General features: G+C 35.0%; 6 protein-coding genes and 1 long non-coding RNA gene across 14 annotated transcripts; 5 read left to right on the forward strand and 2 right to left on the reverse strand.

The window, feature by feature from the left end:
• Window positions 1-1614: 1614 nt before the first annotated feature.
• On the reverse strand, window positions 1615-6901 carry LOC115970674. The gene is made up of 3 exons (XR_004087131.1): window positions 6813-6901; window positions 6325-6388; window positions 1615-2129 (listed from the first exon to the last, which is right to left on the reverse strand). It is a non-coding gene; the product is annotated as an uncharacterized LOC115970674 (long non-coding RNA).
• A 31285-nt stretch (window positions 6902-38186) lies between these two features.
• On the forward strand, window positions 38187-40535 carry LOC115970795 (GATA transcription factor 21-like). Its single transcript, XM_031090410.1, has 3 exons — window positions 38187-38542; window positions 39062-39373; window positions 39801-40535. Exons 1-3 carry the CDS (start codon window positions 38333-38335, stop codon window positions 40152-40154), a joined length of 876 nt encoding a protein of 291 aa, XP_030946270.1. The 5' UTR covers window positions 38187-38332; the 3' UTR covers window positions 40155-40535.
• A 10798-nt stretch (window positions 40536-51333) lies between these two features.
• On the forward strand, window positions 51334-58359 carry LOC115970851 (glycine dehydrogenase (decarboxylating), mitochondrial). Its single transcript, XM_031090472.1, has 15 exons — window positions 51334-52845; window positions 53186-53431; window positions 53513-53590; window positions 53679-53779; window positions 53860-54055; window positions 54186-54311; window positions 54911-55096; window positions 55217-55330; window positions 55683-55835; window positions 56192-56380; window positions 56725-56802; window positions 56882-57007; window positions 57096-57194; window positions 57443-57560; window positions 57916-58359. Exons 1-15 carry the CDS (start codon window positions 51601-51603, stop codon window positions 58008-58010), a joined length of 3150 nt encoding a protein of 1049 aa, XP_030946332.1. The 5' UTR covers window positions 51334-51600; the 3' UTR covers window positions 58011-58359.
• Window positions 58360-65420: 7061 nt separating this feature from the next.
• LOC115970890 (serine/threonine-protein kinase EDR1) lies at window positions 65421-76016 on the forward strand. 4 transcript variants are annotated; one of them, XM_031090512.1, is made up of 15 exons: window positions 65422-66110; window positions 66939-67379; window positions 67646-67749; window positions 68523-69601; window positions 69885-70121; window positions 71854-71894; window positions 72095-72136; window positions 72395-72463; window positions 72582-72682; window positions 73012-73090; window positions 73170-73268; window positions 73410-73478; window positions 73606-73655; window positions 73771-73947; window positions 75497-76016. In XM_031090512.1, the coding sequence occupies exons 1-15, from the start codon at window positions 65664-65666 to the stop codon at window positions 75588-75590; spliced, it is 3129 nt and encodes a 1042-aa protein (XP_030946372.1). In that variant the 5' UTR covers window positions 65422-65663; the 3' UTR covers window positions 75591-76016. The 4 variants fall into 4 exon arrangements, with proteins under 4 accessions (XP_030946385.1, XP_030946393.1, XP_030946372.1 ...); XM_031090525.1 differs by lacking the exon at window positions 69885-70121 and having other exon boundaries at window positions 65421-66110; XM_031090518.1 differs by lacking the exon at window positions 72095-72136.
• Window positions 76017-76811: 795 nt separating this feature from the next.
• On the forward strand, window positions 76812-80393 carry LOC115970925 (uncharacterized protein ycf36). The gene is made up of 4 exons (XM_031090554.1): window positions 76812-77352; window positions 77753-77781; window positions 78626-78682; window positions 79865-80393. Exons 1-4 carry the CDS (start codon window positions 76857-76859, stop codon window positions 80063-80065), a joined length of 783 nt encoding a protein of 260 aa, XP_030946414.1. The 5' UTR covers window positions 76812-76856; the 3' UTR covers window positions 80066-80393.
• Window positions 80394-84196: 3803 nt separating this feature from the next.
• On the forward strand, window positions 84197-87267 carry LOC115970973 (protein REVERSION-TO-ETHYLENE SENSITIVITY1). Of its 4 annotated transcripts, none has more exons than XM_031090638.1 (3): window positions 84197-84556; window positions 85938-86235; window positions 86628-87267. In XM_031090638.1, the coding sequence occupies exons 2-3, from the start codon at window positions 85951-85953 to the stop codon at window positions 87048-87050; spliced, it is 708 nt and encodes a 235-aa protein (XP_030946498.1). In that variant the 5' UTR covers window positions 84197-84556; window positions 85938-85950; the 3' UTR covers window positions 87051-87267. The 4 variants fall into 4 exon arrangements, with proteins under 4 accessions (XP_030946498.1, XP_030946506.1, XP_030946480.1 ...); XM_031090646.1 differs by having other exon boundaries at window positions 85941-86235; XM_031090620.1 differs by having other exon boundaries at window positions 84198-84556; window positions 85838-86235.
• Window positions 87268-98481: 11214 nt separating this feature from the next.
• On the reverse strand, window positions 98482-101201 carry LOC115971029. Of its 2 annotated transcripts, XM_031090707.1 has the most exons (7): window positions 100908-101201; window positions 99943-100013; window positions 99822-99859; window positions 99220-99732; window positions 99055-99145; window positions 98872-98928; window positions 98482-98807 (listed from the first exon to the last, which is right to left on the reverse strand). In XM_031090707.1, exons 1-7 carry the CDS (start codon window positions 101047-101049, stop codon window positions 98778-98780), a joined length of 942 nt encoding a protein of 313 aa, XP_030946567.1. In that variant the 5' UTR covers window positions 101050-101201; the 3' UTR covers window positions 98482-98777. The 2 variants fall into 2 exon arrangements, with proteins under 2 accessions (XP_030946567.1, XP_030946562.1); XM_031090702.1 differs by having other exon boundaries at window positions 98482-98928.
• Between the last annotated feature and the right edge of the window lie 2924 nt (window positions 101202-104125).

Consider the following 104125-nt stretch of genomic DNA (forward strand, 5'->3'; position numbering starts at 1 on the left):
AAATCAATTATCCCAAAAAAATCATCCTTAACCTTTAGAGAAATAAAAAATCAACTGGATAAAATGCAAATCCGATCTAAAAAATTACCCACAAAACAATCTCAAATCAAAACAAATCAAAAATCTTAAATCCCTAAAATTTACTCATACATTTTCTCTCTCTCTCTCTCTCTCTCTCTCTCTCTCTCTCTCTCAGTTAGCTAGATGATAACAATTTGCAAAAATACTGTCTTAAACTTAAATCTTTTCTCAAACATGATGTTTATTATGGTACTAATGGTTTAGATTTATTTTCAAAGATAAAAGTTTTAAAAGAAATTTACAGATAAAAGAATATACTCCAATTGACATACTAAAGTATATTAAAAGGTTAGATTCATTTTTAAATACATGCGTTGCTTATAGAATAGCCATGCTTTGCTATTAGCATAAAAATCACTTCCCTTGGACTAATAGTTATGTACCACAGCGCAATGTGGCAAATGTTCGCTTCAAATAGCAGAGCCATGCTCTGTTGTTGGCATAAAAATCACTTCCCTTGGACTAATAGTCTAATAGTTATGTACCATAGCGCAATGTGGCAAATGTTCACTTCATGTGGATTAATCAGCAAAAATTTTCATTTTTAAGCCCAACCAATGTAATGAACAGCTATTAATCTTAGAGTATCCAAAGTAGTGGAGCTTAAAATTTAGCTATTTGGTACCACAAAAAGTTACTTTATCTATTTACCTAGTCACTTTACAAAACATCCAGTAGCAGTGAATTTATTTTAACTTTCAACACAATAAAATAATATATCTACTATAATAAAATAATATATCTACTACAATAAATAATAATCACAACCACCACAACCGCTACCGCTACCACTACTGCCGCCGCCGCTACTAACTCTTCCACCACCGCCACATGATAGTAAATAATTGTTTAGTGTTAACAACTGATTTTTTTAACTCCAAATTATACTAATACATTTTTTTTTTTTTTACTAAAACAATTTCTCAATCATCATGATAGCAAATAATGATCCAGTGTAACAACAATATTTTGTTTTAACCCCAAATTATATACATACAAATTTATCTTTTGACTAAAAAAATATTCTCAATCATTATGATAGCATATTATTGTCTAATATAACAACATTATTTTTTTTTAAACCAAATTTTATATATACAAATTTATCAACCTCAATTGTCCAGAAGCAATCCTAGAACAATGTGAACTATGAAATGGAAAAACTTTATAAAAAATCATATAAAATAGAACACATATTATAGTTAGAACAATGTAGTTCATAGATTACTCACATACATAAACCAAAGTACAATTAAACTCACACTTGCACAAGTTCCTATGACTCATGCTTCTCCACATATAAAAAAGAAAGTTCCAACTCGCCTTACAATTGCCATAAATGTTCAATAAGGTCCAACTAGAGATGCATGATTTCAAGTTTCAATTGGACTTGCCTTCCTACGGCTCAACTCAAGTTGCACAATTTTGCTCGATTATTGACTTCAATTCTTAGAGATGTATAGCTCCACCATCAAATACCACTGTAATTTCAAGTTTCAACCCTGAAACTATTCTACAAAAGCCTTGTAGGAGTATACAAGTGAGACCAGGTTGGTTTTCATAAGTTTCAGATCAATATTCCAGAATTACACAGCTTTGGTCAGCATACCTTAAGTACTTTGCTTTCTATTTTAAGCTTAAATCAAAGCATTCTATACAAGTATATACACCAAGATGCTAACTATATTACAAAAACAATAATAAATCAACATATAAACAAATCTTTACAAGCATCCCAACTGATACAATTAGCAGACAATACTTAATTTCATCAACTCTGGCTGAACCTGCCTCAGTGCCTATCGAGAGTAATTGTACAAATAGATTATATGCAAATGATTCAAGCAGCACTGAGAGAGTTCTCCCAAGTTCCGAATTTCGAGCTGAAGTTCCCTCCACCATTCTGCCGGGCATGCTCAGAGATAACTGCTCTAACACAAAAATCCCATGTCATAGCTATCTCCCCAAGCAACCAGGGTTTTAGCAGGCTTCGGAGAGACACCTTGAGCCTTGACTTCACCTTTACTGAAAGATCCTCATGGTCCTCTCTGTTAAAGCAACCAAGAATAAAAGTGTGAATACTTCAAAGAGCCTTAGTTGATCAGCTCCATCCGAATATGTTAGGGTGAGAGCAAGAAAATAAATTACATGTCCTTAATGATTAGGAATAAAAATTGTCAAGAATAAGTTGGATGAGAATAAACTGTTAATAACTTTGAGTAGGCAGAAGACAACAGATATCCATGACATGTGAATGTCTCTCATTTTCAAATTCTGAGAATAAGCAAAAGATTATATGCGGTTCAGAAAACACTTGGATAATATTAAGATCTTTACACCTTTACCAATATCTTATTAAGATATTTCAACACTAAATATTTATCACTTCACTGCCAATTCAACAAATGAACCATCCCCAATAGACTCTTCAAGGATTTTTTTTTTTTTCCACTTAATTAAAACCTTATCCATCTCTGGTTTTAGAAATGGATTCTTCATATGATTAGATATAAATATTAGATGAGATTTGATATAATGTATATATTCCTATTCACCAATGGAGAAATCTTTTTTTAAGATTTCAATACATGTATGAACTATGAAAGGAAAAAAAAATCCTCACTCACAATTTATAAAAGTTGGCCACTCTTCTGTTGCTCATTAACTTGGCCAAAAACCAAATTCTTACTTCGAATGTAGAGTTATACAGAGAATTCCAGGGAGGATCTATCTTATTTTACTGAAGATGAGTATTACAAACGTTTTGATTCAATCGATTGAGAGGTTCATAAAAAATGTAAAGAAAACTGAATTAAACTAAAACACACAGGTCAACAAAATCAAATCAGTTTCAGATCTAGTTCAATTACATTTCTTTATGATTTCTTCTCCGAACTTCGATTTTCATTCTTTTAATTTCATTGTTAAATAGCATTTAGTTTTATCTTATCACAAACTCATCTAGTTCCTTGGCATTGGCACATATTGCTGTCTGTCTGACTCTTCAGCCTAATGAATACATTCCCCAGCACATGTTACTGTTACTCTAGCTTTATCTCTCAATATAGACATCTAGTAGCATTAACTAGTAGTTGTCTTCTGCAACAATATTAAAGCTTTCACGCCACTCTAACCCCATAATGAGGCAAAAGGTCTAAACGACATACATATTGGGAGTAGCATTATTACATACAGTCACATTGAAGCATGTGTTTGATATAACAGAACCCTATACCACTACAAATCAAAAACCACATTCCATGCCATGACCCTTTTCACACAATTAAGTGTACTAATCTGTCCTATCCTCCACTAAAAAAATACGCATCTATGTAAATCTCAACCCATATTCCCCTCAATCAATGCATCTGTATCCTCAAAATATCACTATCTTGTGCATTGCTAGAATCCTATAAATGTCATGTATCTTAAGGCAAGATTATGCCTCTGAGCTCTATCTAAAACAACACCTCCACACTAACAGTGATACACATCAATAAAATAAACAAACAGAAAATCAGTAAGAAGCAAAAACAGAAACAAAAAAATTGTAGTCTTTCCTGCACACAGAAAATTCCCAAACTAACATTTAAAAACAAAAACATAAATTCCTGCAAACAGAAAATTCCCAATACATTCCAATCCTCAACGATTTATCATTAGATTCAACAAATATTATAAATTTATCATTCCAATCACCCAAATCAAAAATCCCAAGCATGTAGATGAAGAAGACAGAGACAACTCACCTAAAGGCGAGTCGGGTTGGAGGCGTGGATCTGCGGCTTGGGAGTTCGACGAAGTGGGTCGATGTGCCAAAAGTGAAACTTAAAATATATGTGACAATGTCTTCCTAACAAACTCTATTTCTATCAATTAAATACTTTCCCCTTAACAACCCCACATGCAATTTGTCAGTAACTAGATTAAGGTTTTTCTAACCAGTTTTTTGGTGAAGTGCATCATTGTATAATCTTCCGAAACCTTTGTCTCCCCAATTATTTTTAATCCACCAAAATTTTTTCTTTGTTATTGGAGTAATTCCAAAGCCTGAAATTGCCACCACTTGTGCAACAAAATCTTCATCTTTAGCAATAGCTTCATAGACGGAATTTTCATCATGATTGTATTTTCCTAAGTCTACAAATATTTGAATTGTGTAGTCTACATCATCAGCATTAATTTCTCATTCTCTACATCTATCACTATGTAGTCTTGAAGATATGCTACTTAACATCTGCAGCATTAATTCCTCACTCTCTACATTTATCACTGTGTAGTCTTGGAGATATGCCACTGTCATCCCATGAAAGATTAGAATTAACACATTATGGCATCAAATCTCATATTTTTATTGTTATTTACATATATTTTCATTACAAAGAAGAAGAAAAATCTTACAAAATATTGTACATTAAGAAAGACTTTTGCAAAACCCCTCAAATTTGCACTCAGATTCTTTTGCTACTCCATATATCATCATCCAGCGAAATACTTCAAGAATGGGCACCTCATAGTCCCCTTCCAAGTGCGTGCATCATCTTCTTGCTAGGAATCTTCTTCAAGATGAAGCACACAATTGGAAGGGGGACTATGAGGTGCCCATTTTTTAAGTATTTCACTGGATGATGATATATGGAGTAGTAATAGAATTTGAATGCAAATCTAAGGGGTTTGGAAAAATCTTTTTTAATCCACGATATTCTGTAAGTTTTTTTTTTCTTTCTTTGTAATGAAGATATATGTAAATAACAATAAAAATATGAGATTTGATGCCATAATATGTTAATTCTAATCTTTCATGGGATGACAGTGGCATATCTTCAAGACTAGACAGTGATGAATGTAGAGAATGAGGAATTAATGCTGAAGATGTTAAGTAGCATATCTCCAACAGTGATAAATGTAGAGAATGAGGAATTGATGCTGAAGATGTAGACTACACAATTCAGACTTAGGAAAATACAATCATGAGCTACTGCTAAAGATGAAGATTTTATTGAACAAGCGGTGACAATTTTAGGCTTTGGAATTACTCCAGAAAAAATTTTGGTGGATTAAAAATAACTGGGGAGAAAAGGTTTCGGAAGATTATACAGAAGATGTGATGCACTTCACCCAAAAACTGGTAAGAAAAACGTTAATCTAGTTATTGATGTAATTGCATGTGGGGTTGTTAAGGAAAAAGTCCTTAATTGATAGAAATAGAGTTTGTTAGGAAGTCATATATTTTAAGTTTCACTTTTGGCACATGGTCTTTTTTTTGTGGGTATTTGGCTGATGAATTACAAGATAGTCTTATCCATGCTGCATTAGCCTAGGTTGACTTCAAGATACATGGTGCTTCAATTGATCATGGAATGTTTCAAAAGCTGTTCTCAAAAGATACATTAAACTTTTGGCCAGTAAAGGCTAAATTTTTTTCATATTAACAAGAAAACAAGGGACATACGGTCATTACTCCATATAACATTTCAGCCTCAATAAATGAAAACATAAAACAAACTACGCTATTCATATGATCAACTATGCCTAACAAATTAGTTGCAATTCTTGCTTTATTGTACAAATCAGAACCATATCTCAATAACATAGAAATGTCCAAGTAGAACCAAAGTTCATCTAGAAATACTTGATGTTTTATTAGAAGAAAAACAGAATCACCCAATTTTGGAAGATTATTTCGAATCAAAAACCCAAAATATTTTGGACATGCACTAACAAACATATAAAAATCTGTAATTTATTGCTTAACATTTGGGCAAAACTTGTAAAGCATGACTGGTGACAATTCAAGACAATAAAAAGTTTCCTCACAAGTTCACCTTTCAAGAGCCATAGTATGCATGTATAAAATGAACTACAACATGCCAAATATATTATCCCACTAGAATAATACACAGCTGGATAATCAATCCAAATTTAGGGAAAAAGAACATGTACTTAAGTAAACTTAGAAGGACAAAAAAGAAAAACATTTTTTAGAATACCTCATGACCAAGCAACAGAATTTCTAGCTAATGTCAAAGAGGAAAAACCTCCTAAAATTGCTCAAGAGGTACCAAAAACAAAAGGCTCAGTGCAAAAGAGGTGGTGAAGCGATTTTTTCTATTTCCTTCTAATCAACTACATCTTAATCCGAATTAGCAAGGTTTAAAATCTTTGTAAAGAATCAAAATGGCAAACCAAATATACAACTATATAAAATCAATATTTCAAGGATTCCAGTCTTTAAGTACTTACAAGTGAGCAACTTCTGTTGTCTTCTTCTTCCCAAAAAGATAGCTCGCCAGAACATCTTCCATTCCTACATCACAGCAATTAAGCAATTAAGATTAAAGAAATTAACCTTCAAGTTTAAAGCAATTAAGCTTCATTTTACGAAAAGTTATCAAATTTACAACAAAAGCCCAGATTTTTCTATGTTTAGTTTTCTTGAAGCAAAAATTGAATTTTTAGCATAAAACTCGAATGGCCAACCACTACTGACACTCTGTATTGTTAGGTAGGACAAAGAAAATGAAAATAGAGCAATTTTTATCATATGGGACACTTCAAAAATTAACGATTCCACTTAATTAGATTCCAAAAACTTCATTGCCTATTTGAAATTCTTCTTCACTACCATTAAATTATCTTATACATATCGACTCTCAAAAAAAAAAAAAAAATCTTTTACATAACAAACACGCACACAAATATATAGGAAGTGAAAGAGGGAAAAGGGGTACCAGAAAGAGGAGGACAAAGGGGATTTTGGGGATTTTCCGACGAGATAATGGCCAAGTACCGTCGGAACCACCGATCCGGCCAGTAGCTTCGTTGCTTCAGAGAGACCTTCACTCCATGAGAGTTGGGACTTGGGACAGCTTCACACACGAGAAAGAGGGAGGAAGTTTTTTTGTTGAAGAGCGAGATGGGTCTTCTTCGTCGGCGTCAGAATCGGACGAGCTTGAAGCTTCGCCGGAGCTTTGGAAGAATAGTAACTCTACTGGGTTCTCGAAGCAATGGAGATTCAAAGAATTGGTTCATCGAAGCAACAGTGATGGAAAGGAGAGAAGCTTGGCCTTGTGTGGACTGGTACCGGGCTGCTGTGACAATGGATTGAAGGAGAGGCAGAGAATGGGTTGAAGGAGAGGCGGCTGCGCAGGGGAGAGAGAGAATTTGAGTTTATGAAAAGTTAGGGCTGAACTTTTTTTCTGACTGAAGAAGGTAGGTTAGGGCTGAAACTGAAACAGTGGGCGGGTGAAATTTTTTAAAGGGTAAAATAGTCTTTTAATTTTTGGTGAGGTGTCAATGATTTGAGCCATTAGATTAAATCTACGGCTGACTGCTCAGTGAGACCTTAGATCACATGCGTTGTGAATTTTAGACATTTTTTAGGGTTGTGTTAACACAAAATTTTTTTCCTTTTTCTGATACAATTTTTGTCTTTCTTTGACAATTTTTTTGTCTTCTCGGCGGGTGTTGGTTAACATTCTCTTTTTTGATATGATGGGTCTGTTTGGATAGAACTTATTTTGCTGAAACTGAAAATTGAAAACTGAAAACACTGTAGCAAAATAAATTTTAAATGTGTGAATAGTGCTGTGAGACCCATTTTTAATGAAAAAGTTGATAAAAAGTGGAGTTTGTGGGACCCGTGCACTGTTCACAAAAGACCGGGTCAACAGTTGTGGCTGAATAGAAAAAAAAAAAAAAAAAAAAAAAAAAAAAAAAAAAAAAAAAAAAAAAAAAGAGAGAGAAAACGCAGACGCAGCACTTTAAGTGCTATCCAAACAAACACGATATCTTCAAAGACTTAGGCCTGTTTAGTACGTACGTTTAACCACATTGTTTTAATTTTTAAATAACATTATATATATTTTTGTACATTTTTTTATCTATATATATTTTTAAAAAATACAAACAACGTTATTAGAATAACATTACCAAATAGACCCTTATTTACTTGAAAGTATTATATAAAAAATAATAATAAAACATGCTAATATAATAAGTAAATCTTTGTACAGTAGTCTCTGTCATTTAATTTTTTGACAATGAGTCGTGTATTATTGTACTACTTTGGGTGTTAGTTTACTTATTTGTAGTTCTTACATAATTTAAATTCTAGATATAAATGTATTTTATGTCTAAAAATATTTAAAAATGTCTAAATATAAATTTAATTTATTATTTAATTACTGTACTCATGCTATGTTGTACTCTTATTTTTCAAAAATTGTCATACTTCTGTATCCGTACCTGTGTCCATGCAACTTTAAGGCACAATGGACAATGGTTTCTTGTAGTTTGAAGTTATAAATTTAAATAATTGTTGTATCCATTATTTGAAAAAGTTAAAATTTTCTGCTAGGCTATGTAGAAAGTAGTATCAAAAGAAAGCAATCCCTGTGACATCACTCAAAGGAGGAGATGAGAGTACAAAGAGGGGTGCAGCCCCGTTTGGTACACCCCACACAAACACATGTTTTCAGTTTTTAAACAATATTACATGTATTTCCACACACGTTTCACCCATACGTATTTCCACACATATTTTTAGTTTTTAAATACATGTACCAAACACTCTCATAAATTCAAGAATTTATTTTTCAGAATTGAGCATGCAAGATTACTACTTTGTAAGTGAAATTTTCTCATGACTACTTGCAGATATGATGCAAATTTATATGCATCTGACTGATTGTGTTAAATTTCCTCATGAAATTGCATTTGTATTTCCTGTTTGATGCATCTATTTTGTGAAAATATTTTGCTATCTTGGTAACATTTGAATATTTGATGACAGAAATATAGTTTGCTCGTACGTTGTGGAAGATTAAGTTGATAATGTCAGAGTGATATGATATCAGATTAAATTAAAAAGTGAGTACTGTATAGAAGAGTGCCAATAACTGTACTGATATTTAATCTAGTAACTAGTGTTAGTTGGTCTATTAGAGGATTATATTCTACCAAAAATCACTTGGTGCTAAATATATTCAAATCACACAATTATGTATTGTAATCCTTTATAGTTCCCTAAAGCCATCTAAGATTCACCAAAATGCAAAACATTTTATGTAGTTCTTGTATGTGCAACATTACATGATTGAACCATTAGTTATCAATCAAACTTACACTTCTAGACTTAAATTTACAACTTTTATCTAAAACTACTAATGAATAAACAAGTGAAAACATTAAACAACAAAAAAATTAAATACAAATTTTCCAAAACTAACATCATTGCCCATAACCGAGGCCTATCCCACAAAGGTCTCAAACCTACAACCAACCAACAAAGCAAGAAAGCAAGCTATAATCGAAAACACAAAACCCAAGTCCTCCTCTCAAACCACCAAAAACTTGACCTTTGACCAATGTCCTTATCACAACGCAATCAAACCATCCCAAAATTCAACTCTTCTGTATCATCATAACCTTCTCATTCTTCTATAGGTGAGTGTCATAATATTCTTAGCACAATCAACTTTCAAGTCAGGATGAAATATATATATATATATATATAGCTAATTCATAAATAATAGCACTTTGATAAACATTGTGAACTAAGTTCAAGGCTTAGAACCTATTAGACGCCACCAGTTTGATTTAAATTATAGAAGAAACACCTAGTAACTTCCAATTCTAATACTTTCTAAAGGGTAAATAGATCGCCAATATAAATAACAACCTTATGCATTACTCTCCAACAATAGACTATAAACCTCATCACAAGTAAATCCACTTGCCAAAGCTGATTCCCAACAACTTTATAAATATTCACATTTGGTTCATCAACAACTATATAAAAGAATATAAAAATATCTCCAATTAAATTAGCTAAAGCATATGGTATGACAACAAAATCATGGGAAGCATATACTCTGCCAATACTCCCAAGTGAAAAGTGAAAAAAGCCCAAAAAACTCACTCCCAAATCTTAGCACCAAAATGCTATTATATATCAAATAGCCATCCAGTACCCTCTTGTCCTATCTACGAGTCAAAATGTTAAAGCACACAACTATATTAGTAAGACCTGATGGGTTCTTTAGCAACCAAATTGAGTTTTATATGAATTTATTGTACCATAGAAAACATTTTTCATATATAAAAATATATATTCTCATCAATAGTATAGAATTCATGATGCAATAACATGATTTAAAAATAGATTAATCTAATCAATCAATTTTCTGAAACATATAATTACAACATGTATACAAAAATATTTTACAACATATATACTATAAATCACTAAATTTTGCAAATAGTGTGTACGTGTGTTTTTATGGGAAGGAACAAAGAAATGGGGAAAATAAGCCCATGTTTGGATGCTTTTTTTTGGTCACTCAATTTCCGTCACTCATCACTCATCACTCATCACTCTAAAATACCTCTAAAATACCATGTTTGTTTGGCACCATCACTCACTTTCTATCACTCAATATTTTTCACACTATTTGTGGGCCCTATACCTGTCACCCGGTGCAACCTTTTTTTTTTCCAGTACCCAAACTCATTGAACCTAATATAAAAAAATAACATAAAATAAAATAAAATAAAAAAAACCCAGAAAAGACCGAACTAGTAAAAGAAGAAGAAGAAGAAAAAAAAAAAGAACCAAACAGCCAACCCAGGAGAAGAAAGGAAAAAAAAAAGTCAAAAGGTGGTCAAAAGGTGCGACTAAGTACTGTTTGTGGGTCCCCTATGTTTGTTTAATTACAATATTGCCATTGAGTTATGACTTATAGAAACTGAAAATAGCCAAAATGTGTTTTCAGTTTCCATAACTCATAACTCAAAAATCAAAAAATTGAGTAATGGAAATAGAGTTATGGACTTCCCAAACAACCTTTTTGCTATGAGTCCCACCATTTTTGAGTTATGAGTTATGGAAACTGAGAATTAAGTTACGGAAATAATCCATCCAAACAGCCCCTAAAGACTTGGCTAAATGGTTAATGAGCAAGAAGAGCCCCACACATAAGAAAAGGAAAAGGAAAATTGCAAAAATCTTATGAGCATAAATAAACTCTAGTAGAGACAGGAACTTAATCTTCAATGAACAAAAGGCCAAGAAACTCAAAGATCCAAGCTTGAGTTTATGTCTCCAATGCTCTGTTATAGTATTAACTGCTTGCTTACAAATTGTTGTATATAATTCCAAGTTTGAATATTTATTCTAATGAAGATAATAATGAAGGGAATACAAGTATTGTGATGTTAAGTCTTATCATGCTTGAGGTGGCTGTATATGAACCTTACTTGAACTCCAAATTTAAATGAAAAAAAATTGAAACTAAGATTATGAACCTGAATATTAGTCCTCATGCATTATAAATTCTTTCTTGGATTTCATTGCTCTTTTAAATTTTCAGTTGTAATTTATTGACGGGAAGTATTATAAGTATATCATGTGTATTTTCATCACAGCCACACATAATATCCCTTTCTTCTGATTTCACAAAAAAAGAAAAAAAGAAAAAAAGAAAGAAAGGTAAAACACCACTCTATTACCCAAACTTATAAGATTTTAACTTATCTCGAACCAAACTGACTCAGTACCTTAACCTCATCTTGATCCATTACTAAAAAAAAAAAAACTTTCTTCACCCACTATTTAATTTGAATACAAATCACCCATGTTATACCTCGAATCAATGTATTAAATATTTACACACAAAAAAAAAAAAATAAATAAACTTTTGCCAAAATTCAAAAGCATACCTTACTGATATCCAAAAGATCAGTCCCTACTTTTGAATCGCATAGCTCAACTTGGTGGCTACAAATCCAATGTAACTAATTAGCACCCAAAAAATTTATTTAAACCTAAAAGAGAGAGAGAGATTATATATTCGTAAAAATAGAGAGAATGGCATGAGATTAGGCAAAAACGAACAAAAATGAACCAAATTAAACTGGAAATTTTAGAGAGAGAGAGACGGATGTTACTTGTCTTGTGTTAGCCAAAAATACAAAAAAATGGAACCAAATCCCCCTTTCTTTATTATCTGTTTCTCTATTCCTCTTTCAATCTCTTCTAACCTAAAAAATTAGAAACCCAAGTAAAAGTTAAGAAGAAAAAAAAGCCAAAGACACCCAAAATACCCATAATACCATAAACCTAAAAGACCCAAATTAGCAAACAATCAAGGATTGTAACCCACAAGGAAACAAATACAAACACAGATCTTAAGATTTTTTTTTTTTTTGAAGAAATGGAGAAATAAAAGAAAAAGAAGAGATACTTACTGCGAAAATGATTAGTCAGTCTTTCTTCCCTCACTATCTCCCATAGAAATTTGATTTCAGCCAAAGCCGATTTGTTACAGAGAGAGAAAAGAGAAAGAGAGAGAAGTTCCTAAAATAAAAAAGAGAGAAGAGACATGGAGAGAGCTCCAGAACGTTTTGTTTTTTTTTTTTTTTTTGATGTGAAAAGGGCTGAGTTCCCATTGGTCGGGTTAGGTCAGGTTAGGAGATTTTTTGACTCAAACCCAACCAGACCTGCTATCCAAATTTTTTTTTGTAACCCAACCCAACCCACCAAGCCCTAAAAACCGACCCAACCTAGTGGGTTGGGTTGGGTCAAGTCAGTTTTAGCAGGTTGGCTGCACACTCCTAGTCCATAGAATGTGTCGTTTAGGCCTCAACAAGCCGACAAAAATTGACTAAATGAAATTTACTGTACATAGAGGCATTTGCTCTTTTTATATAGTTAGTAGAGAGTCTGATTAATTGCAGTAAATTCCTGAAAAAAAGTATCAATTCATTGAGGGAAACAAAGAATGTCTGGGGGAACTTGAAAAATGTATATCATGGTAATTGAGATAAATATTTGGAATTAGTTGACTGAACTTACATGAATTCAGGCTTTGATTTTTGAGTGTTGATTTGCATATGATGAGCAGGAACTAATTTCATATTTGACATAACTAACAAGGTTAGACAGATTGATGCCATTATAATGGGACTTGCTATCGCTACATGATACTATTGTATGCTCATTTTTATATCTTGAATCTCTTTATTTGAGCATTAGTCCTGATTGAGGAATATCTTATATGCAATTACACATTTTCATATTCTTACAGCCCCTCATTTATGATCATGCAGGTCAAAGAGGTGATCATTTCTTTCTTTGTATTGATGGAACAAGGCAAAGCTACAAGACCAGCAAGTATCACCCTGGGCTCTTTGTACCCTTTTTAGTCATTTTCCCAATAATCGTAGAATATAGGATGTGGATTCTTTATGGCATTATTGATGTAACTTTTTGTTAATGTGAAATAGGATCTCGATCTACAGTGTGAGGAACTAATAAAAGAAGAGTTTGGTGAGAGCTGTAAGCAGCTAGGGATTGTTGCTGGGGTGAGACTCCCTACAGTTTATTCCCTCATCAAACTTGAGTGTACTCGGTGGATATTTAATTTTCAATAAAATAATCAATTTGTTTTTACATCATTTTGAGTTATATGATCTTACAAAGACCTTGAAAAAAGATCAGGTGGATGATTGGGACTGTTTAGGTATGAAAAAAAAAATCATCATTCTAAGTCCAATGTTTATCAAATAGTGCATTTCATTGATTGCAGTAATAGTTTCTCCAAGACTATATGTGGAAGGCTAAGAAATGTTACATACGTTTTGTTGCTTATGGGGGTTTAATTTTAATGTTGCTTTATTGTGTGAATCTTCTCTGACTTAACACTTGATTTCAAATTCATAATAGCATTGGACGATATTTCTGCATGGGGCTAACGCATTGGACGATATTTCTGCATGGGGCTAACGCATTGGACGATATTTCATCATTGGCAGCACCATTAAGGAGCTTGTCCTTATGGCAAGACAGGGTAACGCTATTCCCTGATGCTATCTTGGAAATGGTGAGATTATGTTGCTTATATATCTGCAAAATTGGCACCTCCACCATAGTGTACAAGGTGACCACTTGTTAAGGAATGAAAGTTGTTTATATATATATATATATATATATATATATAAAGGAAGAGGGCCATGGCCCAATTACTAGAGTGGAATTTGAGTCCAATATATTTGAATGAGGTAATTAGTTTTGGAAGAGGCCCAAGAAAAGGAAGCATAAGTGAATAAATGGGCCTTGGTATGCATAAAAAGTAAAAATTCTAGCATATACGTGTAAAAATGCTTGGGTAAAACTGTACTTTGCCATAAGCTAGCCAACCGACGTTATATATTAGGCTTTTAGGGCTCTTTTTCTCTCATTCTCTCACTTTCTCTCTTTCGCTCGCTTTCTCTCTCATTCAAGAATTCGACACATCTCTCTCTCGGTCTCAGACTCTCAGGTACGTTTGTCTCTCTCTTTCTCGTTGTTGTTATTGTTATTGTTATTGTTATTATTATTGTTAGTGTGTGTGGATGTGGATGTGGAATACAAACTTTATTTAACCCCTCTCCCTTGTTAGGAATCATGGGAGATGTGGAGTATGAGGACTATGAGATCGTAAAGTTTCCATTCTTCTACCAAGTCTTTCCTGATGCTCCAACTGAACCAGTGAAGCTACCTACCGTTAACTATAGTGACTTTGGCTTCCCCGACTTGCATATTACACTTCCCAATCTGCCAAAATGGACCTTCGCCACGGAGGTATGTACTGCTGTGCTACTACATTGCGAGTTGTGAGTGTATGCCTTTTTTTTTTTTATGACTTTTTTTTTTTTTTTTTATGAAATAATAATTTGCTTTTTCCTCAGCTTTCTGAGCAGAAAAGAAATGAATTTACCTGCCATGCACAGTCGATGTTAGATCGTTTATTTCTTCTTCTTCTTCTTAATATCCATCATCTATATATGCTTTATTTGGATCTCTTCTTAAATCTTTGATTTTGTACAATTGTTGTAGGATACAAATTTTGAATTTGTGAGACTTGTGAAGCTACAAACAGTCCGTGGTATAGGAACGAAATATTATTTTCAAATCGAGGTCAAGCCCAGCGGTGCTGCTGACCACAACATTTGAAGGTGCAGTATACGAGCAGTTGTATCCTACTCTTGCATCTTGGCCCGTTACTTGTAGACTAGTTGGCCCCAATTCTCAACGCTATGTGCCCTTTGGCGTCGGCAAATACACCGTTACACCTTCAACGATGTCTACTCCACTTCCCTCTAAATAAATTCATGATCAGCTTAAGCTTTGTGCTTGGGTCTGTTGGATCTTATTTTATTGTAGTGACGTTCTGTTTTCTGGTTTTATTCCAGCATATAATATAATATAACATTGCAAATTTTAATATAATCAAAATTATTTGTGTCTCTATATTCAATTGGCTGTTTATCTGATTGTTTGATTCGTTTAACTCGAAGCATATCTAATTTTTTGGGAAATGGTATTCAATGTGTTGTTTGTTTGTTTGTCACTACATCTATGTCAGGTTGGTTAAGGGGGAGTTCATGGCTTTCTCCCATAACATACGGAGATATAACTTTCTCTTTGAATGAAATTAATAGGCTATGTTTGCATGCTTTACTCAATAGCACTTGCCTTCCCTTAAGCTACCATAATTGTAAAAGACTGCATAGATTTATTCCTGGTTGAATCGTTGCTTTTACTAGATCTATTAGTCACTGGAGTTCTGTTTAAAACCCAAAATTATGGACAAATGGATATCAAAGAAGGTGATACATCAGATTTAGGAGCTAGATTTAGGAAAATATTCATTCCTTGATGACAATTTATAACATTTTGTGCATCAGTAAAAACTAAAAGGTAAGTTTGTGAGTTCTTATGAAGCGTGGCAACAATTGCTTTTGAAACTCTTACCCGGTTGAGTATCCATCACAAAGGTGTTGTTGCATCATAAAAATACATCAGTGCCCTGATAATAGAGCTCAAAAGTGTAGGAAAATTAGATAGTGATGCCCCAAAACCTAAACCAACAACTGAAAAGGCTCTTTGGAGTAAAAATAAAACCAGGATAGACCCAATCCCGGAGTAAAGTGCAATGAATCTGCTTACATTAGAATCCTCAATTTCAGCAGCAAACCGATGGTTTTGTATCAACTGCATAGCTAAGAATATGAAGTGGGATATAGCTGCCTAAAAGAGACAAGAAGCCCTTGCTCTGACTCAGACACAGTATGTAAGGTTGTAGACTAGTGTTTCCTGTTTCCCTTTCTTCTTGCTTAATCAATTGATATGAAGTCAATATTAATTGCTCCTCACAAGTTTTCAAAATTTCCCATGTAAAGGTTTTGGACTGTTGGAAAGAAGCATACTTGGCATGTTTCTGGAAACCAACAGTGTCTGTTAGGAACCCGGTGGTTCCTAATGGAGATTGATGGGAATTATAAGGGAATGGATGGGAATTGTAGGGAAATTGACTTAATTCGAGGTAGTCACCCTCCATAGAGAAAGAGAGAGATTAAGAGAGAGAAATGCACTAACAAATTGGTTTATTCTTCATTCATTCCTCATATTGGATTACAATCATGTATTTATAGGAGACTAGCTCTAATCTCATTGGTCCACATGGCCTCATCCTAATGGTTCTATTATTCCCCATGTGCATTAGTAATTCCAACATGTGCTAAATGTGATTAACATGCTTGGAATTGTAACTAACTAACTAACTAACTAACTAGGTTCTATTATTCCCCATGTGTATTAATAATTCCAACATGTGCTAAATGTGATTAACATGCTTGGAATTGTAACTAACTAACTAACTAAATCTCAATACAACAATTATTATCCATATGCTTATAGCATTCCTAACAGTGTCATTATGTGCATTGACAAGGTTTTGAAATTCTTGACTTGAAGGTAGTAGCTAATGCCATGTGAAAGCTCTTAGAAATTTCCCTTCAGACATAAACTGCAAAAATTTATGTTAGATTTCTACTAGAAAAGGCACCATTAGTAGCACAAATTGCATCTTTAAGAGACATCATTACATTAAATAGACTAGTTGCAGTTTGTGCATCAACAGCACTGAATGGATCGGATCATCGATCCAAGAGATAAATATCTGCATCTTGATAGAGTGCAGGGGCAAGTTGAACCTGTTGCTTCTGGTCACCACTTAGAGTAACACAGCTTTCTCTTATATCTTTTTTGTCACCAACTGGAAGCATCTCAAGGTCTTATATAGGAGAACACTTTCTAATTACTTCTTGGTATCTTTGTGAATCCAAGGGGGGCCCAAAAAGAATATTTTCTTGAATAGATCTTGTTTGAACATGAATTTGGAAAGCCAGAAGCTTTAGCAAGATTTTTTCCCCCCATTTAAGATGTCTACCATGTAATTGATGGATATAAACAAGTGTGTGAGTTGTATCTTTTAGAAAGTGCATTAGGGACAAAAATGACATCATATTCTTCAACACTTTCTTACAAAAACTATGCTCCCATTGATTTACTATGTTCTAATTGATTTATTTATTTATTCTTTTAGAAATCACAAGCAAAGAATGAAATGATTACTTACTATGCCTCTGATGTTTGGAACTTATCCCAGAATTGCTTCTAAAATGGTTGATTTACACGGAAGATGGAACTGAGAGTCTGGCTTTTAGTGCCAAACTCTCCAAGCACACAATATTTGCATGGAATTGAGAATCTGGCTTTCAATAGAGATTATTTTATTTTATTTTTTGTTTAATTATATTTACAACTCAAAACTTAAAAGAGTTATTTTAAATTTTGATTGAAGGAGCTTGGAACTTCGCATGATTGGATTTCTTAGAAATTCAATAAATTGAATCCAAGATTTCGTTCTTTTTTTATTTTTGTTTTGTTTTGGGTCAACCTCCGAACCACAATGATGAAAGGTTTGCACAACAAACAATGAAGGTGTGTCACAAAATCTCACCAAGTATGACCTCGTTGGATTCGGTGCTCTTCGCAATTGGTCTTGCCAGCGTGGGTCGGGTCAAGCACAGTAAGACGGGTCTTGTGGGTTAAGAGAGTAAGGGAGTTTTTTTTATGGAAATCAAATGAGTTACAGAAGACAATGGATAGGGTATTTTAGTTCATGAGGAAAATTCATAAGGTTATATTATGGTTTTTAATTTCATTGTTTATTTTTTTTAGGGGTAATTACAGTTAATCCACCTGTGGTTTGACCGATTTTAACTAAGCCATCTGTGGTTTAAAAAGTGTTGCTTAGCCACTTGAGGTACCCTTCGTTAGACATCTGTAACCCACCTCTCTCTTTTCACCGTTAAAAATAGGGGTAAATGTGTCTTTTTCATTATATTTTATGTCTCTCTTCTCTTTTCTCTCATCCTTCTTCTTCACATAAAACATAAAAGAAAAATATCAAAAAGCAAGTCAAGATAAAATTTGTTTCATCATTTTTCATATACATAATTAGCACAAAGTTTTACAAAAGAGGGTAGACAAAGCAAAAAAACCCTCTCTCTAAAACTCTAACCCTCTTTCTTTTGCATGGTTCTCTAGAAAAAACCCAGATTTGCAAGTAAAAAAAAATCTAAAAAAAAAAAAACCCAACAATCTAGCAAATCCAACACCACAACCAACTCACTACACCATCAAATCATAGCCTCACCAAACTACCACCTCCAACACCACCACCGTTGTTAGCCACTGCCCAAAACCCCATAACGGGAAGCAAAAATAAAGAAACAAGAAAAACAAAATTGTGAGAAGAGGAAGCATTCAACTCATGAGATAGGAGCAATGGTGAGCAGCAGAGCAACCTAATTGTCTAGATCGGTTGAGATCGAAGCAATGGAGAACGGTGGATCGATGGATTCAAATTTTCTAGGGTTAGTGGATTTGTGGGTTCAAATTTTCTGGGTTGGTTTAAATTTCCTTATGGTTGGTGGGTTCAAATTTTTTGGGTTTAATGGATTTGTGGGTTAATGGATTTGCGAGTGTAATGGATTTCTAGGTTGGTTTAGTTTTTTCAACTATGAGTTTTTAGGATTTGGCATATTTGTTCTATCTATGGCTTCAAAAGAAGATGGAGAATCTTCTAGGTTCCTTCCAATAAAAAAAAAAATGGTTCCTTTTTGTTTTCCCTTGCTATCTGGGTTTGAGACGTAAACTAGTTTTTTTTTTTTTTTTGGCGGCAAGATTTGATGTATATTGTTGGTAGTATATACATCAAGAGGGAACCAATTATTGTGTTGATTGAACAAAATTCAGGTCACAATATGCGATTTGGGTTTGTAGATTTGATTTCTAAGATAGTGAGAGAGAAGTGATTCTTCAATATGTTGATTCTAATTCTGTTTCTATTGTGACTTATATAGTAAAGGTGATTTTTTAACGGAAATGGCAGAGATGGGTAACTGGTGTCTAATGGAGGTCACCCTAGGTGGGTTAAGTGATAACTTTTAAACCACAGGTGGACACTTTAAAAACGGGTCAAACCACAGGTGGGTAAAGTGCAATTTTTTTATTATTATTATTATAATTCGATAATTGGAGGTGTGGGAATTTAAATCCAAGATGTGTCATTTGAGTTATAAGGCACTTCGAAAAGTTATATTTGTCTTTCATTTGGCTAGAGGGAGTACATTAATAAATTAGTTTCTAAGTCTCATGCATCATGCAACTTCTGCGTGACAGTTAATTTTAACCATCAATTGGATCTTTGATTTAATTTGCAAAATTTTTTATGAATAGAATATCAATTCTCACAAGGTCATCTGTAATTACCAAGAGAACGTGGTTCATGCTCTCTTCCTTTCCCAAAATTGGTGGTTTTTTAGATACAATTCCAATATGAAACCTCAGTACTCTCAAGCAAAGTACAATATGATTTAATCTCTGGTTGGTTAAACAAACTATCATCCTCGGCCAATTGTTGGAATAAGCAAAAGAATAAATACTGGAATTTTCAACCCTCCTAACGATTGCACTTGTACACCCAACTCGACAAGTACCCTCATGGATAGCTCCTGAATCTCCTTGTTACAAAATAAATTTCGATGGAGCTATCTTTGATGAAGATAACAGTGCAGGTCTAGGTGTTGTCATTTGGAATAATGAAGGTTTAGTCATGGAAACTTTGGCAACAAGATGAGCACTTGAACTAGCAGCAAATGATATTCACTTCCTTGCCTCGCACTTTTCAGCTTTTAATTTATCTCATGTATGTAGGCATTGTAATAAGGTTGCTCATTCATTTGCAAAAAAATGCAATTCTTTCCCCACCCTTGTTAGTTTGGATAGAAGATGTACTGCTAGACATTATTTTTGTGCTACAGGCTGATTTGAACAACCTCTTTTATTAATATGCACTAAACTTCTTCTATAAGAAAAAAATTATTAAAAAAATAATAATAAATTGCCAATTGGAAATTTTCATAATTTGGGAAGTGGAGGGCAAGTATTCCTTAGTTAAAGTGATATTTTATTAATTAACCCTTTTGATTCGTTAGCCATCAAATTTGTATTATTATTTTTGAATCTTCAATAACGAATAGCTCGCACAAGTAAATCTTTTAAGTCAAGCATTAATAAGGTCCTTATCAAAAAAAGAAAAAAAAAAAACATTAAGCATGTGAATGAGCCTTTGCAACCTCCACGATTCCGTATGAGAATTCTAAATGTGTGACATTAGAAAAGTGATGAAGACTTCTATTTTATGTTGCAAAATACAAATTAATAAAGACTTCAATTTAATGCTACAAAATACAGGTCACAAATCATAAAGAAAAATAGGTACAAATTACACAAGGTTTTTATTTTTTAATTTCTTAAGAAGTTCATCAAATAATATGGTTTAAATCCGAAAAGCAAGCACTTCCTGATTGAGTTTCACTCTCTCTAGTTGTATGGGTTTCTTGGTTCCTCAACTACCATAATTAAACTGCATGTAAAGGATTCACCATTAGCTTCTTGTGAGAAAGAAATACTTGGGACACCCGTTTCATTGTTGGCCTATACAGTGGTTTAGCGTGTAAGCATGCAAATGCAATTGTAGCAACAAGGAAAACATCACGTGCAACTAGTTAATTTGGAGGTGGGAGACATTGGTCTAATATTTCATTTAGCATCAAATTTTGAGTTGATAATGATGGTGATGATAATGATAATGAAGTCAAGAGTTCTCTTGGATGTCTTCCCATCAGTATTTCTAGTGCTACCACATTAAAGCAATAAACATCACATTTTTCTGTTACCTCTAGATTATAGGCCAATTCTACATATATAAAAAGAAAAAAACATGATAATATTAACAAAATATGATGCCTTTCAATTTACTTTAATTTTTTTTTTTTACTTGTCTTTTTATAAGCTTTTTTTATGCAAACGTTAGTTCAACGGTAAAGGAAATTATTTGCCAGTTGCCACCAGATGGTTCAGTTCATAATAAACAACAAAATAAGCTTTTTTTTTTTTTTTTTTGAGGAAAAACAACAAAATAAGCTAAGTAGCATGATTATCTAGAAAGCCTTGCATGATTGACCGTTTTAAATAATAAATGAAAGTGTATGGTAGAATATGAAAAGAATAATTCACTTGGAAACAACTTAACCATAAGTCCTAACAATTAAAGTTTGAGATAAGAGTGGGATGTAGGATTTTTATTCACGTCTAGCTGCCAACAGCTCCAACACTTCCACTGATGGCGGTTTCTTAGTCTTCTTTGCCATAGCAGCCATAATGTAAATCATACCTTACTTATGTCAGCAAATAGCCGTTATTTTTGTACTTCGTTATTATTATAATTTCCTTATTTGTATCTTAAACACATGTTGAATGTATCTGTAGATTCCGTACAACTTCTATTATTGCCTGAATTAGGGAATATCAAATTATCCTTGATTCGTAATCAGAGTTTCCTAGATCAACTATCATTGTGTATAAATATAGAGTCATCTGTATGTAGCTTAAAAGTTAAAACTCACTAAAAAAATATATAGATTACACAATTTATTTCATTTTCCAACCATTGCTCGACAAAGCCATTAACTGCCATTGATTATCACCAGTCACTATTATCCAATATCACTTCTAGCCAAGGCCGGCCCTTCCACTAGGCCAATTAGGTCATTGCCTAAGGCCCCCAAGTGAAAAGGAGGCCCCAAAATTTTAAAAAAGAAGGGGTAATAGAAAAAAAAAATTAGTTTCAAATGAAACTCCAAAAAATCTTATACATCCTTCTGACCAAAGATCAAAAAATATGGAATATCCTTGTAAACATTGGTACCCCAAAAAATTCTTTGGTCTAAACAAAATTAGTTATCCCAAAAAAACTCATCCTTAACCTCTAGACAAATCAAAAATCAATTGGATAAAATGCAAATCTAGTCTAAAAAATTATCCACAAAACAATCTCAAATCAAAACAAATCAAAAATCTTAAATCCCTAAAATTTACTCATACATTTTCTCTCTCTCACTCTTGCTCTCCGCCTCTTTCCCTCTCTCTCTCTCTGCTAGCTAGATGATGATAGTTTGCAAAAAATACTGTCTTAAACTTGAATCTTTTCTCAAACATAATATTTATTATGCTATTGATGGTTTAGATTTATTTTCAGAGATAAAAGTATTAAAAGAAATTTACAAATAAAAGAATATATTCCAATTGACATACTAAATTATATAAAAAGGTTAGATTAATTTCTAAATACATGCATTGCTTATAGAATAGCCATGCTTTGCTGTTAGCATAAAAATCACTTCCCTTGGACTTATAGTTATGTACCACAGCGCAATGTGGCAAATGTTCACTTCATGTGGACTAATGAGCAAAAATTTTAATTTTTAAGCCCAACCAATGTAATGAACACTACAGCTATTAATCTTTACAATTTAATACCAAAGAAAAGACTGTACATCAGTTCATGGATCAATGCACGGGGATTGACTCAACTAATTAGTCACATATCTTAAGCCATAAATAAAAACTTCAGAAATTGGCACCTCCACCATAGTGTACAAGGTGACCACCTGTTAAGGAATGAATGTAGTTTTTATATATATACATATATATATATATATATATATATATATATATAAAGGAGGAGGGCCAGAGTGGAATTTTATTTGAACTAGTCGTTAACCCGTGCGATGCACGGGAAAACTATTGATTATGGAAAAAAAATTTCAATAATGAATGAAGAATTTAAGCTATTACTTAAATTAAAAAAAAAAAAAAAAAAAAAAAAAAAAAAAAAAAAAAACAATGAATGAAGTGTTTAAGCTATCACCTATCTATGCAATTTTTTTTTGTGCATTTCAATTAGACTTTAGACAATAATAATATGGTTATTACTTCTACTATTTTTGGGCTGAAATAAGTTTTTTTTTTTTTTTTTCCTAAATTGAAATAAAGTCATCTATTTACTACTTTTTTTTTATGCCAGAATTTATTTACTGTTATTATTAAGTTAAAATATTTAAAAATGATTATCTGATTATTTATTTAAAAGAAATATTTTTATAAAATGTTGTAATGGCAGTTTTGTGAATAATAAGGCATGTGATGGTGTCATAAATGTCATCTCTCTCACTGTTTCTCTTTCTCCCTGTTCTGCGTTCTCTCTACCTTCTCTCTTCCTCTCACTTCAAACTCCTCTGACTTCTCTCTTCTTATTTTCTTCTTCTTTCTCATCTCTTTCTCTCACACTCTCTACTCTCTTCCTTTCACGGCTACGACTCACGGTAAAGCCTCTCTCTTTTTTTTTTTTTTCTCATCTCTTTCTCTCACACTCTCCACTCTCTTCCTCTCATGACTCACGGTGAAGCCTCTCTCTTCTCAAGATCGGCTTTGGGTGGGTGGGATTCAGATCGGCTTTGGGTGGGTGGGCTTCAGATCGGTAAGGGTGGCTCCAGATTGTCGTGGGTGGCTTCAGACCCGCGTGGGGTTGTGGGTGGCCGTGGGTAGCCGTGGGGTCGTGGGTAGCCATGGATGGCCATGGGTTTTGCTGTTAGTGAGTGTTTTTGGGTGGTTGGAATTTCAGAGGTGTTTTAATAGAGTTTTTGGGTCGTTGGAATAAGGAGGAAGATGACGAGAGGGAGATGGGTTTTTTTTTTTTTTTTTTTTTTGGGAGAAACTTTTGGTTTGGGTCTGTGCTTTCGTTTACTGTTTTGATTTGGTTTTGGATTGTGTTGCGCTTGTGATATAGAGGAAGATGGGAGGAGAAAGAGTTGATGAAACTTTTGGTTTGGGTCTGTGCTTACGCTTACTGTTTTGATTTGGTTTTGGATTGTGCTGCGCTGGGGATATAGAGGAAGATGGGAGGAGAAAGAGTTGATCAGGTTTTTATAAGGGAGGAGAAGGAGGAGTATCGGGGAGAAATAGTTATTAAAATCAAAATTTTTGTTTTATAATGCTGATATTTAAAAATAGAATTTTTGTTTTATAATGCTGATATTTAAAAATAATGATGATGTGGAAAATTGTGGGAGCTTCTACGGCTTCGGTTATATATATATATATATATATATATATATATATAGATGAGGTAATTAAGTTTTGGAACAAGAAGGCCCAAAAAAAAGGAAGCATAAGTGAATAAGAAGTAAAACCGTAAAAATGCTAGGGGAAAACCGTACTTTGACATAAGCTAGCCAACCACCGGTATATATTAGGCTTTTAGGGCTCTCTTTCTCTCATTCGAACGCTGGCTTTCTCTCTCATTCAACAATTCGACACATCTCTCTCTCTCGCGCACGCTCTCTAGTACGTGGATATAATGGGTAACTAACCCTAATTTTCTAACTATTTAGTTAGTAGGCTCAGTTATCAAACTAATTTATTTTTTAGCATCTCGAGTCTAAGAGACTTGATTTTGACTTGTAAATTGAGTTTTTGAGGGTTGATTTTCATGCTTTGATCGGGTCCGAGGTGGCAGTTATGTCAGGAGACGTCCACCTGTAATTCAAGTGTCTGGGTCGTTCTTCTCCCATTCTCATTTCTCAAACTTCCAAAAAACCCAAGAACAAAATCAAATCAAACTTTCAAGTGTCTGGTCGTTCTTCTCCCATTCTCATTCTCAAAATTTCAAAGTAACAAAAAACCCAAGAACAAAATCAAATCAAACTGAAAACCCAAGAAAAAACTGACCCATGCCAGCGCGACCCAGGTCGCGCTACACTGGCCCAGCGCGACCTGGCTGCGCGACCCAGGCCGTGCTAACCTGGGGCGCGCTGGCCTGGTGCGACCTGGGTCGCCGGAGAGATCGACCTGTGATAGCAATGGCTCCAGGGTATTTGAAATTTGAAATAAATTTGGGTTCTGTTTTATGATTTTGGGGTGATGGGAGAAGGCTATATAATTGTTGTAAATTGAGACTTAAAGGCTCGATTTTCAACTGATCTGATGTGGAAAAAATGCCACATCAGATCATGAAAATCGAGTCTCTTAGACTCGATTTACTGGCCAAAATCGATTTTCTTAGACTCGAGATGCTAAAAAATAAATTAGTTTGATACTGAGCCTACTAACTAAATAGTTAGAAAATTAGGGTTAGTTACCCATTATATCCCCGGTACGTTTGTCTCTCTCTCTTTCTCGAATTGTTTTTCTTTTTGTTTGGCTTCTTTAATTAGGGTTTTGATCGATCAATTATTTATTTATTTTATTTTTTGTGTGGATTAGATTTCCGCTTGGATTGTAGGTTTTGTTTTTTAGGGTTTGGTATTTGGGTTTTGGGGGTTTTCAGGTTTCGAGTGAATGACAGTTGGTTGTTGAATTATAATAAGTATTTTATATTACGTTTCCTTTGTTTGTTATTGTGTATGTATCTCTGTACTGTGTTTGAGATTTGTGTTCAAAACAAACAAACAAACCATGAATGCTTGTGTTGTGTTATGTGAATCAGAATGAATGAAAATGATGTGTGCTCTTGTGATAAAATCTGTACATATATAGGTGATAAAGAGGGACTTGTAACTGTATGTATGTTTTTGCTGCTGGAATACAAACTTTATTTAACCCCTCTCCCTTTTGGGTTTTGAAGTTAGGAATCATGGCAGATGTGGAGTATACAGATAGTGGGTTCGTAACGTTTCCATACTACAACCGAGACTTTCCTGATATCCAAAGTGAACCAATGCAGCTACCTGTCAAAAAATTTACTGACTTCGGCTTACTTGACTTGCATATCAGTGTTAGCCTTCCACCACCATGGACCCTCGCCTCGGAGGTATATATGTACTGCTGTGCTACTACATTGTGCGTTGTGAGTGTAGTGTATGTCTTTTTTTTTTTATGAGGAAATAATTTGCTTTTTCCTCAGCTTTCTGAGCAGAAAAGAATTGAATTTACCTCCCAGCGGTGAGACTTGTGAGACTTGTGAAGGTGCAGACATACTTGTACTATTCTATTCAGTTTAAAAATTTTCAGTTTAAGAATTGAATTTACAAATTTTGAATTTGTGAGACTTGTGAAGGTGCAGACATACTTGTACATAGGAGATGATCATTATATTCTATTCGAGGCCAAGCCCAGCGGTGCTGCTGACCAAACTCTGAAAACATTTGAAGCTGCAATATACGAGCAGTTTTATCCTACTCCTGAAGTTTTTCCCCTTACTTGTGGAATAGTTGTCCCCAAGCGATGAGTAGTTGTATCCTACTCCACTTCTCTCTAAATAAATTCAAGATTAGCTTAATCTTTGTGCTTGGGTCTGTTGGATCTTATTTTATTGTAGTGGCGTTCTGTTTTCTGGTTTTAACACATCTCATTCAAGATTCGCTTTCTCTCTCATTCAACAATTCAACACATCTCTCTCTTGGTCTCAGGTACGTTTGTCTCTCTCTTTCTTGAAAATGATGTGTGCATGTACGTGCTCTTGTGATAAAATCTATATAGGTGATAAAGAGGGACTTGTATGTATGTTTTTGCTGCTGGAATACAAACTTTATTTAACCCCTCTCCCTTGTTAGGTATCATGGGAGATGCTTGTGAAGCTGCAGACAGTCCACGGTAGAGGAGTGGATCATTATTTTCAATTCGAGGTCAAGCCCAGCGGTGCTGCTGACCACACACTGAAAACATTTGAAGGTGCAATATACGAGCAGTTCTATCCTACTCCTGGATCTTGGCCTGCTACCTGTAGACTAGTTGGCCCTAATTCTCAACGCTATGTGCCCCTTAGCGTTGGCAAATTCACCGTTACACCTTCAAGGATGTCTACTCCACTTCCCTTTAAATAAATTCAAGATCAGCTTAAACTTTGTGCTTGGGTCTGTTGGATCTTATTTTATTGTAGTGACGTTCTGTTTTCTGGTTTTATTCCAGCATATAATATAATATAACATTGCAAATTTTAATATAATCAAAATTATTTGTGTCTCTATATTCAATTGGCTGTTTATCTGATTGTTTGATTCGTTTGACTTGAGCATATCTAATTTTTTGGGAGATGGTATTCAATGTGTTGTTTGTTTGTCACTACCTCCGTATCAGGTTGGTTAAGGGGGAGTTCATGGCTTTCTCCCATAACATACGGAGATATAACTCTCTCTTTGAATGAAATTAATAGGCTATGTTTGCATGCTTTACTCAATCGCACTTGCCTTCACTTAAGCTACCATAATTGTAAAAGACTACATGATCAACTAGATTTATTCCTGGTTGAATAGTTGCTTTTACTAGATCTATTAGTCACTGGAGTTCCATTTAAAACCCAATATTATATCAAAGAAGGTGATACATCAGATTGAGGAGCTAGATTTAGGAAAATATTCATTCCTTGATGACAATTTAAAACATTTTGTGCATCAGTAAAAGCTAAAAGGTAAGTTTGTGAGTTCTTATGAAGCGTGGCAACAATTGCTTTTGAGAAACTCTTGCCTGGCTGAGTATCCTTCACAAAGGTGTTGTGCTTGGGTCTGTTGGATCATCTAAGCGATGAAATTCCGTTAACATTAGTTCAACTGTAAAAGAAATTGTTTGCCACCACATGGTTCGGTTCATATAATAAACAACAAAGTAAGCAAAGTAGCATGATTATCTAGAAAGCCTAATATAAAAGAATAATTCACCTGGAACAACATAACCATAAGTCCCTGCAAGTAAAGTTTGATTGAAAGAATTAGGATCAAGAAGCTTAGTCGTGCAAAAATCAGCAATAGAAGCCTCCAACTCAAAGTTCGATAGTATATTGTTGCTAGTTATATCTCAATGAACAATTATTAATGCATGTAAGACAAGGTGTATGCTATACTTTATATGACCTCCACCCTCTTTATCCAATCCAATGCCACAGCTTCAACATTATTGCTTAAGACCAAAAACATGCTACGTTTATGCAAACAATAACCATGTAGTTTAACAATATTTCGATGTCGAATTTCTGTTAACATTTTGACTTTTTTTTTGAAATACTTGTCAAAACTCAGTTCCTTAGTCTCTAAGCGATGAAATTTCTTTAAAGCAACCACTTTACCACTAGGAAATTGTGCTTTGTAAATTCTACCATAGCTGCATATTCCAATACAATATCTAATGTCAAAGTCCTCTATTACTTTAATAATGTCTTCATAGGAAATTTTGCCATCATAATTCCACATCGAAAATATGTCCCCATTTTTTGTTTCCCTTGACTCGGATTCAATTTTCCTAACCCCACATCAATAGATGAAAAAATACCCAAGAAGTGAAAGCACACAAGAAAAAAACTCAATGGAACAAGAATTTTTATTTTGTAGTCAATTGATGTATTCTTGTTTGTGGAAGATGAAAGACAAGGAGGGAACTTTTGATATCACCACATAAATCTTTGTTGCCGATAAGTGTGTCATAACTATAATTTTTGAAAACATCCGGAATTTGACCCTCCAAAGAATTGTATGACAAGTTAACATATGTTTTTTTGAAAAAAAGGGGGAATTTTTCCTGTAAGGTTATTGTAGCTAAGGTCAATCCAACGAATTGAACAAGGGCCACCAATTTGAGAGGGAATGGTTTGAGTTAAGTAGTTATGGCTTAAAAACAAAGTGTACAAAGAATGGCAATTAGCTATTTCAATGGGGATGGAACCACTAATTTGATTCCAATCAAGGTTCAAAATGCTCAACTGAGTCAAATAACATATAGTTGAAGGTATTTTACCCGCAATGCTATTATTACTGTGGTACAAGTAATTTAAACTCTTCATATTGCCTATTTCTGGTGGAACGGAATTGTTCATTTGGTTTGAATCGAGATCCAATTTTGTCAAATTAGTTAAATGACCTAGAGGCGAAGGTATCAGACCAATGAGCTTGTTATATTTGAGGGACAAGAGCTTCAAATCCTTCATGTTGCCTATTTCTAGTGGAATGGAGCTATTCATTTGTTTAGAATTGAGGCACAATTTTGTCAAACTGGTTGAGCGACCTAGAGACGAAGGTATTGGCCCATCGAGCTTGTTATGTTCCAGTTTCAATACTAACAACTTCTTTAGCATTCCTATTTCTCACACTATAGAACCATTGGTTTCATTATAAGAAAAATCCAAATTGGAAAGATTAGTTAAAAGGCCGAGAGCTGAAGGGATTGGTCCAACAAATGTGTTATTACTAAGATCTAATTCAAAGAGATTCTTTGAATTTCCTAGTGCTTTGGTGATGGCACTAGTGATGAGATTACTAGAAATGAAAAAATCCACTAAGTGAGTAAGATTGGCAAGTGAAAGTGGCAAGGTACCTGTAAGTTTATTCCAAGCCAAATCAAGATACATGAGTTTCAAAAGATTACCTATCTCTTGTGGGATGCTCCCTCGAAGTCCAGTATTATAAAGATAAAGCATGACTAAATTTGGGAAGGATGTGAAGTTGATTTCCTAAACTTATCTCCCAGATTGAACCCACTCATGTTAATCTTTGTAACACTTCCACCATTATTGCATTTAATTCCACGCCACTCAATGAATTGAGGTAGCTAGCGTTGGAATAGCTACTCCTCCACTCACTCGATCTCCCGCAGAGCCTTTGCTTCAAAATCCAGCGCAATAACCATATTTGTAGCATGCATGAAGATACAAAGTGCCCATGCTACTACCAGAATGGAAATGAAGACAGAGGCAGCCATGTTAAAGTTTACTTGATGGATGAATGCAAGGGCAACTGGTTGATTGTTATATTCATGAATCAAGACACCTTTACAAGTGAGATATGGACTAGATAAAGATTACAAAGTCACTTTTTCTTTTTCTTTTTTACTTTGAAAAAAATACCTACGTAATTCTCATGAAATATTCTCCCTTCGAATCCTATTGAAGTGCGGAACATTGAAATCTACCAGCAAAATTTCCTGGAATTATCTTGGAAATTTTTGCTAATTAGTCCACATGATGCAATTGAAGTGAACATTTGCCACATTGCGCTGTGGTACATAACTATTAGTCTATTAGTCCAAGGGAAGTGATTTTTATGCTAACAGCAGAGCATGGCTGTGCTATTTGAAGTGAACATTTGCCACATTGCGCTGTGGTACATAACTATTAGTCCAAGGGAAGTGATTTTTATGCTAACAATAAAGCATGGCTATTCTATAAGTAATGCATGTATTTAGAAATGAATCTAACCTTTTTATATAATTTAGTATGTCAATTGGAGTATATTATTTTATTTGTAAATTTCTTTTAAAACAATTATCTCCGAAAATAAATCTAAACCATCAATATCATAATAAACATCATGTATGAGAAAATATTTAAATTTAAGATAGTATTTTTGTAAACTTTCATCATCTAGCTAGCTGAGAGAGAGAGGCGGAGAGCAAGAGTGAGAGAGAGAAAATGTATGAGTAAATTATAGGGATTTAAGATTTTTGATTTTTTTTTGATTTGAGATTGTTTTGTGGGTAATTTTTTTAGACCAGATTTGCATTTTATCCAGTTGATTTCTGATTTGTCTAGAGGTTAAGGATGATTTTTTTGGGATAATTGATTTTGTTTAGACCAAAGAATTTTTTGGGGTACCAATGTTTACAAGGATATTCCAGATTTTTTGTTCTTTGGTCACAAGGATGTATAAGATTTTATGGAGTTTCATCTAAAACTATTTTTTTTTTCTATTGCCCCTTTTTTAAAATTTTGGTGCCTCCCTTCCACTTGGGGGCCTTAAGCAATGGCCTAATTAGCCTAGTGGAAGGGCTGGCCCTGACTGGAAGTGATATTGGATAATGGTGACCGATGACAATCAATGGCAGTTAATAGCTTTGTCGAGCAATGGTTGGAAAATGAAATAAATTGTGTAATCTATATATATATATATATATATTTGAGCAAGTTTTAACTTTTAAGCTATGTACTGATCACTCTATATTTATACACAATGATAGTTGATCTAGGAAGCTCTAATTACGCTTGAATCAAGGATAATTTGATATTCCCTAATTCAGGCAATAATAGGAGTTGTACGAAATCTACAAATACATTCGACATGTGTTTAAACAAATAAAGAAATAATAATAATAACGAAGTATAAGTATAGAAATAACGGCTATATGCTAACACAAGTTAGATATGATTTACAGTAAGGCCGCTATGGTAGAGAAGATTAAGAAACCACCATCAGTGGAAGTGTTGGAGCTGCTGGTAGCTAGACGTGCAGTGTTTATTTTTGTAACTATTGAAAGTGGGCATTTGGGTGTCAAATGAGAATGGAAACCGTAACATTACTTTAATTCAACACTAGAAAAGGGATTACACAAGGTTGCACACGAACTAGCTAAATATGCTAGATGTAATGAAGCCAATCAAGTCTGGAAAGGGATTTCGCTTTCAATGGTGCAACACCTAGTCAAACTTGATGGCACCTAAAGCTTTTCTCTGCTTTTTCTCTTACTTCTTCGTCCCAGTTGTAACAATACTAATGCTTTATGCTAGAGGTCTAGACTCCAAAACCCATATTTGCAGTTTGTAGATGGTAAGGTATACCTTATACCTGTGTCTGTTTGAGCCTTTGGGGTGATGTTTAGTGTTATGGTCATTGACTCATTATTGACCTCTGTGAATCTATTTTGGACTTGCATTATAGAGGGAGACATTAAGAAAGCTTGAGATTGGAATGTGAAAAAAGACTTTTAATTTGGAGGAACCTATTGCACAATACTCCTAATAAATTTAAAATGTTCACATGGGGTGACATCTTGGATGTATTGCCCACCAAACACCTATGACCTATTGGCTATTGTACAAGAAGAAAAGTAAGGGAATTGATCAGTACAATTTAACGGAATCTCTTAAGTATTGGACACATCCTGGAAAGTGCAAACGGATAAACATGTATTTCTAATTGTGAATATATATATATATATATATATATATATATATATATACACACACACATACACACACAAAGTGACGGAGTTAGGAAATATACACATACACACACAAAGTGACGGAGTTAGGAAATATTTTTAGGGGGGCCAAGGTATAAACAATAAAGTTCTTATGTATAAAAAAAATGACTAAAAATATCTTAATTTCACAAATTAACTTTAACTTAAAAAGGTTGCTTTTTTACACTCTTCATGACACTAAAATCACTTATAATTTATGCTAAACTAAATTGGTGCAAACAACATGAGAGGTCATTTTTGCATCAATTGTAATATGAAATATGAAATATGAAATCCTGAATATTAAATTTTGGAACCTCAATACCTCAAATTGATAAATTAAACAAGTTTATAATGATAATTTAATTTAATTATCCAAGCCACTAACATCAATTAAACAAACAACTAACAGATTACTATTATCAAATTATAATTAATTCAATTTAAGTACTAAACTACTCAGCCATGCTAAGGACCTACAACTACAGTACTCTATTCTAGTCCTAGACCCATAATTACTTTAGTTTTTAGGATTGGAAATTTGGAATTGTTGTATATATTTTTTGTCAAAAATATTAGGAGGGGCAATGGTGATTAAGTTCTTCCTATTTTTATTTTTTATAGTGCTATTATTAAGAGTTTTTCAAAACTCAGGGGGGCTATGCCCACCTGCCCCCCCCCCCCCCCCCCCCCCCCCCTTCTCCCGTTGAAACAAGGATATATCTTAGGGGTTATAAGCTAGTAATATTAGATTAAATGAAAAAGAAAGTTTGAATGAAATTATGAAACATCAATGCACTTTGACCAAAAATAATAATAAGAAGAAGAAGAAGAAAATTGAACTGTATTTTTACTGGCTTATTTTATTTAAAAATGAATTTTGTAAGAGTAAAATTATATTTAGGGAAAAAATTTTGAACTTAAAAAAATGTATATTATATATATATGAGATGAAAAAAAGCCCGAAATTTTATTATATATAGGTTAACAAAAAAATGTTTAAAAATCTTTTTTCAGAATCACAATTTTTAAATATCTGATTTGCTTCTTAAGCAGTCGACCAAAAATTTCAATTATTTTATGCTAGATTGGGCATAGATGGCCCTAACTCAATGTTATTTTTTTTTCTAACGGTAAGTACAAACTCAGTATTAGTGTTGATTATCCATAGTCAAGGCACATTAGAGTGGTGTAAAGAAAAAAGGACAAAGAAAGTCCCAATTGCAATAAGAAAGGGCCGGGGCCCTTTACAATGAAGGACATTGTCATCTAGCTCAAATGTGATATGACCCTCCAACTTAATTAGGAACAACCAAAATCTTGAAAATCTAAGGCATTTGTTCACATTATTACATTGCATGATATATATTGTTTGTGATGGTCTCTCTAGCTTGACAAATCTAATCTTACCTAGTTCTAACATTCATGCTATATAGGAGTGACTCACGGGTCACATATAGGAGTGACTCACGGGTCACATACGTAGCACCCATATTGATCATATAAATTATAGGTCATGCCTTGTTAGGTTATCGATAAAATTATGCATAATTTTATTTTCTCATTTCTCAACCAAGTACGTTATCAATATGTAAAACTTGGTTTGGGTGGTTCCAACGTAAGGAGCTTTGTGATTCACTTATTTTTTTTAAGGTATATATGAACGTAATGGGAATCAAATAATTTTTTTCGTCTTGTTCTCAAATATATAGTTGAAAAAGTTTGAAAACGTAATTTTCAAGGGGATCTTTCAAGCAGGAATATCCATCTACAGTATTCAATAATTGCGACTTCTTTAAGAAAAGTATTGGTTTTCCAAATAACACCAATTCTGGAATTCGGATCATGAAAATAGATTGGAGTCTATTAAGGTTACCATACTAAAAATTACATATTCCTATATAAACTCCACATTAGATTTATTGTAATATACAATTTGATATATAGTAAAAATGTAGTCATTCAATCTTTCCATTATAATGGATTCTAGTTAACACAACTGGTAAAGTCTCTAATGGTTAAATATGAAATCTGAGGTTCAATTCTCATCTATACCAAAAATTGATTAATGTCTTAGTCTGATGATAAAGAGTTATTATTAGAAACGGACGCCATTAGTTGAAACTCTCAAAAAGAGAAAAAAAAAAAAAAAAAGTCTTTCCATTATATGTATGTAAATCATTAAACCGATCGAATTTACATTAATTCTAAATGATAACCTGTCCAATTTAGCACAAGGTAAAAATTCTCTTTCTTTTTTTTTCTTTTTTTTTTGAGAATGGGTAATAATTCTCTTAGTTTTGCTCTTTCTACATTTATTTTCTTCTATTTTTAACGTAGAAAGACAATACCTTCAAATGTTGACCATTCTACGTGGAATTGAATTTACATAGCATTAACTTTTAACACCTGCCCCGGTTCATAAAATTGAATTGGTTTTGTCTTTGTTTGCAGCTATTATGAGTTGACTAAAAAGTTTTTAGATTTTTTCTGATGTTCTAAAGTTGCAGCTCTCGCTCTCTCTCATGTTTGAGACATGTTCTATATATGATTTTCAGGTATAATATAACTAGCAGGAACGTGTGTTAACTTGGGTCCCATTTGGTAACCATGTTTAAATACTGTTATTTAAACACCTCAATACAAATTCTACACATTTTTTCACCCACACATATTTCCACAAAACTTAAACAACATTACTAGAAATCTCTTCCATATTTGTAATAGCATATGTACGTTCTGTGATTAGCTATATATAATAGCCACCTTTTTAGATACAACGCACGACTGTCTTAATGCATAGAATATCTGAACTCAGCCCGCATTTTTTTTTTTCCAACGGTTTTGAAAACTATCATTGGTTTAAAAAAAAAAAACTCATATTATATATATTTGTTAATATAGGATATTAGGATCCAAGGAAGAACAAATTAAGATTCTTTTTAATGCTTTAATCATGATATAACTAAGAGAGACGAAGAAGTAGACAAGAACAAAATGTCCTCTTATGAAAGACCGGGCCAAAATAGGCATTTGACTTTTTCACCAAAACTTTCCAGCAAAATGGCCCTGTTTTAAACTCGATTTTTTAAAAATTGAGTTTCAATGAAAAACGATTTTTAGAAAATCGAGTTATGTGAAATCAAACTTTTAAAAAAAAAAAAAAAAAACATGGAATTTGAGTTCCATGTAAAATTTCTCACATTACTCGATTTTCTAAAAATCGAGTTTCAAAACATGGGTATTTTGCTACATCTTTTGAGCGAAAGAGACAAATGCCCATTTTGCCCTAAAAGACTAAGAGCGTACAAAAAGTAAAAAATCATCCATATCCTCATAATCTTAGATCAAGTAATTATTGTGTTGCTCATGTAAGCTAGTCAATTGGATAAGTAACCTCTATAGAGTCCAAAGAAGGGAAAAAAAAAAAATATATATATATATATATATACACACACACACATGTTCATTGTTTTATAATATATTTTGTTCATTCTTAGGGTCTGTTTGGATTGAATTTATTGTTGCTGAAACTGAAAACTGAAAATACTATAGCAAAATAATTTTTAAATATGTGAATAGTACAGTGGGACCTATTTTTAATATTTTTAAATACGTGAACAGTGCATGCATTGTTCATAAATAGTGAATTTTGTCTCTGAAAGTCAATAACTACGGCTTAAAAAAAATTAAAAAAAAAAAAAGAGAAAACGCGCGTTTGTAAACGCAGACACCCAATCCAAACCCCGTCTTATTGTGATAGGAGTAGAATCATTTTTATCTGATATAATATTAAAATTATTTTTATTAGTATCAATTACACGACAAACCATATTAATAATTCTATTTTTAAAAAAATATTGTTTCTAAATTTAGATATATAGATATGAAGCAAAGCCTTTGTTATAGGCTCTTTTGTGTAGCCCTCTGGGGTTGTTTTGTTTTGGAATAAAATCGCAAATTATCAAAGAAAAAAAAAAAGATATGAAGCAAAGCACAACCATATAATTAGGCCACACATGTATAGCCTAGACACAGATTTTCATTCTTGATATATGTGCTTCCTCTGAGAGCATAGGGAGGAAGAAATCAAAATGACAGACAAGATGACAGAAATAAAAAGGACTGGGCAATTTCATCTTTAATTGAGTCTGGTAATAAAGGAAAAAAAAAAAATGAAAAGATCAGAATTAGCTAGGATTGAAAGCAAACACTGTGGGGACAAGAGGCTGTCACTGTCCCTAGCCTGTAAGAAATTGATTGCTCTTGGCAAAGCCTAAGGAGGAAGATGCTCCCATGCAAATCCTTACACATATCTTCAAATCTTCAAAAACCTCTGAAATTCCTGTCCATTATTCAGAACACCAGAATCTGCAAGAATTTCAACGAAACTAATTGGAATTTTTCTGCACGGAGAGGTCATATTGCCCAATGTGATTGGTTTGACATTGATTAGGATATACATTTCTTAATTTCTTTTTTCTTTTGTGTTTTAAAGTTGAAATGTCAATTTTGTAAAGTTTCTTCTTTTATGCTAAAAGATTGTTTATTTCAAAAGAAGATAAAATTTAGATTATTTGCCAAAAAAATTTGAAACAAAAAGTAAAAGCAAAACGCTAAAAACTTTTTGCCTTTGCCCAAACGGATGTACTCATCTAAAAAAGAAATAGCTATTCCTTCATCTTTTATTTAATAACATTCAAGTTTTAGTCTCAAACTTTTTGGTATGGTGATGTTAGAGTTGACTCATATTTGTTTATGGGTTAACTGGCCTAAAGATAGTGACCATTTAATTTGAATGATTTGTGAGCCGAATTATAAGTTTGGGTTTAGGGGGACAACCACCTTCTTTCCTCCTCCCCCCAAATGATTCAATGGAATCTTGAGGATTTGAATTTTGTAGAGATTATGCTCTATATAAATATTCTTATAACCCTAATTTTCAAAATAGTGGGGGGATATATTGATAATCACTCACTTCTATGAATGTTAGCACACTACGTACTGAATCTCGTAAAATCCATGAGTTATTTCATCTTGCTTAACTGATTTTTCATAATAAGTGACATGTAACATGTGAAACAAAATTGTCCCATACAAAATGTCAACTTGAAAAATTGTTTGCTTGGTGGTCCCTTTTTATGCATGTTCAAAAGCTGGTGATATATATGGTAACTTTAAAGTCAAATTGATAATACCCACTTCAGGAAATGCCTTTGATCGTAAAAAGTTATCCTGAGAAATATCATTTTATCTGTTACATACAAAAATTTGGAATATTTACCATTACTTCTTTCTGCATATATACGTATCAAGCAGTGTTAATAACAGAATATTTTTTATAATTTTTTTCTTGAACAAAAGTGCTGATATAATCTGATATGATTAGAACGATATCATTTTCATCTAGATTTATCATTGACTCTACTTTTATTATGCTCAAATTACAACAAACCATGCAATTAGTTGTAAAAAGAAGTTATAAAAAATGTTGTTATTTTATACTTATTCATACATATTTGATGAGTTACTACTGTTCAGTCACAAAGTTAATTAGAATAAACTAAAGATGTTTTGATCAATGATTGTGTGGACATAAGAAACATTGTGATGTCTATACATGGTAAATGAATCAAACTTTAGATGATCTTTAAGAAAAACATATATACCAATTGATATTTACCAAGTAATATGTGTTTGAAGTTTGAACTGCTTTGAGATTGGGAGGTGAAAAACTACGGATAGGGTAGTGTCATACTGGGGTCGAGTAGTAGCATTCTACAGTGTAAACCACACCTCTTTTTCTATTTGTCTTTTCTAAACTTGTTTTGTTTGGGCAACATGAAGTCACGTGAATAACTTTCAGACCTCTCTTCTTTGCCCTTTCTCTCCTCTATAAACACTCACCACCATTTGATCAGTCCCTTTTGGCTTTGTTATTCTTTCACCTATCCCATGTTGTCCACCTTTGCTGGACACCAGCTATAACATCTCTCTCTCTCTCTCTCTCTCTATTCAATGACTCCGGCCTATCTGAACCCACCATCATCTCCTTGCCCTCTTGTAGAGCAAAGAGAAGAAGATCAACACCTTAAGCTCTTTATCTCACCACATGATCATAAAGCCTCATCTTCCCTCTTAGTTCCTACTTTTTTTGAGAGGAAACAACATGATGAAAAGGGGATTAAATTTGAAGAGCCACAGCTACAAGAACATGATGATGAAAAGGCAAGCTAATTAAGAAGCATGTATTAATTTACATATTTTGATTAAAAAGGTTCATGCTTTGAAATAATTGATTTTACAATTATTCTTTTGATCTTATATATTCCTTGATCCTTTATTTCATCTTATCTTAAACCAAAAAGTTCAAAAGTCTAGTCAAGCATTTCTTTTTAATCCTTGATCTCTTACTAAACATTATACGTTTCCTAGTGGTGAAAAAATTATATTTAATGGTTTGGATTTCTATTTTTTTGGCCCCTCAATTACCTAGTGATCTAATTACTTTCATCTTTTATTTTTATGACCTTAATCTTATAGCAGTGGAAGGTTAGTATTCTATAATTTGATTTCTTGGTGATATTTCAAGATCTTAAGCTAATGATTAGATTTCTATTGCCTTTGTGTCCTCAAATTTACTTTTGATCCTGTTTTTTAAAACTCTTTTCTTGAACATAGATTAATAATCCCATATGTTATGGATCAACATGTGATCATCCAGCATTTTCATTTTCTTCATTGCAGTCTGTGGAGGAAGATATTAGCAAACACCACAAATTATCCATATGCCAAAGCCAAGGTGGAGATCCAAGTAAAAGTACAACTGGGCCAGTACAGTGGATGTCTTCAAAGATGAGGTTGATGCAAAAAATGATGAACCCAAATTTCCAAGATACAGACAAACCAGCAAGAACTATGAAGAACTTTCCAAGTGATCAGCGGCATGGAAATGGAGAAATCAACCCGCCTAACTGCATCAACAACACTATTAGGGTTTGTGCTGATTGTAACACCACCACTACCCCTCTTTGGAGGAGTGGCCCTCGAGGTCCCAAGGTTATATATCTTTCTTCATCATTTTTGTGCATAATTTTCTAGGGCTAAGAATCAAACACTAAAGCCGATCACCCTCACAGATGCCCTTACCATTGTGTTATGTTTAGTAATATTAGCACTTTATGTGTAATGTTTAGTAATATTAGCACTTTATGTGTATATATTATCATCACAAAAACCACACACCAACAAAGAAATCTTAAATAGGTTAAGCTTGATTTTGCTTAACTTGACAGATAGCTGAGTTTAAGCTATTAGGAGTGACAACATAGTTTTAACTCAGGACCACCTGCTTCTAATACCAGGATGAATTACTATATGTTCCATAAGTTTAAGCCTTTAGGAAACTATGACTTAATTGCCTAACCATTATTATAACATATATAGATAGCTAATTAAGTTCTTTATATGCAACATGTTATTGCAGTCACTTTGCAATGCCTGTGGTATTAGGCAAAGGAAGGCAAGAAGAGCCATGGCAGAAGCTGCAGCAGCTGCAAATGGTATGGTAGTTTCCACCAACAATTCAACAACGAAGAGTTATAAGGTGCACAACAAAGAAAAGAAATCGCGTAAAAGCCATGGAGCACAATACAAGACTAAGTGCAAGCTCATGGACACTTCCCACAGCAAAAGGAAGCTTTCTTTCAAGGATTTAGCTCTAAGTTTGAGAAACAATTCGACTTTTGGAAGAGTATTTCCTCAGGATGAAGCAGAAGGTGCACTCCTGCTAATGGAACTATCTTGTGGCCTTGTTCACAGTAGAAAATTTTCCATTTAGTTTTAACAAGTTTTTTCTTTTCTTTGTTGAAGTTTGTCTCATCTCCATTTCAAATGAACCCATTTCATGGTTGAAGTTTAATATCAAAAAATTTAAAAGTGTATCTAGTATCATGTCATTTAAAGCACATGATACTCTATACACTGAGTTTCGGAAAAAAAAAAAAAAAAAAAAATTTACCGTGAAATGAACTCTTAAAATGGAGAGAATCTTGTTCTCTTTCTTATATGCGTGCAACTAAGTGAGTGAGTGTGTGAGAGATGTGTCTTTTGAGCAAGTTGTAAACCAAAAGATATGGGTTTGCTTCATTATTACCGTTTATCTTGATAGTAAAATAATGAGGATAATTATACATCTTCAGCTACGTACTTTGATTCACAATTACCTTTGTACTTGTAGCTAGGCCCCATTTCCATGTCAAGATTCATACATAGATTAATTTGAATGAGAAATGTTAGTTATATCTGTTGCGTGTGTTTGTGACTTTGTGTCCTCAAAGTTGCTCCACTTTTATCATATATGGTAACGTGTCATCAAACTTCCTAGATAGTCATGTGACCAGAGTGGAAATCAGTCCATGTGGTCCTAGTAAAAATACTGATTGAATTGATTGGTTGCATTTTTTCAACTTGGGAAATTCCAAGCAATGCTATGCCAAAAAAATGGACAAAGTTAAGTTCTTTTTTCTAGCTTCTACTAAAGTTTTCTTCTTCCCCTCTTATAATAACTACTTTTTGGTGTTTGGGATCTTACTACTGCTTAAAATGAATTTCAGAGTATTGGTCCATGGAAAAGGACAATTTTTATAAGTTGGTACGAAAAATTATCAAAATATGTTATGCTATTTGTTGCATGTAGCATGTGTGCCTACAAGCTAGGTTACAATAGATGAGGACTACACATACGTACGAATTCCATTGGCTTTATACATATATCTATTGATACATAAGATACTGTCTCAAATTTAAGACTATCATATGGCTATTAAATAGCCAAGGTCAGTTGATTAACTAAAATTCTCATTTTAGAATGAGTGATACCATATACATAAAATTCTTATTTTTTTCATAATTTTTAAGGTGGTAAGTTGTTACATTATTTTTATTTTTATTTTTGTTGCTTATTAGGAACTTGTCGCCTCAGTAATTATGAAAAAAAGAAATTATGTAGACTTGTTGTTTTAGAATTGTTGAAGTTTAACGTACATGGTGTTTGGTTAGATAAAATAAGGAAGTTGTATCTTGTATAATGATTGCATGTAATACCTCTCTCACTTGGAGTAGGTCTCACATTTAACGGATTTACCTCTATGTGATAGAGATAATACACAAAGCTGTTACATAAAATAACAAATCGAAAATAGGAGGGAAGGATGTGAATGGGAGAAGAGGGTGGAAGAGCTACTATTTCCACCTTTTGGTTGAAGGCAGAGAGCGCAGGAAAAGAGATAACGTGGTGTACTGATGCTGTTTTAGTTACACTATAGTCTAGTGGTGAGGGCCACCCAAGTGAAATCAGGCAAAAATAGAAGGGAATTTGTGATGTGATTCCTTTATCGCCATTAGGAAATTATCTTTACACTCTTGTGATGTGCCTTCGTTTACTACCACACATTTCTTGCAGCCTGCTGTTTCAGTACTCACCCATTGAATTTTTTGTAGGTTGACAATTCTTCACACATCATCATCCATAGAATATTGTCATATGTGCCATAAATCAAAAAATCAAAACTAATGCATATATTCCAATTTGTGATAATTTGGTATAGTATTAAACCAAAAAAAAAATCAAAATCAAAATCAAAACTAATGAATTTATGTAGTTATAACTTATAAGCCCCTTCACAAATAATTATGAACGAAAAAATAACTAGAAATTTAACACCCAAAAATATGTAGTTTTGGCAACTAGATTTTTGAGGACTGTCAACTTTACTATTCTACTTTTCTTTGAATCATATTGTGTAGCTTTCTGCCTCTACAATTAAATAGAACTGTTTTCCCATTTTTAATGTAATTATATAGAGATTATGCTTTCTGTTATCATTACTAATGTGATTATGACATTTCCATTTTCCTCTTTAATTTTTTATCTTAGGATGTGCAGTATAGGAGCGTCAAATATTTTTAGGGAGTATACCAGTGCATATCTTTAGATGAGAACATCACATGGTCCGACGACTATGTACATGTTTATCTTTTTGGTCAATTGGATAGACTTCAACTTCGTAGGATTGTTAAGAATTTTAGATGAGATTTTATTTATGTATTTATTTATAGTTGTAAGAGCACTCTCATCAGGTGTGCCAAATGCCAAATATTTGGCATTTGGCACACCAAACCCCAAAACAGGAGCCTCATGAGATGTTCCAAATGCCAAAAATTTTGGCACACAGCTACAGTACCGTCTCAAATATGAGACGGTACGGACAGCCATGCTAATTTTTTTTATTATTTGTTTATTCCCTCAGACTTTCTCTCTCATTATTCACGCAGACTCTCTCTCTCTCTCTGCTCTCATCTGCGTTCTGTTCTTTTCTCTCTGCATCATCGTTCTTCTCTCTCGCCGAAGCCGCCAATCTCGCCGCTGATCTCGCCGAAGCCGCTGATCTCGCCGGAGCCATAGTCGTCCTCCATAGCTCCCTCTTCACTCTCATTCTCTTCATCTCTCATCCTCAAGTCGCCTGAAGCCGATCTCACCTAAAGCCACCTCAAGCAGCTGAAATCGATCTCGCCTGAAGCCGATCTCGCTGCCGATGTCTCTCGCCTGAAGCCGACCTCGCCGCTTGAGCTGTGGGTTTGTTTGATTTGGGATTTCTTTTTTCCTGGTTGTGTTTTTTTTTTTTTTTTTTTTGAGGCAGCGTTGGTGGCTGTGGTTGTTGCCGGTGGTGGCCGTTGGTGATGATGATGACGATAATGATAGTGCCGGTGGGTTTGTCCTGATCTGATTTGCCGCTCTGGTTGTGTTTTTTTTTTTTTTTTTTTTTTTTGAGGCGCGTTGGTGGTCGTTGGTGGTTGCGGTGGTGGGCCATTGGTGATGATGATGATGATGATAGTGGGTGGGTTTGTCCTGATCTGATTGCCGCTCTGTTGTGTTTTTTTTTTTTTTTTGAGGCGGCGTTGGTGGCCGTCGGTGTTGTTGCCGGTGGTGGCCGTCGGTGTTTGTGCCGGTGGTGGCCGTTGGTGATGATGATAGTGATAGGGATAAGGAGGAGGAATATATTATTTTAATGTATAGGAAATATTATTTTAATGTATAGAATTGAAATATAGAACATCTGAAAAATGGTATGTTGTAAAATGATGTGCTAAAATGATAAAGTGAGTTTTTGATGTGTTAAAATGACATTTTTCATGAGAGACCTGATGGAAATGCTCTAAGTTGTAACTTGGTTACTTTTCCATTTCTTCTTCTTCCTTTTTTAATTAGGAAAGAAGGTAAGCCATGATTATATATATAAATATATAATAGAATTTAAATTCTATTTTATATTTGAACACTCAATTAAAATCTTAATATGTCATATTTTCTACAAAAAATAAAATTTATATAGTTTCAAACAAAAAACAAAAAACAACAATATTAAAAAACTTTCATAATGAACAACAATATATATATATATATATATATATTTATATACAAACAAAATTATAATAAATAAATGTCTCTTAATAAATACCACAATATCAAATTTCATATTCATATATAAAATTAAATGAGAGGAAAAAAGTTTTTTTATTAAAAAAATAATATTTTATTGAATTTCTTTGAGTTGCTGACTAGTATATCTAACTAAACGCATGACAACTCATCTGCCTAAGAGATCATGGTAATTAATCCAATGCCTGTGGCATATTTGTCTCAATATCAGCCACCCCAGCCATTTTTTGAAAATTAATAATCTAAGTAGGTTACATTAAAATAAAAAATTAAAAAAAAAAAAACTAAAACTATGTAAGTAATTTAGAAAGATCGAGTCAATATACAAATTGATTAATACATACACGCGCATGAATATTAATTCAATATTTCTCCTTGTAATTAAAGGCTAATTATATATTGGGGGAGAAGAGCTTCAACTAGATTTGTAATATGTTCTAACTATGTGTCTTAAAAATGCAATAGATAGCTATTCTCGAAAAAAAAAAAAAAAAATGCAATAGGTAGCTAAGAGGATTGTAGTTCAAAGGATTGGTACATTTTGGTGTTTCTAACTAAAATATATAAAGTTTAAATCCTCCCACCTTTAACTATTGAATTATCCCAAAAATAAAAATAAAAAATACTATGGGTAATTAGGTAAAATAGGATAGCAGACATTTCAAGAACTACCATGTCAAGCAAATAGTTAGTTTGTTAGAAAGGATACATGTGAACTTGTACTATGTGGCTAAATTAGAGACATCAACTGCAATACATTAATTACAGGAGACACACGGTATCCCATTGTACTTATGTTTCATTGGCACGTGAGCAGTGCCAGTTCTACATGTGAAGCAAGTGATGCAGCCGCCTAGAACCTTAGAAAAAAGGCTACCAAATTTTAACTAATAAGATTTTTAAAAAATATTATAATAGTATCAATTAAATCTAAATATTAGTCAATAAATAAAATAATTTTTTTTATCAAATGAAAAAAAAAAAAAAAAAAAATCTTACCTCTATAATATTTTTATCTAAGTCTATCACTAATATTTTTACCTCCACAACATTTTTAGCAGAAAAAAGAAAAAAAAAATTACTAGTTTTTATCTAAGTCTACTATTAACATCATTTTTTTACTTACCACTATCAATCTGCCACATCAACAACTTTGAAAAGTTTTGTCAAATTTTTTGTTTATAGACTTTCAAGAAAAAATCACAATGTTAATTAGTAGTAATTTTGCAACTAAAACAACATAATAGAATCTAAGTAATTTTTAATTTTTAAAAAATCATATTTAAATATATAAGGACTTAATTTCACTTTTCACCTTATGCCCCCAAATACATTAAACCGCCTCTACACGTGAGTCTCACACCTGTAGAGCCTACATGTCAGTAAAACGTAAGTCTTATACGTTGAGGTGATACAAAGCTTTTACTTTTAATTACAATTTGAAAATTGAAGGTAACATATATACAAAAATGACAACAAACACAACTATTATATATGGTTCCTTACTACCTTTTCTTTTAGATCTGCCTCAAAGACTCTAAACTAAACTACTGTAAAGATGTTTTCATGGGAATTAAAATATTGAATCCAAGTCTGTCACATGATGACTAATACAAGGATTTAGATTTACTTTTGTCCTTTAAATGCTATGTTAATCAATACAGTGCTCAAATTCTATATGTTGTCACTCTTAACCAGCCCAACTATATATGAAAAACTGGCAGTTGGCAATATTTTCTTTCATATTTCTTGTTTCTTCTTTATTTTTATTTTTATTCTTTATTTTTTTGGATCAACTACAACAAACCTTATAATCTCAAAATCTTGGAATTGGTTATGAATTTTTAACAGGCTAATTATGGTAGATCACATGTATTTTAATATACATGCATATGTAATGATTTCGTTCATAATTAAAAAATAAAAGTAAAGTAACTGAATTATTTCTAATGACCATCAATCTATTGCAACCCTCTCTCTCTCTCTCTCATTTGGACATGTACGTGAACAAAATCTATTGCAAAAAAACACTTATAAAGGAAAACTTTGCAGCTATGGACTACCAATTGCTCATTCTTGAAGGTCAGTAAGGGATGCTAATCAAGCTAAGACCCGAAAGGCCCAATTCAAGTTTGGGAGGAGGGACATCAACATGTACCAAACAATTCAATAATATATTCCGTTATAACATCATTACTTGAAAACAAATATAATAAAAAAAACAAAAGACCCAATTGGCGCTTCTGTTGCTGGTGTAAAACGTCATGGGACAAAGGTCAAGTAGATCAAGTCCACCGACAAAAAGTATTGATATAAATTAAGCAATAAAATTAGAGTATGGTCTCCACGAGATCATCCTCACGTGCCTTGTTCTAGAATCTCCCTTTAGTATAGAGAATATAGAAATAGAATAGCATTTGATAGCTCAACAAAGTAAAAAAAATCAGCTCAAATTTTGACACTCTGATTGTTAGATCCAATTTTACTAAATTATAGTTGACCAACCAAATACAATTTTTTTTTTTTTTATTATTGTCAATTTTGCCAGAAAATAGTTATACAATTATCTTTATAATCGCACAAAATATGCATCTCTTTCTTTTTTATTTTTTATTTTTTCCCATCTTGAATCAGTTTAAATTACAGAAAGCTCACGAGATTATCAAGAAATCTTGTTAGTTGTTTCTCAAAAAAAAAAAAAAAAATCTTGTTAGTTATGATGTCTTTCATTAAATTATACATAATAAGCATGCTTAAGAAATACAGTACATTATTAATAATAAATACAGTATACAACATAGCACATACTATATAGTTGTTATACTATACATTTGTACGGATGTGATATATATATATATATATAAAATATTTTTTTCCTTTAAATGATAGGGGGGACAAATAATTAAGCCCTCCCCCACAGCCCACAATCCCCCTTTTTGTTGTTGTTGTTTTTTTTTTTTTTAATAAAAAAATCAGAGAAATTGTTTTAGATTTATATGCTAGCTGCATGTGATTCATTCAAAGGTGGGTGGATTTATGTAGTTTATGACTCACGTGTAACATATTTCATGTAAATGCATTTTTTCATTTTATATAGGAATGTAAATGCGTTGTTTGTGCCCTTGTGGCTTATGCCACATAGCGCTCATGTCCAAATCATATTTTCTAAGTTTTAATATCTTTTAACAAAATTCTCTCTTTCTTAGTATATTTACTTGTTTTTTTTTTTTTTTTTTTTTTTTTTTTTTTTTTAATTAAGAAAAAAGCTGCAAAATTTATTAAGAAAATCTAGCCAAATTAATAAGCAAAAATAACAGTGCTAAGGTATAAAGAAATATCTTTCATCCATGTCGAAAAACCACTAAAATGTTAAGTATGCGTAACAAGATTATAAGCTACAGAGCTTCCTCAAAGGAATCTGATAAAAGTTTAGCCTCATCAACTGGGTGACCAAAAGAAACAAAGGAAGTATCTTCCCTAATCAAAGCTGAGCAAAAAAAATTCATTTAAGATTTAACTCAAGTTTGTGGAAAAAGGAAAATTCTGTGAGAAAGCTTCTCTAACCAATCCCATTGGCTGCTACTTGGAGTAAATAGCAAGGTTCTTAATTCTCTTACAACTTCTTAATCCGATGATGAATCGAGCATGTCTGAGCACAATCTCAATTGGAATCCTTGTGATTCCATTACATCTTATCTATATAATAAGTGTCGAAGAATTAACTTAGTGAGATACTGAGATATCAACCTTTGGTGAAAAGTAAATTTAATTGATTTTTAATTATAATTGCTAATACTTACAGATAAATTTGGACTCTTAATGGCCATAAAATTGGATTAGAAGAGATCATTGCAAAAGTGAATATAAGTGGCCTTTATGGTGTCTAAAATTTTAGTTGAAATAGAAATTTATATTTCCTAAAAGTTAAATAATAGAGTTTTACATAGAGTAGATCATCGGTAATAGAGTTTAATTTTAAAGTAAACTATTTTAATAATTACTAAGAATATAGACACACATCGTAGTCGTAGCAACATAATAGCCATTTAACAGTTTCAAAACCCCAACTTTTATTTAATAATTATATGATATAGTATGATGTGATGTGATTTTTTAAAATGGGAATATTATATGATATGTTACACAAAAAATAATACCAATTAGGATAAAAATCATACTAGAGAACATGCTCTAAATATCAACGAGTGCATTCAGACTCTTTTGAGTATTTAACTATTTTTTCAAGTGTATGTAGTCCCTCTAATTCCACACATAGTAAATTATTACGTGAAAAAATTCCTTGAACTAACCCCAATATGCTAACAAGATATTTTGAATCCAATGTCTAATGCTCATCATGCTGAAAATATCAACGGTTTTAGCTGATTTTTTTTCCAAGACATCATAAACACGGTACTCACTCCCAAAACCAAAATTATTGGTACAATGAAGTCCTTGTGTACGCAACACTCATACCATAAATTAATGCCTACTGTATTAGATTCCCATTCAGAAATCGTAATGACTAATGACAGACCAAAATTCATACATAGGCGATGAGTTGGGAAAAATTATGTGCTCCGAAGAATTGTGGTGGGATGGGTTTTAAAAAGCTTAAGGAGTTTAATATGGCTTTATTAACAAAGTAAGGGTAGAGACTTCAACAAGGTCATGACACCTTGGTGTACAAGGTCTTGAAGGCAAGGTATTTCCATACAAGTGATTTTTCACAAGCTATTTTGGGTAATAGTCCATCATTTACTTAGCGGAGTATTATGTCTGCTCAACCTCTTGTTAAATATGGTTTACGGTGGAAAGTTGGAAATGGTGAGAAAATCCGGATTTTGGGTGATAGGTGGCTGCCTAAGCCTTCTACATTTATGGTTTCATATCCCAGGTTGTTTATGCCAAAAGATATGAAGGTCAAAGAATTGTTAAATAAGGATGAGGCTTCTTGGAAGGTTGATGCCGTTGATGCTCTGTTCTTGCCGCATGAAGCAGAGGCTATAAAAGCAATCCCTATAAGTTTTGATATGCTAGAAGATAAACAAATTTGGGCTTGGAGCACTAATAGAGCCTTTTCAGTGAAAAATGCCTACTGGGTTGCAACTCAAATGTCATTAGCCTCATCCACGGGTTCAAGTTCTGATGGCAGCCAAGAAAGGAGCTTCTAGAAACAGCTATGGCAAATCAATGTGCCTCATAAAATAAGGCACTTCTCTTGGAGAGCTTGTCGGGACATCCTACCTTTGAAAACTAACCTTGTTAAAAGGAATGTTTTGCAAGTTGATATATGCGATGGATGCAACGAGGAGGCTAAGAATTCAATCCATTTCTTTTGGAAGTGTTACCGCGCTAAAGAACTGTGGTCTTTGTCGAAACTAGTTTTTCCCAGTGTGATGGATTAGCTTGGTTCTTTTAAGGAGATGCTCTGGTATTTAATGATGGATCAATTCTGTTGACTTGTGCGTGGGCGTTGTGGGGTAATAGGAATGATGTTCGTCATGGCAAAAAGCGAAAAGACGAAAGAATGCTTCTTCATTGGGCGCGGTGCAATATCTAGAGAAGTATCAGGTTGCCATTGAGTTACCACCGAGTGCCCAGGAGTCAGTCCAGCATGTTCAGAGATGGTTTCTACCTCCAATATCGGTTTTCAAGTTCAATGTTGATGGTGCTGTATTTGCTGAGCTGAATTCAGTGGGAGTTGGAGTAATGGTAAAGGATTGGAATGGGCAATTTTTGGTAGCAATGAGTAGAAAAATACATGCACCACTGGGGCCTCTTGAAGCAAAAGCGAAGGCCTTTGAACTTGGTTTGCAATTTGCAAAGCAACTTGGGATCATAGACTTCATACTTGAGGATGATTCATTAGTCGTCTCTAGGGCGTTGAATCATTCTTCCTCAGTTCCGGTCTCGATTGATGTGGTGATCATGGGCATTGGCAAAGCTTCCTTGGAGTTCCATAATGTTGATTTTTCTCATGTTAAGTGAAATGCAAACACCCCAACTCATTTGTTAGCAAAGTATGCCAAGGGCATAGATAATCGGTGTATGTGGATGGAGAATTGTCATAGTTTCTTAGAATTAGCAGTTCTTCATTATGTAAATGCTATGGTTGTTTGATTTATATTAAGTTGAGTGATTTCCTATAAAAATTAAAAAAAAAAAAAAATTTCATACATAGGCTTTCAGATTCCTATCTCTTTCTAACAATAGAAAGCAATAGAGTTAGATGAACACATACCATTGATTCTACTAGACCCTAGCACTAATTTTACAATCAAACGGCCTTGATTACATATACAATACCGAAACTAGTATTGTACCAAAACAACCGTCAATCTCTAACTCACTCACTTTTGAAACGAACAATGTCAGCCACATTTTATTACTCAGAGGATGATCCAACTATTTTTCTAATATTACCCTCCAACCAAATCCATGGGTCCCACCAAAACCAGCAAATAGAAAATTTCCAAAAAAGAAAAAAGAAAATTCAATCAAATACATATCACATTCTGACATTGATGGTCCTCCGAGATTTCACACCATATGGTTCAAAAGCACCATTAGTTTAGATCCGAGTGGACTCCCACTACCTCAAACCTAACCAAATATCTTATATACCCCATTTTGTTTTTATGAGACTAAATTATAAATCGTATCTCTTAAATTTGATATGTTTTCAATTCAATCCTTTAATTTTATGTTTTATAATTTTAATTTTTTATTATTATATTACCGATTATTTCAAAAACTTAAGCGGGTGATTTTACTTGTGATTTATAACTAGTTGGATAACCATATATAGCTCATAGCATTTACGAGCAACATGACCTATAATTCCTTAGTATATATAAATGGGTCTTTCTTTCTTTACACTCTTTTAACTTTTATTCGTTTTCAATGCAATCCAATTTTCTCTAGTTTAATTCGCACAACTAAATCTACCAAAATGATGTCTTTTTTGGTAGAAAGAAAATTTTTAAAAGTAATGACAAGATTTGATGGAATTAGAGAAAATAACAAAAGAACTAAATTGAAAACTTATTAATAAGTCCTGAAATGAGAAAAAAAAAATTATATGAAACTTAAAAGATTAAAATAAAAATATATTGAAATTAGAGAGCAGAATTTATAATTTTCCGTTTTTATTATATTGGGAGAGACATAGAGATAAGCCTAATGTGAAAGAGATTCTGCCACCAAAGAAAGAATCTCATATACCCTTTAAAAACCATCCAAATGTCCTTCATTTCCCTCTGAAGTGATTTTGATCCATTGAAACTCAATCTCATATCCTTCATTTCCTTCCATACATTCACTAACTCACTTTCCTCAGATTTTGTACACATTTTTTTTGTAGACTAGTATGTTATCCCTGAACAGGTCTCTTTCTCCTCTAGGTGCTTAGTCACCCACCACCCATCACCTCTCCACCAGATCTTGGGCTCATATTTTGATTATTTTCCTCCATATTTATTATTATTATTATTATAATATTTATTTGCATATATATCTATAATGTAACATAGAAAAACTCACCATACCATCAACAACCCACCACACAACCCAACTCACTCACTTCAATGGAATAACAAAAAAACCAAAACAAAACAACTTTAGTTCCTGTTTTCTTTGGTCTTTTCATTTTTCTCACCAACCCCATTTCCTCTTTGCTTTTGCTTTTGCTGTTGCTGTTTGTTCATTTTTGTTTCTGTTTCTGCAAAAACAGAACACACCAAAAAAAAAAAAAAAACAGAAGCTTTTCTCTCATTGTTCATTCATGGAACGTGCAAGGCGCTTCGCAAACCGTGCAATTCTGAAGCGGTTGGTGTCAGAAGCCAAGCAGTTTCGTCAAAATGAGACTTTGTTGCACACTGTCTCCCCAGTTTCATACACACCCTCAAGGTACGTATCATCCTTGACCTCGTACATGTCCATGCGTAGAAGTACTAGATCAGATTTGTCACATAACAATGTTGGTCAAGGTGTTGGGGTGTCTCAAACTCGTTCTATATCTGTGGAGGCATTGAAACCCAGTGACACTTTTCCACGCCGCCATAACTCGGCAACCCCAGAAGAGCAAACTAAAATGGCTAACTTATGTGGGTTTGATAAGCTTGATTCGCTTATTGATGCCACTGTGCCTAAATCTATTAGAATCCAATCAATGAAGTTTGATAAGTTTGATGAAGGGTTAACTGAGAGTCAAATGATTGAGCACATGAAAAAACTAGCTTCAAAAAATCAGGTTTTTAAGTCATATATTGGGATGGGATACTATAACACTTATGTTCCACCTGTGATTTTGAGGAACATAATGGAGAATCCAGCTTGGTACACTCAATACACACCTTACCAAGCTGAGATATCTCAAGGGCGTCTTGAATCTTTGTTAAATTATCAAACTTTGATTACGGATCTTACTGGTCTCCCCATGTCAAATGCTTCATTGCTTGATGAAGGAACAGCCGCTGCTGAAGCAATGGCTATGTGTAATAATATTCAGAAGGGAAAGAAGAAAACTTTTGTAATTGCCAATAATTGTCACCCTCAAACAATTGATATTTGTAAGACTAGAGCTGATGGTTTTGATCTTAAAGTAGTTACCGCAGATCTTAAGGATATCAATTACAAATCTGGGGATGTGTGTGGTGTTTTGGTTCAGTACCCGGGGACTGAGGGTGAGATTTTGGATTATGCGGAGTTCATTAAGAATGCTCATGGTCATGGGGTCAAGGTTGTGATGGCGTCGGATCTATTGGCATTGACATTGTTGAAGCCACCAGGTGAATTGGGGGCTGATATTGTTGTTGGTTCTGCTCAGAGGTTTGGGGTTCCTATGGGGTATGGAGGTCCTCATGCTGCGTTTCTGGCCACATCACAAGAGTACAAGAGGATGATGCCAGGGAGAATCATTGGTGTAAGTGTTGATTCTTCAGGGAAGCCTGCTCTGCGAATGGCAATGCAGACAAGGGAGCAGCATATCCGTAGGGATAAGGCTACAAGCAATATTTGCACTGCTCAGGTACTAAGCTATTTCTTACTCTGATTAGTCTGTTGAGGATTTATAGCTGACGTACTAAGCTATTTCTTACTCTGATTAGTCTGTTGAGGATTTATAGCTGACCCCAAAGTTTTGGGTCTAAAGCTTAGTTGTTATTGCTGTTTTATTACTTTTGTAATTAGTTTAATAGAGCTGCTTATATGGATATTTGAAAATCTTGTGAATCATTATGTTTTTGACAATTATGAATTATGTAACTGTGGTCCAGCTCAATTTTTTTGCTGGGCGTAATTCTAGAATAGGTGTCTTGGTGTTCAAGGAGTTGGCTTTCTAGTTTGAATGTCTGTCCTGTTTTATCTAGGCACTGCTTGCAAATATGGCTGCTATGTATGCTGTTTATCATGGACCTGAAGGCCTTAAATCCATTGCACAACGGGTTCATGGTCTTGCTGGGGCATTTTCACTTGGACTGAAGAAGCTTAGGACAGGGGAAGTTCAAGGCCTTCCCTTCTTTGACACTGTGAAGGTTAAGGTTGCTGATGCACATGCAATTGCTGATGCTGCTTACAAGAGTGAAATAAATTTGAGAATTGTAGACCGGAACACCGTAAGTGTGATTTTGTAAGTAAACCAATTAGTTGGCTATAGGTCTATGTGATGAGATTAATTGGGTCTATATGCATTTCAGATAACCGTTTCTTTTGATGAGACAACCACCTTGGAGGATGTTGATAAACTTCTCAAAGTTTTTGCTGGTGGCAAGCCTGTGAGTCTCATTAGTTTTACATGGTGATGGTGTTTGCAATCAATTAGGATTTTCATCCACCTGACTTAGACTTGTGGTAAATTTTCAGGTTCCATTTACTGCTGCATCTCTTGCACCAGAGGTGGAGACCGTGATTCCCTCTGGGCTAGAAAGGGAGAGCCCATATCTCACCCATCCAATCTTTAACACGTATATCCCCCTCAAGAAATTTGAACTCTGCAAAGTTTACATTTCATAACCAACCCTGACTTTTCTTTTCTCTTTATTAGGTATCATACAGAGCATGAGCTGCTTAGATACATTCATAGGTTACAATCAAAGGATCTCTCTCTATGCCACAGCATGATTCCATTGGGATCGTGTACTATGAAATTGAATGCAACAAGTGAGATGATGCCAGTAACATGGCCTGGCTTTACTGACATTCACCCTTTTGCCCCAACTGAACAGTCTCAGGGTTATCAGGTAGTTGCAAATGTTTACTTGCCACAATAAGTTCCAATTGTTTTCTTTGCCCAAAATTTTTGGTTTTATGTTGTTTCTTCTTTGTATAAACAGGCAGGTTTACATTATTCTCTTAATGAATGGTTTCCAGGAAATGTTCAAAGATTTGGGTGAACTATTGTGTACCATCACTGGCTTTGACTCTTTTTCCTTGCAACCTAATGCTGGTGCGGCTGGAGAGTATGCTGGCTTGATGGTTATCCGGGCATATCATTTGGTATGGTAACATTGGCCAAATTTAAATAATGTTTTCTTTCAATTGTAGTAAAGAAAGTAAGAGGCATTTGATGCTTTCTCCTTAAGGCTCACTTTGATGCAAACATAAAGTAATCACCTCAACTTGAAGCCTGGAATCTTAATATGATGATTTGTATGCTCCTAAAGTGCCTTGAGCACATGAGGCAGGCGTCAAAGTTTGAGTTTTGATTTCTCTCTCTCAGAGTGGAAAATATCATTGCAAACAAAGAAGGATTAACCTTTGGGTGATTATATAGTTTCTTCTTATTCTCTACTTAGAATAAGGAATTTCATGGTAGATATTGAAGGTATTCAAGCTTTCTAGGAATTTTTCTTCGCATTTGCTGTGAATGATGCTGATGATTAAAATCTGCAGTATGTGTGTGTGTTTGTCTGCATAAATATATAATGGAATAGCATTTTGTTCCTCAAATATGTAAATGAATGGAAGCAAGTCTAAATTGCAGTATTTTCTTGCCATAAATCTAGAAGTCCTCAGATCATCACTCCATTTCAAAAACAACATGACATTGTATTAGTCTTATTTTGTCAAAAGCTGATGCTGAATGAACATTGTAGGCAAGAGGTGACCATCATCGCAATGTGTGCATTATACCTGTTTCAGCACATGGGACAAATCCTGCTAGTGCTGCCATGTGTGGAATGAAAATTGTCTCTGTTGGAACTGATGCCAAGGGAAACATCAACATTGAAGAATTAAGGAAGGCTGCTGAAGCTAATAGGGACAACCTCTCTGCTCTTATGGTAATTTCATTTTGCATCCTTTGCTGGGAATCTGCTTTTGTCATTTGACAAAATTAAAGGAGATGGAGGTGGAGATTTAATTCAATATTGACAGTCTTTTAATTTTGGTTGACATGATAGGTCACATATCCTTCAACTCATGGAGTCTATGAAGAAGGTATTGATGAGATATGTAAGATAATTCATGACAATGGAGGTCAAGTATACATGGATGGGGCTAACATGAATGCACAGGTCAGCTATTTGCCCCATCTTCCTTTGTTTCATTCATATGTTAATTGTATTCATTGAGCACATAATCTAGTAAAATCAACTAATAGCCTTTGCCTTATAATCAAATGGTCTACTAAAATATATAGCTGTGGGGCTAGTTTGTGTGTGTGTTGGTTGATTTTTTGATTCTTCAATTTATATTCCCCGTGTTTAAGTAGATAATTTCTGGGTCATTTGATTTTTTGCTCTTTAAACACATATCTACATATTGTTGTAGTGGAAACTTCAGCTTCTATTTATGCATTTCATTTTTTCTGGCATTTCTTTTCAATTTAATTTCACATTAAATCTAAAAAACCTTTGGTCCTTATAGGTGGGACTGACAAACCCTGGTTGCATTGGAGCTGATGTTTGCCATCTCAATCTCCATAAAACATTTTGCATTCCTCATGGAGGAGGTGGTCCTGGCATGGGTCCTATTGGTGTGAAGAAACACTTGGCACCATTTTTGCCATCGCATCCTGTGGTAATTGCTCTTTTCATTGAGTAACCTTATATGTGAATATGATTCCATTTAATTCCATGTTAGGTTTATATATGCGTCAAATGCATGTAGCTTCTATTGACAAATTAGTTTCATTCTCATCCATCTTTCATTTCTTCATGATCCATTGTGTGATTCTAATTGTATTGGAACTGACAGCCTCACACACACACATGCATGAACAATCAGAGCATAACCCACTTCGGTTAGTAAAGTTACATGATGGTGATGATTACTTGCATGCTCTGCCACTACTATGTCTTTTATTATTATTGATTCTTTTCTGGCAAGTTTTTTTCTTATTCAATCATTAATTTCATCCTGCTTTTACTTTTAAGGTACCCACTGGTGGAATACCTGCTCCTGACAAGTCTCACCCACTTGGTACCATTTCTGCTGCACCTTGGGGCTCTGCACTTATTTTGCCAATATCATACACATATATAGCCATGATGGGGTCAAATGGTCTCACTGAAGCATCAAAAATAGCTATTCTGAATGCAAATTACATGGCAAAGCGTTTGGAGGTTCCTGCTTCTTTCTTTACACTTCCTTGCTTTATCTTTTGAAAATCCATTCACTACTATAGAAGTAGGTAGGTGCCATGCTCTAGTCATGCTTCTATCTTCAGAAAAGAAGAATAACATGTACTTCATTGTTTGACCTAGCTAGTCCCACGATAATGTGGGTACATGTTTGCACTTGAATAAGAAGTTTGACCTGTCCATTGCACTCACATGTGGTTTTCCTGGCTAACCAACTTTGAGGTTTTGAGTTATTTTTATTTTCTCCCTTCTGAAGCTGAAGTCTCAATGATGTTTGTCCTGGTGTTCTTAATATTGTTTTCGTATTTTGCTTTGCCTTTTTGCAGAACTATTACCCCATTCTTTTCCGTGGTGTCAATGGAACAGTTGCCCATGAATTCATTGTTGATTTAAGAGGCTTCAAGGTAGTTTTGTTCATTTCTAGGTTATATTTTGCCTACTGTTTCCATTTTTGGGAGCAATTGTAACCAATTATTGTTGCAGAATACCGCTGGGATAGAGCCTGAAGATGTTGCCAAGCGTTTAATGGACTACGGATTTCATGGACCAACAATGTCATGGCCAGTTCCAGGCACACTTATGATTGAACCCACTGAAAGTGAAAGCAAGGTATGCCCTTTGGGAGTCCCTCCACTTAACACACCCTTCTCATCCCGTTTCTTTGTTCTGTTTTAAGTAAATTTAAAATTATTTGCAGGCCGAGTTAGACAGGTTTTGTGATGCTCTTATTTCCATTAGAGAAGAAATTGCTCAGATTGAGAATGGAAAAGCAGACGTCCACAACAATGTCCTGAAGGTGAAATGACTATTCTTTTTCCTCACTTTGGCCATTCACATAAGAAATTGTTAAATTGATTGCTGTCCTTGCTCAAGAATTCATGTGTCCAACTTTGACTAGTCTATTGAGGATCCATAAGATAACCAACCTCAAAAATTTTGGGACAAATTCGTGGTTGTTGTTGTCCTTGCACAGTTATGGACACATGTTTAAAAATAATCCAATTGTGAACTTTTAAAGTAATTATCTAAAAAAATATTATGCAGGGAGCTCCTCATCCACCATCCCTGCTCATGGGAGATGCATGGACAAAACCATATTCTCGGGAATATGCAGCCTTCCCAGCTGCTTGGCTTCGTGTTGCGAAGTTCTGGCCTACTACAGGTATCCATATCCATCTTCATCTAAATTTGTAGTTTTGGATGTTATATAGTTGCCTTGATACCCCATCTCTTAATTGCTTGCTTTTCATATAAACCATTGTTCTTTCAGACTGATCTGTTGTCTATAATTGAGGAACTTAACAGTTTCTTTTATCAATTAATACTTGCAATATTATAATCATTCAAGCACCACATGCATTTTAATCATTGATACAAGATCTACTCTACTTAGTCCATGATTATTTGCAAGATGCAAGTGCTACAAATTGTGACAAACCTTGAATACTTTAATGCATTTATAGTCTATGCCTGCTTAATTTTACCTAACATTGAGTTCTTTTGCACTGTTATATCAGGGCGTGTGGATAATGTTTATGGCGACCGCAACCTTGTCTGCACCCTTCTCCCAGCATCACATGTTGTTGAAGAACAAGCGGCAGCCACTGCCTAGTCTTCCTCATCATGCTCCTTGCTGCAAGGTTTCTCTATGAAACCGTTTGCTTCTCCCTCTCATTGTATATAAATATTTCCTTGATTATGTCCTTCACAGCTGGTGACATTCATTTTCCTAATACCATATTGATAATGATCAGCTGTTCTAATAACAATTGTTGCTGATTGCAACCCAAAATGTTGTAATTCTAATTTACTTCATTCTCCCTCCTCTTTTGGGTCTTAGCCAATATTAAACAGAAGCTAAATGCTCAACCTATGTTAATTCTACTTGTAATTCATAGTTCCCAAAGCCAAGTATTGGCATGGAACAAACATAACTAATTCCACAAGAATGGATTGGATAAGATACTAATCTACTGCTTTGAATCCAGAGTTTTTAACTAGAATAAAACGAGGAAGAGTGTCTAAACGACTTGTGACCAAAAAGCAGCAAAAAAAATTAATAAAAAAATGTTGCTGAAAACACTCTTGAGATTGGACCGTCAGTCCAATCTCAACTCCTCTTACCAAACATGGGGTTATCTTGAAGCTCAAGCATCACATCTGCACTTTGTTCCTTTAAATATCTTTAACTGAAATGGTTATATATTTGCCAATTTTTTATTTTTAATAATTTGATAACAATTAGGGTGGGGGGATTTAAACTTGGATATTTCCATTGCCAAGCCTACAGTTTACTTTGTTAAGTTTTTAAACTTAAGTATTTGATTTGCTAATTTTGAAATTATAACAATTAGAATATCTTAAAACTATAGGATTTAAATATATATATATATATATATACACTTTTCTTTTCTTTTCTTTTGCAACTTTCATGGTTGTAGTCCCATCACATAGTATAGACACACACTAAAATGTCTAAATATTAGAATATACTCTTTAAGACAAAACTTGAACAAATGTTTACCTTTAGGTTTTTTAAAACATTTATACTCTCGTCACTTTCGCTCTTTTGTATTTTCATCGAATCTTACATTCATTGTGTTATCACTTGTTACCATTACCTTCTTCATTCTAATTCCTCTATACAATCAAAACTATCACCGCCACCACCTTAGATGTTGTCATACCACTGTAGTTACCACCCTTACAACCACTATTGCCATCACCACTATAAGAACTATACTAATTAAAAAAATCATTGATTGTTTTTTAAGCAAATCAAATGGCAACAAATCTTCAAACTCATTAATGTCATAGTTTTTATCAAATACAATAAATCAAGTTGTTTTCCATAAAATAATTGTTTTTAATAAAATAATTTTCCCTAAACAAATATTTTATATATATCCACATTTTTTTGATCAAATACAAAAAAAAAAATCAAGTTTCTTTCCATAAATTTTTTTTTTAATAAAATAAAATTTCCCTAAACAAATATTTTACATATATCAACATTATATATATAATTTATTATGAATTAGTCTTTTTTTTCTTTTTTATGAACATTATTAATTAGTCTTTTAAGGTTTCCCTGTCCAGTTGATACCATCCCCTTTCCTAGGTACATCGTTCCTAATTAATGAATTGAAAATAATAATAGAGTATAATATTGGTAATCTTGACAAGCACTAACGTGATCCAATCCCATTCAGTACAACTTACATTTTATCCATAACTTAGGGAATAAACTCCACTTTTTTGTACCAAAAAAGAGAACCACATCAAATCCTTTTCTAATTGCCGTACACCTCTAAATCCTTATTGTTTTTCCTTCAAGGCCCTTGTCAAGCAATAAATAAAATGGATAATTCATATATTTTATATCTCTTTAAAATATTTTTTTAGAATTCATATAAATACGATAACAATTAGCTGTGGACCTGTGGTTGCGGGACACAATTGAATGGAAGAAATTATAAAATCAAAACAAAAATGGAAGGTATAGTCAATTCAAAAGACAATTCACAACTCACAATTTCCATAAAATTAAAAAAAAAAAAAATACAACTCACAATATGCTCTCTCTACTAGACTACTATGTATAGCCATACGTCTTGATTTTTCGACATACACACCTGGATGTGGTATGCATACCTAACATCACCTCCCCCCTCTTCTTTTTCTTTTTCTCGTGTGGTTTCCTCTTTTAATGCATCTCCATGACTAAAAATGGACCAATAACTTTAGGAATGCAAAAAATTTCATGATTTTTAAAGTGACATGTTGTGTTTTGTGCTAATGGGTTGTGTTAACAGACAACTTACTAAAAATGATATGAGGTTGCATTAACGAGCACTTTATAGTGTCCATTAAAAACTTTTTTGACTTTTTTTTAGCAAATTTTTATCTTTTTTACAGCTTTATTTATTTATTTTTTTCAACTTTATAAGTTGTGAGACTAGCTTCATAGAGAGAAGAAAAAAATTAAAATAAATTGTGGGACTACTTTTATGTCTTTTTTTTTTTTTTTCATTTATCTAATTTTTTTATTAAGTCCCACATTAAAGAAACCTTTTCTCAAATGGTATTAATGGTTGATTTTATGTAAGAGTGATATTATTCAAATCAAAATCCGTCACATCAACAATTGTAAAAGTTATTATTTGCTGAATAATACTTCAAAATTTTACCTCTCGAGTATTGCCTATACATAAATTTTTTCCTAAATGATAAAGGAGGAGATTTCTTTCATTTATCTAATTTTTTTATTAAGTGGGACCCACATTAAGGAAACCATTTTTGAAATGATATTTGTGGGGGCCAGTTAATTAGGAGGTACTATTAAGGTTGTACTAATTGGGCCTATGATCCAATCCGAGGACTTTAGCTAATTTGAGGATGGCCAAATAAGGTTATAAGGGGAACGGTTTAAAGAGAAAAGTAAAGATAGTATGAGATAAGTCCAATGAATGTTCAAGGAGAAAAACCATCTTGAAAACAAGGGTTCGAGGTCAGTAAGAATGTCATATCATCATAGATTTTCTTCAAAGTTACATCACAACTAAGAGTTGAACGTTGGACAAGGGGTAAGAAAAGGGGAGGGCAACAAATATATTCAAAAAGCTGCTACCTCCACGTTAAATGCCTCCTAACTAACTCTCTAACTGCATTAATGTGGAGGTGATACTTGAATAGTGGTCAAACAGCCTTACAGCTACTAGTTGATGGTTCTGGGAGGTATTGGATGGGACAAGAAGGAGTTCCCAGGATCTAACCTACACGTATATGGTAGGGATGATACCAAGATTATAGTATATAGCATGAGAATATGGCCTAAAGAAAGGCATCAGAAAAAATCAAGAAATTTTTGTAATAATACTGTGAGCTCTCGTAACTTTGTTTATGAACAAGACAATATAATATAAGCTCCTCAGGCCACTCCAAGGACAGACTTTCTTATCTTACTTGTGTTTAATAGCCTTAAATTAGCAAATTTTATCGTTTTTCTTCTGGAGTAAATCTAGTTCTTTCATCCACGCTCTACAAATTTATTGTTTGGGTTTTTTGGGCTAAAACCCAATCCTATATTGGGTCCAATCCAATTTCGGTCCTTACAATATTAATGGTTGATTTTATGTGAAAGTGATATTATTCAAATGAAAATCCATCACATCAACAATTGTAAAAATTGTTATGTGCCAAACAATACTTCAAAATTTTACTACTTGAGTATTGTCTATATATAAATTTTTTCCTAAATGATAAAGGAGGAGACTATGAAGTTTATTAAGATGAGTTTGGTTGCTTGCATGAAGTTTATTAATGTTGTGTTAATAATTTCATAAAAAAAATATTGTGTTAATTTGGTATAAATTTAAGTTGAGAATTGATAATTTTTTAAAGTTACCAAAAAGTATAGATGAACGGTTGACTTATATTGTATTTGTAGGGGTTTGAAAATCTCAATATACCTCAATTCCCTCAATTAATGAAGTCCTAAAATCTCAACTAAAATTTAGGAATACATCTTGCACTAATTACAATTGGAACAAAGTTAAAAATTTGTGTTAGATTTCACTTACTATAAGTGGTCACATTGGTCGTTTTCTTCCCAATAAACTTAGACTTTTATAGGGTTTCTAAAACTAGTTCTCATGGGATGAAGATTATCTAGACTTTGTAAGGTAACTAACCATGTAGTTTCTAAAATCTCACTATCCATATGAAACTAGCAAGTTGTATTTTGCCATATCATCCAAAATTTAAATAAATATAGAAACAATGATAGTCAATATTTGCTTAAATGTTGATAATATGACAAAATTAATCTTATTGACTTCAAAATGAATGGATAATATTTGAGGAGCTCCATTGTAGAATTATCCTAATAGCTCTAAAAAATCTTTATAATTTCCTATGACCTATTGAACACTAGGATCTAAATTCTCAATAATTCAAAAAACCAAGCCTAGCGTTAACCTAAATCAATCTTTTAACTTGTGAGTTGTGACATAAAAATTGCATTCAGGGGCGTAGTCAGGAATTTTTACATGGGGGGGCCGATTCGAACCATGAAGGTTGAAATTGACGACGACGAGCATCATCGTTGTATGGATAGTCTATATTTTTAGGTTGATATTGACCTACTTTGAGATAAACTTGTCGGATTTCATCTTGTTTGTTGATAGGGAATTCACATATTTGTTTACGTGATCCTGAATCACGATCTTCTCTTCAGATTGAATTCTTGAATATTTGGAGGGGTCAGGGTGTTCATCAGGCATCGAAGTATCAACATTTGTTTCTACAGCCATAAGTGTCCTAATTTCTAAATTGCTAACATCTTTTTTCTTAAAGAATGCATCAATTGTTTTTCGTTTGCTCATAATTCTTTTAGCTTTAAGAATATGACTCAAAATTAACCTGAAAAGAAGTTTAAAAAATAAAATTTTAATTAGAAATTTTTACTTAGTTATATGGATGTTATTCATACTCAAGAAAAAACAAAAGTTCCACTATAATTTAAACAAACAACCCATTTTTAATATGACTTTAATTAATAATAACCCCTCAAACAAAAACAAAAATTAAACACACAAGGATTGATACATAACATAAACCAAACAATTTAACAATACCCACGGTCACATCCACAGCCACATGATATCTAACTAATCAAAAATAGGTAATAAATCAAAACAATTTTACCTTAGAAACTTTGTCTTCACAAAGTGCAAAGATAGGTCACCCGTGTGGCAATGCTTACTGCTTCTACCTGATTGCCTCCAACTTTAGATCTTCCCTTCAAGACCCATCACAAACAATCTCCCCATGCCTTCAATCATGTATTTCTCTAAAAATCTATGAAAATATAAAGAGCATGTGAATATTTAGGTGTAGATAGTTGAGAAAATAAAAAAAAAGACACTAAAAAGAGATGAATGTCTAATATTTAAGAAAGAGAAGAAAACTCACCAGAGTCCAAGTTCCAAAACTAAAGCTGATGAAGAAAGAAAAAATTGGTCAGGATTTTTTTTTTTTTTTTTTTTTTCCCGGACTATGAGTACAGAGGATGGGAGTTTTGGGGGCTGGTAGGTAGGCAATGGTACCAATGCAAATGAAAGTGTATCAAAGAAGACAAAACAAAAGAATAAGAAGTAAAGAAAGGGATTCCATGGGTCAATGGGTGGATTTTTTGAGATGAAGAGAAAGTGAAGTTTTGTTTTTAGTGTTTAGATTTGAGCAGGCCAGCTTGTTTTATTTGGAGTACATAAGGTGATAAGGCCTAAAACTAAAGCTGGGTTTGGGAGAATAGTTGAGAATTGGGCATGAGGGCCGGCTGTCCAATATTGGGGGGGCCCAATTTTTTTTTCTACCTACTCTAATAGAAAAAAAAATAAAAAATTTTGCAAGGGCCAGGGCCCCCCCAAGCCACTACGTGGCTCTGCCCCTAATTGCATTTATGAATCCATACCATCTCAATTAATATATGTTTATTATGACTTAAAATTTGGAGTATTATACCACCACACACCCTTAGTGTGGTGGTTACTTCACAAGTATAAGTGCTTGTAAGGTATGAGGGGCAAGAGTCAGGATTCAAGTTTTCAGGAGGGAGTTTCATGCACATATACACTTAAGCCTGTTTGGATTGAGAGGGGATGGAAGGGAGTTGAGTAAAGTTGACTGAAAATATGCTAATTTTGGGCCAAAATATACTCTACTTCCCCTCAATCCAAATGGACTATTAGATTAGACTATAGTATAATTTCTATCTTGTATTTAAAAAAAAATTGGAATATTATTAGGGATGATACGATTTTCATAACATAAACCTCATAACCTAATAGGTTAACTTTTAGACATTAGGCAAAAAAAGAAGAAAAGAAAGAGTGATTATATATTATATTATTGGTGCGACCTCAATTAAATTTATCATCATGACACTTTGTAAGTGTTTATAATAAAATTGATAATATATTCAACTCTTTCCTAAAATGACATTCTTATCTAAACAAATCAAATTCTAAAAGCAACTTGTTTAGGTCCAATATAATAGCCAACAATCTTATAACTCAGTAACATAGCTTAGTCTCCTTTATTAGCACAACTAAAGTTCGAATCTTAATTTCGTCATTACCATAACTATCCAATGACTCAAAAAAAAAAAAAAAAAAAAACCTATATAATGATTGAGGTTTAAATAAGTTATACTATAAAAAACTTTACCACAAGTAAGTGGAATACCTAATAAGGTAGTAAAAAACTTTAAACTTATTTCCTTATACATTTTGTGGGAGGACTTTCGTCTCAGCCCCCAATCAAGTATTGTCCTCTCAATGTCTTAGTCCTCAAGGAAATGGCATTGAGTTTTAGTCCTCAAGGATTCGTTCAATCCCATATCGAGAAGAGACGCCTCCCACTCATGTCTTATAAGGTTTTGGCCTAAGGATGAGTGTACAATGGCCTAAGGATGAGTGTACATGTGTAGTAGTGGTACACTCATCCTTAGGCCGAAGCCTTATGAGGCATGAGTGGAAGACGTCTCTCCCTGATGTGGGATTGAATAAACACCATTTCCAAAGATGACAATACCTGATTGAAGGTTGAGACAAAAGCCTTATAAGGCATGAGTGGAAGGCGTCTCTCCCCGATGTGAGATTGAATAAAAGCTATTTCCAAAGAAGACAATACCTGATTGAAGGTTGAGACAAAAGTCTAAAGATAACTCTAATGGATTTATCCATTCAACTACAAATAAAAATGCACATCAACATATTTAAAATCTTTATCACATTAATCAAACGGCAAAGATTAAGTGTAGTTGATAAGAAGCAATGTGACTTAGTCGTACACTAGAATTAATGTTTTGGTGCCTTGACTTTAGCATAATTATATATATTATATAGTTTTTTTTTTTTATAAGAATATTATATAGTTTTTTAATACTATAATAATAATCCAATATAAACATTGTTATTTAATTTTTTTTTAATAAAAAGATATATATATTTTGGGAGAAGAGAAGAAGATATACACAACAGTGTATTGGAGGGAATGGGTGAGCGGTTAATTTAAGTCTTTCAAGTTGTGTTTGTAGTAGTAGTAGCTTGACGAAGAAGAAGAAGAGAAGTGCGCAGGTTAAGCGAATCTCCTTTGTTCTTATTGTGCGCACGTTAAGACCCAGTTTAAAAAAAAAAAAAAAATTAGCGAAAACAATAAGGCTTTAGAGGGATAGAGAGATTGAGATTGTTATTGATGATCGATGTCGAAAATGAAGCATCTACTGAGAAAGCTTCACATCGGTGGTGGTGGAATCAATGACCATCACAGACTCGCCTCGTCCGAGTCGACTCGTCCTTCTCCGAATTTGAGTCCCACTCCGAGTCAAAGCCCGAGCGCTTCCGAGTCTTCCTCCTCCGCGCACGGCGGCGGAATGGGGAGAATTGGTGCCGTTGAGTCTTCGTCGTCGTCGGTAGGTGATCGGACGGTTACCGATGGTGGTGGTGTTGTTGCTGCTGAGGTGGATTTCAATCTGTTGGAGGAGGAGTTTCAGGTACAGTTAGCCCTAGCTATTAGCGCTTCCGATCCCGATTCGCGTGAGGATCCCGAGACCGCTCAGATCGACGCCGCGAAGCGGATTAGTCTCGGTGGCTCCGCTTCTATTTCCGATAATCAGGCCCTCGTTAAGTTTCTCTCGCCTCGATATTGGGTACGGTACCTATCAATTGCGAATCTTTATCGTTCTTTTTTGCAAATTGTGTGTGAATTTGAGCGAATTAGGTTTTTTTCTTCAAATTTCGTTTTTGTTTGGATCTATTTGTGTTTAAGATTGAATCGTCATTTCCCTAATTGTACCAAACTATGTGTATGTTATATTATAGGCATTTTTGTCAAAATTGCGTTTTAGGTTTTATTGCTTTGGTGGTGCATTGGTTTTGGAATTTCATATAGGGTTGGTGAATTGAGGATCTATTTGTGTATGATTAGCTGGTGTTGGATTGTGATTCCAAAACATTGAAGAGTGATGGCGAGGCGTGGTATTCTTTGATTGGAAAATCTCATTGGCATAGCGATTTTTTCATGTTGTGTGGGTTTCTGAGTCTTGATTCTAATGCACTGCATAGGAATTGGTGGATATTGTTGTTTTGCATTGATAATTTACTTTATTTTGCATATGTTAATTGAAGTTGTAGGTTAATTCCGCGTTGCCTCATGTTTCGTATTCGGGAAAAGATTGGTTATGGTAACCAAAGCTTTTTTCTCAATGGGCTCGTTGTTTGCTTTTTTCTAAACTTTGGTCGCTGAGAAGTTGAGGTTGAGTTTCGCATTGATGTGGCTTCTTCGTTATAAATTCGCTTGCCTTTTGCACCTATTTCAGTGGAGTTCTTGCCTTATAGGAACTTGGATTGTGAAAATCTTAGTCAAATATCAATGTCTTGTCTTGACCTTCCCATGTGATTGGATGGTTCATTTTCAATATTGTTTTTTGATAAGCAGGGAGAGGTTTTACTAAATTTTTATATCTATTGCATTGCAGAGCTATAATGTTGTCAATTATCATGAAAAAGTGATGGATGGATTTTATGATGTATATGGCATTACCTCAAATTTGGACACACAAGGGACGATGCCATTGTTGGTGGATCTTCAAGCAATAAACATTTCAGATAATGTTGACTATGAAGTTATTTTAGTAAACCGCTTGGTTGATCTTGAACTTCAAAAGCTTGAGAAGACAGCATATGCCATATCCCTGGAGTGTCAAGTTTCTAAACATGGTCTGATTTTAAGTGGCCTAATTCAGAAAATTGCTGATCTTGTTGTTGATAGAATGGGTGGTCCAGTTGGCAATGCTGATCAAATGTTGAGAAGGTGGAACATGAGAAGTTATGAGTTGCGGAATTCTCTTAACACTATTATTCTTCCCCTCGGACATCTTGATATTGGACTTTCCCGCCACAGGGCCTTGCTATTTAAGGTTAAACATCATGGACTTGCCTTTTATTTTTTTAATGAATTCATGGACTTACCTTATATTTACTGAATTATGAATAAAATATTTGCACCTGTTAACTAACCTTAGGCTCTTGATTGCTTAATTTTTATCAAAATTTCCCTCTTCTTTTATTTGGAAAATGCTCCCTGTTTTGTTACTATTTGTTTTTTTTAAGATTATAGAATGTGTGTCATCTTCTGGGAAAGAATATTGGCAAGAAGTTATTTATTTGATGCTTGTGGTGCCAGGTACTAGCTGATAGGATTAATCTTCCATGTATGCTGGTAAAAGGAAGCTACTACACTGGCACTGATGATGGAGCTGTGAACTTCATCAAAATTGATGATGGAAGGTGATAACCTCCAGTCATGATGTTTCAATTCTTCAAATATAAAATTTTCTGAGGATTAAGATAAAGTTTTTTTTTTGATGTGGGCACTTTAAATTGGTATCACATATGTTATGCATGTTTTGTTTTTTGTTATTTATTTATTTATTTTTTGTTATAGTAGTTAAACCCATAACGCTGTGTCAAACATGAACAAGAGTGACTGCATAAGGTGCAGGTAAAATATTTAGGGTGGTTTTGGGGGGGTTGTAACTGGGACAAGGGATGAAGCCCATTTTCATTGGGGTGGGGGTGGCAGAGGGCTTACTGGCGTGTGACTGCTACTCCCTATTTTGTACCCAATTGTGCTTTCAAAACAGGAAAAAAAAAGGGTAAATGAAGCAGCACATGCATCCCTATACAAGCTAGCATCTAGATTTTGGATAGTAGCTGCACGCCTTTTAGGATGGTCCCTTCAAAATTACTTTTGACATTACTTCTTTGATACATGCTGCTGCTGTTTCTCATACAGTACAAAGCACCAATAAATATTTCTGGCAAATTTACATTCATCTACCAGTTGTATATTTTTACTGCAGTGATTCGGGTTCAGATTTTTGACTCTTCTTAAGTTGTTCGATTTGAACTCTTGATTTCAAAAGGTGTATGCTCTATGTTTTCCATTTTGCTCCTACCAATTCAGGCATATATGCTGCCTAACTAAAGAAAATACAACAAGCTTTAAGATGTTAGGGAACAATTTGTCAGTATGTAATTAATTTTCTGATTCAATGCAGTGAATATATTATTGATCTCATGGGTGCTCCTGGCGCCCTAATTCCTGCTGAAGTACCGAGCAGTCATCTTCCAAATCCAGGCTTTGCTGTAAGGAGCTTTGCAGATGTCATAGGAACACCCAAAGATATATGTTCGATGAATGATGAAGGAATTAGAACACTAGCTGTACCGCCTGATCTTGATAGTGTTTTCAAAGATGGCAGTTCAAAGCCAGATGAAGCTTCTGTTGTAGGCTTCCAAACAAAAGAAAACCAAAGTGAGGGATTTGAACACCAGTGTGAGAAGCTTCTTCCATCACCGCATAAATCATGTGAAAGCTTATCTGGAAAATATGGAAAAGCATCGTGCGCACAGAAAAAGAAAGTTAAGGATGTCTCAAAGTATGTAATCAGTGCAGCAAAGAACCCAGAATTTGCACAGAAACTACGTGCTGTTCTGTTAGAGAGTGGTGCATCTCCTCCACCAGATTTGTTTTTGGACATAAATTCACATGATCTGGGTGAGCAGAAAGTGCTTGAACATATTGATATGGCAATTGGTAAAAATGTAGATAATAATCCTTATAAGGTTTTGTCAAGCCATGAGCTGGAGCCTTTGAACAATGTTAATTGTGATGGGAAACAAAAACTGTCTGCAGAGAGGTTAGCCAATCAAAATAAAGAATTGGAGACAAATACCATTCTATCCTACTCTGAATTTACATCTGAGGGATATGTGCTTGTTGGTACTGGAACTAATGAAAAATTCCAGACCGATGCTACAGGTGTAAATATGGTTACTCCCAATCCGTTTCAAATGGATGCAAGAGCTTTGAATGAGGAACGCATTCTTGAATCATTTTTGGACACTGCAGCCCCATTCAGTGACAATACTGATAAACGCTGCTTTCAGGATAAGATTGGAGGATTTTCTAATGACATTGATTTGGGAAATGAATCTGCTGCGAAATTAATTGAAAAGGCCAACAGTGGTACCCGTGTTGATGCTCATAGTGAGGGTATTAACCCAGTGCTCAGGGGGGTTCCAGTATGGGATTTTCCATGGGAGGATATACGAAATGGTGAACGAATTGGTATTGGTAAGATTTTATTCCATCTGAATTATTCAGTTTAATAGAGAAGAAAAAAAGTTGAATTGGTTATTTAGATGATGAATTATCATGGTAGACCTGGAGTTTTGGAATAATAAAAAAATATCATGTTTTCTCACTTTTTCCATGAAGACATGTTACTGTTACGTGTGTGTGTGTGTTTCCTCCATTTTCATTAGTAGTGAAGTTGGCTGAATATCTTGATTCTTTTTCTCCTGAATAATTACAACTTGGCCTTTGACAAATTCATGAATCTTTTTGGACACTGCAGCTGAATCTTGCAAAAGACAACGTAACATTGCACCATCGAGTGATGAGAAACAGTGTTTTCAGGATAATATTGGAGGATTATTTAATGGCATTGAATCAGGTGAAGAATCTGCAATAGAAATGGCCAGCAGTTGTCTTCGCATTGCGTGTAGCGAGGGTATTAATCCAGTGCTCAGGGAAGTTGCAGAATGGGAAATTCCATGGGAGGATCTACGGATTGGTGAACGAATTGGTATTGGTAAGATTTTCTTTATCTTAATTTGTTCTATTTCATAGAAGGAAAAAGACAGTGAATTGTTAATTTAGACAATGTATTATCATGTTAGACATTACATTTTGGAAGAAGCCTTGAGGGCATTTATGTGTAGGTTTATATATGATCTTTTTCATTTTAGTTGGTACTGATGTTGACCTAATGTCTTTATTCTTTAGCTGATTTTTTTCCCTGAATAATTAAAATGCATCCTTTTACAAACTTTTTGGTTAGAGTACCAATTTTAGGATACTTCTCTCTCTCTCTCTATTGCGCACTTGTTAGGATTTGAACCAAAGACCTACCCAACCAGTTGAGCCAAACCACCATTGCGATAAAAGGACATAATTGTTTCTGTTTAAAGCTAGTCTCGGATTAATGATACCAAACTCAACTTTATGCAATATGTGAAGGGCAGTCCACATGGGAATGTTGGATGTAATCAAAACCAGTGGCTGAGAAGGTGTTGCTTCTGCTTTAAGATCTTCTCTGGCTGCTTATTGCTCTCTTGGTCAAAACAATTAACTACTTTTGAACTCTCCAAGTGAAAGTTCAAATCCTAGTCCTAGACAAATATTGATACATGTGTATGCTTTAAACAAACTACGACTAAAATGGTGGAAGTGCCATGTTACCTATAAGTTAGTTTTACATCAATTATTTATCCAAAAGTTAGTGTTACATTAATTGCTTTAGATCTCTCACAGATCTGGTTGTATTTCTAATAGATCTCTCATCTCTCTCTCTCTCTCTCTCTCTCTCTCTCTCTCTCTCTCTCCCCTTGAACCCTTGAACCCTTGACCACACCCCCAATTTTTGGAGGGCTAGGAAGTGCGATTTGAGTTAGAGCTCATTGGAAAACTAAACAACTGGATGATAATCATATTATCAACCTTGTAGAGTAGGGAAGATATCTCATAGTTCTATGATAATTATATATATATATATATTTTTTTTTTTTGAGAAGTACTATGATAATTATATTGTTACAAGAATTATGTATTAAAAAATGGTACCAACTTCTAGTTGGTTTAGTCCATTGTTTCCTCTAAAATACTTTCATATTTTTTGCAACCTTGCTTATTATTAGCTTATCTCAAATTTGGGCCTGTAATAAGTTAGCCAGGCCAAGTTAAGCTTGAGCTTGATGACATTAAGCCAAGCTTGAGTCTGCTTATTGATGCTCAATTTGAACTAAAGTCGAGCCTGTGTGTCCATTGTTTAAGCCACTTGAGGACAGTGGAGAAAATGGGAATAGAGGTAATGGGGGAAATCGATGTTGAGAGGTCCCTAGAGCAATTGAAATCCTTATTGCTTTGTTCCTTGTTCAAGTGGTATTGGGCTTGGAACTTCACTCATTGTATTTCTATTTCCATATTTGAGTTTCATAGTTCTCTTAGCTTGTCTGTCTGATTCCTTGTAACTTATAAGTTTCTTTGTGTTCATCATCGTGAGCTTGAAGTAACTCTCTTTTCAATAAAACTTCATGAATCGCTTGTTAAAAAAACAATTAGCTTTAACATTTATAATCAACAAAAGAAGGAAATGAGTTTGGAAAGATGTATGGATTATTGCTACCAATCCTTTGGCCTTCTTGTGCTTCCTGCATCAGCATGTTAAACTTGTCAATGTTTTGCTATCTATTTTTATATTATCCGTTCAGGAGCACTAACCTGTACTTCTGTTTGATAATACTCCCACATGATGTGTTTTGCAGGTTCATATGGTGAGGTTTATCGTGCAGATTGGAATGGCACTGTGAGTTGTACTTTTAACACAGTGACTATCCATCTATTTTTTTTGTTCGCGGTTACCTTTAGGACTTATAAAAATGCATAAAATGTATTCTTTCTAAACAAGTTTTGATGACCACAAAGTGGTAAAATTAGCAACAATTGTATGAGTGCTTTTGAACTTTTTATGACTAACATTAGTAGTTTCTTTTTTTCACCAATCAGAGGATCGTCAGATTCAATGTTTCATACGTTAATTCGATAGTGGTAAACAATGCAGCAATTCTATCAAAATCTTCTGATTGCTTCAACAGCTTTGTGAAAGAAATAATTTCAATAGTTTTTTTCTTTTTGAAATTAAAACTCATTATGTCAACCAAAAAAAAAAAAAAAAAACTCCTATTCTGTCAATTGGTCATAAGGACTTTTTAGGGTGACCCTGGAATATGAATTTGACTGATCCATTTTAACCATTTTAAGACATTTTATTTGTTCTACTTGACATTATATGAAATGTTTTTTCAGGAAGTTGCTGTCAAGAAGTTTCTAGACCAAGATTTCTCTGGTGATTCATTGGTTCAGTTTAAAAGTGAAGTAAGTGGAATATATTTAACTTACATTATATATTGTTGTTTTACTATAAGCCAAATATCTATTAGAATTAATTTTCTTTTTATTACTGAAGACAATTCCTCTTGGTTGCCTCATGCAGGTTGAAATCATGTTAAGACTGAGACATCCTAATGTTGTCCTTTTCATGGGAGCAGTTACTCGCTCCCCACATTTCTCAATACTGACAGAGTTTCTTCCCAGGTTAATTCTTTTCTGTACTCCATTTGTTATATTGGTGTTAATTAGTATCATATTTTTAGTTGATCTACCTGCATATCCAATTTACCATGTTTACTTGACTTCTGTAAAATTCCTTGAGGGTGTTATTCTTTTCTTTTGTGTCCTCGTTGAGAGTGTTATTTGTGTCATTTTTAGAGTTTATCTGTCTTTATTTTAAGTGGCAAGAAGTATATCATCGTAGAGATTTTTTAGGTCATGTAATTGTAAGTTTCTACCAAGAAACTATGTAACAAAACAAGGAATTTTGTTGTACTATATTGTCTTGTCCCTCAAGCTCTCTTGGTATGCAGGGGGAGTTTGTATAGATTACTGCATCGTCCCAATCCTCCAATTGATGAAAAGAGGCGAATGCGGATGGCTCTCGATGTGGTATAAGTTGGATTGTCTCTCTTTCTGGTGTATTTGGTTTACTTCATTTTTCTTGAGCAAACTGCCTGATTTTTTGCAGGCCAAGGGAATGAATTACTTGCACACAAGCCATCCTCCCATCGTGCATCGAGATCTTAAGTCTCCAAATCTTCTTGTTGATAAAAATTGGGTTGTTAAGGTCTGCTCAATCCAAGTTCTGGCACTTAAGAGCTTTTCCCTGATTGTATTTGCTGTTACTTTTATTAAATAGAAGAACTGCCATATAGTTTGGTGAGAGCCATCAATTGAATCTTCTCCAATTTTTGGTTTCTGTCTGCAGGTTTGTGATTTTGGTTTGTCACGCACAAAGCACCACACGTTTCTGTCTTCTCAGTCTACCGCTGGAACGGTAATAATTAAGTGTGAATAACCAAACAGATTCTATGTTGATGTCCCATTTGTGGCCCTTTTTTTCATCATTTTACCTTGTTGCTTAATAAAAATATGTGTTGATAAAAGCTGCTATGATACTGCAGCCTGAATGGATGGCACCCGAAGTTCTAAGGAATGAACGTGCCAATGAGAAGTAAGTTAATATGCTTGTGCTTGTAATCTGCCTAATTGCTGTAGCCGGGCAGGTCCATTTTGGAAAATTTTCAATGCCATAGATGTCTGGCATAATCAGGTTTTCTTGTTTGCAGGTGTGATGTATATAGCTTTGGTATCATATTGTGGGAGTTATCTACTTTACGTATCCCTTGGAAGGGGTTGAACCCAATGCAGGTTGTTGGAGCTGTTGGATTCCAGAATAGGCGTCTTGAAATTCCAGAAGAGGTTGATCCAGTAGTAGCACAGATAATATGTGATTGCTGGCAAACGTAAGATTTAGACTTTGTTATCCTTATTGACAATTGGGACTGCACTTATTATGGTTATTAGGCAATTATATAAAATCAATTTAGATGTCCATCCTAATGAAATATTGAAGAGAAATTCTAAAATCCATGTAACATTTTTTATTTTTCATCAATTATGCATAGTATGGACTCAAAATACAGAAGTGACAATATATATACATATATATATATATATATATGTAAGTATGGTCATGAAACTACTCATTTGTGGCGGAGGGTCATAGCCATGAAATATGGGGAAGCGACAGGGGGGTAGAGTACTAGAGTCTGTAGAAGGGCTTATGGTTGTGGTTTATGGCAAAGTATTAGTGAAGGTTGGGAAAACTTTTCTAAGCATTTGTCCTTTGTTGTGGGGGATGGTTCCTGTATTCTTTTTTGGCATGATAAGTGGACTGGAGACAATTCTCTTAAAACTCTTTATCCACAGTTATTTGTGTGTGTATCCAATAAGGAAGCTTGTATTTCGGAAGTGTTAAGTCCTCCATTTGGAGATAATGATAGAGTTTCGAGTTTGAGATTTTATAGGGAAGTTAATGATTGGGAATTAGCGGCTTCCTACTCCCTTCTTCATTTCATTAAAACTCGGATTCCTAGGGGTGGAGGTTGTGATAGACTTTGTTGGCGTCTCAATGGCAGTGGGAAGTTTGATGTTCAGTCTTTCTATCATAAGATTCGAAATGAACCTCTTTCTACTTTCCCTTGGAAGGGCATTGGGAAAGTAAAGGTTCCAAAAAGGGTGGCATTCTTTATGTGGACTGCAGCTCATGGTCAAATTCTAACTTTGGATAACTTTATGCTCCGTGATCGTACTTTGGTGAATCGTTGTTGTAATGAGGAATCTGTGGATCACTAGCTGATTTTTTGTCCGGTAGTTCATTCTTTGTGGACGGATATGCTTTGGTTATTTGGGATTGATTAGGTTATGCCAGGTTTTGTTGTAGACTTATTTTTTGGTTGGTATCATTGGCTTGGGAAACATAATTTTGACATTTGGAATTTGGTTCTGGATTGTTTAAAGTGGACTATTTGGACTGAATGAAATTGGTGTTCTTTTGAGGATACTGGAAAATCTTTGGCTCAGTTGCTAGATGTATGCCATCAGACCCTTTATGATGGGTCTCGGTGTTAGGGTATCTCGGATTGCTCTACACTTACGGATTTTCTTTTATCTCTTAGAATAGTTTTGTGTCAAGTCTGTTTGTTTTTTTATTTCTGTTCCCCTTTGTTCACTACTGTGAACCTTGTGTATTTTTCATGCTTTTCCTTTTTCAATAATATTTTTTCTTACCTATCAAAAAAAAAAAAGTTTTTAAAAAGATTAAATTATGATATTAAACCCCATAATCTTGAGACATAAGGTCAATTAAAAAATTTATACCATGTTCTTGTTATAGTAAATAGCAATTATTAATTCAAGAATACATAGATGTGCTTTGTGATGGAATACTGGGTTGCAGTGATATCCTGCTTATCAACTTTAATCCATTTAAGTATGTTTACTTTTTTGCAGGGACCCAGATCTACGGCCCTCTTTCTCACAGCTTATGTCCAGTCTTCGCCATCTTCAACGTCTAGTTGTACCTACAAATCGATTGACACAGTGACCAGATCAACACCATTGTAATAATAGTTGTTCTCCGGCTCAAAGAGCTGGAGGAGCTGAGGTTTTTTTTTCTTTTTATGCAAAGAAACTTGAGAGAATGCTGGATTGGGAAGTGTTAGGTTCATTCAAAGTGGGAGCTCAGCACAACCCATTCAGAACAATTTGGTGGTCCTCCTAACCGAACAGCTGCAAAAGTGCAGTGGAGGATACCAATGAAGTTAGTTGTGTAAGTAGGTAGAATCATTCTAAATGTAAGAATGTCCCAGGAGGGAAAAAAAGAAAAATGGGGGGAGGGGGTTGAGAAAGAAAGGAAAAAAAGAAAAAAAGAACAAAAAAAAAATAATTTTATCAAGTTCTTTATCTGTGGAGATCATGTTTGGTGAATTGTATACATTTGATCTCTGCAGTATATTGTGAAAAAGAAAGATCAAAATAGGAAAAGAAATTATTTGCATAAGATGTGTTATTATAAAGCTTGATTTTTGGAATGAAAAAAGACCATCTCATAAGTTACACGTGGTAGATAAAAAAAAGTTATTTATAGTAACTATGACTGCTGCTAACCTCAATCTGGATGAAAACCTCACTTTGCTGCTTGCGATAATTCAGGGACAAATAATTTTGTTTTTCCACTATTTGAGGTGGTTCTAATAATCAAGTGTTGTTAGACCGCCTGAATGATTAGTTGTACCCTTTATTTTTGAGGTAGTCTTTTGATACCATACTCACATTAGGGTAATTAAAAGAAAATTTTGTTTTCGGATGAGTTAAAGTGTCGGTTAAAAGACTTGAACTCAGACATTAGATCATATGAACCTAAAAATTATAGATTAACTCAATGGGTAACTTAGTTGTTCCTACATACTACACATAGATATTTTCTCTTTAAAAGTTCTTGTCAAATTTTGGGCCACTACTTGGGTATATTGTCCTCTCTTCGATCACTCAATTATTACTTACATCCTTGGTATATTCCTATACCTCATTGCAGCACTTGATTCTCATCTTCAATCACACTATTAATCAGTCCAGAAAGTCATAACACATCAAGTAAAATAGACCTGACCTGACATGACACCCTTCCACTAATAAATAAATAAATACTAATACAATCTAAATTAGATAGTAAAAGAAGTAATTATAAATAATAAACAAAAAAAAATCTTTATTACTATTATTTTTTTGGTGAAATAACTAAAAAGGATCTTTATTTGGATAGAGCTAGTGTCCAACAATATTTAGCAAACAGAAAAAGTTATCCAAAGAAATGGCCACCCAATTAACCCTCTTCTTTCCCTCCAAACCCAACAAATATCCACCCATCTTCCCAATTCCAAAAACCAAACTCTACCACCATCATCGTTACCATTACAACTACAAAACCCAAATTCCCAAAATATTCTTTTCCTCATCATCCTTCAGAAATGGAAGCAATACTCCACAACCAGAAACAGAGTGCCCTGTTCCACTAGAACAGCAACCCATAAATGAGTACCAAAACCTCTCCACCTCCTTCCCATTCTCATGGGCCTCAGGTGACATTGCTCAATACAGCTCCAGGTTGTTCATCACAGGCACTTCTTTTGCTCTCTTTATTGGCCTCCCTGTGGCCTGGCTTGGCACTGTGGGTCCAGATTCTGAGCCATTGAAGAGGGTTTTATGTGCTTTTTCAAGTGGGGTTTTTGTGGTGACTCTCGCCGTTTTGAGAATGTATCTGGGTTGGGCTTATGTGGGCAATCGATTGCTTAGTGCCACTATTGAATGTATATATATATATAAATGCTCTGTTTTCTATGTTATCTAACTTCACTTGGTTGGTTGCTGTGAAAGTTGAGGAAAGCAAACAACTTGAATATCTGATTTTTTTTCCTTCTCAAAATCTAAATTACTATTTTTAGTTAGACTAATATAGTTAACTATATGACGAAAACTAGAATTCATCCAAACTTAAAAAGGGTATAATTTGGATTTTAAGTTTGACCCTTTTTTCTAATCTATGTTCTCTTGGTTTTTAAGAATTCTAACTTCTTCAACTAAGAAAGTTGTGTGAGGCATGGTTTTTAGTTTCTCTTACTTCATTTTCTTAGCAACCAACCAGAGCTTAACACTTGTGTGGAGGTTTAGGTGATTGATGGAGTAGTTTTTTCCCTCTCTTTTTTGCAGATGAAGAGACAGGATGGTATGATGGTCAGGTACATGAATTCTATTTTGTTTTGTCTTTAATTCAATATAGTTTGTGCTTCCCTACCTTATTTTTCATTTCTAAGGAATGTGAAGAATATTTTGGAAAGCTGAATTTTCAAATGTCTTTCTTTGTATCATTTTTTTTCTTCCAAATGGAACTACATTACCTGAAGTAAGTTGGATAATAATTGCATATGTTGTTGCTTGCGTGGAGATCAACGAAAATTTGAATGTTTCGTAAAATTTTAGTATCTTACTTTCTCTTGACCTTTTCTACCAACCTTAAGAAAATGATCTTGCTCATGAGACACTACTAACTAATAAGGATTATATGTAAACGTTTAATACATGAGGTGACAGTCCCTTGACTTCTCACTCAAGGGAATTGCAATAAAATTTGATATCTGTTTGGCATTTGGGCAGTATGGAATTCAGAAAATTATGGAGACAAGGTTGTGATGTTGTTGTAAGCTTATTGGTAGCCACAGAATTTATGAAGAAATTTGGTATTGTGTGGAAAATTTTCAAGAATGAATATTTAGTAAAAGATAAAAGCAATGGTTTCTAAGTATCAATTTTCATTTCAAACTGTTAATTATATACCAAGGATTTGGTGGATGGCTTTTGTTAACAATGTTTTTATAGTTCATAAAGAAAATCTTTTTTTGTTCAGTAGTTCATAATGCAAATCTAGTGCATATTTCCTGTGTCATTTGTTTTTTATATGATTCATTGATTCCTACATTTTTTTACATTCTCTTATGTTTCCTAGCACTACAGATGAAAATTCTTTTTTTAAAGTTCAGTTTATAGTTTTACATTATTGAAGCCTGAATTGAATTTCTTCAACAGGTATGGGTTAAAACTGCTGAAGTTTTGGCACGTGACAGGCTCCTTGGTTCATTTTCTGTAAGTTAGTTATATTTTACAGACTTGGTTTAATTATAATGATCTTTGACTGTTTGATGCTGGAGGCTCTTGTTTATTATGAATCAAGGAACATAAATGATTTTTTTAAGGATGCTTTGCTATTAACTTCAAGGAAAGATGACTTATGGCAGAATTTCAATGTAAATTTCAAGGAAAGAAATGAAAGTGACCATTTGTATTGTCATTCAACCTTCAAAATGGCCTATGAGCGCTCTGGCATATAGCTATTAATATTTGCTTTCTCAGGAGTTGTAGAAGTTTTTGAACTAAAAGCTAAACTTGTTTTTGTGTTCTCTAAACCTCCTGGTTGATACTTAGACAGCAGGATCCTTGTTTAAAAAAGGAATCTTGGCAGTGCTTTATGGCATGTAATATTGTCATCTAAGTCATGCAGAATTGTTCTCACAAGTAAAAGCCGTTAACAAGAGTTATGGTGACATAGTTTCTATATAGACTATGTATCCCCCTTTTGCCTACTCTTCAGCTAATTAGGCAGCACAGAGAAAATGGGAGAGTTTTCTATGGCTTCAAGAGTTTTTGGAAGTCGGAAAAATGTGCTTTCATGTCCAAATGTATGGTTCATTGATTTGCCTTTCCAATTCATGCCATTTCATAACTACTCATGGTGATACAAAATGTCTTTAATAGTCAACGTCAGGACATTGAACTATGAACTACAGACTTGCAAGTGTTGAATGTCCTTTTTCCCCCCTCTTGGAGGTGCTTCCTTTTGCACTTGTTAGAATTGTTATTGGGAGACTGAGAGTGATAGATAAGTAAGAAAATTAATGTAGACCTATGTCCACAATAGAAAGCTCTTAATGTCTACAACTTTGTTAATTGTTTATCACATTTACCATATATAGTACGTGTTGGTATCCTTGATTGAGACTAAAATCAAGGACAATTAAGGATATCCTAGGTAAACTATAGGCTCTATACATATGGACACTATTGTAAAGCTTATTGTATAGAAAATATGTATACAGCATCTCTCTCTCTCTCTCATATTATGACTTTTAATAGGCTTAGTTTGGTAACCATAAAACTATAGTAACCCATGATATTACAAAAAATATTTATAGTAATATCCTAATATAACAATAAACTTCATCTTTGGGTAAATTCAAACTCATGTGGGTGCTATATCTTCTACAACAGGTCAAACCTGTGCTGAGCAGATTAAAGTTCACTCTTGTGAGTCTTGCTGCATCACTGTTTGTATGTGTTCTTCTCCTCATTAACATTGATGGTGGCCAAAAGGTAGAAGCCAGTGGTAGAGTAATACCTGGTGTTTACAATGATGAGTCTGCAAGATCATTTGAGCCAGACGCATTTTGCGGTGAACCTGGTCTTCCATAATTCATGAAGCAGCTTTCAGTTCTATAGTAATGTATCTTATTCAGTGTAAAGGCAGAATCATGTCATTATTTTCCTACCGTACAGTTTTTCATATGGATTTTTTTTTTTTTTTTTTTTGGATATAGTTAGAAATATATACTTTCATATGCTGCTGACCTTGCTGCTCAAACTCCTCTTTCACTAAACCCCTAAGCACTTCGTGCACGGGGGTACCATATCACCTACAAGGGCAGGTGGTATCAAGTGTAACATTTTAAGAGAGCCTAATGTGTAATTTTAAGAACTTTATCATTTGAATTCACATAGCTTGAATGCATCCTCTTGTAAATGTGGTTTACATTATTATCACTTTGACGTGGTTGAGATTATTTACATGTAATCTGAAATATAACTATTCATGTATTTGAGGTTTAAAATGTGTAAGTAGTGAAACTCATGATACACGTTTATGATCTCTCTTTGGAAAAAGTAAGAGTAAAGTCTCATTTCAGACAAAGCTTTTAAAAAAATAAGCGAAGAAAGGTTGATAAACCAAAAAGGATAGATTGATAGAATAATATTTGTTAGTACAAAGGTTTTTTGTACATAATGATAATCTATCTTCAGCATTCTTGTCAAATTACAATGTTATATGCTTCAATTTGATCTCTTAAAATGAAGTATAAATGATAGGAGAGATGGGCCAAAGAGAGTAGGATCTGCGTTGCTTGGCACCAAACCAAGGCCTGCTCTACTAGGTACCACATCAAGATCTTTTTAGCTCAGCATGCTAGTTATATTGCTTAGATCCACCACATCTGGGGCCTAGGCCACTATTTGAAAGTTTCAGATATTTAGACCCCATTAGCCACATGGGCAAGAGGCAAATAATGCCCACATGTTAAATGTGGATTGAGCCGATAATGAACCACTTGCACGTGATTACGAACCATTAATAATCATTCATTAATGTGATCCACCTATAGAGACGATTCATAGAAAATAAAAGAGGCAATAATCTTAAAAATGGATAATCCCAAAAGAAAAAGTTAATATTTCTTGAGTGAATAATTATTTTACTAAAAAAAGAGAGAAATCTAACTTAAGCGGTAGAATAACAATGGTTAAACATAACACTGTTGTTCTAAACCTTCACCTTTTCAGTTTTGCATGTCTTCAAGAATTTGAACTTGCAATCAACTAAATCATCCATACATATGATTTTTGTACACAATTTTAACATAATAATTAGATATATTACTTCAGTTCTTAATTTGACTCGATAATAAGAAACTAGAATATCCGATTCCAAACAATATATCCAAATTAGAAACTAGAATATTCGATTCCAAACAGTATATTCAAATTAAAAGGACATGAGTTCATAAATAATTAAGTTATTATCAAGTTATGATTCAACTCACGTAAAGTAACACTTGTATTTTTTTTTTTTTAATCTATATCATAAAATAGAATACAAATTTCTTGTCACACTATTCTACTTTATTATCTACCAAATTTCAGTATGTTATTTGTCTTATTTGGGAACTTATTTATCATTTAAGCATTAGTAACTCAACAAAAGAGAAACTATTAGCCCATCTTATAGATTCTGCCTCGTTGGCCTCGTGTCTATCTTGTGAAGAAGTTGTTGTTGAAGTTGAAGGTGATTCGCAGGGATGCATCCAAGTCATTCATAACAAGAAGCTAGATGTTCACTGGAGAGTTAAAAGTGTTTTAGAAGAATCCATTGCTCTTGCAAAGTTTGTTCCCATTTCCTCCTTTTGCTGGATTCCGAGAATAGGATTGTCCACTCTTTAGCAAAATGGTCCCTCAATACTAGATTTGTAGGTTCTTTTGACTTATGTAATGGAGGCTTAGTTCTCCTTTGTGCTGTTCTCCTGTTTTTGTCTTTTCGAATCAAATTTTTAGTTCGTCAAAAAAAAGAAAAAGAAGAAGAAAAAAGAAAAACTATCAGCCATGCTCAAGCTGATAAGATCGATGTGACTGTTAGAAAAAGAAGTAAAGGTAAAAAAAGGGCAAATTAAAAAGCTAGCATACATACATGATACATGCATCTGCATTGCACTTTACCTGACGTCACCACTCACCTCAGACTTCACACGGTTTTGCAAACAGTTAGCTAGACTGACATCAAAGACTTCATGAGCAGCTCATGGTTTACCTTCACAATTTTCCCGTGGTTTAGATGATCTGATACCCATAATCTAAGTTTTCATTAAATACACATTTTCGTAGGTGTAAAATTTGTAATTAATGAACTCATGTTAGGATGTCTTAATTAGGAAGTACTCATTTTTGGATGTTATACCCGTCATATTATGTTATAATTTTTCAAAAATTACTCGTTGCATCGTAGTGTACTTGTACGTGTATCTTTGTCCGTGCTTCTTAGGTCTTAAGTCACATTTCAGTCAAAACATACAAGTTAGGATGTTTTAAGAATAATATTTGTTACTTTGAAGTTTTTGTACACACAATCTATTATTTATCTTCAACATTCTTGTCGAATTACAAGGTTAATGTTTCAATTTAATATCTCAAAAATAACTAAAAATGAATGATAGAGATATGTCGAGGAGAGTCGTTTTCGTTCTACTCGACACCAAACCAATGTGTTCTATAGTCTATTCTTGGCACCAAATCTTGAAGATCTATTATGCTTAGCTTATTAGGCACATTGCTTAGGTCCACAATCCACTATAGGTGGAGGCAAAGGCAATGAACCACACGAGAGTTTCAAATATTAAGACCACCAATCATGACAAATTATTAGGTAATTTCGAAGTAGTACTTGGAGCTGTCACATGAAGCCTTATGTGAGAGCCTAGAGCACGGCTCCAGAACTACTTAATAATTTCCCACCAACCACATAAATAACAAGCAAATAATACGCACGTGTTAGACTTTGATCAAATCTTCAACACACAACATCCAAACTACTTGACTGTGGTTACAGTTCATTAATGATATTCTATTGATGTTACTTCACATAAGGAAACAGCATGAAGAAAGTCATAGGCATGACCAACTTAAAAATGGATGAACCCAAATGAAAAAGGTAATTAAGCACTTCTTGAGTGATCAATTATTCTATTAAAAAAATAGATAAATCCAACTTGAGCATCAGAATACCAGTGGTTAGACACGACACCAATGTTCTAGACCTTCACCTTTTCATAATTTTTACACACATAAATGTAAGTTCACTTGTTATAAGAAACTAAAATATCCAACTCTAAATAGTAATTCCAATTGAAAAGCATTTCGGTATAAAAATACTTAAGTCATTATCAAGTTATGATTCAACATAAAGACTAATGTCGTTAAAAGAATAAAAATCATAAGTCATATTTCTGATTTTTTTTTTTCTGATTTTTTTATCTATAAAATATATATATATATATATATATATATATGTGAACATTGAATTTATAGAGAAGTGCTACGTTCACAATATTTTCACAAAAAAATATTTTTTTTTGAGAAAAAAAGTAGTTAGTTATTATTGGTTATAATTTGAATTTATCACTAAAATTATTTTTTTGCCCCACCAATAACAACATGTAATAATTTGTTACTTAAAATTTATTGTGAAAATATTGTAGACATAACATTTTTTGAATTTATATTCAAAATCAAGACATTAGTATACTTTTATGACCAGTTTGTTTAGATACTGCTTATTACTGGAAACTGAAAACACTATAGTAAAATAATTTTTAAATATATAAATAATACTGTGAGACCTAATTTTAAAGAAAAAATTGTTGAATGAAGGTACTTGTGAGTCCCATAAATAATACACGGGACCCACAAAAAAATGCTTTCTTTTTTTATACCAAAACGCTTGTGTTGAGAAATGCGAAAACGCGCTTCTCAAATGGAGACTAAAATAAGATCATATGATTGTCAAGAAAAGAAAAAAATAAAAAAACAAGAAAAGAGGCGGCAAGTTAACAGCATACAATGTATATGGTACACAATGCAATGGACTTTACCTCAAAATTCACATGGTTTTCTTTTCTCAACCAACGAGGAGTAACAGTTTTTTTTTTTTTTTTTTGAGAAATTGAGGAGTAACAGTTAGACATCAAAGTTGGTTCCGGAAGACGGCAACAGAGCCTGTGGTCAATCTAAACAATGAATAAACATTAAATATAGTGGACCCACCAATGAATCGAAATTAAGGAATGGTTCATGCACCTTTCCCTTCTTTTCCTCTGCTCCTTTGGTTTCCAGAACAAGAAATAATTACTATTCCCACCAATTAACTATATTTTTTTATTATTTAAAACAAAGATTTCTTTCATTTTTTTTTTCTTCTCTTTTTTGTCATCATAAATCATTCTTCTTCCAGTACAATGAACAACTACAACATCAACAAAAGCACAGGCTTTTTTTCTTCTTCTCCTCACCTTTTTATTTATCAATTGGACCCTTTTTCAGATTCAGCTTCAGCTTCAGTCTCTGCATCAATATTGTCGTCAGGTACAGTATCTGTGCTTACCCTTTTAAGCTTTTAATGATTTGAATGCGTTATGTATAGGTTTGGATCTTGTTCTTCTTCAATGTGTTTTGGATTTTTGTGAAGTAACCCATCTGGGTTTCATGGAATAATTGAAAGTCAGAAGCTTTATGTACGGTTTGTCTAAACCATTTTTTTTTTTTTTTTTTTTTTTTTTCTGGTGGTAGTTTGTCTTTTTGAAAACTGAGTTTTTTCTCCTTAATTGTTAGTTACTGATATGTTTTTGGAATCTTCAGATATTGCCTAGGATCATAGAATAAAAACTTCTTTCTTGATTCGATTTGTGGCAATTTCATTAAGAAATTAAAGCCTATCATAGAGTTTCTGCGAACTATGCAGACCAGTGTTTCGTGTTTTTGCAAATGGAAAACCTTAGTGTAAGGACAACTATGTATGGTAATATTGCCAAAGAGCAAATTCCATAGTTCTAAATCAGAAGTGAATGAAGGAGAGGGTGTTATAATAGGACAGGTGCTTTGTATTGATAGACTTAAGTCTGGATTTTTCTGATCTTTATTTATATTTTTGGACGTCTTCAGATGGTAGTCCATTGATTATTATTTCATTATTATTATTATTATTTACGCTCATTGTATTCATGACTAATACTATTCTTTCCAAACTTTGACTACATCTGAAAGAGAACCTAATCCGATTGAACAGTAAAATACACAGCATGCCATCTTTTTCTCTTTTGATGGATAAAAATTACTTTATTACTGAAAAAAAAAAAAAAAAAAGAAGAAGAAAAGAAAAGAAAGAAAGAAGAGGAACCTATGAGTAACTTAGGTTATAAAAATTCTGTTTTATTTTCTAATTGTGTCAGTGTCAAAAAATAGAAGTGGGTCAACTGAGGATGTATGGCATTGTCATCAAAATGGGTAGGGAATATTAGAGTAGAAGGCAATTTATTTAGCATATAGGACACTTTCAGTAGTTAGAATGGGATTTGGGGGGTGCAGCGTTATGATGAAACATTCTATTTATCAGAGGCTTAGTGAGCCTAATAAAGGGATGCTTTTTCATTTTTTGTTTACTTTGATGATCACATTAGTATTTTGTTTGTCACTGCACCTTCAGACAGTTTCAGTTAGCACAATATATCCTTTTTTTTAACCATATACTTTACAGTTCTTATTGTATATTCTTTTCCCCCATCTCCCCTTTCCTAAGAATGCCTATAATGTTGTGTTTATTGTAGAATAGTTCTTATCATATCGGTGAAAGGGTAACTGATTTGCTAGGTTTGCTTATTGCATTTGGGACAAATAGTGTGCCTGAGGGTGTCATTTGACATATTGATGTTTCTGTGTGAGAAATTGAACAAACCTATATGCCATTCAGAAGACTTCCTAAAATGGAGTTAACAGTAGCTTATGATGCTGAACACGCAAGTTCTACACCGAGGATTCAGCACGAGTTCTGGCCATTGGATGAAATTGATCCAAAGAATGCAAGGTTTCCATGTTGTTTAGTTTGGACTCCACTCCCAGTAGTGTCATGGTTGGCACCCTTCATTGGGCATGTTGGCATTTGCAGGGAGGATGGTGCTATTTTAGATTTTGCAGGATCCAACTTTGTAAATGTTGATGATTTTTCATTTGGTGCTGTAGCCAGATATCTCCAGCTTGATAGAGAGCAGGTACTCTCTCTCTCCCTCTTGAACCCATCCAGACACACTTTGTTGTCAATTTGATCATCAATACTTGACAAAGCAATTTAGTGGGAAAATATGAACATTTGAAATAAGAGTTAAACTGAATATTTTTTTAATTCTCTCTCTCTCTCTCTCCCCCCTGATATTGGCCAGCCTTTATTTTTGTAACAAAATTGAAAATGCCCGTTAGAATTATGAGTTTTTCACTTATTTCTTCTCTTATCATTTTATGTGAAGGGTTCGTGTTGAATAATTAGAGCTACCAACCGGTTCTGTTGACAATTTTGTGGAAGCTGAATTTTAATGAATTGTTGCTTTCCCCCAAACCTAGTACAGTCCATTGACAGTTTTGTTGTTAAATTGGAATGTTAATGCAGTGTTGCTTTCCACCAACCGTAGCTGGGCACACATGCAAGTTCGGCTACAGGCATACTGAGTATGGGACATCACTCACCTGGGATGATGCAATACGGACTAGTATGCGTTACTTTGAGAATAAATCCTACAACCTCTTCACATGCAACTGCCACTCATTTGTTGCCAACTGTTTTAATCGGCTCTGTTACGGTGGATCAATGAGTTGGAATATGGTAAATGTGGCCGCTCTTATACTATTTAAGGGGCATTGGGTTGATAGCATGTCAATCCTTAGATCATTCCTCCCTTTTGTAGTGGTGCTCTGCCTTGGTATTGTCATGGTCGGGTGGCCATTCTTGATTGGGCTGTTTTCCTTCTCTCTTCTCCTCCTTGGTTGGTTTTTGATTGGTACTTATTGTGCCAAAAACTTGATAGAGTGCTAGGTCCTTTGTCTTTGATGTTGAGAAGTTTTTAATGGAAGAAAACAGATAATGTTGTATGGGTATTCCTTCTATAAGTGGTGTTTATAAATAGCTAATATGGAGCTGCTGCAGTTTTTCTGGGGAGACCTTTGTTATCAAAAGTTGTCCACCTAGAATCAAGAAGCGGATTAAAACTGTAGATTATTGACTAAATAATGGAAATTAAATCTTCTCTCTCTCTCATCAGCGTAGAATTTGAAATTTGTATTGTATTAGAGCATTTTCACCAGCTCTCTAAAAAAAAAAGTCATTTTAACACACTAAAAACCCACTTTATCATTTTAGAACATCATTTTACAACATATCATTTATCAGATGTTCTATACTTCAATTCTATACATTAAAATAATATTTCATACACATTAAAATAATATATTTATCCAAAACACAGCAAAAATACAAATGCACAGCCCAGCCACCACCGGGTCCAACAGCCACCGCTACAACCACCGCCACAGCAACAACCACCACCACAACAACCACAATCTCCGGATCCTCCAACAAATTTCAAATCCAAAAACCTCAACCAAAAAAAAAAAAAAAAAAAAAAACTCAAAATCTTCAACAAAACCCCAACCCAATAGATCAATCAATGACCAAACTCAACCAACCATCGGCAACGAGATCGGTGGCAAGAGCTGTGGAGGACGACGAGCAAAGAACGGCGACTGTGGAGGACGGCGAGCAAAGATCGGCGACCACCCCTAGGCGAGCAGAGCTTCAGATCGACGAGCAGAGGTTCAGATCGGAATCGCCTTCTCAGGAAAAAAAAAAAAAAAAAGAGAGAGAAAGAGGTGCCGAGACGGAGAGATAAAGAAAATGAAACTGAGATTGGAATCGTCTTCTCAGGAAAAAAAAAGAAAAAAAGAGAGAGAGAAAGAGGTGTAGAGACGGAGAGATGGAGAGGAGAGACGGAGACCAGAGAGGAGAGAAAGAGAGAGAACTGTGCTGCGGAGAGAGAGAAGAGAATAAAATAAGGAAAAAAATTTATAGCACGTGTCCGTACCGTCTCATATTTGAGACGGTACTGTAGCGGTGTGCCAAATTTTTTGGCATTTGGCACATCTCATGAGGGTCTATTTTCGTTGTTTGGTGTGCCAAATGCCAAATATTTGGCATTTGGCACACCTGATGATAGTGCTCTTAAGGCTGTGTTTGGTTTAATGCAAAATATTTTCTGAAAAATAAATATTTTCTAGAAATGCTATTTTCGAGAAAGGAAAATATTTTCAAGTGTTTGGTTACATTATGAAAATTGTTCTAGAAAATATTTTCATGTGTGTGGTAACATTCTAAAAATACTATTTTCCTACAAAATTTTCACATTTTCTTAGCTTCCAAACAAATTTTATATCAGAAAATCCACCACCACCAACACATCAGCACCCACAAAAAATCCACCAGCACCCACACACCAGCACCCACAAAAAATCCATCACTGTCTGTACAAAACCCACTACCACACAACACAAAAACCACCAAATCACCACCACCCACACCACCACAACAACAAAAAAAAAAAATCAGAGGAGGACGACGAGATCGAGAGGGCGGCGCGATCGAAGGTGATGATCTGACCCGGAGGAGGATGGCGCGATCTTGCAGGCACGAACTTGGCGCCGTGATCTCGAAGGCGCAACCTTGGCGTGATCGAGAGGGCGGCTTGATCTTGGTGCAATCTTGGCGCGATCGAGACGACGACGAGATCGAAGGCGATGATCTGACCCAGAGGAGGATGGCGCGTCTGGGATTGGGACGGTGGGCTGAGCTCGACGGTGCGAGCTTGATCTCACTCTCTCCAGTCTCTCTTCGTGCTCTCTCTCTCTCTCTCTCTCTCTTCGGTGTTTGAGTCCGGAAATGGTTTGAAGGTAAAATACAAACTTAAAATGATTTTCGAGTCAAAGCCTAATATTTTACGGTCAACTGAAAATATTTTCCGGAAAATTTATTTTCCATGCGCAACCAAACACCCGTATTTACGGAAAAACATTTCCGGAAGTGATTTGAAGCAAAAACAAACACAGCCTAATTTCTGTAGTTGGAAACTTGTACTTGAGTAACTTATATTCTTTATGGGGCAGGACAATGTTGCACTGTGTGGAGAGATTAAAGGAGCACAGAAGCATGCTCTCTCTCAAACGCCAAACATGATGAACCCAACCAAACACAGCAATAGTGTAAAGTGTTTCTGAAGAATTTGAAAATACAAAGCATGTCTTTGGTGGTCATTTAGTCCTTGCCATTTTGTTGTACTGGAGAGGGTAATATCTTGCTTTGGATGTACTGATAGTCAGGCTGAGTGTTACCAATAATTATCTCGGTGTATGTCGTCTTTTTGATGTATGCATTATCTTTCTCATAGTTTGTGGGTTCTAAATGTTGTGAGAGAAATGAAGTATATGTCAGATGCGCAAAATACCTATTTATGTGTCACGGATGGTAAAATGGATTGATCTTGTCCTCAGCTAATGCTTCTCTATAATCTCTATTTCCTGTGACCAGAAACTGGCTGCAGAAGCGATACTCTCCTTGGTTTTGTGCCTTTGGTCCCCTCTGGTTTAGGGGCATTTTGTGGAGACATTTAACAAGGTATATAATGCTGTGGTGTTTGTAGGGTTTCAAATAAACAACTTTCAAAGACAATGAATTATATTTCAATAAGAAAATTTGTAAAATTCCTAAGTTTCATTTGGCCATTCTATAGGTGTGAGCGTCAACGTGGGGACAGCAAAATTGTTCCCAAAATAAAGAATGAAAATTTTATAACATGTGAAGATTGACAAGATTCTTCATTGTCTTGTGGGTTTTGATGCAGACATGCATGAGGCTGAAATCAATTATAGTGGTGCCCATTCTGATGCAGACATGCATGAAGCTGTAATCAATTATAGGGCGGGGCTGATGTTAACAGTTACTGGATTGAGTTTTGAATGCTATAGCTAGGGCTATTACACTGTGTAAATACTTTTTCAATGGTTGAAATCAAAAGTTAAGAAGGTAACTTTTAATCTCATCCATTGGATTAACAAATTTTAAAAAGTTAAAAAAAATGTATACAGAGTTGAAGTTTAAGTGAATTAGAGCATTAGCATTAGTATGTGTAAAGTCTTGCAAAATAGAAAAAAATTGCCTATTTTACATGTGGGTCTGAGAGTTCTGCAGTCCGGCCCAAACTCTATCTGGGCCCAGGGCCCGTGCCGAGGAGGTATCTTGCCGAGGACGAATGATCAGTGGCCGATGTAGCAAGGGGAACGGCTGAGAACCTACCCTGTCCTCGGCATTCCAGAGCTTCAACGGGAAGACCAACACCCTGGTGTAGGCAATCCCTAAACAGCCCCCTCAAGGGGATGTGAACGGAATGGGGCCCATAGGGAAGCAGGGTGTGAAATCGGACCAAGGAAAATGCGTCCCCTCTTCAGTAAATGCACCTGCCAATACCCAGAGCTGGTTAATGAGAAAAGATGTTAGGACGGTGTAAACTTCGATCCATGCAACTAATAGAAAGTTAGACGGGACAGTTGATGGGATGGATACAGAAATAAGCTCCTGCCTGACCTACAAGTGGAGGGTCAGGATCAACCAAGACGGACTATATAATAAAAAGGAAGGTGTGCCAATAAGGAGGTTGGGAAAAATGGCCAAAAACCAGAGCCTCCCAGCCCACCTCCAGGAGAAAGACTCCGGGGGTGAAGGAAAACTTAAACTCGTACGAACACCACGAAAAACCCACCGCCTGTCGATCAAGGCCTAGCCTTCCAAACCCACGCTCTACAAATGATATTGTTTGGGCCTTTTCACGTGCGAACCCGACACTGTTACAGTCCGCCACGAATCGCGTCCTTACAATTGGTGCCGTCTGTGGGAAAGGCTTGTGTGTTGGTATAGAAAGTGGGTCGATAGAGTTTCTTCGTTATTTCTAACCGTTGGTTATAGAGTTCTAGTATAAAGTTCTGTTAGGGACTACGTTTCTTGACTAGGGGCTTGGTTGAGGAGCTAACTCCTTTAAAGCCAAGGTCCCCCGTAAAGAGCAAACTAGGCACTTGGTAGCGTTAACCGTATGGATAAACTCTAGGGGCTTGGCTGAGGAGCTAACTCCCCTAAAGCCAAGATCCCACACAAAGAGAAAACTAGGTTTTGGACAGAACCAAGGCATTGCATAGTCCACGGACTCAAGCCTCTGGGGAAACCAACTACCTGGATGTGGAAAACTAGGACAGAACCAAGGCATTGCATAGTCCACGGACTCAAGCCTCTGGGGAAACCAAGAACCAGAACCAAGGCATTGCATAGTCCACGGACTCAAGCCTCTGGGAAAACCAACTACCTGGATGAGGAAAACTAGGTTTGGACAGAACCAAGGCATTGCATAGTCCTCGGACTCAAGCCTATGGGAAAACCAACTACCTGGATGAGGAAAACTAGGTTTTGGACAGAACCAAGGCATTGCATAGTCCTCGGACTCAAGCCTATGGGGAAACCAACTACCTGGATGAGGAAAACTAGGTTTTGGACAGAACCAAGGCATTGCATAGTCCACGGACTCAAGCCTCTGGGAAACCAACTACCTGGATTGTGGAAAACTTTTTTTGGAAGCAGAATTGCATAGTCCACTCAAGCCTCTGGGGAAACAACTACCTGGATTGGAAAACAGGTTTTGGACAGAACCAAGGCATTGCATAGTCCTCGGACTCAAGCAAACCAACTACCTGGACTAGGTTTGGACAGAACCAAGGCATTGCATAGTCCACGGACTCAAGCCTTTGGGGAAACCAACTACCTGGATGAGGAAAACTAGGTTTTGGACAGAACCAAGCATTGCATATCCACGGACTCAAGCCTATGGGGAAACCAACTACCATGAGGAAAACTAGGTTTTCATGGGACTCAAGCCTTGGGAAAACCAACTACCTGGATGAGGAAAACTAGGTTTTGGACAGAACCAAGGCATTGCATAGTCCTCGGACTCAAGCCTCTAGGGAAACCAACTACCTGGATGAGGAAAACTAGGTTTTGGACAGAACCAAGGCATTGCATAGTCCTCGGACTCAAGCCTCTGGGGAAACCAACTACCTGGATGTGGAAAACTAGGTTTTGGACAGAACCAAGGCATTGCATGGTCCTCGGACTCAAGCCTATGGGGAAACCAACTACACGGATGAAGAAATTGCGATTAGCAAGACTTAGCTACTATGCGTGATGTCGAAAATGGTGCCTATATCTTCGTAAAACGAGGGTCAGAAATGAGTCTAAAGCCTCTGTGGGTGCAAGTAAATTAGGGTTTGGGGGACCATGATGATAAATGTATTGCATGCATAAATATTCGTACATGTTAAAATGAATCAGCGCAGAACTCATAAACAAATAGTACGTATCCACAAGGGCGGCTAACGATGTAACCAAAAGGAAAAAGGAAAAACACGATTTCATATATACATGTTCAAACGCTTGCAAATCATCAGTAAACTAGGAAGTTTGTAAAATAAGAAGAAACAAGTTAATCGTTCAAATAGAAACGAATACAAAAGCCAAGCCAAGACTCCTACTTTTCTGCTTTTTTGTCGGTTACGTCCCGAGAGGAGGGAGCAGATTCAGCTTCGGTGCCTGGAAGGATGGTCCCTTCTGGGGAAGGCTGAACAGGGCCAGCACTGGTACTCTGAGGAACCACAGCAAGGGGGGTGGCCTGTGGCGGCTGTGCAAGTATGGTTGGCTCCTCTGTATTAGGCACCTGAATGCCAACCACGGGCTCAGCAACCTCTTTAGGTGCCTCAGAATCCGTATGCTGGGGTATCACTATCACATCCTGAAGTTCTCCTTCTTTGGGCGCCTTGCTAGAAGAACCGCTGGCCTGCAAGTCTTCCAACGGGGTGATCTCTTCCTCGGGTTGATCACGCGCAGCCGCGAGGCTGGTCGAAGTGGCCTCGCGGATGGCTGCAGGGTAGAATACGCTCTCCGCCTTCCACAAATCAGATGACGCATCCACCCCAGCTCGCTTCAATGCTTCCTCCCAAACTTGGGAGTAATAAAACCTACACACTCCAGGAATCTGCGCCTTAAGGGTGGCCTGGGTTTCGGCTACTCCCATGTTGTAACCATCATCCTCGGCCGTATTCTTGGCAGCCTCTGCCTCATTCCTAGCAAACTCGGCCTCCTGCTTTGCCCTTACGGCTTCATCACGGGCATATTCTGCCACTCCTTTCTCATGCAGAGCCGCGGCCAGCTGCTTATTTAAATCCTCGATCAGAGCTCTGGCTATTCGCAGCTGGTCCTCGGCTTCAATTGCGCGCTTGGTTTGGTCCTTGGCCTGTTTTTGGGCACTAGCAAGGCCCGCCGAGACGTTATCCCTCTCGCGGGTAGTCATTGTTAAGTCATCCTTGACTTTGGCAAGTTCCTTTTCAGAAGCTTCGAGAGTCTTTGAGGCCGTTATGCGCTTCTTGCGTTCGTTCTCGGCCACCTTACTCCTGTCATGCACTTCTTCCTCCATCCTATAGGTTGCCTGGAGAGCCTGTCAAGAAAGATGAACGTGTAGTGAGTGACAAACCGGTGACAAGAATTAGTAAAGTGTTAGGTTTCAAGAAATCTTACCATGCCCAAGTATCTCTTAGTACTGAGAAAAACCTCCTGCATCCTCATTCTCTTCAGCTCATCCATGTCATTAGGGAGTAGCATGGTTCTCCCTAATGCATCCGCCACGTATCCACCCTCGCCGTCTCCAAGGTCCCTCAGAGAGGCAGTTTCCAGTAATGGACCCCCGTGAAGCATTGGGGCGGGAAGCCAGGCGCTCGGTAGGGATTGGGAATCAATTCCTTTTCCCTTGCCTTGAGAGGTTTGAACTGCGGGTCCTTTGCCCTTGCCTTGGGGTCCGATCTTCAGTTGTTTTGTGCGCGGAGTCTCATCCTTCTCCTTAGGAGGTTGGGATTTTCCCTCGTCCATGATGTCCTTGCCCCTGGGGCTCCTCTTTCTCTTGGAATCAGCACTTTCAGGTCGAGGAGACCGAGCTGGTTGGGAGGAGGTGGGAGGCTCGGGGTGGGTGGATTGTGGCTGGGACTTAGTGGAGGATGACCTGGTTTGGATTGTAAGGGGCCGAGGTGGTGGAGGAGGAGCATTGGGTTGTGGTGCCTCCTGGGTATCCTTCCCTGGTTGGTCCTCGAGGAGTTGGAGAAGGGGGGTTAAAGGTATTCTTTTGACTCCCATCTCGGCTTGAGAAGAGGTGCCTATTAATGACAATTCCGCCTCGGACAAGGCTGGGTCACCTAGGTCACCAGGAGGGTCCTCGGATTGGTAGACTAAGTCAAATACCCCGAACCCTTCCTCCGGCTGATTTGGCTCACCTTCGTCCTCTGCTGCTTGATGAGACGAAGAGGGGCCCACCAGGGGGATGTTCTTGGGGATAGCTGGCTCCTGCGAGATTAAAAATCCCTTCTCTACCACGGTAATTTTTGGAAGCCAAGGACGGCGGGCACTGATCACGTGCTTCGCGTCCCCGAATGACTTCTGAACCGGAGGGTACCCTAGTATTTTGTGAGCTGCACGGACTTGGCCATCACTGTCATTCACAAAAACTGCCGCTTGTAAAACGGTCTCCAAGTCTGCCCGATTGACTAAATGAAAATGCCGTGTATAGGCGCGTTCATCTACAAAAGCAACAAACATATATGCATGGTTAGTTATCGAAAGACGTTAGGTTAGAATGGTTTAAAGGGTTATCCCTCTTCCATTCCTAATACCCCACCTGGTTCTCCTTCTACTACGGGGCATGGATCGCCATCATGCCACTCCCCAGAGACGATAAGGAAATCCTTGTTCAGTCCCTTGTTGGAATCAGGGAGGCACTGGATCAACCGAACCCTATCATCCCTCGACCTCATGTAGTAGGTTTTTCCTTTCAATTTCTGAAGGTTATAGCACCAGTTTACATCATGGTGGGTCAGTCTTAAACCCATCTTCTCGTTTAAAGCGTCCACGCAACCCAAAATCCTAAGAACGTTGCCGGCGCACTGGGTAGGGGCTAAACGGAAATGCCTGAGGTAACCCCTCGTCACTGGTCCCATAGGGATTCTCATACCTCCCTCTACAAAGGCGAGGACGGGAATTACAACCGCGCCCGTTCCCCTCTTAATGTGCCATTCCCCCATCTTACAGTGCTCCAGACTTACGTTGGGGGGAATCCTATAATCAACGATGAACTTATTCATCGCCTCTTCAGTATCGACCAACTTCCTCAATCTCAATTTAGCCGCCTTCGTCATTTACTAAAACAAACCTAAACCGCGACGGAAAAGAAAGGGAACCAAGGAGAAATAAATTCAGAAAAGAAAAAACGTGAGTTAATAAAGGTAGGGAACTTACATAAAAAGAGAATTACGCTTCGGATGGGCTATATGTGCTTGAGATAGACTTGAATTTGGGCGGAAGTTCGGATGAACCCTGGATACACGCACTAAAACTCTTAAGTACAGAACTGGAGAGACGGATCCATCTCCAAAAAATCTTTTATACTTTCTAGGGTAAACTGCACGCCATTTTTCCCGCCCAAAGAGGCTAGGAGATCACCACCGTTCGATTTCCATCACACCGTTGAACGTGGGAAGCACCAAGCCGGCCGTATTTAATGAGGCCACGTTTCGCCTTCCAACGGTTCTAGGAACGTGCCTTGGGCAGGTGAAAAATCTCGGGAATCGATAGATGACAAGGATTGATAGGCATTGGCAGATCCCTGATGTCATCAAAACCCTCCTACCCGTCCGAGGGGACGGATAGCAGGATTTTGAGGGGCTATTGTGGGTCCAAGAGTTCTGCAGTCCGGCCCAAACTCTATCTGGGCCCAGGGCCCGTGCCGAGGAGGTATCTTGCCGAGGACGAATGATCAGTGGCCGAGGTAGTAAGGGGAACGGCTGAGAACCTACCCTGTCCTCGGCATTCCAGAGCTTCAACGGGAAGACCAACACCCTGGTGTAGGCAATCCCCAAACAGCCCCCTCAAGGGGATGTGAACGGAATGGGGCCCATAGGGAAGCAGGGTGTGAAATCGGACCAAGGAAAATGCGTCCCCCCTTCAGTAAATGCACCTGCCAATACCCAGAGCTGGTTAATGAGAAAAGACGTTAGGACGGTGTAAACTTCGATCCATGCAACTAATAGAAAGTTAGACGGGACAGTTGATGGGATGGATACAGAAATAAGCTCCTGCCTGACCTACAAGTGGAGGGTCAGGATCAACCAAGACGGACTATATAATAAAAAGGAAGGTGTGCCAATAAGGAGGTTGAGAAAAATGGCCAAAAACTAGAGCCTCCCAGCCCACCTCCAGGAGAAAGACTCCGGGGGTGAAGGAAAACTTAAACTCGTACGAACACCACGAAAAACCCACCGCCTGTCGATCAAGGCCTAGCCTTCCAAACCCACGCTCTACAAATGATATTGTTTGGGCCTTTTCACGTGCGAACCCGACACTGTTACGGTCCGCCACGAATCGCGTCCTTACATTACACATTTTGAGAAAAAACACTCACATCAGTGGGTATAAAATTGTATATTTATGCACAATTGCTACGATAATCGTGCATATATGAACAATTACTGTAGCTCTTCTATCTATTATTTTATATATATATATATATATATATTTTTTTTTTTTCCTCTCCTCTCTCTTGCCTTATCAGACTCTCTCTCACCCACTCTTCAATGCCAAGAAGAAGAAGAAGCCAACCATCAAAACAACCTAGCACCACTAACCACCACCACTGCAACCCAGTATTGCCAACCACCACCACAACAACACTGACACACCACAAAATCATCAAAATTGTTCTAAATCTGTATCCAAATTCATCAAACCCATATACAAATTCATATAAATAATCAAATTGAAATTGAAAAAAGAAGAAGGAGAAGAAGAAGAAAGAAAGAAAGAAGAAGATGCTGAAGAGAAGTAGAAACTGCAAATTCGCCCAAAATCACCATTTTCTACACCCAAAATTTTTGCTTTCTCCGCCCAAAATCATTGCCCTTAGGGTGTGTTTGTTTGGAGGTGAAATAGGGAGGATGAAAAACTTTGGAGAGAAAATAGGAAGGAAAACTTTTTTAGAGTTTGTTTGGTTAGGTGAGGAGGAAGGAAAATAAATAGTGGAGCGCAGGTGTTTTCTCTCTTGGCCCACCAAAAAGTTTTCTCTTCAAAATAAAGAGAAAATTGAGAGGAAGAAACTCATGAAATGAGCTTCCAAAAATACCCTTAAAATTCACTTTCAAGTCTATAATGTGTTGGGTTTTTATTTTTTCCTGTCAATTTTTTCTTCCTTCTGACGTAATGGTTTTCATTTTTTATTATTATTTTCTTCTTTTCTTTTGTCTAAACGTAGCTTCTTTCCTTTTCTTCTTTTTATTTTCTTTGACTTTTTCTGGATGTGTATCTTTCTTTTTTTTCTTTTCTTTTTTTTGTGCTCATATGTTTATTTTCTCATTAATTTTGGTTGGTTTTTTTTGTTCTCTTTTTTTTTTTTTGAAAACATTTTGTTATGCTTTTTTTTAAATACTTTAATTAGTATCTATCTATACATAAATTTTTTTTTAAAGTATAATGTGTTACCTTTTATTTTATTAATAGGGACATGATGGTCAATTTATATAAACTTTATTTTCAACAAAACAAAAAGGTTTTCCATTCATCTACTTTTCCACCCTTCCAACCAAACACAAATGAGAGAAACTAAAATTTTTTTTATCCTCTCACTTTTCCATCATTCCAACGAAACAAACCCTTAATCAAACCCAAGCCAAAATCATCATCTATAATAAAAGTATAAAACCCAAACTGTAAAAGAAGAAGAGGAAAGAAAAAGATTTTCAAAAAAAAAGAAAAAGAAAGAAAGAAAGAAAGGAGAAGAAAGAGAGGCGGAGATAGAGATAGAGATAAAGAGAAGAAGAAGAAGAAGGAGGAGGGAGTGTATTAAGAGAAAAAAGAAGTAAGTGTTAAGTGGTGGTAGGTGGAAAATAATAAAAAAAGTGAGAAAAAAAATACTATTTTAATAAAAAATGTGTATAATAGATAAACTGATATGTATGTTTTTGTAAAGTGTTTGTGTAAAATAGCAAAGTAAGTTTTTATGCTAAAATAGATGGAAAATTTTAGAGGGACTGATTCGGTTGCTCCAGGGGTATTGCACAATGCACTGCATCGCAGTCCTCAGTTCCCAAAGGTGACGTGATTCTGTGGTACACCTTGTAGGCGATCTTAATTGAAAAGTGAAAACCTGAGATACATATGTTTTACTAATTGGACTGGAGGCTTCAGCAAAAAAAAAAATTGGACTGGAGGCGAGTATAAATGAAAGCACAAGAAAACAAACATCATACTTCTTGTTTTTGTAGTCAAGCACGCATATTAGACACCATGGAAAGGCACTCAAATTATCAAAATGACTATTAAATGGCAGCATTGAGATGAAACAGAAATTTCAACAAGATCGCTATCATTAGTTGGCATTTGGCAGGCAAATGACTGTTTAAAAACCCATCCACCTAGAATACACAAGCAAATTGTTCTTAAGCAGCGTCTGATTTTGGCAATACAGGAGAGGGAGGTTAGAATACCACTGAAGGATCAAGAAAGAGCTGCCACTCTGATTTATCTTCCATAATTATCTCAAAAATTTGAAGTATTGTCTCCGCATAACAAGACTTCGATAAATACTTCTCATGCTCCATACTTGGGGGCCTTCCAAACCTTAAAGGCATAACATGACTTTGATAAATACTTCTCATGCTCCATACTTGGGGGCCTTCCAAACCTTAAAGGCAACCTCATGCAGAAATCTATCTGCCGGTATTACAAGATTTCCACCATGCTGTGCAAAAATGAAAACAATTATTATATACATAGTGAAGCAGATATCTTAATCAATTGAAACCCAGAGATATTAGAATTCAAGTAAAAAGGGAGGAATCATGAATATGATAACTATAATTTGTACCTCCTTAAAATCTTTAAAAGAAAATGCCTCTACCATATCCTTGCGGGTTACAGCATACTGCCATTGAGCAATCAAAATTGGGCAATGGTGCCTGTTCATCACAAATGAATTGGAGCTATAAGAAATGGTCTAAGAAGTGCTAGAAGCCACCAAGTTTATACTCACCTAACATCTTTCCGTGGAGACTCTCCTCTCATGGTGTAACTTTGACGAGGGAAGAGTATTGAAAGATCAGAAATTTTCTCATCTTTAGGCATCAAAACTGACAAGTTGGGATCATTGTCCTCTAAGACATCACCAAAGCTCATCAAGAGGGACAAATGCAGACGGGAAGTAATTTCAGAGGCAGGTTGGGCTATCTGCAATATACCACCAACCAAAGCATTGACATACTCCATGTCATTGGCAATATTCGCCTTGTTTCTCTCACTAATTACCTTTTCACCATCCCCAATGTGCACAAACACCACATCATATTCACTCATATCGAGTGCCTTCCCTCCTTTAAACCCGAGCAACTTTAGCAACTCAGCAACCACAACTTCTGCTGGTAATTCCTCAAGAGATTGTTGGTTTGTAATTAAGTCATCAAATTGCAACGCAGAAATGCCCAGTTTGGCACCAAAAGATTTCAAACTTGTATTGTTTGTGATTATAGCAGCTTTCATTCCCATGAACCTGAGTTTAAAAAGTATGTTGGTTGATATTGTACTGTATTTTTAATGTATATGACAATTTCTGAACAAAACCCAACAGACAAACGATACCTCTCTGATATGGTTGGCATTCTAGTGGTGTTGCCACTCTGAAAAACAGAGAAATTATGCTATTTATTAGATTTCATCTTGAAACTATACTCTCTAAAGCTAAAAAGTATAAGAATCTCACCTTGTCAAGATAAGATTCATAAACATCCAGCAATACTGCAAACTCCCTAACCACTCTCTCATCCTCACTTTCTGCAGTCCATATTCAAGTCAATCAATCCCAATGATCACACATTTTGCAACTTTCAAAAGTAAATAGAGAAGGAAGAACCATGAATAACCATGAACAGAACCAGCACAATGAAATTGAAATTCCAAGCACATGTAACTGGATAAATATAGCTTACAGAAGTTAAAAGAGCAGTGTATGCTTGATTTCCGAGGCACCAAGGTAAATTAAATTGGATTGTGTGCACAGCGCTTTTGAGACCTATGACAACCGAGTAATATGCCAGAGAGACAGAAATTTCACAACTTTCTCAGGTAGCAAGTTGTGAATGGTTCAACATCACTTTCACATGGGTTCACCACTAATACAATTTTTATAATACAGTAATCATAAAATGCCACCTCTAACAGCCGTGAAAAAAGTTGTGAAATTTTTGTGTCACTAGACACAATAATGCACACATACTAATACTTCTACCCCTCAAAAGCTCTATGCGTGCTCTTGGGCATCAATTGAATATCTATATGCGCTAGATTAAATACAATAAAAGCAAACCCAACTCATAAAATGAGCTTCCTATATAACTTGGGAGCACATATGGATGTTTTGCACAAATCAGTGAGAAGTATCAAATTAACACCTTTTGTGTTCTTGTAACAGCAGAGACTCAATTGCATGGAATTCATCAAAACTGAAAGCTTTAAGCATACCCCAAATGCAAATGAAGAATCAAATTAACATCTTTTTTTGTTTTGGATGAATCAAATTTACGATTTTTCCTTTCTAAATTATCAAACAAAGGAATCTATCTGATGGGTATTGAAAGCATTACAAGCAAACATGAAATAAAGTGACAATTATATAAAAACTTCGAGAGAGAGAGAGAGAGAGAGAGAGAGAGAGAGAAAGAAAGAAACCAGAGCAAGGGGCATTGGGGAGGGTCAAGAAGCCACATGAAGCTTTGGAAGAGAGAGAGTGGAGATGGGTATGAGATGGTTGGATGAAAGGTGCCAGCCCATCTCCGTACAATATCAGAGCTCGGCTTGGTTTGTCCGCCATTTTCTTCTTTCTTTTTCTTTTCTTTTCTTTTCTTTTGCGTTCAGAAACAGCAGCTCATAACAGTGATGCTTTAGAGACAAGAGAGAGAGAGAGAGAGAGAGAGAGATGCCACTTTGAGAGGTGTTATTCATTTTTGTGCACGTTGCATTTGATTGGAGGAACCGAGGAAGCACGTACTCCACACAGCACAGCGGTATTAAGAAATTTAGGAAAAATGATAGGGACAAAAAAATCTCACTTGTGGTAAAAGTTGTGGGATTTTTGACAACCCTTACTCGAAATTTAGATCGGCTCTTATAAACTACAAACTCCACCCTTTTAGCGGTTCGGCGCTTGGTCTCAGAGTGCTTGTACTTGGCTCGACTAGGTGTGCTCCCTAGTTCGAGTCCTGCTACCTGCACTTTGAAAAGAATCTCTGGGCTAGTGCTTTACCCATTCGTGGGCCAACCCGGCACGAACAGTGATTAGTCTCTGGTTGAAAACTTTGAAGATACACTGTGGGAAACCAAAAAAAAAAAAAAAAAAAACTCCACCCCTTCGTATTTTTTGCATTGCACATATAGGATATTATGGCCATAGGCTATAGCCCATTAGACCCTTCTCTTTTTTTTTTTTTTTTTTTTTTTTTAATTCAAAAATTACTGACAGATTTCAACTTTAGATATTATAAACACACCAAAATGTGTCAAGTATTTTCTCAAAAAAAAAAAAAAAGTGTCAAGTACCAACTAATTGAACTATAAAATTCTTAGCAATTAGACCCAATTTAACCCTATTATAATTTTATTTAATGTGTGTGATTTGTTGTATGGGTTTTTTCCCCTCCTTTTGTGACATGTGTCCTTGTTGTTATCTATAAAAAAATTATTTATTGGAATAGTTACACCAAATCACCAATGAAACAACTCAATAAGTGTCTCATAAAAAAAAAAAACAAAAAAAAAACTCAATAAGTGAATACCATGTGGGGATTATAAAGAAAAAATACCAAGCGGAAGGTTGATGATATCAACTTTGACCAAAAGAGTATAAAATTAAATCACATGACATTTATTCGTTGAGTTGTTACATGAGTGATTTGGTAAACTTATGGCAAAGTATACTCTATGCTCATCCTTCCATTTCTCTCTTTTCCTCTCTCACTCTCTCACCTAATGCCTAATGACCACCCTCATTGAAGTTTGTCACTCTCAAATCTTCATTTTCGGTGTTGGCAACCATCATGGAAGTTTGTCACTATCAATCTCTCTGTATTTGTCTATTATTGATTCTTTATATCTTTTGATGGAAATATGAATGTACGCAACGGAAAATTAACGGATCTACTTCATTTGTAATTGATAACATGTATTAAGTAAGTTTCAAAATTTAGGAATAAGAGAGTGTACCTTAGTATGGTGAATTTCAAAACCAAAGATCAGAAGTTCTTGAGAACACTTTCAATCTTCACTCCAATTCCACTTGTGCCCGAAAAGTGTGGTCTCTCAATCAGTTATATGTGTATGTTCTAGAGAGAATGAATGAATGTCTAACATTCACATACATACCATTTCATGTTCTTACAAAAATTCTGTATGTTTCTCTCCACATAACTGATTATCTAATTGGGCTAGCCTTTTGGGCCTTTCCAATTAGGTTTTAGTGTGTGGCTTGGAGTGAGACCAAAAGGGAACAAATAAGACTCTAGCTCCAATGGGCCTTGGGCTTTTCTATCAACTCTTGACAAGTCTAAAGTTACCATTAATTATATTTAATACCACTATATAAATATAATTGCACTCTAGGCCTTATTAATAAATTATATCCTAAGACTTTATTGTACATACAACCCCTTCATAAAATATTCGTAGTAATACAAAGTCATGAATGAAGACTGTCACTTTGTAGATCACTATATCTTAATCCTTGAATATCCAGTTTAATCCTTTTAAGTTATTCATCATATATTTATGAAATAAAATTTCATAAATATATACTTTAATAATTCATTACTAAAGTGGTTAGGCCTAACACTCTAAATAACCGAACCCATTAAACTTATCTCAAGGAAATATTTTATATTTCCGTTAAGAGACTATGAATTTCTTCTTGAGAATATATGTTCTATCAACACTAAATGTGGCTGCCCAACATACTGAGGTTTTGACCGTTACTTTAAATCTCACTCCTGATATATCAAAGCAACCTACATTCCATGATCAGGTCCATTATTCTCTCAGGATTAAGAGTTCATGTAAATATAAGTCATGAGATTTATTATTCATTTGACAGTTGTTAGGAGAATAATGAATCTCACAGTGGTCTAGTTCAATATGTTTTAACTCTTAAAATATATCAACACATCAACTAGAAGTTTTCACTTCCATGATCAAGACAAATCATCTTAGTTGATATGTTATAGTCTTCGCAGATGAAATGCCCAATTTCATCACTGACTACGAACTAAAATTCTGAGTTTACAAAGAACTTGTGACTTATATTTTCTGTGACTTAATCACATAAATCACATACTATGCATCTCATGGACTATGGGTCCGTTTGGATTGAACTTATTGTTGCTGAAACTGAAAACTGAAACTGAAAACATTGTAACAAAATATTTTTTAAATGTGTGAATAGTATCGTGAGACCAATTTTTAATGAAAAAGTTGCTAAAAATGGAATTTGTGGGTCCATGAACAATGCATAGATCACTGTTCACAGTGGAAAGTCAACATTTGCGATTACTGTTCATGCAACAGTGCATGAACAGTAGCCGCATCACTCTGAAATGCGAAAAAAAAAAAAAGAAAAAGAAAAGGATGCGTTTACTCTGTAGCGTGGGTCCCATACCCAAAACGCAAACTCTGAACGCAGGAAAACTCCCAAACCAAACGGGCACTATATGATAATATTCGAATATTCATGTTACCATTATTTCAGATAATAATAAAACAACTTTATTAATCACAATATTAAGTCATACATAATGTCATACATAATATCATACATAGCATCATACAATAGGATTTAAGAGCACTAATCCTAACATCTTCTCCCCCAACAATTTATTAACTCTCTCAATCTCTTCTATTAT

Source organism: Quercus lobata, chromosome 2 (assembly GCF_001633185.2).
Source record: "Quercus lobata isolate SW786 chromosome 2, ValleyOak3.0 Primary Assembly, whole genome shotgun sequence".
In the NCBI taxonomy this organism is placed as follows: Eukaryota; Viridiplantae; Streptophyta; class Magnoliopsida; order Fagales; family Fagaceae; genus Quercus; species Quercus lobata.

What these genes read in the sequence shown, in the direction of transcription:
- LOC115970795 (XM_031090410.1), top strand. Translation starts at nt 38,333, where the DNA reads ATGACTCCGGCCTATCTGAACCCACCATCATCTCCTTGCCCTCTTGTA. An exon ending in AAGAACATGATGATGAAAAG is followed by an intron (nt 38,543 to 39,061) that starts GCAAGCTAATTA and finishes TCTTCATTGCAG; the next exon opens with TCTGTGGAGGAAGATATTAG. An exon ending in GTGGCCCTCGAGGTCCCAAG is followed by an intron (nt 39,374 to 39,800) that starts GTTATATATCTT and finishes ATGTTATTGCAG; the next exon opens with TCACTTTGCAATGCCTGTGG.
- LOC115970851 (XM_031090472.1), top strand. Translation starts at nt 51,601, where the DNA reads ATGGAACGTGCAAGGCGCTTCGCAAACCGTGCAATTCTGAAGCGGTTG. An exon ending in GAATTGTAGACCGGAACACC is followed by an intron (nt 53,432 to 53,512) that starts GTAAGTGTGATT and finishes TATGCATTTCAG; the next exon opens with ATAACCGTTTCTTTTGATGA. An exon ending in TTATCCGGGCATATCATTTG is followed by an intron (nt 54,312 to 54,910) that starts GTATGGTAACAT and finishes TGAACATTGTAG; the next exon opens with GCAAGAGGTGACCATCATCG.
- LOC115970890 (XM_031090512.1), top strand. Translation starts at nt 65,664, where the DNA reads ATGTCGAAAATGAAGCATCTACTGAGAAAGCTTCACATCGGTGGTGGT. An exon ending in ATCAAAATTGATGATGGAAG is followed by an intron (nt 67,750 to 68,522) that starts GTGATAACCTCC and finishes GATTCAATGCAG; the next exon opens with TGAATATATTATTGATCTCA. An exon ending in CTGACAGAGTTTCTTCCCAG is followed by an intron (nt 72,683 to 73,011) that starts GTTAATTCTTTT and finishes CTTGGTATGCAG; the next exon opens with GGGGAGTTTGTATAGATTAC.
- LOC115970925 (XM_031090554.1), top strand. Translation starts at nt 76,857, where the DNA reads ATGGCCACCCAATTAACCCTCTTCTTTCCCTCCAAACCCAACAAATAT. An exon ending in GCTTAGTGCCACTATTGAAT is followed by an intron (nt 77,353 to 77,752) that starts GTATATATATAT and finishes TCTTTTTTGCAG; the next exon opens with ATGAAGAGACAGGATGGTAT. An exon ending in GGCTCCTTGGTTCATTTTCT is followed by an intron (nt 78,683 to 79,864) that starts GTAAGTTAGTTA and finishes CTTCTACAACAG; the next exon opens with GTCAAACCTGTGCTGAGCAG.
- LOC115970973 (XM_031090620.1), top strand. Translation starts at nt 85,927, where the DNA reads ATGCCATTCAGAAGACTTCCTAAAATGGAGTTAACAGTAGCTTATGAT. An exon ending in TCCAGCTTGATAGAGAGCAG is followed by an intron (nt 86,236 to 86,627) that starts GTACTCTCTCTC and finishes ATGTTAATGCAG; the next exon opens with TGTTGCTTTCCACCAACCGT.
- LOC115971029 (XM_031090707.1), bottom strand. Translation starts at nt 101,049, where the DNA reads ATGGCGGACAAACCAAGCCGAGCTCTGATATTGTACGGAGATGGGCTG. An exon ending in CCCCAATGCCCCTTGCTCTG is followed by an intron (nt 100,014 to 100,907) that starts GTTTCTTTCTTT and finishes TATGGACTGCAG; the next exon opens with AAAGTGAGGATGAGAGAGTG. An exon ending in TGCATGAGGTTGCCTTTAAG is followed by an intron (nt 98,808 to 98,871) that starts GTTTGGAAGGCC and finishes TATGCCTTTAAG; the next exon opens with GTTTGGAAGGCCCCCAAGTA.